This window comes from Vipera ursinii (assembly GCF_947247035.1).
Source record: "Vipera ursinii genome assembly, chromosome: 5".
Lineage (NCBI taxonomy): Eukaryota > Metazoa > Chordata > Lepidosauria > Squamata > Viperidae > Vipera > Vipera ursinii.
Window position 1 is genome coordinate 59,782,535 of NC_139518.1, and position 117,108 is coordinate 59,899,642.

Consider the following 117,108-nt stretch of genomic DNA (forward strand, 5'->3'; position numbering starts at 1 on the left):
ATGTTTTTGCACTGACAATATAAGAGACAACCTTTTGCTTCAACTGTTTGACTTTGAATCACTAAAGCGCAGGAGGGATTCAATCCAGACATTTTAAGAAAATAAGAAATAGTGAGCTTCAAGGGAAGTGAAAGTTCATGTGTTGGACTAATTGGTGAATGTGATTCATGATGTGTAATTAAGGTAGGGAGATTCTGTAGGATATGATGTGTCAAGGGGAGGAGAATTCAGATTCTGGTACCCATCCATGAGTGCCGATGCTCCATTCTGTTCATTATAGACTTTTTTAGAATAAATAATCATGCAGTGCTCTTTGATGTGTCTTTTTAATTGGAACAATGACAGCCAGCTTGCCAGGTGAGCAGAAGATCGGAGAGAGGGGTGGGGGAGAGAGAGGGAGAGAGAGAAAGAGAAAGAAAGGAAGCGCAAGTTCCTTTCTCTATCTCTCTCTGTCTCTTTCTCTCTCACACTCACTCATACACACACACAAAACACACAAACACACTGAGTGGGAGAAGAGGACTGGCAGACCAAGGGCAGAAAGAGAGAGGGAGGGAGAGGGGGGGAGAAAGGAAGGGTGGGAGATAGAGGGAGCGAGAGAGAGGGAGGAGAGAGAGGAAGGGAAGGAGAGAGAGAGAAAATATATATGAATATATGTGGTTGTCCTTGCTGGACGTCTAGTAAAGAATGTTTAATGAAATATTTTGATGTTTTTTTAATTAAGAGGTGAGGTATGAGGATAATTAGAAGGGACGCGGTGGTTCAGTGGGTTAGGACGCTGAACTTGTCGATCGGAAGGTCGGCAGTTTGGCGGGTCGAATCCCGAGTGCCGCGTAGCAGAGTGAGCGCCTGTTACTCGTCCCAGCTTCTGCCCACCTAGCAGTTCGAAAGCACGTAAAAAATGCAAGTAGAAAAATAGGGACCACTATGGTGGGAAGGTAACAGCGTTCCGTGCGCCTTTGGCGTCTAGTCATGCTGGCCACATGACCACGGAGACGTCCTCGGACAAGCGCTGGCTCTTCGGCTATGAAACGGAGATGAGCACCGGCCCCTAGAGTCGGAAACGACTAGCACGCATGTGCGGGGGAACCTTTACCTTTACCTTTTATGAGGATAATTATGCTGTATTTAAAGATGGTAGATAAGCTACTAAAATTGTTTTTTACCTGTTGGGATGAAAGAGAAAGGTTTTTTTTCACTATTTCTCTTGCCCCATTTAACAAATTTTCTTGCTGTAGTTGTTGTGAATCGCTGCAGTTGTTAAGTGGGCAACACGGTTGTTAAGTGAATCTGGCTTCCTCCCATTAACTCTGCTTATCAGAAGTTCGCAAAAAGTGATCACGTGACCCCGGTCCAAAGAGATAATAAAATGTGAAGAAGGAAACAAAATACCTCTTCAGCAACCAGCATACAGGTAAGCAGGATTTAATACTAGACAAACTTTTCTCTTTTTTATCCTGTAATCCCTTAATTTGGAGTAGAGTCAGGACGACTAAATGGAGCTGAGCATTTACTGGTCCGATGATCCTCCTGACACCTACACAGAGCAGCAGATATTTTCTCTTTGCACTCTGAGAGACAAATATCTGCCACTATCTAGGATTGAATTCTCAACCTTCTGAATGGGAGGGAAGTGTCTTCACCACTAGGCCACCATGCCATTCAAATACTGTACCAGACAAACAATCAAACAAAAAACAATACCGTAATCATTTCTGATTAGACCAAACACTTGCTTAGTCCAACATCCTGTTTTCTATAACAGGCAATCAAATGTCTTTGGGACATCTACATTTAACTATCTACAGTCCTTTGTCAGTAGACCATGACATTTGAATAAGACTAGAAGTATATTTTTTGACAAGATACAGGAAATATAGAACTAAGCTGGTCGCTTCTCTGCTACTTAATGTGAGAAGTTTTATATCAAAATGTATTTTATTCTTTATATTGTTTCCATCTTCCCTTAAAACAGGGGTCCCCAACCCCCGGTCTGTGGACTAGTACCGGGCTGCGGCATGCCATCAACTGGTCTGCACAAACAAGCAAAGCCCCATCTGTGGGATGCAGGCAGCACACAAAACCACGCACCCTCTGGTCCACGTAAAAACCTCTCTCCACAGAACGGTCCCTGGTGCCCAAAAGGTTGGGGACCTCTGCCTTAAAACATTAACAAAATCACAATAGTCTGACAATCAGAGTCTCCACTAGATAATTGACAGTCAAGCCGAAAATAAATTAATCAAGTAAAAATAGCAAACAGGGGAAATCCTTTACCCAAACTTCCTCAAACTTCCAAGTAACTTTCCCAGACCTAATCCATATAATCCATATAAGGTCTGCAAACAAAATAGAGTTAATTATATTAGGTCTCCCAGTGGAACTGTATGTTCACAAGAATACATACCTACACACACACACACAAACACACACACCTCAAACATCACCCTAGAATAAGCATGTAGACACTTCCACACTCTAGATAAGCTCCCCTTATAAAAATCTGCTGCTGCACCCCATTTTTCTGCAGCTGCCCCTAAAAGCAAAATGTTTGCTTTTAGGAATAAATATTTCTCAACTGTCTGGATCTCATTTTTATTTTTCCACAATCCCGGCTCACGTTGGAAGCCCAAATTATTCTTCTGACATTAACTAATAAGCTAAAACTAATAGAATATTACTGAGATTTTTTTTTAAAGGATTCTTTGTTAGCTGCAATAATTTTAATAATGCGCAGCGCATGTTGCTAGTCACCCTCCTGTGTTAATTAGGGTTACATAGGGTGATCGTTCAGCTTGTCATATATTTAATTTGTTCAACTTGTGACGATGACAGAACAGAAAGAGGAAAGGAAATACCTCTTGTATTTAATTGAAATGCGGAAAGAAAGGAAGTACTGAAGAAAAGAACAACTAATTCTCAGAAGTTTCATTCTACCTGTCATTGATATAGACACGGCCTTCAACTTTTACCATAGGCTCTTTGTTTTACTTAAAAGTTAGATGGAGATTTTTAAGCTGGGTGTTGTTACAATAAACAAGTTGATGAGCATGCCAAATCCACAAAGGTCACTCTCAGTGAACATTTCTCTAAAATCATATAGTTCAGATTAGTGACTAACACACCTTTGTTGTTTTTTTTACAAAATTTACTGCCTGTGCAAGAAGCCAAAATTTGCTACTCATTATGGTTGCAACTTTCTTTAAAATAAGTTGACACTACAGTTATTGGAATGTGGCACATGATGGTCTGTATATTTATATGCTAAAGAGTTACAGCAAAAGAGAGAAATGAAGAAGATCTAGATCTTAGTTTTCAAATTGAAAACATCTGGGAATGTATGACAGATCAGTGTTTTGTTCATTTTGATCTAAGGAAAACATGAGGCCATTTTGCAAACGAAATTCAGAATAGTAGGATGGCAGTATAATTTTCAAAAATAGGTTATCTTTTCCTAGTGAACAGCTCTCCTCCATGGATATTGTGACAAAATGAATCAATTTTAGGGCCAAACAATTCCCAGAAGGTCCTGGGAAGCTCATTGAAAGGGCTGCTGGGAGTTGTAGTTCATCAACTTATAGAAAACCATGCTTACTATTGCTGACCTTCATTTTAAGCTGTGCAGTTAAGAATCAAAACTGTTTCCAATCAAATCTAATATAGAAGAGAAAGGTAAATTTCATCAAATCCACAGTTCACATGGAAGGTAGGTTTAACTTTGTCTCTCCAATTGAGGAAATCCTTCCTCGCATAAAAATTAGTTGAGAGAAAGAGTTTTAAAATAAATTACTGCTATAGAGTTTCTAAGAACAGTAGGCCAGAAGTCCTTCACTTCCCACTTTCCAGAGGTAATTCAGTTTTCTCTATGTGTGCCACTAACTCTTCAGAAAAGGAACTCATTGGATGGATAACACCTTGTTTAGCAGGCTGTCAGTTTTTTTACTGAGGTTTATTTTGATTTGATTGATTATGTACCATCAAGGACTAAATGCAGGTAGTCCTTGAATTATGACCACAATTGACCCCCAACATTTCTTTTGCCAAGTTAAACATTTGTTAAGTGAATTTGCCTCATTTTATGACGTTGCTTGCCACAGTTGTTAAGTGAATCACTACAGTTGTTAAGTTGGTAACACATCTGTTAAGTGAATATGACTTCCCCATTGACTTTGCTTGTCAGAAGGCAGCAAAGGGTGATTACATGGCCTTCAGACACTGCAACCATCATAAATATGAGTCAGTTGCCAAGCATCTGAATTTTGATCATGTGATCATGGTCTTAAGTGTGAAAAATGGTCATAAGTCACTTTTTTCAGTGCTGTTGTAAGCAAACTGTTGTATGTTGAGGACTACCTGTAAGCATTCTTCAAGATGCCTACAACTTTAAAAAATTGTGAATCCTATCAAATGTTTCAAGAGTTTTTGCAAAAATATTACCTGAAATGTTATTTGTTTTCCACACAAGCTCTTAGTTATACAATTAAACAAATGAGTCAAAAACATTTTACTTCATTTATTTACTGAGCAAAATGATCCAATGCTACATATTTATAATTGAGCATATTATGGTTTAGAACGGGGATGAGTAATATACACTGTAGATTACATGCAAACACTGAACCCTTTTGCAGCTGAGTGACTAACACCAAAATTTGTTTCTCCTATTACTTTGAGATTAGAAACATATGAAAACTATAGTATATACAATCCTAAAGAATATGACAATTGTGTCTGGCTTTATCCTTATCCTCGTTTTCTCCTGAGAATTCTCAGCCCTAGCAAATGATACCAGTCTCCTGAACAGTACAGAAAGACTTAGTTCATTAACTGGGCCTGCTTAATTAAAGGGAGTAGGATGATATATCAATAAAGCCCACATTAATTTTAATAGAACACACTGTTTTTACGGTCTCTTGATTTGTTCTTCTGGTCAAGCCCTTAATTTTTAAGAGTCTGTTACTGGTTTGGTGAATATCTGGATTGTTTTAAATTCATTATACTTGTAAATACCTCCTGTTGAGTTGAAAACTTTATAATATATTCTGTTTTGTTTTCAAGAAATACATATTTTAAAACATTGTATTTTTAAGAGTCACTTTGTAGAATCCAGCTGCCTCAATTCAGCATTTTTAATTCATCAGAACTCAGACCATTGTTTTATTCTTGGATATACTCAGTGGGCTAGGATGCTGAGCTTGTCGATCAGGAGGTCAGCAGTTTGGCGGGTCGAATCCCGAGTGCCACGTAACAGAGTGAGCGCCTGTTACTCGTCCCAGCTTCTGCCAACCTAGCAGTTCGAAAGCACGTAAAAATGCAAGTAGAAAAATAAGGACCACTACGGTGGGAAGGTAACAGCGTTCCGTGCGCCTTTGGCGTCTAGTCATGCCGGCCACATGACCACGGAGACGTCCTCGGACAAGCACTGGCTCTTCGGCTTTGAAACGGAGATGAGCACCGGCCCCTGGAGTCGGAAACCACTAGCACGCATGTGCGGGGGAACCTTTACCTTTACCTTTTTATCCTTAGAGAAAACAAAGCACAAACCACAAAAAGCAAAACCACAAGCCACACAATTTTTTGTTCCTTTTCTGAAGAAAATATTTAAACGATCACACTTCATTCTCACCCCTCTTGGAGACCAGACATACTATAGATACTAGCAGCAGAAGAGATAGCATGCTTTTTAAAATGCATTATAAGTATTCTCTATTTAACAACAGTAATTGGGAATGGAATTTTCTATTGCTAAGTGACAGTATCATAAAGGACAATATCACACATGCCTGCACTGCTTAGCAGTGGAAATTCTGGCACTTCTGGTTGCCACCCTTGATTCACTGCAGGTTGTTCAGCAAGGACTTGACATGGTTACCACATGCAACCTTTTGCCAGCTTCCCCACTGATTTTGCTTGTAGGAAGCCAGCACATGTTGCAAATGATGACCAATGATTGCAGGGACCTTGTGATTGACATAAATACAAGGATAGGTCATAAAAACCAGTCATTCAGTGGCATCATATGTTTGAACAGTCAATGAATTAATAGTTGTTAAATGAGAACCACTTGCAGTTAAATATGTTTCTGGGCTACAGCACCACAAACTTCAGTTGGGGATTTGCATCTCATATGGACAGATTTCAGAAGACAGAAACCCCAGTACATGGTGAATGGTTCTAGCCTACTTCTCAAACGCTCTATATACTTGGATAGCTTGGATATACATAAACTTTGTCATTAACTTTAAAAATGAACATTTCCTGGAGCAATTGCATTAGATGTCATTGTATGTGATTACCAAGCTTTTCCGTAATATTGGAAACTTAGCCTCCTTCTCACTTCTCCTAAGTGGTAGCTCTGTGTTCCCTGGAATAAATATTGTGAAATGAAAATATTATTAACTTCCTTGATGCAGACTTAGGAGATGAAGATGAAAGATCAAATTGCATACTAAAAATTTTCCTGTTTGGATTGGAACATTTATAAATTGTCAAGTTTCCTGTTTCTTTAGATTAGCAAAATACATCTTGAAATATGGGCACCCAGAAACTCTTCCCTTGGATGCTCCTAATACATGCTGCACTTCTACAAGAATCAGGTATGGTGTATATATATTATTATATGTTATTTTATATATGTTATATATTATACACTTGCTTGGATCTGAGAAGAAGATAGGTGATTGCTAAATGTCAGTAAACTGAGATATTGTGGACTGCTTTGCTTACGGTGTTCAGGAAACACGCAGCAATATTGTAAAGCATTAACCAGCTATGCTTGGATTAATGTTACCTCTTGATTCTATGAATTTGGATGCACAGAAGCAAAAGAATCAATTTACAAATCTACAAAAAGTACAAGCCCAGTGTGTACATATTTTAAGACTTTTTTTGTTAATCCAAAGTTGGTTTTCGTGAGAATAATGTAATAGCTGCACAACTTGACTTTGGATGGTGCTAGCAATCATTCATCAAGAAGTCTCCACAAAACTGTTCTCGGAGAATTATTTTCAGTGATTTATATGAATGAAATAAATCCACTCAGGAATTAAGTCATAATAAAACTACTACGAGTCCATCATCTACTCTGTTGACCTAAACTTATTATTTTGCAGAATATATTATAGCATTGTGGAGGTGGTTTTTTTTTTAAAAAAAATTCAGAACACCATTGAGCTGATCTAATTTTATTTTATCAGAACCACTTACAATAATATCATTTGTGTTTTTGAAAGGGGCACAGGATCTACGCTTAGTAAATGGAAGCAACAGATGTGCCGGAAGACTAGAGGTTTATTATAAAGGAATTTGGGGAACTGTTTGCGATGACTACTTTAATCCAACCAATGCACAAATAGTGTGTAGACAACTTGCATGTGGAAATGCAACTAAGGTGATGGGATGGGCATACTTTGGCCAAGGATCAGGGTACATCAGTCTGGATGATGTAAAATGCACAGGAAGTGAACCCACCATCTGGGATTGTGTTCACGCCGGGTGGCTCAACCATGACTGTGGACACAATGAGGACGTTGGTGTCATTTGCTCAGGTAACATCTCTCTGTATATTTATATATGAGGTAGATCTTTAGAAATGAAGCCAAGTCAGATATCTCAACTAAAAAGTTGTACAAACTGATTTCATTTGGCCAAGTAATCCGAATCAGATAGTACCATTTCAAAAATTGAAGAAACAGGACTACAACATAAATAGGGTTTATCTGAAATGCAGTACTAATGGAATTAGTGAATCTTATTCTTATCATTACTAGCTAGGAAAACAATGTTCTCTAAGAAAAGGTAAAGGTTCCTTCAGATTAAATTCAGCTCCTTGTATAACCAAATTAATATATTGGCCTGATGAAGGAGTTTACTATTGCCTTTTTTGGAGCATATATTTTAAAATGTCCCAATCTAATCTAAAACCCTATGGCCTTGTGTACAAATATTAAATGTCAAGCCCTCTTTAGTTTTTTGAGATCAACCATGTGAGTTAAATGCTGGTCTCTATTTAATCAATGCTTGTTAAGTAACGTATATGCAACTCTTTCCTAAACTGAGAGTTTATAATGTAATAAGCCTTGGTGGAGCAGTGGGCTAATGCCTCCTTAAGTAACACCAGCTGCCTGCAATTAGTGCAGGTTCGCATCCCACCAGGCTCAAGGTTGACTCAGCCTTCCATCCTTCCGAGGTAGGTAAAATGAGGACCCAGATTGTTGGGGGCAATTAAGCTGACTTTGTAATAATGCCGCTTGGGGGGTGTGTGAAAGCCCTAATAAGCAGGCATATACATAGAATGAAGGCTACTGCTAAGCTTGTAAGCCGCCCTGAGGCTTCGGAGAAGGGCGGGATATAAATGGAATTAAAATAAAAAATAATAATAAATGGTAACATTAGCCATCTAATCAAGATGAAACAATCCATGTCATCTCAAAGTGGGCTATTACAGTCTTTCTAATTGACTATTAATGATAACTTATTTGTTATTTACAAATGGAATGCAGTGGCTTAAGCAACAGATCAAAGAACTTATTATGATGCCATCTCTCTGTATTGATTAGTATTTTTATAGTCCTCTTAATCTGAGCATAAATTATGAAGCTAATTGCAATTTCGGTTAATTCCATGGATCATAACCAAAATAAGCATCAGTGGGAGATGAACATACAAGTATTTCTTATAACTGAATGTCCAGATTTTCATAAAAATCATATGTGACATATTATACCTTATGCAGCAATAAAATTAAAGAATCAACATTTTTTGCCTCTTTGTTAAAAGATGCTGAATTACTACCAACAGGCAAGTCTCTTTAATTACTCCTGGTTAAAAAGGAGAGGGGGTTGATCTTTCTTAAATCCATAATCACTCAGGGGAATCACAGTCATGATATTGTTCATTAATTCTATCCTTTACAAATTGACAAAGTAGCTTCTCTGAAATGTCTTTTTTTTCTGATGATAGGCAACACAGAAATGCCAACCCCAACTCCATTTTTTACGTCTGAAGGTAAGCATCTTAAAACATTATTAGTTTATTAGATTTTCATCCCACCTTTATGGCCCCCGACCTTCGCTCCTTCCGGTGCGATCTCAAAACCTTCTTTTTCGAACAAGCTGGCCTGGTCTGACGGGATGGGGTTGGGTTTTTATAAATAGTTTTAATTTTAATATGTATTAATTTTATGGGCATAATGGTTTAATGGCTTTTTAATTTTTGTATTCTGTTTTTTATTATGTATTGCCCTGTTCACCGCTCTGAGTCCTTCGGGAGAAGGGCGGTATACAAATTAAATTATTAAATTATTAAATTTTATAAATAACTCATGTCAGCAAACATACCTAATACTCCTTTCTTTTCCTATTTTCCCCACAAAACCAATGTTGTGAGGTGAGGTGAGCTGAGAAAGGATGACCGCCCCAAAGCCACCTTCCCATCTTTCATTCCTAAAATGAGATTAGAACTCAGAGTCTCCTGGTTTCTAGGCCAGCACCTTATCCATTATTGCAAAAGGAATAAAAGGGTATCAGACATGGGTGGGACCAGGTGAGGAAAGGAAGAGTAGATTTGTCAGTGACTTAGGATTTAGGATTTAGGATTTATTAAATTTATATGCCGCCCTTCTCCCTAAGGACTCAGGGCGGCTCACAACAATAAAAATTAAGAGACTTTTACCAGGAGTTTGCTCAATTGGTATCAGTGTTGCTTTTGGCATAAATAATGTTTGTTCTTAACTTTTAGGAAGAATAATAGTTTTGTTCCCAATATACCACTGTTAAACTTGTTAACTGCTATTCAGGAAGCGGAACTATCTAACAAGCTAGTGAGAATTCATTTGGAAACAGTATGAGTGTATGAGATGTTTGTATCCAAATTTCAATTTTGCCCAGAGATATTGCATTGCTTCAGATTATTATGTAGGTTTGGTGAGGGTTTGGCAAGGAAAACAATCTTTGGCTCCAGGGTCACATGCAGTTTCCCAAAGACTTGGCAGTGAGTTTGGGCCACCTCTCTGCAATTCTTTTTTTATTATTAAAGAGTTTTACAAAAACAAGATTTTACAATATATCCCCAAATCCCCCCCACCCCGAACCCGCCCACTTGCCCCCCCCCACCTCCCAGAGCTAAATACAGGATTATAGTTATAATAATCATATTCTAAATAAAAATTATGCATAATATACAATTAACCAAATTCATAATGTGCTTTAACTCCCCTTTAACATAGATACATACAAAGTACCAACACTAAGATCAATAACAATATCCCTCTAAAATCTACTCATAAGCTAAATGGAACTTTTTAGTCCCATATTTATTCTGAATATAATCTATCCATCTCCTCCAAACTGAAATATATCTTTCCTGTGAATGATCTTTCAAGTAAGCAGAAATCTTAGACATTTCTGCAAGATTCGAAACTTTAAACACCCATTCTTCTATAGTAGGCAAACTATCCTTCTTCCAATATTGTCCCACCAGTAACCGCGCTGCTATTATCATATTCAACATCAAATTGGTTTCTTTAACATCGCAATCTACAACAATACCCAATAAAAACAATTGCGGAGAAAACTTTATCTTTCTCTTAAAAATCTTTTGAATGCATCTATAAAACATTTTATAAAAATTTTCTCTTAAGTTTTGAGCCTGAGTAAATTTAACATTTCTGACCCAAATTATCTCCCAAGTGTCCAGCGAAATTGGTTCCTGAATATTTTGTGCCCACTTTATCATACAATCTTTAACTAATTCCGTTTCTGAATCCAATTCAATTAAAGCACTATATATCCTCTTTATATGTGCACAATTTAAGTCTCTAATTTGTTTTACTAAATTTTGATCTGTAATTGTGACACCAACTTTTTGATCTAACTTCCACCTAGCTTTCAATTGGGTATATTGAAACCAAGAGTGACTTATGTTTTCTTGTCTTAACTCATCTAATGATTTAAGTTGCCAATCATTCCCTTCCAATCTAAGTAATTCCTTATAAGAAACCATATCCAAACTCACTCCCATAGATGAGGACCCATATTGTTGGGGGCAATTAAGCTGACTTTGTAATAATGCCGCTTGGGGGTGAATGAAAGCCCTAATAAGCAGACATATACATAGAATGAAGGCTACTGCTAAGCTTGTAAGCCGTCCTGAGTCTTCGGAGAAGGGCGGGATATAAATGGAATTAAAATAAATAAAAATAAATAAATAGATACGCCCTCTATCGCGTGTCCAGGAATTCCCCAAATCGGTATTTTATAATTTAACTTATAATAATACTTTTTCCAGACACGCAATAAAGCACTTCTAAGAATATGGGATTTAAAAGCCCTGTCCACCTTCTTATCATAAAGCAAATATGCATGCCATCCATATACCAAAACCCAACCCTCAAGATGAAGTATTCTCTTATTAGTTAAATTAAGCCAATCACTAACCCACGTCAAGGCAACCGCATCATAATAAAATTTCAAATTCGGCGCCTTAAGTCCCCCTCTTTCCCTAGCATCTTGTAAAATCTTAAATTTAACTCTTGGTTTTTTCCCCGCTCAAATAAATTTATTAATACCCTTCTGCCATTGATCAAGGTTGGCATCCTTTTTCAATATAGGTATCATTTGAAACAAAAAGAGAAACTTTGGCAGAACATTCATTTTAACGACTGCAATTCTTCCCAATAAAGATAATTGTAATTTTTTCCATTATTTTTTTTTTGGAAAAAATTACCTCTCTGCAATTCTTAATGTGACATAAGGAGAACATTATTCAATACTTGCAAAATGCTTGCATTAGTTGAATTTAAATTAATTTAAATCAATCAATAATGTGAAATCATAGGATGCCAAAAGATTAATTGTAGTGTTGCCATGCCTGTACTTAGAAAGGTTTATTTTTGTGATGTCTCAGAAATATGGGTGGTATTTGACTTATGACTACAATTGAGCCCAAAATTTCTGTTGCTAAGTGAGACATCTGTTAAGTGAGTTTTGCCCCTTTTTACGATCTTTCTTGCCATAGTTGCTAAGTGAATCATTGCAGTTGTTAAGTTAGTAACATGGTTCTTAAGTAAAACTGCCTTCCCCATTGACTTCGCTTGTCAGAAGGTCACAAACAGTCATCAAATGAACCCAGGACACTGCGATTGTCATAAATATGAGTCAGTTGCCGAGTGTCTGAATTTTGATCATGTGACCATGGGGATGCTGCAACAGTCGTAAGTGTGAAAAAAGGTCATAAGACACTTTTTCCAGTGTCATTGTAACTTTGATCAGTCGCTAAATGAACGGTTGTAAACTGAGAAATACCTGTAATCCTTCTGGAACATGTTGAACGTAAAGACCAGCCCAGGGCCAATGCTATTACCTGGAATGGTTTGAATGTAACTGATTATGGTGCAGATTGAAGTGCAATTTTGTACACTTTCCTATAATGAACTGCCTTGATTGTGTAACATATTGTACAGAATCTGGGCACTTCCATATTGTCATTGTTTTGACACATCTCAAACCCTCAGAATCAGTCTGAGAGCAATTGTTAATCATCTTTAGTTTTGCCACTTCAGAAATGCTCCACCTAACAGCTTTATAGCTTGCAAAAGGAGGGGGAAAGATGAAAAATATCCAGTTACCTGGAACTTTGACAAAAAACGCTGTACAATTTCAATTTTTCCCCATTTTGTCTGGATAACTGAAGGGGAACTACAAAGCCTAGAATTCTCATTAAAGAGCCTGAATCATGAACTCTGTCTTTGATGGGGATACAGAGATACAGCATCTTAAAATACCGTATTTTCCGGTGTATAAGATGGCTTTTTAACCCATGAAAATCATCTCAAAAGTTGGGGGGTCGTCTTATACGCCCAGTCGTCTTATACGCCGGAAAATAGTACATAAATCAATCGAGCGCCCCCGTTCTTGCAAAGTAACTTCAAGCCTCCTTAGTCCAGTCCCCCCTCCAATGTGACTCTCCCTTCCCACCCCCAAGAGCCTCTCAGCCCCTTCCCCTCCCCCTTGCAAACGCTAGACCCCGGGAGCTCTTGCGTCTATTCCAAAGGGTGGGTGGAAGGAAAAGCCCCTTTCGGCTCCGGCTTGGCTGCAAGTCAGCGAGCCCGGGAAGGCACGCCCTCCCCTCTCACTGTGGAGGAAGCAGGGCAGGCTGGCGTCTGGCGGGAGCCGGCAGGGCAGTCCTGCGCACGCGCACGCTCCCTGGCTCCTAAGGAGTCCTCGGGGAGCCGTGGCAGGTGCCTCACGCTCTTCCCTCTTGAGCCAGCATTGGCAGAGCCGTCCGGCATCGGGTGGGAGCCGGCAGGGCAGTCCTGCACACGCGCACGCTCCCCGGCTGCTAAGGAGTGCTCGGGGAGCCGTGGCAGGCGCCTCACGCCCTTCGCTCTCAAGGCGGCACCGGCAGAGCCGTCCAGCGTCAGGCGGAAACCGGCAGGGCTTTGCATCATCTGCATCAGACGGGTCTGAATCGGGCTTGTGTCGGACAGTTGGCAACTGGCATGTAAGTATTTTCTGGCGTATAAGACGAAAAATCTTGAAAATCTTCTCAAAGGTCGGGGGTCGTCTTATACGCCCAGTCGTCTTATATGCTGGAAAATACGGTAAGTATACAAACAAACCCCTAACTTGCATCAATTTCAATTACATTCAAAGTGACTTGGAGATCAATAGGCTTAGCTTTCCCACCCGACTGACATCCTGGGGACAGAGATCTGAAACTTCAAGTAGCGCTTGTTTTAGTGACCACAACCTGGTCACTAAGTAACATGGTCATTAACTGACCACAACTGTGCTTTCTTTTCCCACCACTTCCCTGCCCTTGGGAATCCTCACCCACAAGAATAGGAAAATTAAGCAAGAAGGGAATTAATGCTTGCATTTATGTTCAACTGAGAGGAAAGGATTACAAGAGAGTAGGCAGGTACACAGAATGCACATCAAAAGGAAAATTTGCCTACCAAGTTAACTCTAAAATTTGTTGGTTTTGTCAGACCTTACTACAAACTCCGTAGAACTGACTACGCAGGAAATAAGAGTATTTATTATATGTTGAAGTGGATTTGCCTTTTGGTGTATGTTTTGTAGCAAGATCATCTACAAATGATTACGATTAATTTTGAGACATTTGTAAAGCCTGATTTCTAAACTTGGACAAATACTATTTTTTTAAAGGGAACAATCTTGTTCTGTCTGATAAAATATTGCATCTAAATAAAACATACACTGTTTGTTGGGCAAAATTCAGCTGTATTCTTTATTCAGCATAATAAAGCATAATACAACTGACCTGTTATGTCATTGCATAAACACACAGAGACAAGAGTTTGAAAAAACTCTTATGTACTGTAAATATTTGCTGAACAGCATCAGTGTTCTGGTTTTTACATTAAATCGTGATCCCTTGAATCTAAAGAAGATACTCTAAAAGCATTGAAAAAATAAAAAACACAGTTAAAAAGCGGAATGTGTCAACAGACAGAATTCTGTTAAATCTGATGTCATTATCAATTGCACTAATATTATGATATATATTAATGGAAAAGCTTAGAAATTTATCTGTCAAAACAGACCCAATAGGCAAGTATCAACGTATCTTCAAATTTTTAACCAAAATATGGGAAACACACCACCCACAGATTAGCCTGGTTGATTTTTCAAGGTTAAAAATGTAAGGGTTAGCTATTCCACTGATGGGCTTATCCACAAATATATACAGTGTTCATTTCTCAAGGCTAGTAAACACATTAAAAACAATTCTTATTCTGAAATAAAATAAATCCTTGCCTTATGCTATGTTATATTACTATTGCTACCTTTATTGAAACCATAAGTAGGAATATTTATTTATTTATTTATTTATTTGTTTATTTGTTTATTTATTTATTTATTTATTTTTGGGACTTATATGCCGCCCTATTTCCCGAAGGATTCAGGGTGGCTAACAATAATAAAAATACAATAATACAAAAGTTAAAAAAGAATTAAACTAGCAGCCCCAATAATAAGTTAAAAACATTTTAAAAATACATAAATTACTAATTTATGAAAGCAAGTTGGCTGCCCAAACTGAAATTTATTTAGTAAAATAAAAACCTTATTGAGATCACAGGTGGATATCTAATATTAGGATTTTTTTGCTTCTGAAAAGAAAGCAGCATAAATAATGGTTTGAATTTCTGAAAAAGAAAAAAAAGAAATTTATAGTATTCTTTTGGATATCCAGATTGCTTCACACATATAACATCACATTTTCCATGAAGCTAAACTTGGATTATTTCCAGGATTTCAGAAATGGTTCTAATGGCTTTTATTTTATTTTCATTTCTAATTATTATTATTTTTGTAAACCCACCTCAAAGTCACAGGTGAGATGGGTGGAAGTAGCAACTGAATAAATAAATATTTGCTCAAGTTCGTGATGGCAGGCTAGAATCAAAAAACTCACTCATGATTCTTCTGAAGCTTATTCTTATGTAACTCAAAATTATTTTGATTCCTATTTCTTGGTAGATTCCACATATTTCCCAACTGAAGAAACCACCCATCCAGCGACTGAGAAAGAAATAACACCTACTATGAGAACATTAGAAATGTCAAATGGAACCACAACATCATCTAAGACTACCCATTCAATAACCCAGAAGGAAGAAACAGTGACGCCAGGCTTGGCAGCCACTTCTCAAGGCGCTGTAGAAGACTTGAAGACATCTGCTCCCAGCTCCATAACTGGTACTACAAGTTAACTCCAAGTATTGCTCTGAATAGTGAGAGGGCATATAAATTTGATATGTGGGTTACATAAAGAAGTGATAGTGCCCTGAATGATTGGGAGCCAAATAAATCAGGCTAACTGGGGGAAAAGCAATATGATGAAGTGGTTTGGTCAAAGAATGAACAAGGAATGGATTTGAAAACAAACATATCTAGGAGAGCAATAGCTGATCTCTAGGCTATGTTCCAAAGGCTCATGGTCATCAGACAAATTCACCACGGAAAAGAAAGAAAGTTTGAAACAACATAAAAATGACGTTGTTTGTTTACAAGAGACATATATTGTATTAAGTTTTTTTATTGGATTATATGCTCCAAGTCAACAATAGTAAAAATTCTTTAAATTTTTACATCAGAGACTAATCGAACTGGATTATAAATTTGTTATTATGATGAGGGACTGGAATGGAGTTTTGGTGCCGTTTGAAGACAAGAAGGGACCCTCTAAAAACTTTTTTAATTTGAAATTGCCTAAAGCTTTTTTTTTTATTTGAAGGAAGATCTGGAATTATGGCGGGAAAGGAATATGAGAGACAGACTTGTTTTTACAGAAAATATATGAAAGAATCTTTTGTTATAAACATGCATAGGTACCTTGATAGAAAAGGTTTGGGATACTAGTCTTATTTTGAATCCATTGGATAATGGGGTATTATTGTAGATTGTGATGTTAAAGAAACTAATTTGATGTTGAATAATTATGGCGGGAAAGGAATATGAGAGATAGACTTGTTCCTACAGAAAACATATGAAAGAATTTTGTTACAAATATGCATAGGTACCTTGATAGAAAAGGTTTGGGATGCTAGTCTTATTTTGAATCTATTGGATAATGGGGTATTATTGTAGACTGTGATGTTAAAGAAACTAATTTGATGTTGAATATAAAAAGGATAGTTTGTTTATTATAGAAGAATGGGTGTCTAAAGTTTCGAATCTTGCAGAGATGTCTAAGATTTTTTGTGTATTTGAAGGATCATTCACAGGAAAGATATGTTTCAGTTTGGAGGAGAAGGATAGATTATATTTAGAACAAATATGGGATTAAAAAGTTCCATTTAGTTTATGAGTAGATTTTAGTGGGATATTGTTATTGGTACTTTGATTGTAGTTATGTTAAAGGGGAGTTAAAGCACATTATGAATTTGGTTAATTGTATATTTGCATAATTTCTATTTAGAATATGATTATTATAACCATAATCCTTTATTTAGCTCTGGGAAGTGGGGGGAAAAGTGGGTGGTTTTGGGGTGGGGGGATTTGGGGGTAAAACTTTGTTTTTGTAAAACTTTTCAATTAAAAAAAAAACCTTACTCATGATTCTTCTGAAGCTTATTCTTATGTAACTCAAAATTATTTTGATTCCTATTTCTTGGTAGATTCCACATATTTCCCAACTGAAAAAACCACCCATCCAGCGACTGAGAAAGAAATAACACCTACTATGAGAACATTAGAAATGTCAAATGGAACCACAACATCATCTAAGACTACCCATTCAATAACCCAGAAGGAAGAAACAGTGACGCCAGGCTTGGCAGCCACTTCTCAAGGCACTGTAGAAGACTTGAAGACATCTGCTCCCAGCTCCATAACTGGTACTACAAGTTAACTCCAAGTATTGCTCTGAATAGTGAGAGGGCATATAAATTTGATATGTGGGTTACATAAAGAAGTGATAGTGCCCTGAATGATTGGGAGCCAAATAAATTAGGCTAACTGGGGGAAAAGCAATATGATGAAGTGGTTTGGTCAAAGAATGAACAAGGAATGGATTTGAAAACAAACATATCTAGGAAGAGCACAAGGGCTGAGAGGAAGAGGAAGACAAAGAGGAGGGCTGGGTTTTTTCCAGGATTATTTTTTATCTCGATATATCTATGACAGCAAAGGAGTTTTTGCCAGGTTTCTGAAACATATAGCTATAAAATTTATTGTTTTTGTTAGACTTTACTACACCCTCTGCAGATCTGACTAGCCAGGAAATACCATATTTTCCGGTGTATAAGATGACTCGGCGTATAAGACGACCCCCTACATTTCCTGTTAAGTTATAGGGTTTGGGCTATACTCGCCGTATAAGACTACCCCTCTTCCAACGCAGACCAAATAAAAATTAAAAAACATCAGATTTGATTTTAATATGGTAATTTTAATTCAAATGCTTATGACATGCAGGTACTTAGTAGGAAAACTGTCACTTATAAACATAAGGCTGTTTGTCATCAAACATGTAAATACAAAACAGTGCAAGTGGATTAAACTTTTCCTAATTCACTCTAAAGCTTTCCCTGCGCAGACCAAATGGGAGATCCGCTCCAGGTTTTCCAGCCAGCCCGCCCAGTTCCTGAGTCAAATGTGTCCTTAGAGCTAAGCAGCTGCTCTGGCTGCTGCATTCCCCACCTGCCTTTCAAGTTGGGATAGACTGCAGCTGCTCTTCAACTTTAGAAGGAAAGACGCCCAGACCCCAGCCTGTAAAAAATCACAGACTGCAGCTTCTTCTCCAATTGGTTCCGCTTTCCCTGCGCAGACCAAATGGGAAATCCACTCCAGGTTTTCCAGCCAGCCCTGTCCCTAAAGTTTCAGCACCCGGCGTATAAGACGACCCCTGACTTTTGAGAAGATTTTCATGGGTTAAAAAGTCGTCTTATATGCCAAAAAATATGGTAAGAGGTATTTAGAATAAACTGAAGCAGACATGCATTTTTATAACACTAATGAGTATCATAATAATAAACGTACTTCCAGCTGACTGCAAGGGATGCTTTCCACACAAGGAGTGCAAAACAGAACTGCAGAGAAGAAATAAAGAATTCTAGAAACTAGATATTTGAGGTGAAAGTCCAATACACATTTGTTTTCCTTTCAAGAAAAATCTCTGAGACTGGTGAATGGAGAAGACAAATGTCGTGGTCGCATTGAGGTCTTTTTCAATGGAAGCTGGGGAACAATTTGTGACGATGGCTGGGACGTGAATGACGCACACGTTGTGTGTAGGCAGCTTGCCTGTGGAGAGGCCATTGAAGCCCTATCTAGTGCTGCATTTGGGGAAGGAACTGGCAGCATCTTCCTGGATCAGGTCCAGTGCAAAGGAAACGAATCCTCTCTTGAAGAATGCGTTCATAAACCTTGGGGCATTCATAACTGTCATCATAAGGAAGATGCTGGGGTCATTTGCTCAGGTAATCTGAACTGCTCAGGTTAATAATATAATATAACCTCCTAATTCATCAACATCAGTATGTTGTCTTCTTCACCCAGACCAAAGTTATTCTTCTATTTTCAGGTCCTGCAGTCAGCACAACACCACCTGGTAGGTATTTGCTTAAATTCCTATTGTTACTTAAAACCAAATCTTGCATCCTAATTTACGGGGGACATGGTAAGTAAATAGCTAAATTGGTGACTAAATTGTTTGTGGTTAATCAATAGTGATTTGGTACTGATTGATTGGAAGAAAAATTAATTAGGTTGTTACCATCTTGAATGGGATCACAAAGGATCCTAACTGCTATTATGTGTAAACCTTTCAGACAGTCTTAATTGATAATGGGCCTCAGTAGAAAAAAAGTGCATTTATTATTGAACTTATAATGATTTGAAGATTTCTTGTTATGCAGGTTTCAGTAAGTTATAACATTATCTTTTATAACAACATCAGCACTTAACAATGTTAATTGAGCTGGCAGAGTCAATTCCAGTCAGTAACTGAGGACTTACCTGTAGTCTCAATATAAAAGACAACAAGCATCAGTTCTTACACCTCAAACCAGGCTTCCAATACTCATTTTTATTTTACTTCTTATATCAAACTAAAGAAGAGTAAAAAAATGTAAAAAATAATGGTAACGTAATAATAATGGCAATATAATGTAAGCTCCTAATTCATCAGCATCAATAGGTTGTCTTCTTCAGCCAGATCAAAATTGTTTCTTCTATTTTCAGGTCCTGCTGTCACCACACCAACCCTAGGTAGGCATTCGCTTTAATTTCTATTGTTACTTAAAACCAAATCTTGCATCATAATTTAAAGGCAAATAGAGCCAGTAAAGACTTTAACACCAAAGAGAGAAATAAGATTGACCCACTTTCTGATCTTTCTTTTCACTGAAAGAACAATCTGTGAAATAAAATTAGTCTTTATGCTAGGCTTATGCTGTGAAGACTCGAAATTTGCTTTTCAGCAAGTCATTGAATGATGTATGGATATAAGAAAGAATGAGTATCATATTTTGCTGGGGTCATTTGCTCAGGTAATCTGAACTGCTCAGTTTTCAAGTGGTGTGCTGTTTTACTTGGTTTACATTATCTAAACACAGTAAAACAATAATTGAGTGTCAATGCAATGTGACTGTTGTCAGGTAAATTATTATCATCAGAAAGCCAAAGCCTGTTACATCCAACTAGGAGGTATGAATGGGATCACAAAGAAGCCTAATTGCTATTATGTGTATACGGTAGCTTTCTGATGATATTGATAATGTTTCTCAGTAGAAAAAGTGCATTTATTTTTGAACACATAAAGATTTAACAAACAAAACGTTAACCTATGCAGGTTTCAATAAGTTATTACATTAAAGTAAATTTGATTAAAGTGCTTAACATGCTTAAAAACCATAGCACTTATAGATGGCGAAGATTTCGGCCTATTTGAAAGATTACTCGCAAGAACATTATATTATGGAATGGAGAAAATGGATTGAGTTTATCCAGAATAAGTATAGGGTCAAGAAGTTTTATCTAGCATTTGAATAAGTCTTCTTTCGTTTTTTTTTTCTTTTTTTATTTTGTCTTCTATATATATTTAATAATGCTAAGTTTTGTTTGATCCTATATAAGTTAGAGAGTGATGGATTTTAGAATTTATAGTTGTTAGTATATGGTTGTTTATGATTGCTTTTTTATATATATATACCTTGTATTTAGCTCTGGGAAGTCCGGGGGGGGAGGGGGGTTGGGGGGAGGTGGGGGGGGAGGGGGGGAAAGGGGGAGGTAGGGAGGGGAGGAGGGAGGGGGAAGGAGTTTTTTTAAAGGAAAACTGTATTTTTAAAACTTTTCAATAAAAAAAAAAAACAAAACCATAGCACTTAAGTATGCAGTTGCAGTCAGTAAATGTGGACTACCGGTAGTCTCATTATTGAAAAGCAAGAGGCATCAGTTCCAATACTTTCAATTAGGTTTGCTGTGCCCTTTTTTATTTTATTTTATTGTATCAAACTAAACTACATCCCAGAGTTCTGAAAGAGCTGGCAGATGTTATCTCAGAACCATTACATCACATCTTTCATAAATCCTGGAGCACCGGGGAAGTACCTGAGGATTGGAAATGGACTGATGTGGTTCCCATCTTCAAAAAGGGGGAAAACAGGCCCAAAAAGCTACAGACCAGTCAGTTTAACATGAATACCTGGAAAAGATAATCAAAATACAGATCTGCGAACAACTAGAAGCAAACAAATTTGTAACTAGTAGCCAGAACGGGCTTGTTAAAAAGAGATCATGCCAAACCAATCTTATTTCATTTTTCAATAAAGTGATTAAACAAGTAGACAAGCGAAATGCTGTGGATGTAGTATACTTAGATTTCAGTGAGGTATTTGATGAAGTAGACCACAACCTACTCTTTGGTAAGCTAGAAAAAGGTGAAATAGACAAAAATCACCAACAGATGGGTCTGTAGCTGGCTGACAAACCGTACTCAATGAGTAGTCCTCAATGTCACCATATCCACATGGAGAGAAGTAAGCAGTAGGATACCACAAGGTTCCGTCTTAGGCCCAGTATTCTTCAATATCTTCATAAATGACTTAGATGAGGGAATTGAAGGGGAACTCATCAAATTTGCAGATGACACCAAACTGACAGGAGTAGCCAACATCCCAGAAGACAAACTCAGGATCCCAAAAGATCTTGACAAACTTAAACAATGGGCCCCATCCAACAAAATGTGTTTCAGGGTGGAGAAAAGCAAAGTTTTACATTTACGAAGGAAAAATCAAAGGTACAGGTACAGATTGGGTGAGACCCGGCTTAAAAACAGTAACTCTGAAAGGGGCTTTAGAGTCCTAGTGGAATACATGGAATACTGCAGCCAATTTTGGTCACCATATCACAAAAAAAGATGTTGAGAGTTTGGAAAAAATTCAAAGAAGATCAACTAAGATGATCAAAGGCCTGGAGACTAAAACATATGAAGAACAGCTGCGGGACATGGGTTTCTCTAGTCTAAAGAAAAGAAGAAATAGGAGAGAGATAGTAGCAGTATTGCAGTATTTGAGGGGCTGCCACAAAGAAGAGGGGGTCATGTTATTCACCAAATTACCAGAGGGCAGGACAAGAAACAATGGTTGGAAACTGATCAAAGAGAGAAGCAACCTGGAATTAAGGAGAAACCTCCTGACAGTGAGGACAATTAACCAGTGGAACAGCTTGCCTCCAGAAATCATGGGTGCTCCATCACTGGAGATTTTTAAAAAGAGACTAGACAGTCATTTATCTGAGATGCTTGAACAGGAGGATGGACTAGAAGACCTCCAAGGTCCCTTCCAGTTCTATTCTATTCTATTCTATTCTATTCTATTCTATTCTATTCTATTCTATTCTATTCTATTCTATTCTATTCTATTCTATTCTATTCTATTCTATAGAAGAGTAAAAGATATAAAAGAAATAATGACAATAATAATACTGGCAATATCATGAAACCTCATAATTGATCATCATCAGTATGGTGTCATCTTCACCCAGACTGAAGTTATTTCTTCCATTTTCAGGTCCTGTTGTCACAACACCACCACCTGGTAGGTATTTTCTTAAATTTCTATTATGACTTATAAGTTAAGGGGAAAAAGAGCCAGTGAAGACTTTAGCAACAAGAAGAGAAATAAGATTCATCCAACTTTCTTTTCTTTTCTTTCCTGAAAGCACAGCTCATGAAATAAAGTTAGACTTTATGCAAAGCATGTGATGTGTGAAGACTGGAGTTTTGCTTTTCAAAGGATGGCTGGTTTTTTTCATCATTATTTTTATCTATATACACTTATGATAGCAAAGAAGGTTTGGCAAAGTTTCAGAAACATATAACTATAAAAATTTTTGTTTTTGTCAGATCTTTCTACACCCTCCACAGTTCTGACTACACAACAAATAAGAGGTATTTATTATATGTTGAAGAAACACTGATATGCCTTTTTAAAATGAACCCTCAAAGAGTCAACGTAAGGTGTCATTGGGGGGAAAATGCTGCTTATATTCTTTTGACAATTGCAGAAAGTGCACTGGTAACGACAACAAGCTCGTTGACTGTAAGGTTGATGAATGGAAAAAACAGATGCCAGGGTCGGCTTGAAATCTTCTACAATGGGAACTGGGGAACAGTCCTTAATGATTGTGAACCAAATTAATTAGGCTGATTAGTACAAAAGCAGTATCATGAAGTGATTTGGTCAAAGAGAATGAACAAAGATTGAACCTGAAAACAAGTAATATGTAGGAAGCACAAACGGATTGAAAGGAAGTGGAAAACCAAGAGAATGTTTTTTCCCCCAGTGTTATCTTTATACACCCATAATAGAAAATAAGTCCTGGCAAAGTTTCTGAGTCATATAACATTAATTTTCTGTTTTTGTCAGAACTTTCTACACTCTCCGCAGAGCTGACTACGCAGGAAAGAAGAGGTATTTATTATATATATTATATTATTATATTCTAGAAATTAGATATCTCAGATGAAATGTTCATCTTTTATTCCACAATGATGTAAAGAATAACGAGTTTTTGATCTCCGGTATTCAGGGGTAAGGAAGCTCAAAGATATCATTCAAATATACAAAATAATTTTTGGAAGATCCAAGGAAATCACCCAAAATTTGTAGATTGGGTAGCAGTTGTGGCCAGTCCTCTTAAATCTATTCAACCCCATTTATGTAAAGGGTCACAAGATCTAGAGTTGTACACACACACACACACACACACACACACACACACACACACACATGCATGCATGCATGTACATAGACACACAGACACGGAATCTTATCTGACAAAAAAACTATCAGATTGAGAAATATTCATATGCCTTTTTAAAATGAACCCTCAAAGAGTCAACGTAAGGTGTCATTGGGAAAAAAAATGTTGTTTATATTCTTTTGACAATTGCAGAAAGTGCACTAGCAACGACAACAAGCTCGTTGACTGTAAGGTTGACGAATGGAAAAAACAGATGCCAGGGTCGGCTTGAAATCTTCTACAATGGGAACTGGGGAACAGTCTGTGATGACGGTTGGGACTTAGAAGATGCAAAGGTTGTTTGCAGACAACTTGCCTGTGGAGAAGTTATGGAGGCCACCAGTGAAGCCTATTTTGGGCAAGGCACTGGCAACATCCTCCTAGAAAATGTTCAGTGTAAAGGGAATGAATCGTCTATAGAAGAGTGCTCCAATCCAGGCTGGGGAATTCATCGGTGTGGCCACAAGGAAGACGCTGGGGTCATTTGCTCAGGTAACCATCGCCATCGTTGTTAGTGTAAAATGATTTCATAGCAGCCTTCGTAGCAAAATATGAATACCTCCGTATCACTCAGAGGAGGAGCTTACTTTCTTTTTGCTTTTTGCTTTTTTTCATAGAAACAGTTTCCCTTACAACAAAGAATCCCATTATACCTAGTAAGTATCGGTTCTCTTTGCAAACAGTAAATAGTGTATTTGAGAAATGATCTCATTTTGCATAGAAGAATGTATCATGAAATTAGTAATACAATTAGGAAATACTGAAATTCCTGAATAATATTATTTAGTAATATAAAAAAGTCAGTGACATCTGTTCTATGAAACGTATGTGCTATGCCTCAGATTTATTTTCACTGAAAACCGAATCATTATTTTTAAATTCCTGCCATTAGGAGCCTCTCTGTGAAAATTAGCATACTAGAGTTTCATTGTGAAGGCTCTGTGTATGCTGCAAATAAAAGGTCATATATTCTAAACTATATTTTCTGGTTTTAATAGATAGGCTTGCAGAATATTCCTGAGAATAATTAAAGTGATTCTGTAGAGAAACAATTAAACTATCAGATTCTTGTGTCTCTTTTCCTTTCCTTTCTTCATTTATCAAACTCAGCTATTTCTTTTCTTTTGGTTTCTGTAGCTCCCACAAAAACTACATCCGAAGTCCCAGGTATTTACATTTGGATAATTTTCTAATCAACATGATCTAGACATTATACTGCAAACATATTCTTTTGTGTGTTTAACACATTGTTAAATGTGGACGCTCACTTGACTATGAGCAAGCAGTGTGCAGCAGCAACCAAAGAAGCAAATACAATCCTGGGTTGTATAAACAGAGGCATAGAATCAAGAAGATCATGCAAAGTATTAGTACCGCTTTACAAAACCTAGTAAGCCCACACCTGGAATACTGCAGCCAATTTTGGTCACCATATCACAAAAAAAGATGTTGAGAGTTTGGAAAATATTCAAAGAAGATCAATTAAGAGCCTTGGTGGAGCAGTGGGCTAATGCCTCCTTAAGTAACACCAGCTGCCTGCAATTAGTGAAGGTTCGCATCCCACCAGGCTCAAGGTTGACTCAGCCTTCCATCCTTCCGAGGTAGGCAAAATGAGGACACAGATTGTTGGGGGCAATTAAGCTGACTTTGTAATAATGCCACTTGGGGTGTGTGTGAAAGCCCTAATAAGCAGGCATATACATAGAATGAAGGCTACTGCTAAGTTAGTAAAGCCGCCCTGAGTCTTCGGAGAAGGGTGGGATATAAATGGAATTAAAATAAAAAATAAAAATAAAATAAGATGATCAAAGGCCTGGAGACTAAAACATATGAAGGACGGCTGCGGGACATGGGTTTCTCTAGTCTAAAGAAAAGAAGAAATAGGGGAGAGATAGTAGCAGTATTGCAGTATTTGAGGGGCTGCCACAAAGAAGAGGGGGTCATGTTATTCACCAGATTACCAGAGGGCAGGACAAGAAACAATGGTTGGAAACTGATCAAAGAGAGAAGCAACCTGGAATTAAGGAGAAACCTCCTGACAGTGAGGACAATTAACCAGTGGAACAGCTTGCCTCCAGAAATCATGGGTGCTCCATCACTGGAGATTTTTAAAAAGAGACTAGACAGTCACTTATCTGAGATGCTTGAACAGGAGGATGGACTAGAAGACTTCCAAGGTCCCTTCCAGTTCTATTCTATTCTATTCTATTCTATTCTATTCTATTCTATTCTATTCTATTCTATTCTATTCTATTCTATTCTATTCTATTCTATTCTATTCTATTCTATTCTATTCTATTCTTTTCTATTCTATTCTATTCTATTGAAGAGTAAAAGATATAAAACAAATAATGACAATAATAATACTGGCAATATCATGAAACCTCATAATTGATCATCATCAGTATGGTGTCATCTTCACCCAGACTGAAGTTATTTCTTCCATTTTCAGGTCCTGTTGTCACAACACCACCACCTGGTAGGTATTTTCTTAAATTTCTTTTATGACTTATAAGTTAAGGGGGAAAAGAGCCAGTAAAGACTTTAGCAACAAGAAGAAAAATAAGATTCATCCAACTTTCTTTTCTTTTCTTTGCTGAAAGCACAGCTCATGAAATAAAGTTAGACTTTATGCAAAGCATGTGATGTGTGAAGACTGGAGTTTTGCTTTTCAAAGGATGGCTGGTTTTTTAAGCATTATTTTTATATACACTTATGATAGCAAAGAAGGTTTGGCAAAGTTTCAGAAACATATAACTATAAAAAAATTTGTTTTTGTCAGATCTTCCTACACCCTCCACAGTTCTGACTACACAACAAATAAGAGGTATTTATTATATGTTGAAGTAGATATCCATTCTTATAACAGTAACGAATATTGTAACAATAAACCTACAGCACTTCCAGCTGATGGTAAGGGGTGCTTTCCACTCAAGGGGTGCAAAACAGAACATCAGAGGTGATTCTTCTCCATTTAGAAATAAAGAATTCTAGACATTAAATATCTGAAGCAAACATCAAGTGTGCATTTGTTTTCCTTTCAAGAAAAATCTCTGAGACTGGTGAATGGAGAAGACAAATGTAGTGGTCGCATTGAGGTCTTTTTCAATGGAAGCTGGGGAACAATTTGTGATGATGGCTGGGACATAAATGACGCACAGGTTGTGTGTAGGCAGCTTGCCTGTGGAAAGGCCATCCAAGCCCTACCTAAGGCTGAATTTGGGGAAGGAACTGGCAGCATCTTCCTGGATGAGCTGAAGTGCAAAGGGAATGAATCCTCTCTTGAAGAATGCACTCATAACCCTTGGGGCGTTCATAACTGTCTCCACAAGGAAGATGCTGGAGTCATTTGCTCAGGTAATCTAAACAGCTCAATTTTCAAGTTATGTGATATTTTTACCTGGTTTACATTGTCTAATAGGTGCGGTGGCTCAGTGGCTTAAAAAACCTGGAGTTGGTCTCTGCTCTGGTGGTTCAAGTCCTAGCACCACATGGCAGAGTGAGCTCCCATCGCTTGTCTCAGCTTCTGCCCACCTAGCAGTTACAAAACATGCTACATGTGACTAGATAAATAGGTGGGAAACATGGCATCTTCAGTGGGAAATGCGGCCTTTTTTTGTATAGCCAGTCAGACCCGGGGTCGTAATGGTCTTGCCTGGATAAAATGCCAAATTGTGCTGCAACATTGGTGTGAGAGACCTCAGATGATGCCATAGGATTCCACTTGTCTTTCTGATGCAAAGCTAGTTCATCCCCTGTGGTATGTCATGGATTAGCACATGAGCGCAAACTAAACAGACTAGCACTCTTTGACTAGCAACCAAACAACTTCTATGTACTAGCTAATTGTATCAAACGCTAAATAAATAAATACATTAACCAAAAACATTGAAAGCATAATTAAATAATAAGGTGATAATGTAATGTGACTGCTCCCTGATAGAATATTATTATAAGAAAGCAAAGTATGTCATCATTGAACCTGATTCTTGAACAGGATCACAAGGAATCCTAATTGCTATTATGGGTAAAGTTTTCAGGCAATCTTCATTTTCTTGGTAGAAAAAAGGGTGTTTATTATTGAACATACAAGGATTTAAGGATTTGTCCTTATTATGTAGATTTCAATAAGTTATATTATTTTTAAGTAAATTTGATTAAAGTGCTTAACGTGCTTAACAACCACAGCACAGCACAGAGGAGCTGGCAGACTCAATTGCAGTCAGTAAATGAGGACTGCCTGTCGTTTCAATATTGAAAAGCAACAGGCATCAGTTTCAATACTTTCACTCCCATTTGCTATACCCTTTTTTATTTTACTTTGCTGTATCAAACTAAAGAATAGTAAAAACTATATAAAAGAAATAATGAGGATAACAATACTGGCAGTAAATCATGAAAACTCATAATTGATCATCATGAGTATGCTATCATCTACACTCAGACAGAAGTTATTTCTTCTATTTCCAGGCCCTGCTGTCACCACACCACCACCAGGTAGGTATTTTCCTGAATTTCTGTTAATTAAAACCAAATCTCACATTAGAATTTAAGGTGAAGTAGAGCTAGTAACGTCTTTACCAGCACAGAGAGAAATATGATTCATTCAACTTTCCCACCACCACCACTTTTCATTGAAACTACAGTCTGTGAAATAAAGTGAGTCTTTATGCTATGCATGTGGTATGAAGACTGGAGTTTTGCTTTTCAGCAAATCATTGAATGTAAGAAAAAGAAGTTTATCGTATGTTGTTTGATTTAAATAAAGTTTAAAATAAAGTGAAAGCATTGAATGATGGAATGTTTTGTGAGATAACATAATAAATTAATTAATTAAACAAAGCAGTAACTTAATCAGTGTCTATGGAGTATTTAAAAATTGTTTGTGGTTAAGCAATACTCTTAGCGTCCTTAATGATTGGGAAACAAATTAATTAGGCTAATTAATACAAAGAAGTATCATGGAGTGGGTTTGGTCAAAGAGAATGAACAAGGATTGAATCTGAAAATAAATATATGTAGGAGGAGCAAACGGATTGAGAGGAAGCGGAAAACTAAGAGAATGGTTTTTTCCCCCCAGTATTTTCCTTATACACCCATAATAGAAAATAACTTCTGGCAAAGTTTCTGAGTCATATAAAGTTAATTTTCTGTTTTTGTCAGAACTTTCTACAACTTCTGCAGAGCTGACTACGCAGGAAAGAAGAGGTATTTATTATATGGCTAAGTGGATTTGCATTCTTGTAACTGTAATAGATACTGTAACAGTAACACAATGAAACCTGTATACCTCCTCTTTCTGATCTCACACCCATTTTATTGTATAGTGAGATGAAGGTTGTTGGAAGTCTGCAAAGACCATACAAATCTGAATTTCAATAAGCTACAAAAGGAATTTTACATTAAATAGGAAATTATTTGAAAGTATATTTCCTTAAATCAGAGATGTCAAACTGCTGGCCTGCGAGCCGGACGCATCATCCGGATGTTGCGCCCACCCCATTGCCGGCAATGGCGAAAAGTCTCCAATATGTTATGCGATGTCACATGATGTCGCGAGTTTGACATGTCTGCCCTAAATCATGGTTGTGCTGTTGAAATGAGCCAAAGAGTATGCTATGGTCATACCAGTTGAAACTACTAAGGGACAGAACTGAAACATAGAGAGCACGTGGTTTCCCACCATACTGTAGAACCACTTTTGCTATGTATGCAGGCACCTGCATAGCAACAGCCACCAGGGGGCGTTGGCCTGAACAGTTTTTGGCGGGAAACCCAGTTTTGGCGGGAAACCTAGGGCCAACCCCATTGGCTGTCCGCTTACCTGGCTAGGTATTTAAGGAGGCCAGGTAACCCTCATTCCCCAGTTCGCCATCCCCTCCAATAAAGTGCTGAACTCACACTCCGGCTGGCGTCTCTTCCTTGCGTCGGACCCACTACACTATAGTGGCGACGAAGGTGGGATTGCTGCCGACCAAGAGCTGAAGTCACTGGGGAAATGCTCCGCGAGCGAAGGGAAAGGCATTTTCCTTCCTTCTCCCCCTACGACCGCCAGCCGACCAGCCGACCGGACCACGCCGGTCACCGTATCCAGAACCAAGACCGCACACCGCACCGCGACCGCAAACGCACCGCCATGTCCAGAGCCGGACAACCCCGCGAGTTCGACACCCGCCACCCCAAGACCTGGGCCCGTTACCTGGCTCACGTTGAACTGTACATGCGGCTCAACCAGATATCAGAGGACGGTGCGAAGGCGGCAGCACTGCTTTGCCTCGGAGGGCCAGCGCTGTTGGAGATCGCTGCGAACCTGTTCCCCCAGGAGGCCATCAACACCGTCGCGTACCAGGACCTCGTGGCCAGACTCAACACCCATTTCAAGCCCCGGCGCTCCAAGGTGGCCGCGCAGTCACAATTCGAAAAAAGGGACCAGCGCCCCAACGAGACTGGTGCTGATTTCCTCGCCGCCCTACAAGAAGCCGCCGTCGCCTGCAGGTTCTCGAACTTGGAGGAGCAGCTACGGGACCGGCTGATCTGCGGCCTACGGGACAAGCATCTGCAAGAGTGCCTGTTCGAGAAAGAGGAGGTTTCACTCCAGGAAGCCGAGGACGCCATCCTCGCCTATGAAGCGGCCTGCGGGGCCGTCCAAGCCTGCCAGGTGACCAGCGTTCACCGGCAATTTGCCATGGAAGAGGATGACCAGAGCATCGGCCTCCTCCAGCGGAAATCGACCCCAGACCAGCGAGCCAGACGGCCAAACAAGCCCAGGCCTCCCAACAACGCCACCAACCCTCTGAAATGCGCAGGGTGTGGTGGAAGCCACGTGCGCAACCTCTGCAAGTTCCGGTCAGCCATGTGCCGGGCCTGCAAGAAAACAGGCCACATAGCCGCAGTCTGTCGTAGCCGCCGCCTTCGAGAGGAGATCCACGAGCTGCAGCCGGAGGAATTGCCATTCGAAGGTACTGGGGCCCCGACCAAAACGCGAATTGGCTATGTTGAGAGCCGGCTGGCCATTAATCACACGGGTAGCCGCCGGCTACTCAAGCCTAAAATTAGATTAACAATCTGCTTGCAAGGCATCCCTTGCAGCATGGAGCTTGACTCCGGATCAGCGGTCTCGATCATTTCGGACGAGACCCTTAACTGCATAAACAGCCGGAGCAAGCAGCGGATTAAATTACGGCCTACAAATTTAACCCTGACCGATTTCCAGAACTCACCGGTCAAGGTAAGAGGGGAGGCCACCGTCTTGGTGGGGTTTAAGGGTCGCGAAAAGCACCTGGGGGTTGTAGTAGTAGAGGGCCGGAGAGCCAGCCTAGTCGGCCTAGACTGGTTCGAGGCCCTGGGAATCGCGGTCACCGGGATCCACAGGATCCAGGGGGACCCCGTCGAGACCATCTGCAAGGAGTTCTCAGATGTCTTCGACGGGACACTGGGAAAGTACACTGGGCCCCCCATATCGTTCAAGCTTAACTCGAACGTTCCCCCAATTAGGGTCCGGCCACGGCGAGTCCCCTTCACGCTCAAACAAAAAATAGAGCGCGAATTAGATAAGCTAGTGGCCCAGGGAATCTTAGAGCCCGTCGATGTGGGGGAGTGGGAAACCCCAATCGTCACCCCCCTCAAATCTAACGGGGAAATTAGGATCTGCGCCGACTACAAGTGTTCGGTGAACCGCGCCCTAAACCCGCACGCTTACCCGGTCCCCACGGTCAGCCACGTTCTCACTTCCCTCCAAGGCGGCACCATCTTTGCAAGGCTCGATCTTGCGCAGGCGTACCAGCAACTCACGGTCACGCGGGCTACAGCTGACATTCAAACCATAGTAACACACAGGGGGGCGTTCCGGGTGAACAGGCTGCCATTTGGAGTTAGCATGGCTCCTGGCATTTTTCAGGAAGTCATGGAGAAGACACTCAAGGGCATCCCAGGAGTCTGCCCCTATTTTGATGACATCCTGATTGCAGGAGCGTCAGCAGAACAACTAGCAGGGAGGCTCAGGGAGGTACTGTCCAGGCTACGCACAGCGGGACTTAAACTCAAAAGGGAGAAATGCAGCATAGGGGTGCCCTCCACAGAATTCCTGGGGTTCAGAGTAGATGCCAGGGGAATTCACCCCACAGAATCCAAGGTGAGGGCCATCAAGCTAGCACCCACACCCAAGAACAAGACAGAGCTACAGGCATTCCTGGGCCTGTTGAATTTCTACCATGCATTCCTCCCACACAAGGCAGCCATTGCAGAGCCACTCCACAGGCTGCTAGACAAGCAGGCAGCATGGGTTTGGACTGCTGCACACGACCATAGCTTCAAGGCCTTGAAAGCACTACTGTCGGATAAGTCCACAGTAACCCATTTCATCGAGTCCAAGCCCATTTGCATCGCATGCGATGCATCCCCTTACAGTGTGGGCGCAGTACTCAGCCACCTTCAGCCCAATGGGGCGCAAATCCCCACAGCCTATTATTCCAGGACGCTGTCTGGAGCAGAAAGAAACTATGCCCAAATCGACAGAGAAGCCCTGGCCATCGTGGCAGGTATCAAAAAATTCCACGATTATCTGTATGGCAGGGAGTTGTTCTGTACCAGCCTGCTACCGGCCCTGCAGAAAAGGCAGGGACAACCCCTTTTACAAGAAGGCAAGAGGCTGGAATTACGCCTGCCAAATTTATTGCTACAAAAACAAACGGAACAAGACAAACCAAGAAACAGGAGCTTTAAGAAACAGGAACTATCCAAGTGGTTGCCTTCAGCAAACCAGCCCTCCCACACATTCCCCTTATATAGAGTTCAGGGTATGGCTTCTCTCTGCCTCCTTCCGAGGAGCCCCATTGCCTTCCTCTGTTTACTCCTAATTGACTGCCTCCTGCGTCGGGCATCCTTGAACAGGGCCAGCTGTGGGTCATCTTCATCCACGCTGTCAGGCTCACACAGCTGGGTCTCCGTGGTGACCAAGTGGGAGGGGCCTGGCTGAGGGCTCTCATCAGCAAGATCTTCAACCCCCTCAGCAAGGTCTTCAACACCCCCTCCTCCTCTGAGTCGTCCGACCCAACTGCCGAACCCACAGGCTGACCCTGAATCACAACAGGAGTTCACTGTCTACACGGACCACAAACCACTCCTGGGCCTGTTCACAACGGACAGGCAGACCCCACGAATCCTGTCCCCCAGAATGCTCCGGTGGTCCATCTTCCTTGCAGCCTACAATTGCAAGCTGGTGCATAAGCCAGGGAAGGAGATGGGCCACGCAGACGGTCTAAGTAGGCTACCCATAGACACCCCTGATCCAGACCCGGCCCCAGCCACACAGATCCTAGCACTGTAGAAGCTGCCAGAGTGCCCAGTTCATGCCAAGGACATTGCCAGCCACACAGCCACAGACAACATCATGAGCAGGGTACATTCCTGGGTTTGCACAGGGTGGCAGAACAAGTCCCCGGGACCTGAGTTCCAGGCCTATTTCACCTGGCACAATGAGATCTCCACACACAGGGGCTGTCTCCTCTGGGGAAGCAGAGTCATCATTCCCACTGCAGTAAGGGGCAGGGTATTGGACTCCTTACACGAGGGACACCCGGGGGTGGTTAGGATGAAGGCCCTGGCCAGAGGCTACCTCTGGTGGCCAGGGCTGGACAAGGACATTGAGGAACGGGTCAAGGCCTGTTACACGTGCCAGAGATCCAGACCGGAAATGCCACACGTACCCGTGCACCGGTGGGAGGCCACACACACACCCTGGTCCCGCATCCACATTGACTATGCAGGGCCATTCCAGGGCCAGCTATTCTTAGTAGCGGTGGACAGCCACTCCAAGTGGTTGGAGGTAGTCCCAGTGCCCAACATGACCTCGGGGAGGACAATCCAGGTGCTCAGAGCTCTCTTTGCCACACACGGCCTCCCTGACGTAATTTTGTCTGACAATGGACCTCAGTTTATCGCTACCAACTTCCAGGCATTCTTGAAGGCGAACTGGATTAGGCACGCCACCTCCGTGCCTTTCCATCCATCGACCAATGGGCAAGCCGAACGGATGGTAAGGACGACCAAAGACGCACTCCGGCGCATCATTAGCGGGGACTGGCACCACAGACTGGCCAAATTCCTACTCGCCCAGCACACTACACCATGCGTTGCTACTGGTAAGAGCCCAGCAGAACTGCGATGGGGACGGCGCCTCATCACCAAGCTGGACCGTTTACACCCAAACCGGGTAGCAGCCGAGACGGTTAGGTTACCACCACCATCATCATCATCTTCATCGTCATCATCACCAGCACACATTGTCCTCAACGTGGGTGACCTGGTCTGGGCAAGGAACTACGGGGCAGGGCACCCATGGGTCCCAGGAACAGTGGTTGAAATAACTGGACCCCTCTCCTACATCGTGGGGGTGGAGGGGGACAGACACATAAGGCAAAACATCGACCAGCTCAGAGGAAGGGTCCCTGAGTGTACCACACACGCCCAACAGGAGAGCCACACCCCAGGAGAGGCCAGCCCAACCGGAAACAACACGGGGCAGGAGCCAGAGGTGGAGGGCCTCCTGAACCCAGTTCTGTTCAACCCAGCACAGAGGCCTCAGGAACCAGCCGTCCAAGCCCAGGGCCAGGCCACACCCAGATGGTCCACCCGGCCCCACAGGACACCTGCCTACCTGGCGGACTATGTGTGCAAATGACCCTTTCACAGTTGCATTGTTTTTTTCTTATCATTGACACGCTGTGTATATAGTTATAGTTAGTTGCAAGTTGTTCATTGCTATGAGGTTCTTCTCTAAGGGGGGAGGGGTGTTATGTATGCAGGCACCTGCATAGCAAAAGCCACCAGGGGGCGTTGGCCTGAATGGTTTTTGGCGGGAAACCCAGTTTCGGCGGGAAACCTAGGGCCAACCCCATTGGCTGTCTGCTTACCTGGCTAGGTATTTAAGGAGGCCAGGTAACCCTCATTCCCCAGTTCGCCATCCCCTCCAATAAAGAGCTGAACTCACACTCCGGCTGGCATCTCTTCCTTGCGTCGGACCCACTACACTATAACTTCAATTATCAGAGAAAAATAACAACTTGAATGAAATTGACTGATATTAATGTATAATGTATTACATTAATATGTTATGTTGGCAAAACAGAACAGCAGAGTGATTCCTCTCTGTTTAGAAATAAAGCATTCTAGAAATTAGATATCTCAGATGAAATGTTCATCTTTTATTACATGATGATGTAAAGAATAAGGAGTTTTTGATCTCTGGTATTCAGGGGTAAGGAAGCTCAAAAATATCACTCAAATATACAAAATAATTTTTGGAAGATCCAAGGAAATCACCATAAATTTGTAGATTAGGCAACAGTTATGGGCAGTCCTCTTAAATCTATTCAACCCCATTTATCTAAAGGGGAACATAGGTCAGAATATCTAGAGTTGTGTACACACACACACACACACACACAAACACACAAGAATGCACATAAGATACACAAAGGCAGAATGTTATATGAAAAAAAATCAGTTTGGGAAACACTGATATGCCTTTTTAAAATGAACCCTTAAAGAGTCAACGTAAGGTGTCATTGGGGGGAAAATGCTGTTTATATTCTTTTGACAATTGCAGAAAGTGCACTGGCAATGACAACAAGCTCGTTGACTGTAAGGTTGATGAATGGAAAAAAACAGATGCAGGGGTCGACTTGAAATCTTCTACAATGGGAACTGGGGAACAGTCCTTAATGATTGTGAACCAAATTAATTAGGCTGATTGGTACAAAAGCAGTATCATGAAGTGATTTGGTCAAAGAGAATGAACATAGATTGAACCTGAAAACAACGGATTGAAAGGAAGTGGAAAACCAAGAGAATGTTTTTTCCCCCAGTGTTATCTTTATACACCCATAATAGAAAATAACTCCTGGCAAGGTTTCTGAGTCATATAACATTAATTTTCTGTTTTTGTCAGAACTTTCTACACTCTCCGCAGAGCTGAATACGCAGGAAAGAAGAGGTATTTATTATATATATTATATTATATTATTATATTATATTATATTATATTATATTATATTATATTATATTATATTATATTATATTATATTATATTATATTATATTATATTATATTATATTATATTATATTATATTATATTATATTATATTATTATATTGTATTGTATTATATTATATTATATTATATTATTATATTATATTATTAAATTCTAGAAATTAGATATCTCAGATGAAATGTTCATCTTTTATTCCACAATGATGTAAAGAATAACGAGTTTTTGATCTCCGGTATTCAGGGGTAAGGAAGCTCAAAGATATCATTCAAATATACAAAATAATTTTTGGAAGATCCAAGGAAATCACCCAAAATTTGTAGATTGGGTAGCAGTTGTGGCCAGTCCTCTTAAATCTATTCAACCCCATTTATGTAAAGGGTCACAAGATCTAGAGTTGTACACACACACAAATGCATGCATACACATAGACACACAGACACGGAATCTTATCTGACAAAAAAAGCCATCAGGTTGAGAAATACTCATATGCCTTTTTAAAATGAACCCTCAAAGAGTCAACGTAAGGTGTCATTGGGGGGAAAATGCTGCTTATATTCTTTTGACAATTGCAGAAAGTGCACTGGCAACGACAACAAGCTCGTTGACTGTAAGGTTGACGAATGGAAAAAACAGATGCCAGGGTCGGCTTGAAATCTTCTACAATGGGAACTGGGGAACAGTCTGTGATGACGGTTGGGACTTAGAAGATGCAAAGGTTGTTTGCAGACAACTTGCCTGTGGAGAAGTTATGGAGGCCACCAGTGAAGCCTATTTTGGGCAAGGCACTGGCAACATCCTCCTAGAAAATGTTCAGTGTAAAGGGAATGAATCGTCTATAGAAGAGTGCTCCAATCCAGGCTGGGGAAATCATCGGTGTGGCCACAAGGAAGACGCTGGGGTCATTTGCTCAGGTAACGATCGCCATCGTTGTTAGTGTAAAATGATTTCATAGCAGCCTTCGTAGCAAAATATGAATACCTCCGTATCACTCAGAGGAGGAGCTTACTTTCTGTATTTTTTGCTTTTTTTCATAGAAACAGTTTCCCTTACAACAAAGAATCCCATTATACCTAGTAAGTATCGGTTGTCTTTGCAAACAGTAAATAGTGTATTTGAGAAATGATCTCATTTTGCATAGAAGAATGTATCATGAAATTAGTAATACAATTAGGAAATACTGAAATTCCTGAATAATATTATTTAGTAATATAAAAAAGTCAGTGACATCTGTTCTATGAAACGTATGTGTTATGCCTCAGATTTATTTTCACTGAAAACCGAATCATTATTTTTAAATTCCTGCCGTTAGGAGCCTCTCTGTGAAAATTAGCATACTAGAGTTTCATTGTGAAGGCTCTGTGTATGCTGTAAATAAAAGGTCATATATTCTAAACTATATTTTCTGGTTTTAATCGATAGGCTTGCAGAATATTCCTGAGAATAATTAAAGTGATTCTGTAGAGAAACAATTAAACTATCAGATTCTTGTGTCTCTTTTCCTTTCCTTTCTTCATTTATCAAACTCAGCTATTTCTTTTCTTTTGGTTTCTGTAGCTCCCACAAAAACTACATCCGAAGTCCCAGGTATTTACATTTGGATAATTTTCTAATCAACATGATCTAAGACATTATACTGCAAACGTATTCTTTTGTGTGTTTAACACATTGTTTTATTTTATAAGTTTTTCTGGTGTACTCCATAAAATAGGGGTGTCATACTGCTGGCCCGTGGGTCGGACGCATGACGAGGAAACCCTGCCCACCCAATTGCCTGCAATGGGGAAAAAATTCCGTGTTGTTGCGAGTTTGACATGTCTGCCCTAAAATAACCTCCCATTTTTTGCATTTAAAATTATTTTCAGTCCTAATTTTAAATTATATTTGCTCTATTTATTACCAATTTGGGCACTAAATACTCGGCATCCAACTACTAGACCTGTTACTGCACTAAGTGTATCACATCCAACTGCTCCAGATGTGTTATGCCTCAGATTTATTTTCAATGAAAACCGAATCATTATTTTTAAATTCCTGCCGTTAGGAGCCTCTCTGTGAAAATTAGCATACCAGAGTTTCACTATGAAGGCTCTGTGTATGCTGTAAATAAAAACTAAACTATATTTTCTGATTTTAATAGATAGGCTTGCGCAGGGCTTTTTTTCTGATAGAACGCTCAGAACGGAGTTCCGGCACCTTTTTTGGATGGAACCTTGTAGGGTAGGCAAGGCGGGTTGTATGACACGTGTGAGTTCCGGCACCTTTTTCTTTTACAAAAAAAGCACTGGGCTTGCAGAATATTCCTGAGAATAATTAAAGTGATTCTGTAGAGAAACAATTAAACTATCAGATTCTTGTGTCTCTTTTCCTTTCCTTTCTTCATTTATCAAACTCAGCTATTTCTTTTCTTTTGGTTTCTGTAGCTCCGACAAAAACTACATCCGAAGTCCCAGGTATTTACATTTGGATAATTTTCTAATCATCATGATCTAGTCATTACACTGCAAATGTATTCTTTTGTGTCTTTAATACGTTGTATTATAGAACCTTGAATCTGATGTTTTATTTAAGCAAATACATTTTTCAAAGTGTTTTATTTTAAAAGTTTTTCTGGGGCACTCCCTAAAACAGCAATGTCAAACTGTTCTGATAGAACCCAACTAAATCAAAAAATAATCTGACTTGAATAAAATTGACTGTCATTAATGTATTCTATGGACAAAACAGAACAACAGAGGTGATTTCTCTCTGTTTAGAAATAAAAGAATTCTAGAAATTAGATATCTGATGGGAAAATTCCAATATTTACTTATTTTCCTTTGAAGAAAAATCTCTGAGACTGGTGAATGGAGAAGACAAATGTCGTGGTCGAATTGAGGTCTTTTACAGTGGAAGCTGGGGAAAAATTTGTGATGATGGCTGGGACATGAATGACGCACAGGTTGTGTGTAGACAGCTTTCCTGTGGAGAGGCCGTCGAAGCCCTAACAAAGGCTGCGTTTGGGGAAGGAACTGGCAGCATCTTCCTGGATGAGCTGAAGTGCAAAGGGAACGAATCCTCTCTTGAAGAATGCGCTCATAACCCTTGGGGCTTTCATAACTGTCTCCACAAGGAAGATGCTGGGGTCATTTGCTCAGGTAATCTAAACCGCTCAATTTTCAAGTTATGTGATATTTTTACCTGGTTTACATTATCAAAACACCATGAAAAAATAATTTAAAAATCAGGTATCAATGTAAGGTAACTGTTGCCAGGTAGAAAGATATCATCAAAAAGCCAGAAAGCCATGTCCTCATCTAACCAGGAGGTCTTGAATGGGATCGCAAAGGGTCCTAATTGCTATTATGTGTAAAGATTTCAGACCATCTTCATTGATAATGGGTCTCGGTAGAAAAAGTGCATTTATTATTGAACATTCAATGATTTAAGGCCTCGTTATGCAGGTTTCAGTGAGTTATCACATTATCTTTAAATAAATTTGATTAAAGCGCTTAACATGCTTAACAACCACCACACTTAATGATGGAGTTGGTAGACTCAGTTGCAGTCAGTAAATGAGGACTACCTGTAGTATCAATATTGAAAAGCAACAGGCATCAGTTTCAATACTTTCACTCACATTTGCTATACCTTTTTTATTTTACTTTATTGTATCAAGCTAAAGAGTAAAAAATACAAAGGAAATTATGATGGTAATAATACTGGCAATATCACGAAACCTCATTAACTGATCATCATCAATATGCTGTCACCTTCACCCAGACAGACGTTATTTCTTCTATTTTCAGGTCCGGCTGTCACCACACCACCACCTATAGGTAATTGCTTAAATTTCTGTTATTACCTAAGACCAAAACTGTATAATTTAATGGGAAATAGAACCAATAATGTCTTTATTAGCACAGGGATAAATAAGATTCATCCAACTTCCTTTTTTTATTCTTTTCACTCAAACTGCAATTTGTGAAATAAAGTGAGCCTTTATGCTATGCATGTGCTGTGAGAATTGGAATTTGGCTTTTCAGCAAATCATTGAAAAATATATGAATATAAGAAAGAAAGATTATCATTAGTTTGATTTAAATAAGGATTCATTAACGTAAAAGCAGTGAATTATGGAAAGTTTTGTTCTGGAAGCGATGTGGCATATGGCTTTAATAAATAATATGTAAAATATTCTGTGCCTTTGAGGTATTTAAAAATTGTTTCTGGTTAAGCAGTACTATCAATGTCCTTAATGATTGGGAACCAAATTAATTAGGCTGATTAGTACAAAAGCAGTATCATGAAGTGATTTGGTCAAAGAGAATGAACAAAGATTGAACCTGATAACAAGTAATATGTAGGAAGCACAAACAGACTGAGAGGAACTGGAAAACCAAGAGAATTTTTTCCCCCAGTGTTATCTTTATACACCCATAATAGAAAATAAGTCCTGGCAAAGTTTCTGAGTCATATAACATTAATTTTCTGTTTTTGTCAGAACTTTCTACACTCTCCGCAGAGCTGAATACGCAGGAAAGAAGAGGTATTTATTATATATATTATATTATATTATATTATATTATATTATATTATATTATATTATATTATATTATATTATATTATATTATATTATATTATATTATATTATATTATATTATAATATTATATTATATTATATTATATTATATTATATTATATTATATTATATTATATTATATTATATTATATTATATTATATTATATTATATTATATTATATTATATTATATTATAATATTATTATATTCTAGAAATTAGATATCTCAGATGAAATGTTCATCTTTTATTCCACAATGATGTAAAGAATAACGAGTTTTTGATCTCCGGTATTCAGGGGTAAGGAAGCTCAAAGATATCATTCAAATATACAAAATAATTTTTGGAAGATCCAAGGAAATCACCCAAAATTTGTAGATTGGGTAGCAGTTGTGGCCAGTCCTCTTAAATCTATTCAACCCCATTTATGTAAAGGGTCACAAGATCTAGAGTTGTACACACACACAAATGCATGCATGCACATAGACACACAGACACGGAATCTTATCTGACAAAAAAAACCATCAGGTTGAGAAATACTCATATGCCTTTTTAAAATGAACCCTCAAAGAGTCAACGTAAGGTGTCATTGGGGGGAAAATGCTGCTTATATTCTTTTGACAATTGCAGAAAGTGCACTGGCAACGACAACAAGCTCGTTGACTGTAAGGTTGACGAATGGAAAAAACAGATGCCAGGGTCGGCTTGAAATCTTCTACAATGGGAACTGGGGAACAGTCTGTGATGACGGTTGGGACTTAGAAGATGCAAAGGTTGTTTGCAGACAACTTGCCTGTGGAGAAGTTATGGAGGCCACCAGTGAAGCCTATTTTGGGCAAGGCACTGGCAACATCCTCCTAGAAAATGTTCAGTGTAAAGGGAATGAATCGTCTATAGAAGAGTGCTCCAATCCAGGCTGGGGAAATCATCGGTGTGGCCACAAGGAAGACGCTGGGGTCATTTGCTCAGGTAACGATCGCCATCGTTGTTAGTGTAAAATGATTTCATAGCAGCCTTCGTAGCAAAATATGAATACCTCCGTATCACTCAGAGGAGGAGCTTACTTTCTGTATTTTTTGCTTTTTTTCATAGAAACAGTTTCCCTTACAACAAAGAATCCCATTATACCTAGTAAGTATCGGTTGTCTTTGCAAACAGTAAATAGTGTATTTGAGAAATGATCTCATTTTGCATAGAAGAATGTATCATGAAATTAGTAATACAATTAGGAAATACTGAAATTCCTGAATAATATTATTTAGTAATATAAAAAAGTCAGTGACATCTGTTCTATGAAACGTATGTGTTATGCCTCAGGTTTATTTTCACTGAAAACCGAATCATTATTTTTAAATTCCTGCCGTTAGGAGCCTCTCTGTGAAAATTAGCATACTACTGTAGAGTTTCATTGTGAAGGCTCTGTGTATGCTGTAAATAAAAGGTCATATATTCTAAACTATATTTTCTGGTTTTAATCGATAGGCTTGCAGAATATTCCTGAGAATAATTAAAGTGATTCTGTAGAGAAACAATTAAACTATCAGATTCTTGTGTCTCTTTTCCTTTCCTTTCTTCATTTATCAAACTCAGCTATTTCTTTTCTTTTGGTTTCTGTAGCACCCACAAAAACTACATCCGAAGTCCCAGGTATTTACATTTGGATAATTTTCTAATCAACATGATCTAGACATTATACTGCAAACGTATTCTTTTGTGTGTTTAACACATTGTTTTATTTTATAAGTTTTTCTGGTGTACTCCATAAAATAGGGGTGTCATACTGCTGGCCCGTGGGTCGGACGCATGACGAGGAAACCGTGCCCACCCAATTGCCTGCAATGGGGAAAAAATTCCGTGTTGTTGCGAGTTTGACATGTCTGCCCTAAAATAACCTCCCATTTTTTGCATTTAAAATTATTTTCAGTCCTAATTTTAAATTATATTTGCTCTATTTATTACCAATTTGGGCACTAAATACTCGGCATCCAACTACTAGACCTGTTACTGCAGTAAGTGTATCACATCCAACTGCTCCAGATGTGTTATGCCTCAGATTTATTTTCAATGAAAACCGAATCATTATTTTTAAATTCCTGCCGTTAGGAGCCTCTCTGTGAAAATTAGCATACCAGAGTTTCACTATGAAGGCTCTGTGTATGCTGTAAATAAAAACTAAACTATATTTTCTGATTTTAATAGATAGGCTTGCGCAGGGCTTTTTTTCTGATAGAACGCTCAGAACGGAGTTCCGGCACCTTTTTTGGATGGAACCTTGTAGGGTAGGCAAGGCGGGTTGTATGACACGTGTGAGTTCCGGCACCTTTTTCTTTTACAAAAAAAGCACTGGGCTTGCAGAATATTCCTGAGAATAATTAAAGTGATTCTGTAGAGAAACAATTAAACTATCAGATTCTTGTGTCTCTTTTCCTTTCCTTTCTTCATTTATCAAACTCAGCTATTTCTTTTCTTTTGGTTTCTGTAGCTCCGACAAAAACTACATCCGAAGTCCCAGGTATTTACATTTGGATAATTTTCTAATCATCATGATCTAGTCATTACACTGCAAATGTATTCTTTTGTGTCTTTAATACGTTGTATTATAGAACCTTGAATCTGATGTTTTATTTGAGCAAATACATTTTTCAAAGTGTTTTATTTTAAAAGTTTTTCTGGGGCACTCCCTAAAACAGCAATGTCAAACTGTTCTGATAGAACCCAACTAAATCAAAAAATAATCTGACTTGAATAAAATTGACTGTCATTAATGTATTCTATGGACAAAACAGAACAACAGAGGTGATTTCTCTCTGTTTAGAAATAAAAAAATTCTAGAAATTAGATATCTGAGGGGAAAATTCCAATATTTACTTGTTTTCCTTTCAAGAAAAATCTCTGAGACTGGTGAATGGAGAAGACAAATGTCGTGGTCGAATTGAGGTCTTTTACAGTGGAAGCTGGGGAACAATTTGTGATGATGGCTGGGACATGAATGACGCACAGGTTGTGTGTAGACAGCTTTCCTGTGGAGAGGCCGTCGAAGCCCTAACAAAGGCTGCGTTTGGGGAAGGAACTGGCAGCATCTTCCTGGATGAGCTGAAGTGCAAAGGGAACGAATCCTCTCTTGAAGAATGCGCTCATAACCCTTGGGGCTTTCATAACTGTCTCCACAAGGAAGATGCTGGGGTCATTTGCTCAGGTAATCTAAACCGCTCAATTTTCAAGTTATGTGATATTTTTACCTGGTTTACATTATCAAAACACCATGAAAAAATAATTTAAAAATCAGGTATCAATGTAAGGTAACTGTTGCCAGGTAGAAAGATATCATCAAAAAGCCAGAAAGCCATGTCCTCATCTAACCAGGAGGTCTTGAATGGGATCGCAAAGGGTCCTAATTGCTCTTATGTGTAAAGATTTCAGACCATCTTCATTGATAATGGGTCTCGGTAGAAAAAGTGCATTTATTATTGAACATTCAATGATTTAAGGCCTCGTTATGCAGGTTTCAGTGAGTTATCACATTATCTTTAAATAAATTTGATTAAAGCGCTTAACATGCTTAACAACCACCACACTTAATGATGGAGTTGGTAGACTCAGTTGCAGTCAGTAAATGAGGACTACCTGTAGTATCAATATTGAAAAGCAACAGGCATCAGTTTCAATACTTTCACTCACATTTGCTATACCTTTTTTATTTTACTTTATTGTATCAAGCTAAAGAGTAAAAAATACAAAGGAAATTATGATGGTAATAATACTGGCAATATCACGAAACCTCATTAACTGATCATCATCAATATGCTGTCACCTTCACCCAGACAGACGTTATTTCTTCTATTTTCAGGTCCTGCTGTCACCACACCACCACCTATAGGTAATTGCTTAAATTTCTGTTATTACCTAAGACCAAAACTGTATAATTTAATGGGAAATAGAACCAATAATGTCTTTATTAGCACAGGGATAAATAAGATTCATCCAACTTCCTTTTTTTATTCTTTTCACTCAAACTGCAATTTGTGAAATAAAGTGAGCCTTTATGCTATGCATGTGCTGTGAGAATTGGAATTTGGCTTTTCAGCAAATCATTGAAAAATATATGAATATAAGAAAGAAAGATTATCATTAGTTTGATTTAAATAAGGATTCATTAACGTGAAAGCAGTGAATTATGGAAAGTTTTGTTCTGGAAGCGATGTGGCATATGGCTTTAATAAATAATATGTAAAATATTCTGTGCCTTTGAGGTATTTAAAAATTGTTTCTGGTTAAGCAGTACTATCAATGTCCTTAATGATTGGGAACCAAATTAATTAGGCTGATTAGTACAAAAGCAGTATCATGAAGTGATTTGGTCAAAGAGAATGAACAAAGATTGAACCTGATAACAAGTAATATGTAGGAAGCACAAACAGACTGAGAGGAACTGGAAAACCAAGAGAATGTTCTTTCCCCCAGTGTTATCTTTATACACCCATAATAGAAAATAAGTCCTGGCAAAGTTTCTGAGTCATATAACATTAATTTTCTGTTTTTGTCAGAACTTTCTACACTCTCTGCAGAGCTGACTACGCAGGAAAGAAGAGGTATTTATTATATATATTATATTATATTATATTATATTATATTATATTTATTATATTATATTATATTATATTATATTATATTATATTATATTATATTATATTATATTATATTATATTATATTATATTATATTATATTATATTATATTATATTATATTATTATTATATTATTATATTCTAGAAATTAGATATCTCAGATGAAATGTTCATCTTTTATTCCACAATGTTGTAAAGAATAACGAGTTTTTGATCTCCGGTATTCAGGGGTAAGGAAGCTCAAAGATATCATTCAAATATACAAAATAATTTTTGGAAGATCCAAGGAAATCACCCAAAATTTGTAGATTGGGTAGCAGTTGTGGCCAGTCCTCTTAAATCTATTCAACCCCATTTATGTAAAGGGTCACAAGATTTAGAGTTGTACACACACACAAATGCATGCATACACATAGACACACAGACACGGAATCTTATCTGACAAAAAACCATCAGGTTGAGAAATACTCATATGCCTTTTTAAAATGAACCCTCAAAGAGTCAACGTAAGGTGTCATTGGGGGGAAAATGCTGCTTATATTCTTTTGACAATTGCAGAAAGTGCACTGGCAACGACAACAAGCTCGTTGACTGTAAGGTTGACGAATGGAAAAAACAGATGCCAGGGTCGGCTTGAAATCTTCTACAATGGGAACTGGGGAACAGTCTGTGATGACGGTTGGGACTTAGAAGATGCAAAGGTTGTTTGCAGACAACTTGCCTGTGGAGAAGTTATGGAGGCCACCAGTGAAGCCTATTTTGGGCAAGGCACTGGCAACATCCTCCTAGAAAATGTTCAGTGTAAAGGGAATGAATCGTCTATAGAAGAGTGCTCCAATCCAGGCTGGGGAAATCATCGGTGTGGCCACAAGGAAGACGCTGGGGTCATTTGCTCAGGTAACCATCGCCATCGTTGTTAGTGTAAAATGATTTCATAGGAGCCTTCGTAGCAAAATATGAATACCTCCGTATCACTCAGAGGAGGAGCTTACTTTCTTTTTTTTTTGCTTTTTTTCATAGAAACAGTTTCCCTTACAACAAAGAATCCCATTATACCTAGTAAGTATCGGTTGTCTTTGCAAACAGTAAATAGTGTATTTGAGAAATGATCTCATTTTGCATAGAAGAATGTATCATGAAATTAGTAATACAATTAGGAAATACTGAAATTCCTGAATAATATTATTTAGTAATATAAAAAAGTCAGTGACATCTGTTCTATGAAACGTATGTGTTATGCCTCTGATTTATTTTCACTGAAAACCGAATCATTATTTTTAAATTCCTGCCGTTAGGAGCCTCTCTGTGAAAATTAGCATACTAGAGTTTCATTGTGAAGGCTCTGTGTATGCTGTAAATAAAAGGTCATATATTGTAAACTATATTTTCTGGTTTTAATAGATAGGCTTGCAGAATATTCCTGAGAATAATTAAAGTGATTCTGTAGAGAAACAATTAAACTATCAGATTCTTGTGTCTCTTTTCCTTTCCTTTCTTCATTTATCAAACTCAGCTATTTCTTTTCTTTTGGTTTCTGTAGCTCCCACAAAAACTACATCCGAAGTCCCAGGTATTTACATTTGGATAATTTTCTAATCAACATGATCTAAGACATTATACTGCAAACGTATTCTTTTGTGTGTTTAACACATTGTTTTATTTTATAAGTTTTTCTGGTGTACTCCATAAAATAGGGGTGTCATACTGCTGGCCCGTGGGTCGGACGCATGACGAGGAAACCCTGCCCACCCAATTGCCTGCAATGGGGAAAAAATTCCGTGTTGTTGCGAGTTTGACATGTCTGCCCTAAAATAACCTCCCATTTTTTGCATTTAAAATTATTTTCAGTCCTAATTTTAAATTATATTTGCTCTATTTATTACCAATTTGGGCACTAAATACTCGGCATCCAACTACTAGACCTGTTACTGCACTAAGTGTATCACATCCAACTGCTCCAGATGTGTTATGCCTCAGATTTATTTTCAATGAAAACCGAATCATTATTTTTAAATTCCTGCCGTTAGGAGCCTCTCTGTGAAAATTAGCATACCAGAGTTTCACTATGAAGGCTCTGTGTATGCTGTAAATAAAAACTAAACTATATTTTCTGATTTTAATAGATAGGCTTGCGCAGGGCTTTTTTTCTGATAGAACGCTCAGAACGGAGTTCCGGCACCTTTTTTGGATGGAACCTTGTAGGGTAGGCAAGGCGGGTTGTATGACACGTGTGAGTTCCGGCACCTTTTTCTTTTACAAAAAAAGCACTGGGCTTGCAGAATATTCCTGAGAATAATTAAAGTGATTCTGTAGAGAAACAATTAAACTATCAGATTCTTGTGTCTCTTTTCCTTTCCTTTCTTCATTTATCAAACTCAGCTATTTCTTTTCTTTTGGTTTCTGTAGCTCCCACAAAAACTACATCCGAAGTCCCAGGTATTTACATTTGGATAATTTTCTAATCATCATGATCTAGTCATTACACTGCAAATGTATTCTTTTGTGTCTTTAATACGTTGTATTATAGAACCTTGAATCTGATGTTTTATTTGAGCAAATACATTTTTCAAAGTGTTTTATTTTAAAAGTTTTTCTGGGGCACTCCCTAAAACAGCAATGTCAAACTGTTCTGATAGAACCCAACTAAATCAAAAATAATCTGACTTGAATAAAATTGACTGTCATTAATGTATTCTATGGACAAAACAGAACAACAGAGGTGATTTCTCTCTGTTTAGAAATAAAAGAATTCTAGAAATTAGATATCTGATGGGAAAATTCCAATATTTACTTGTTTTCCTTTGAAGAAAAATCTCTGAGACTGGTGAATGGAGAAGACAAATGTCGTGGTCGAATTGAGGTCTTTTACAGTGGAAGCTGGGGAACAATTTGTGATGATGGCTGGGACATGAATGACGCACAGGTTGTGTGTAGACAGCTTTCCTGTGGAGAGGCCGTCGAAGCCCTAACAAAGGCTGCGTTTGGGGAAGGAACTGGCAGCATCTTCCTGGATGAGCTGAAGTGCAAAGGGAACGAATCCTCTCTTGAAGAATGCGCTCATAACCCTTGGGGCTTTCATAACTGTCTCCACAAGGAAGATGCTGGGGTCATTTGCTCAGGTAATCTAAACCGCTCAATTTTCAAGTTATGTGATATTTTTACCTGGTTTACATTATCAAAACACCATGAAAAAATAATTTAAAAATCAGGTATCAATGTAAGGTAACTGTTGCCAGGTAGAAAGATATCATCAAAAAGCCAGAAAGCCATGTCCTCATCTAACCAGGAGGTCTTGAATGGGATCGCAAAGGGTCCTAATTGCTCTTATGTGTAAAGATTTCAGACCATCTTCATTGATAATGGGTCTCGGTAGAAAAAGTGCATTTATTATTGAACATTCAATGATTTAAGGCCTCGTTATGCAGGTTTCAGTGAGTTATCACATTATCTTTAAATAAATTTGATTAAAGCGCTTAACATGCTTAACAACCACCACACTTAATGATGGAGTTGGTAGACTCAGTTGCAGTCAGTAAATGAGGACTACCTGTAGTATCAATATTGAAAAGCAACAGGCATCAGTTTCAATACTTTCACTCACATTTGCTATACCTTTTTTATTTTACTTTATTGTATCAAGCTAAAGAGTAAAAAATACAAAGGAAATTATGATGGTAATAATACTGGCAATATCACGAAACCTCATTAACTGGTCATCATCAATATGCTGTCACCTTCACCCAGACAGACGTTATTTCTTCTATTTTCAGGTCCTGCTGTCACCACACCACCACCTATAGGTAATTGCTTAAATTTCTGTTATTACCTAAGACCAAAACTGTATAATTTAATGGGAAATAGAACCAATAATGTCTTTATTAGCACAGGGATAAATAAGATTCATCCAACTTCCTTTTTTTATTCTTTTCACTCAAACTGCAATTTGTGAAATAAAGTGAGCCTTTATGCTATGCATGTGCTGTGAGAATTGGAATTTGGCTTTTCAGCAAATCATTGAAAAATATATGAATATAAGAAAGAAAGATTATCATTAGTTTGATTTAAATAAGGATTCATTAACGTGAAAGCAGTGAATTATGGAAAGTTTTGTTCTGGAAGCGATGTGGCATATGGCTTTAATAAATAATATGTAAAATATTCTGTGCCTTTGAGGTATTTAAAAATTGTTTCTGGTTAAGCAGTACTATCAATGTCCTTAATGATTGGGAACCAAATTAATTAGGCTGATTAGTACAAAAGCAGTATCATGAAGTGATTTGGTCAAAGAGAATGAACAAAGATTGAACCTGATAACAAGTAATATGTAGGAAGCACAAACAGACTGAGAGGAACTGGAAAACCAAGAGAATGTTTTTTCCCCCAGTGTTATCTTTATACACCCATAATAGAAAATAAGTCCTGGCAAAGTTTCTGAGTCATATAACATTAATTTTCTGTTTTTGTCAGAACTTTCTACACTCTCCGCAGAGCTGAATACGCAGGAAAGAAGAGGTATTTATTATATATATTATATTATATTATATTATATTATGTTATATTATATTATATTATATTATATTATATTATATTATATTATATTATATTATATTATATTATATTATATTATATTATATTATATTATATTATATTAATTATATTATATTATATTATATTATATTATATTATATTATATTATATTATATTATATTATATTATATTATATTATATTATATTATATTATATTATATTATATTATATTATTATATTATTATATTCTAGAAATTAGATATCTCAGATGAAATGTTCATCTTTTATTCCACAATGTTGTAAAGAATAACGAGTTTTTGATCTCCGGTATTCAGGGGTAAGGAAGCTCAAAGATATCATTCAAATATACAAAATAATTTTTGGAAGATCCAAGGAAATCACCCAAAATTTGTAGATTGGGTAGCAGTTGTGGCCAGTCCTCTTAAATCTATTCAACCCCATTTATGTAAAGGGTCACAAGATTTAGAGTTGTACACACACACAAATGCATGCATACAGATAGACACACAGACACGGAATCTTATCTGACAAAAAACCATCAGGTTGAGAAATACTCATATGCCTTTTTAAAATGAACCCTCAAAGAGTCAACGTAAGGTGTCATTGGGGGAAAAATGCTGTTTATATTCTTTTGACAATTGCAGAAAGTGCACTGGCAACGACAACAAGCTCGTTGACTGTAAGGTTGACGAATGGAAAAAACAGATGCCAGGGTCGGCTTGAAATCTTCTACAATGGGAACTGGGGAACAGTCTGTGATGACGGTTGGGACTTAGAAGATGCAAAGGTTGTTTGCAGACAACTTGCCTGTGGAGAAGTTATGGAGGCCACCAGTGAAGCCTATTTTGGGCAAGGCACTGGCAACATCCTCCTAGAAAATGTTCAGTGTAAAGGGAATGAATCGTCTATAGAAGAGTGCTCCAATCCAGGCTGGGGAAATCATCGGTGTGGCCACAAGGAAGACGCTGGGGTCATTTGCTCAGGTAACCATCGCCATCGTTGTTAGTGTAAAATGATTTCATAGGAGCCTTCGTAGCAAAATATGAATACCTCCGTATCACTCAGAGGAGGAGCTTACTTTCTTTTTTTTTTGCTTTTTTTCATAGAAACAGTTTCCCTTACAACAAAGAATCCCATTATACCTAGTAAGTATCGGTTGTCTTTGCAAACAGTAAATAGTGTATTTGAGAAATGATCTCATTTTGCATAGAAGAATGTATCATGAAATTAGTAATACAATTAGGAAATACTGAAATTCCTGAATAATATTATTTAGTAATATAAAAAAGTCAGTGACATCTGTTCTATGAAACGTATGTGTTATGCCTCTGATTTATTTTCACTGAAAACCGAATCATTATTTTTAAATTCCTGCCGTTAGGAGCCTCTCTGTGAAAATTAGCATACTAGAGTTTCATTGTGAAGGCTCTGTGTATGCTGTAAATAAAAGGTCATATATTGTAAACTATATTTTCTGGTTTTAATAGATAGGCTTGCAGAATATTCCTGAGAATAATTAAAGTGATTCTGTAGAGAAACAATTAAACTATCAGATTCTTGTGTCTCTTTTCCTTTCCTTTCTTCATTTATCAAACTCAGCTATTTCTTTTCTTTTGGTTTCTGTAGCTCCCACAAAAACTACATCCGAAGTCCCAGGTATTTACATTTGGATAATTTTCTAATCAACATGATCTAAGACATTATACTGCAAACGTATTCTTTTGTGTGTTTAACACATTGTTTTATTTTATAAGTTTTTCTGGTGTACTCCATAAAATAGGGGTGTCATACTGCTGGCCCGTGGGTCGGACGCATGACGAGGAAACCCTGCCCACCCAATTGCCTGCAATGGGGAAAAAATTCCGTGTTGTTGCGAGTTTGACATGTCTGCCCTAAAATAACCTCCCATTTTTTGCATTTAAAATTATTTTCAGTCCTAATTTTAAATTATATTTGCTCTATTTATTACCAATTTGGGCACTAAATACTCGGCATCCAACTACTAGACCTGTTACTGCACTAAGTGTATCACATCCAACTGCTCCAGATGTGTTATGCCTCAGATTTATTTTCAATGAAAACCGAATCATTATTTTTAAATTCCTGCCGTTAGGAGCCTCTCTGTGAAAATTAGCATACCAGAGTTTCACTATGAAGGCTCTGTGTATGCTGTAAATAAAAACTAAACTATATTTTCTGATTTTAATAGATAGGCTTGCGCAGGGCTTTTTTTCTGATAGAACGCTCAGAACGGAGTTCCGGCACCTTTTTTGGATGGAACCTTGTAGGGTAGGCAAGGCGGGTTGTATGACACGTGTGAGTTCCGGCACCTTTTTCTTTTACAAAAAAAGCACTGGGCTTGCAGAATATTCCTGAGAATAATTAAAGTGATTCTGTAGAGAAACAATTAAACTATCAGATTCTTGTGTCTCTTTTCCTTTCCTTTCTTCATTTATCAAACTCAGCTATTTCTTTTCTTTTGGTTTCTGTAGCTCCCACAAAAACTACATCCGAAGTCCCAGGTATTTACATTTGGATAATTTTCTAATCATCATGATCTAGTCATTACACTGCAAATGTATTCTTTTGTGTCTTTAATACGTTGTATTATAGAACCTTGAATCTGATGTTTTATTTAAGCAAATACATTTTTCAAAGTGTTTTATTTTAAAAGTTTTTCTGGGGCACTCCCTAAAACAGCAATGTCAAACTGTTCTGATAGAACCCAACTAAATCAAAAAATAATCTGACTTGAATAAAATTGACTGTCATTAATGTATTCTATGGACAAAACAGAACAACAGAGGTGATTTCTCTCTGTTTAGAAATAAAAGAATTCTAGAAATTAGATATCTGATGGGAAAATTCCAATATTTACTTGTTTTCCTTTGAAGAAAAATCTCTGAGACTGGTGAATGGAGAAGACAAATGTCGTGGTCGAATTGAGGTCTTTTACAGTGGAAGCTGGGGAACAATTTGTGATGATGGCTGGGACATGAATGACGCACAGGTTGTGTGTAGACAGCTTTCCTGTGGAGAGGCCGTCGAAGCCCTAACAAAGGCTGCGTTTGGGGAAGGAACTGGCAGCATCTTCCTGGATGAGCTGAAGTGCAAAGGGAACGAATCCTCTCTTGAAGAATGCGCTCATAACCCTTGGGGCTTTCATAACTGTCTCCACAAGGAAGATGCTGGGGTCATTTGCTCAGGTAATCTAAACCGCTCAATTTTCAAGTTATGTGATATTTTTACCTGGTTTACATTATCAAAACACCATGAAAAAATAATTTAAAAATCAGGTATCAATGTAAGGTAACTGTTGCCAGGTAGAAAGATATCATCAAAAAGCCAAAAAGCCATGTCCTCATCTAACCAGGAGGTCTTGAATGGGATCGCAAAGGGTCCTAATTGCTCTTATGTGTAAAGATTTCAGACCATCTTCATTGATAATGGGTCTCGGTAGAAAAAGTGCATTTATTATTGAACATTCAATGATTTAAGGCCTTGTTATGCAGGTTTCAGTGAGTTATCGCATTATCTTTAAATAAATTTGATTAAAGCGCTTAACATGCTTAACAACCACCACACTTAATGATGGAGTTGGTAGACACAGTTGCAGTCAGTAAATGAGGACTACCTGTAGTATCAATATTGAAAAGCAACAGGCATCAGTTTCAATACTTTCACTCACATTTACTATACCTTTTTTATTTTACTTTATTGTATCAAACTAAAGAATAAAAAAATATAAAAGAAATTATGATGATAACAATACTGGCAATATCACAAAATCTCATAATTGATCATCATCAATATGCTGTCACCTTCACCCAGACAGAAGTTATTTCTTCTATTTTCAGGTCCTGCTGTCACCACACCACCACCTATAGGTAATTGCTTAAATTTCTGTTATTACCTAAGACCAAAACTGTATAATTTAATGGGAAATAGAACCAATAATGTCTTTATTAGCACAGAGATAAATAAGATTCATCTAACTTCCTTTTTTTATTCTTTTCACTCTAACTACAATTTGTGAAATAAAGTGAGCCTTTATGCTATGCATGTGCTGTGAGAATTGGAATTTGGCTTTTCAGCAAATCATTGAAAAATATATGAATATAAGAAAGAAAGATTATCATTAGTTTGATTTAAATAAGGATTCATTAACGTGAAAGCAGTGAATTATGGAAAGTTTTGTTCTGGAAGCGATGTGGCATATGGCTTTAATAAATAATATGTAAAATATTCTGTGCCTTTGAGGTATTTAAAAATTGTTTCTGGTTAAGCAGTACTATCAATGTCCTTAATGATTGGGAACCAAATTAATTAGGCTGATTAGTACAAAAGCAGTATCATGAAGTGATTTGGTCAAAGAGAATGAACAAAGATTGAACCTGATAACAAGTAATATGTAGGAAGCACAAACAGACTGAGAGGAACTGGAAAACCAAGAGAATGTTTTTTCCCCCAGTGTTATCTTTATACACCCATAATAGAAAATAAGTCCTGGTAAAGTTTCTGAGTCATAGAACATTAATTTTCTGGTTTTGTCAGAACTTTCTACGCTCTCCGCAGAGCTGACTACGCAGGAAAGAAGAGGTATTTATTATATATATTATATTATTATATTCTAGAAATTAGATATCTCAGATGAAATGTTCATCTCTTATTCCACAATGATGTTAAGAATAACGAGTTGTGTTTTTTTATTAAAAAGTTTTACAAACATTTTTAAATACAAAAAACTCCCCCCTCCCCCCTCCCTAACCCTCCCCTTCCCCCTCCCCGACTTCCCAGAGCTGAATACAGGGTATAGTGATACAAACATAAGCTAATATATGCTAACAACAAAAATAAAACATTAAATTCTATCGCACTTTAATTCTACATAGTCATAATATTAATGAAATAACAAATAAATAATTAAGGTAAAGGTAAAGGTTCCCCCGCACATGTGTGCTAGTCGTTTCCAACTCTAGGGGCCGGTGCTCATCTCCGTTTCAAAGCCGAAGAGCCAGCGCTTGTCCGAGGACGTGTCCGTGGTCATGTGGCCGGCATGACTAGACGCCAAAGGCGCACGGAACGCTGTTACCTTCCCACCGTAGTGGTCCCTATTTTTCTACTTGCATTTTTACGTGCTTTCGAACTGCTAGGTTGGCAGAAGCTGGGATGAGTAACAGGCGCTCACTCTGTTACGTGGCACTCGGGATTCGACCCGCCAAACTGCTGACCTTCAGATCGACAAGCTCAGCGTCCTAACCCACTGAGCCACCACGTCCCTTAATAACTAATTATACATCATAAAAATCCACTAGTTATTCAAATGCTAGATGAAACTTTTTAGTCCCGTATTTATTCTGAATATATTCAATCCATCTTCTCCATTCCACAATATATCTCTGTTACGATTGTTCTTTCAAATATGCTGAAATCTTTGCCATTTCCGCCAAGTTAGAAACTTTCAAAGTCCACTCTTCTACAGTCGGCAGTTCCTCCTTCTTCCAATATTGCGCTACTAAAAGTCTTGCTGCCGTGATTAGATTCAACATCAATTTAGTGTCTATAACAGTGGCATCTGTAATAATACCCAACAAAAACAACTGCGGAGAAAACTTTATCCTTTTCTTAAATATCTTTTGCATATTCCACCAGATTTTAATCCAAAAAGCTTTAACTTTTTTACAAGTCCACCATATATGAAAATACGTTGCATCCTCGCAACCACACCTCCAGCATTTGGGCTGACAGTTCGGATACATACTTGCTAGTTTTTTAGGATCTAAATGCCACCTATAAAACATTTTATAAAAATTCTCCCTTAAATTTTGGGCCTGTGTAAATTTTACATTTCTAACCCAAATCTTTTCCCAAGTATCCATTGTTATAACCTCTTGAAAATTCTGGGCCCACTTTATCATACAATCTTTAACAAGTTCCGTTTCTGAGTCAGTTTCTATCAATGCATTATATATCCTTTTTATATGTGCTTGACCTTGATCTCTAATTTGTTTTACCAAATTTTCATCAGTCATCGAAAAACCAACTTTCTGATCCTCTTTCCATCTTGCCTGTAACTGCCCATACTGGAACCAAGTTTGTACAATCTTTTCTTCTTTTAAAATATTATATGGCTTTAATTGCCATACATATAAGATTTGCTTATATGTAGTCTCATCATGTTTAAATCCCACGTTTATATTTTCTATTGCATGTTTGAGTATTGTCCAAATTGGTATCTTATAATTTAACTTATGTCTATACTTTTTCCAGACTCGCAACAGATCATACCTTAATATATGTATCTTAAACACGTTATCCACCTTTTTATCATATAATAGATATGCATGCCAACCAAATAACAAATCATAACCCTCTAGATTTAATAATCTCCCTTGAAGAATAACGAGTTTTTGATCTCCGGTATTCAGGGGTAAGGAAGCTCAAAGATATCATTCAAATATACAAAATAATTTTTGGAAGATCCAAGGAAATCACCAAAAATTTGTAGATTGGGTAGCAGTTGCGGCCAGTCCTCTTAAATCTATTCAACCCCATTTATGTAAAGAGTCACAAGATCTAGAGTTGTACACACACACAAACGCATGCAGGCACATAGACACACAGACACGGAATATTATCTGACAAAAAAAACCATCAGGTTGAGAAATACTCATATGCCTTTTTAAAATGAACCCTTAAAGAGTCAACGTAAGATGTCATTGGGGGAAAAATGCTGTTTATATTCTTTTGACATTTGCAGAAAGTGCACTGGCAATGACAACAAGCTCGTTGACTGTAAGGTTGACGAATGGAAAAAACAGGTGCCAGGGTCGGCTTGAAATCTTCTACAATGGGAACTGGGGAACAGTCTGTGATGACGGTTGGGACGTAGAAGATGCAAAGGTTGTTTGCAGACAACTTGCCTGTGGAGAAGTTATGGAGGCCACCAGTGAAGCCTATTTTGGGCAAGGCACTGGCAACATCCTCCTAGAAAATGTTCAGTGTAAAGGGAATGAATCGTCTATAGAAGAGTGCTCCAATCCAGGCTGGGGAAATCATCGGTGTGGCCACAAGGAAGACGCTGGGGTCATTTGCTCAGGTAACCATCGCCATCGTTGTTAGTGTAAAATGATTTCATAGCAGCCTTCGTAGCAAAATATGAATACCTCCGTATCACTCAGAGGAGGAGCTTACTTTCTTTTTTTTTTTTTTGCTTTTTTTCATAGAAACAGTTTCCCTTACAACAAAGAATCCCATTATACCTAGTAAGTATCAGTTGTCTTTGCAAACAGTAAATAGTGTATTTGAGAAATGATCTCATTTTGCATAGAAGAATGTATCATGAAATTAGTAATACAATTAGGAAATACTGAAATTCATGAATAATGTTATTTAGTAATATAAAAAGTCAGCGACATCTGTTCTATGAAACGTATGTGTTATGCCTCAGATTTATTTTCACTGAAACCCAAATCATTATTTTTAAATTCCTGCCGTTAGGAGCCTCTCTGTGAAAATTAGCATACTAGAGTTTCATTGTGAAGGCTCTGTGTATGCTGTAAATAAAAGGTCATATATTCTAAACTATATTTTCTGGTTTTAATAGATAGGCTTGCAGAATATTCCTGAGAATAATTAAAGTGATTCTGTAGAGAAACAATTAAACTATCAGATTCTTGTGTCTCTTTTCCTTTCCTTTCTTCATTTATCAAACTCAGCTATTTCTTTTCTTTCGGTTTCTGTAGCTCCCACAAAAACTACATCCGAAGTCCCAGGTATTTACATTTGGATAATTTTCTAATCATCATGATCTAAGACATTATACTGCAAACGTATTCTTTTGTGTCTTTAATACGTTGTATTATAGAACCTTGAATCTGATGTTTTATTTGAGCAAATGCATTTTTCAAAGTGTTTTATTTTATACGTTTTTCTGGGGCACTCCCTAAAACAGCAATGTCAAACTGTTCTGATAGAACCAAATTAAATCAAAAAATAATCTGACTTGAATAAAATTGACTGTCATTAATGTATTCTATGGACAAAACAGAACAACGGAGGTGATTCCTCTCTGTTTAGAAATAAAAGAATTCTAGAAATTAGATATCTGAGGGGAAAATTCCAATATTTACTTGTTTTCCTTTCAAGAAAAATCTCTGAGACTGGTGAATGGAAAAGACAAATGTCGTGGTCGAATTGAGGTCTTTTACAATGGAAGCTGGGGAACAATTTGTGATGATGGCTGGGACATGAATGACGTACAGGTTGTGTGTAGACAGCTTTCCTGTGGAGAGGCCGTCGAAGCCCTAACAAAGGCTGCGTTTGGGGAAGGAACTGGCAGCATCTTCCTGGATGAGCTGAAGTGCAAAGGGAACGAATCCTCTCTTGAAGAATGCGCTCATAACCCTTGGGGCTTTCATAACTGTCTCCACAAGGAAGATGCTGGGGTCATTTGCTCAGGTAATCTAAACCGCTCAATTTTCAAGTTATGTGATATTTTTACCTGGTTTACATTATCAAAACACCATGAAAAAATAATTTAAAAATCAGGTATCAATGTAAGGTAACTGTTGCCAGGTAGAAAGATATCATCAAAAAGCCAGAAAGCCATGTCCTCATCTAACCAGGAGGTCTTGAATGGGATCGCAAAGGGTCCTAATTGCTCTTATGTGTAAAGATTTCAGACCATCTTCATTGATAATGGGTCTCGGTAGAAAAAGTGCATTTATTATTGAACATTCAATGATTTAAGGCCTTGTTATGCAAGTTTCAGTGAGTTATCGCATTATCTTTAAACAAATTTGATTAAAGCACTTAACATGCTTAACAACCACCACACTTAATGATGGAGTTGGTAGACTCAGTTGCAGTCAGTAAATGAGGACTACCTGTAGTATCAATATTGAAAAGCAACAGGCATCAGTTTCAATACTTTCACTCACATTTGCTATACCCGTTTCATTTTACTTTATTGTATCAAACTAAAGAGTAAAAAATACAAAGGAAATTATGATGATAATAATACTGGCAATATCACGACACCTCATTAACTGATCATCATCAATATGCTGTCACCTTCACCCAGACAGAAGTTATTTCTTCTATTTTCAGGTCCTGCTGTCACCACACCACCACCTATAGGTAATTGCTTAAATTTCTGTTATTACCTAAGACCAAAACTGTATAATTTAATGGGAAATAGAACCAATAACATCTTTATTAGCACAGAAATAAATAAGATTCATCCAACTTCCTTTTTTTATTCTTTTCACTCTAACTAAGGTAAAGGTAAAGGTAAAGGTTCCCCCGCACGTGCGTGCTAGTCGTTTCCGACTCTAGGGGCCGGTGCTCATCTCCGTTTCAAAGCCGAAGAGCCAGCGCTTGTCCGAGGATGTCTCTGTGGTCATGTGGCCGGCATGACTAGATGCCAAAGGCGCACGGAACGCTGTTACCTTCCCACTGTAGTGGTCCCTATTTTTCTACTTGCATTTTTACGTGCTTTTGAACTGCTAGGTTGGCAGAAGCTGGGACGAGTAACAGGCGCTCACTCTGTTACGCGGCACTCGGGATTCGAACCGCCAAACTACCGATCTTCTGATCGACAAGCTCAGCGTCCTAACCCACTGAGCCACAGCGTCCCTTTCACTCTAACTACAATTTGTGAAATAAAGTGAGCCTTTATGCTATGCATGTGCTGTGAAAATTGGAATTTGGCTTTTCAGCAAATCATTGAAAAATATATGAATATAAGAAAGAAAGATTATCATTTGTTTGATTTAAATAAGGATTCAATTAAAGTGAAAGCACTGAATTATGGAAAGTTTTGTTCTGGAAGCGATGTGGCATATGGCTTTAATAAATAATATGTAAAATATTCTGTGTCTTTGAGGTATTTAAAAATTGTTTCTGGTTAAGCAGTACTGTCAATGTCCTTAATGATTGGGAACCAAATTAATTAGGCTGATTAGTACCAAAGCAGTATCATGAAGTGATTTGGTCAAAGAGAATGAACAAAGATTGAACCTGATAACAAGTAATATGTAGGAAGCACAAACAGACTGAGAGGAACTGGAAAACCAAGAGAATGTTTTTTCCCCCAGTGTTATCTTTATACACCCATAATAGAAAATAAGTCCTGGTAAAGTTTCTGAGTCATATAACATTAATTTTCTGTTTTTGTCAGAACTTTCTACACTCTCCGCAGAGCTGACTACGCAGGAAAGAAGAGGTATTTATTATATATATATATTATATTATATTATTATATTCTACATGTTAGATATCTCAGATGAAATGTTCATCTTTTATTCCACAATGATGTAAAGAATAACGAGTTTTTGATCTCCGGTATTCAGGGGTAAGGAAGCTCAAAGATATCATTCAAATATACAAAATAATTTTTGGAAGATCCAAGGAAATCACCCAAAATTTGTAGATTGGGTAGCAGTTGTGGCCAGTCCTCTTAAATCTATTGAACCCCATTTATCTAAAGGGTCACAAGATCTAGAGTTCTACACACACACAAACGCATGCATGCACATAGACACACAGACACGGAATCTTATCTGACAAAAAAACTATCAGATTGAGAAATACTCACATGCCTTTTTAAAATGAACCCTTAAAGAGTCGACGTAAGGTGTCATTGGGGGAAAAATGCTGCTTATATTCTTTTGACAATTGCAGAAAGTGCACTGGTAACGACAACAAGCTCGTTGACTGTAAGGTTGACGAATGGAAAAAACAGATGCCAGGGTCGGCTTGAAATCTTCTACAATGGGAACTGGGGAACAGTCTGTGATGACGGTTGGGACTTAGAAGATGCAAAGGTTGTTTGCAGACAACTTGCCTGTGGAGAAGTTATGGAGGCCACCAGTGAAGCCTATTTTGGGCAAGGCACTGGCAACATCCTCCTAGAAAATGTTCAGTGTAAAGGGAATGAATCGTCTATAGAAGAGTGCTCCAATCCAGGCTGGGGAACTCATCGGTGTGGCCACAAGGAAGATGCTTGGGTCATTTGCTCATTTAACCATCACCATCGTTGTTAGTGTAAAATGATTTCATAGGAGCCTTTGCAGCAAAATATTATGAATACCTCCGTATCACTCAGAGGAGGAGCTTACTTTCTGTATTTTTTGCTTTTTTTCATAGAAACAGTTTCCCTTACAACAAAGAATCCCATTATACCTAGTAAGTATCGGTTGTCTTTGCAAACAGTAAATAGTGTATTTGAGAAATGATCTCATTTTGCATAGAAGAATGTATCATGAAATTAGTAATACAATTAGGAAATACTGAAATTCATGAATAATGTTATTTAGTAATATAAAAAAGTCAGTGACATCTGTTCTATGAAACGTATGTGTTATGCCTCAGATTTATTTTCACTGAAACCCGAATCATTATTTTTAAATTCCTGCCATTAGGAGCCTCTCTGTGAAAATTAGCATACTAGAGTTTCATTGTGAAGGCTCTGTGTATACTGTATTCTATCAGATTCTTGTGTCTGTTTTCCTTTCCTTCATTTATCAAATTCAGCTATTTCTTTTCTTTTGGTTTCTGTAGCTTCCACAAAATATACATCAGAAGTCCCAGGTATTTACATTTGGATAATTTTCTAATCAACATGATTTCTGCATTATGCTGCAAATGTATTCTTTTGTGTCTTTGATATGTTGCATTGTAGAACCTCTAACCTTATGTTTTATTTGAACAAATGCATTTTTCTAAGTTTTTTTATTTTAGAAGTTTTTTTGTGTGTACTTCCTAAAATAACCTCCCTTTTTTGCATTTAAAATTATTTTGAGTCCTAATGCTAAATTATGTTTGCTCTATTTATTAACACTGGGCACTAACCACTCAGCATCCAACTAATAGACCTGTACCTGCAGCAAGCACACCACATCCAATTATTCCTGGTCAGTAGACTAACCAATCTCCTGATTAATTGTTTTGAACAATTAGAATTAGAATTACAACATTCCGTGATGACTTCTTTTCCTCATGCAAAACAAACAAAATATTCCAAGCTCATTTTTGCCTCTAACATGCAAATATAGAAAATTTCCACTCCATTATTTTTCTCAGCACATCCTCCATTCCACCATTTTTATTCAGTCTATCTCGATTATATGTTAAATGTATTCTAGCCTTCAATAAATCTATTTAAGTAGCAGGAGGAAAGGTTCAACAGTCTTGCCTGGGATTGCATAATGTGGGCAATTCAGCTGGCCTTTTCTGTATGTGCATACAAACATACCATTATTCTGGTGAAAGGCTTGTGAAACCTAATAGGGTAGGTAGAGATAATCAAGTGAAACAATCCTTCAAGTATTAGCATGCTTCCAAGAACAGAAAGAGAAAGAGATTTCAATCAAAGTTTAAATAACATCACTCAAGGCAAAATAGGTTTTGAAATATTGGGTGAACATGTATGAGAGTAATTGGATAATGTTTATAGTTAGAGGTTACTGTTACAACCCTATATATGGTACAAGGAGAATTGCTTCTGGACTGCAACTAGCTATTACTTATGCTCACTAGGTATTTGAGTTCTTAATAAGCTCTTAAAGCAAATGGTGTTTCAAATAACTGCAGACAACTGGAGTATCTGTTCTCCCATGTCTTCCAAACACTCTTTGGAATGAAATACTAAGTACAAATATAATTTTTGGCCGATCTTGGCCAAAATCAGCCAACATTCTCATCATCACAGTACATGCTGCATGTGGAATGAGGATAACTGAAGTATCCCTTAATACACATATCATGCAAAATCTCAATTGAACAGAGGATTCAAAGCAAATATTAATTGTAAGATGCTTAAATTTGAGATTAGTCATTATTCAAGCAACTGTTTATGTATTCCTTCTTCTAGCATCAAAATCTATAACTCTTCCTATCACTCAGAAGCACACTCCAGCTGGTACGTTCTCAGGCTGAAGTTTCTTTTCAGCATCTGTTAACTTAAGATCACTTAAATAATTTAAGATTAAAAACCCATGAACAATTTTTTTCAGAAACTAATTGAAATTTTTTCCAGCTGTTCACATGTAGGATTGTGATCTAAGTGATTTTCCTTTCCTTTGCTGAAAGCCACATCTCCTTTTTTTAACATATTAAAATAATAATAGTTTTTAAAAATCCACAAGATAACACATAGTTAGCCTACTATTATCTGGCTGCCACCTCAGTATCTCAAGGGCTGAAAAGGAATTACTCACCAACTTTGAAACACAGAATAAAGGTAAAGGTTCCCCCGGACATGCGTGCTAGTCATTTCCAACTCTAGGGGCCGGTGCTCATCTCCGTTTCAAAGCCAAAGAGCCAGCGTTTGTCCGAGGACGTCTCCGTGGTCACATGGCCGGCATGACTAGACACCAAAAGGCGTACGGAACGCTGTTACCTTCTCACCATAGTGGTCCCTATTTTTCTACTTGCATTTTTACATGCTTTCGAACTGCTAGGTTGGCAGAAGCTGGGACGAGTAACAGGCGCTCACTCTGCTACACGGCACTCGGGATTCGACCGGCCAAACTGCCGATCTTCTGATCGACAAGCTCAGTGTCCTAACCCATGGAGCCACCGCGTCCCTGTGAAACACAGAATTCCTACCTACAAAAGAAATAGAGGTTTCCTTCTCATAAATCTAAATAGATTTAGATAAATCTAATAGATCCCGTGTTTAGTTATGTTTTCCCTAGTTCAGTTCCTTGCTTAACAGTTTCTGTCATGTTTGACAATAATCTACTGTATGAATTAGGTGGTACTATTTTCAGTTTTAAATTTTATGTATCTCAAACCTCTTTATAAATGGAAAAGATAGAATCACATAGGCAAGGATATTTCCAACCTTTGGCATATTTAGGCAATGTTTTCCCTTTACAGTATATTCTTGCCTTTTTTCACTAACCCATTCTCAGGTAGGTTAAAAAGTACACAATGGATTTGTCTTTCATATTCTGCTTTTTTTCATCTTATTTCAGTTGAGTATTTACTGACCCAGATGCAGAGAACATAAGTTGCTTCCTCTGAAGTTATTTTTAATTTTATTGTTCCCAGAATGCTTTTATAAATGGTTTTATTTGACCTATGTAAACATGTGCTATTTCCTGGAGTTTCTGTATATTTATTTCACTAAAATTATACACATGCATGCATGCACGCATGCGCGCGCACACACACACACACACACTACTAATAAAGTTCTTCACTGGCCTTTATTAATTTGTTTCCTTCTAGGCAAATGTCTCTGTGGCTGCAAATTGACAGGTCCTTCAGGTTCATTTTCAAGTCCATTCTATCCTTCAAACTACCCAAAGAATTCTTACTGTGTTTGGGACATAGAGGTGGAGGAAAGACGTCATGTAGAACTAAGATTTGAAGTTTTCAGGTAATAAAGATTCTCCTAGCTCATCAATGAAAATGCTGTTAAATCCTTTTATTAATCTGCTACAAATTCTTGTTTTAGTTAGAAACTGTTGTAACTAAGCAAATTTCATACTTTAAATTTGAAAGCTTTATGGGAATTATTCCACAGAAGCCAGGGCATTTTCTTGAGCCTTCTATCTATAAACTAAAATATGTGTTATTATCCATTGTATCCTAAGACTGCAAGAATACAAAGATCTAAGAATAAAATGGGAAATGTAAATGTGTGTGTGTGTGTGTATTGCACTCTGCTCATATACACAGACATTTCATTGACCTTGTAAAACAGCTATAAGTTACAGCACTTCAGACTGAAAAAAATGTATAGAAAGGACCTCATTACTTTTTTTTCCTTCTGTCCAATTTCTGCTTAACTTAACCATTTTTGTTCTCAATATATGAGGCTCCTGCAAATGGCACCTTAAAGAACAGCAAAGGAGTACAGTGTGTATTAGGCAAGAAAATTCTATCTATTGTAGCTGAAAATTCTGAAAATAATAACTGATTTGAAGTAATTTTGTATGTTTGTTTACGACCTGAGATATGCCTCTTTGAAAGCAGAGTGAAATGACAATTTAGTTGTACTTGCTTTATACCAGGAATGCTGATTGTGAAAACACAGGCTCAAATGGCCTATAACCTCATTAAGCCTAATCAAATTACAATTTTGAATGTGATGGAATATTATGCATTTTTGCATCATAGTATATGCTTAAAATTTATAAGTGACTCTGCTTTCTATTTATAGTATTGCATATATCATGATATGGCCTCTCATTGGAAATAAGATTGGTCCCACATTTTTGGCTTTGAAAAACTGAATTGTTAGGGAGAACATATGCAAAATAAAACCATACCATTGGCTTGTTATCAGTGCTATTATTATTATTGCATGATTTTATTTTACTATTTTAAAATTTATATAACTTGAGTTCATAGAATATAAATATGTTGTATCATTTATTGCTATATGATTATGGTTAATCACCTAGAGTTTCCCTACAACTAGAAATAAAATATCATACAATACAATAAGGTATACTTTCATTCGATTTAATTTTGTGATGAGCAGCTTTTCCATCCTGAGAGCTTAACTTTCTAAAGAAAGCAAGATAATTAATATAAAGTGGGTGGACCATGATTTTTTTTCTTTTTCCTTCTGAAGAGTTTAGATATATCATCGTTTGAAATTCTGCTATGTCTGTCTTAAATACTTTTTGCACATTTTGTGCCTCAGAACTGAAGCAAAGTTGTAGTTCGTTTGGAAGAAGACAAGGAAGGAATTCAAAGGTTTCTGAGGGCATTATTGGATTATGCCCACCTCTGTTTTAATGGATCAACTTCTGTGGAAGTAGTTGAGGAAGGACAGGTTTAACATACTAAAAAAAATGGAAGTCTGGATGCAGTGGTAGTTTCGAGTAATTCTGAAAGCATTCACTTACTCATCTTTTTCTCCACAGAGTGGAAATTACCAGGTTCTGCATCCTTGATTTCGTTGAGATCTTTGATGGCCCTTTCTTAACATCACCTTCATTTGGAAAAATTTGTTGGAATCCACGAAAGAGCTACCTGTCTTCGTCAAACAAAATGAGAATTGTATTTGTGAGTGATTCTAGCGTGAGTGAGAAAGGCTTCCTTGCACGCTATCGAGAAGTCCCTCCAAGGAAAATTGTGATTCCAAGTAAGGCTGCTCCATGATAATCATTCTCTTGCCCATTTTCTATGTTATTGCCATTAATTTGGTTATTGCTCTACTTCTTGCCATTCCTTCCTAAAAGAACCGTTATATTTCATTGACATCTCAATTGAATATTTTAGTCCCTTCAATATACAGAGGGCCCCTTTGGTGAATTGATGTTCTCTGAACCTACAAATATAAAGTTGTTGAGCGTATAGAAATAAAAACAAAGGTACAAAGTAGATGGGTGCTTGTTGTTTCCCAATTATTCCATCTTTGGGGGGGGTTGGGGGGGAGTTATTGCCAGGTTGTTTCTATTATTTGATAGTCCTTCTGCTTTCTTCTGAGCTCCCATAGTTGGGAAGCAGACAATGTACAAATGAATTTCACAAGGAGGAGGAGCTACAGCAAGGCCCTTCCTAAATGATAGAATGAAACTTCCAAATCTGATTTTGGCAAAGGATTCCAGAATATCCTTAGGACTTGCTTTGGACATGATCAAAGTATTTTTAATACTTTTCTGGCCCAGAATGGCCCCTCCCTGTGATGATGCTCTAGTCTAGTTGCCCACTGTCACAAACATTAAATATTTTTTCCCATGACTAGCTAGCTGAATTGCTGAATTGAAACAAATGGAATTCAGGCTCTCGCAGTCCTCTGCTCTATAACTTGTCAAGTCATTTCTCACTCCAGCAGCATCTCGTACCAAACCTAGAAGAAAACCCCCTCCCTGTCTCTGCTGCTCTGACTTCTTTCTTCTGGGCCCTGCTTGCCCGCCTTCAGGTGCCTCTAAGGAAATTTAATCTCCTGTTTCTTCCTTTCTCTGCAAATGCGTATGTGCCTAGGTTGGCAGCTGACAGAGAAAAAAAAATACTGCAACCTTGATCATTTCAGAGCAGTTCATCCCCTTACATGTAGTTTAGTATTAATATGTCATGGAAGAAGACAATTGCTTTTGCCTCTAGTCATCAGTTTGCATTTCATTTTCCCTCCAGCTCAACTTTAAGAGAGGTCTTATATTTTAAAACAATAAATTATGTCTCCTTAAACATAGTTTCTCCCAATTCTCTGAGATAGCTTAATGATGACTCTGCAAACATTGCAGAAGAGTACAATTTAGGAAAACTTGGTAATAAAACTATATAAATTAAAATATGGAATAATAGTGTTGCAAATATTTTTTTTCAACAGCCTTACCACCACCACCACCACCAACGACCACAGTGGCCACGATTGCCAGTAAGCAATGTTTTTCTGATGCATAAAACATAACATATAGGCATGCGATTATTGTTCAGTCTGGTGAGCGTTTCGTACCTAGTTCCACAAATTAGTATACGTCAAATAAATCTGTATCTGTTGATAGATCAGAGCTCAGAATTAAAATAGCTTTGTTTATTTTAAACATGTTTTTAAACTCAGTGCACTTACAAAGTATCCCTTAAAACAGCAGCTCCCAACCTTTAGGGCACCAGGGACTGGGGAAAGGGTTCTGTGGAAAGAGGTTTTTCTGCAGACCAGTGGGGGCATGGTTTCACGTGCTGCCTGCTTCCCACGGATGGGGTTTCACTTGTTTGTGTGGACCGGTTTCTCGCATGCCGCAGAAATGTATTTAAAAAAAAATCCCCCCCCCAAAAAAATCTATATTGTTTTCCTGATTGCTCCTGATTCCTTCCCCAATTTGGAGTTATCTCCAAACCAGGAATTGCATTTTCCAGAGGATAACTCACTCTCCATCTGACAGCATAAAAAATCCAATCCAGATATTCCCATATTAATCGAATAAATAAAATTGTGGGAAAGCTATATTGCAAAACCACCGCGACTAGCCATGTAGGAACCTTAAAGTTGTTGGCATTCCACGATAGGCTATAGGAAACTCATTTTATTGATTGGTAAAGAAGTTTGAATCCTCATAATCGGTATTCCTTATACAGTTTCTAGAAAACTAATGTTCTGTGGCTGTAATGTTGGCAAAGAGAATAATCACATCCTATAAATTGTCATTTTCATGATGATTTTTTAAAAAGATCCTGAATTGAATCTCTTAAGACTTTAAATTTCAAGATTTTGTATCTCCCTCATTTGAACGGCCAGATCTCTTCTATTTAACATGTACCACGTACTCCTTAGACTTCCAACATACAGTATTCAGTTTTCTTTCCAGCTGCAATCTTGCTTCCTCTACACATGCTTGTTTTGTTTAATGTTCATAATGAACAAAAGGCTAATGCTTCTTTGTTCATATTATGTAATGTTGGAACTAGCAATACAGTAACTGAATATGGATATCTCAGACAAAATTGTTCATATTCCTTCTCTCGTTCCTAGAATAAGCAGGCTGTAAGGTTATAGGCCCAGTTGTTACACCACTAACTTTCATTGCAATATCTGGTCGGAATCCTAGCCAAATATGCATGCCATGATTTATTTAGCCAGTCATGGGGCCACTGCTTGATTGTTGCTTGGTTTCTAGTCCAATAGTCACAGGATCAAGTAAGCCTGGTATTTTCCAAGGGTTAGCTGCTTTGAATTTGAAGTATAGTTTTAAGTTACTTCTACATGCTAATTTGTAAACGATGCCTTAATCATATTTTTTTTTCATAGCTCTTCCAGATGATACCACAGATTTTGATAATTTTTATTGTTGTTCAGTTACTTCATTAAACATTTTCATGGGCCGATGGCATTACATAATAATTCAGATAATTATATTCAGTAGCAAAATGAGTGACATGGAAGATGCTTGCCTCCCTCTCAGAAGGCTGAGACTTCAATCCTAGGCAGTGGCAGATGTTTCTCTTCTAGGACACAAAGAATTTTTTTCCCCGCGAACTCCATATAGGTGTCAGGAAGGGCATCCAGCTAGTAAATGCTCCATCTCCACCCCAACTCTATCTCGAGTAGGGACTACAGGGTCATAAAAAGGGAATTCAGTAGTAAATTGCCCGCCACAAAAAGGATGAAAATTTTGAAAGTTGTTAGAAACCAATGCAAAAAACCATATCCACAAGGGTGTGTGGGTGTACTAGACAGAAGTGTCCCTTCCAACTAACTGCTGCTTAAGGTCATGGTAAAGGGTGGAGAAGATTTTAAAGATTTAATTATTGATTAAAGTGATCGTGGCAAAAGCATATCTGATGGGAACATAGGAAGAAGCAAAGCCAGCAATTCATTCCTTAGAATGCTGGAGCATTGTAGCTAATAAGGCTCTGGTATTAATGTATGCAATCATACCAAACACTTTTGAAAGGATCTAATAAATAGTTATAATAGTAAAACAATGTGAACTGATTGCTGACTAATATGGAAACATACAGTGAAAAATCTTACTGCAAATACCATAAGAATTGTTATTTAACTAATGGTCAATCAATGATACCTGCATTTACAAAGAAACCTAGTTACAATTTTATATATTTTCTTCTATTTACTGACAAGAGATTTCCTTTCTCATTGTACAGTTACACTTTCTTGCTACCTACAAAAGAAATAGAGGTTTCCTTCTCATAAATCTAAATAGATTTAGATAAATCTAATAGATCCCGTGTTTAGTTATGTTTTCCCTAGTTCAGTTCCTTGCTTAACAGTTTCTGTCATGTTTGACAATAATCTACTGTATGAATTAGGTGGCACTATTTTCAGTTTTAAATTTTATGTATCTCAAACATCTTTATAAATGGAAAAGATAGAATCACATAGGCAAGGATATTTCCAACCTTTGGCATATTTAGGCAATGTTTTCCCTTTATAGTATATTCTTGCCTTTTTTCATAAACCCATTATCAGGTAGGTTAAAAAGTACACAATGGATTTGTCTTTCATATTCTGCTTTTTTTCATCTTATTTCAGTTGAGTATTTACTGACCCAGATGCAGAGAACATAGGTTGCTTCCTCTGAAGTTATGTTTTATTTTATTTTTCCCAGAATGCTTTTATAAATGGTTTTATTTGACCTATGTAAGCATGTGCTATTTCCTGGAGTTTCTGTATATTTATTTCACTAAAATTATACACTTGCATGCATGCATGCACGCACACACACACACTACTAATAAAGTTCTTCACTGGCCTTTATTAATTTGTTTCCTTCTAGGCAAATGTCTCTGTGGCTGCAAATTGACAGGTCCTTCGGGTTCATTTTCAAGTCCATTCTATCCTTCAAACTACCCAAAGAATTCTTACTGTGTTTGGGACATAGAGGTGGAGGAAAGACGTCATGTAGAACTAAGATTTGATGTTTTCAGGTAATAAAGATTCTCCTAGCTCATCAATGAAAATGCTGTTAAATCCTTTTATTAATCTGCCACAAATTCTTGTTTTAGTTAGAAACTGTTGTAACTAAGCAAATTTCATACTTTAAATTTGAAAGCTTTATGGGAATTATTCCACAGAACCCAGGGCATTTTCTTGTGCCTTCTATCTATAAACTAAAATATGTGTTATTATCCATATTATCCATATTATTTAAGACTGCAAGAATACAAAGATCTAAGAATAAAATGGGAAATGTAAATGTCTGTGTGTGTGTGTGTTTGTTTGTGTGTGTGTGTGTGTGTGTATTGCACTCTGCTTATATACACAGACATTTCATTGACCTTGTAAAACAGCTATAAGTTACAGCACTTCAGACTGAAAAAAATGTATAGAAAGGACCTCATTACTTTTTTTTCCTTCTGTCCAATTTCTGCTTAACTTAACCATTTTTGTTCTCAATATATGAGGCTCCTGCAAATGGCACCTTAAAGAACAGCAAAGGAGTACAGTGTGTATTAGGCAAGAAAATTCTATCTATTGTAGCTGAAAATTCTGAAAATAATAACTGATTTGAAGTAATTTTGTATGTTTGTTTACGACCTGAGATATGCCTCTTTGAAAGCAGAGTGAAATGACAATTTAGTTGTACTTGCTTTATACCAGGAATGCTGATTGTGAAAACACAGGATCTCAAATGGCCTATAACCTCATTAAGCCTAATCAAATTACAATTTTGAATGTGATGGAATATTATGCATTTTTGCATCATAGTATATGCTTAAAATTTATAAGTGACTCTGCTTTCTATTTATAGTATTGCATATATCATGATATGGCCTCTCATTGGAAATAAGATTGGTCCCACATTTTTGGCTTTGAAAAACTGAATTGTTAGGGAGAACATATGCAAAATAAAACCATACCATTGGCTTGTTATCAGTGCTATTATTATTATTGCATGATTTTATTTTACTATTTTAAAATTTATATAACTGAGTTCATAGAATATAAATATGTTGTATCATTTATTGCTATATGATTATGGTTAATCACCTAGAGTTTCCCTACAACTAGAAATAAAATATCATACAATAATATCATACAATACTTTCATTAGATTTAATATTGTGATGAGCAGCTTTTCCATCCTGAGAGCTTAACTTTCTGAAGAAAGCAAGATAATTAATATAAAGTGGGTGGACCATGATTTTTTTTTCTTTTTCCTTCTGAAGAGTTTAGATATATCATCGTTTGAAATTCTGCTATGTCTGTCTTAAATACTTTTTGCACATTTTGTGCCTCAGAACTGAAGCAAAGTTGTAGTTTGTTTGGAAGAAGACAAGGAAGGAATTCAAAGGTTTCTGAGGGCATTATTGGATGCCTGGTTGCCCACCTCTGTTTTAATGGATCAACTTTTGTGGAAGTAGTTGAGGAAGGACAGGTTTAACATACTAAAAAAAATGGAAATCTGGATGCAGTGGTAGTTTTGAGTAATTCTGAAAGCATTCACTTACTCATCTTTTTCTCCACAGAATGGGAAATACCAGGTTCTGCAACCTTGATTTTGTTCAGATCTTTGATGGCCCTTTCTTAACATCACCTTCATTTGGAAAAATTTGTTGGAATCCACGAAAGAGCTACCTGTCTTCGTCAAACAAAATGAGAATTGTATTTGTGAGTTATTCTAGCGTGACTGAGAAAGGCTTCCTTGCACGCTATCGAGAAGTCCCTCCAAGGAAAATTGTGATTCCAAGTAAGGCTGCTCTATGATAATCATTCTCTTGCCCATTTTCTATATTATTGCCATTAATTTGGTTATTGCTCTGCTTCTTGCCATTCCTTCCTAAAAGAACCGTTATATTTCATTGACATCTCAATTGAATATTTTAATCCCTTCAATATACATGATAATCATTCTCTTGTCCGGTTTCTATATTATTACCAGTAATTTGGTTATTGCTCTACTTCTTGCCATTCCCTCCTAAAAGAACCGTTATATTTCACTGACATCTCAATTGCATATTTTAGTCCCTTCAATATACAGAGGGCCCCTTTGGTGAATTGATGTTCTCTGAACCTACAAATATAAAGTTGTTGAGCGTATAGAAATAAAAACAGAGGTACAAAGTAGATGGGTGCTTGTTGTTTCCCAATTATTCCATCTTTGGGGGGGTTGGGGGGGAGTTATTGCCAGGTTGTTTTTATTATTTGATAGTCCTTCTGCTTTCTTCTGAGCTCCCAGAGTTGGGAAGCAGACAATGTACAAATGAATTTCATGAGGAGGAGCTACAACAAGGCCCTTCTTAAATGATAGAATGAAACTTCCAAATCTGATTTTGGCAAAGGATTCCAGAATATCCTTAGGACTTGCTTTGGACATGATGAAAGACCTTATGTCTGCGGGAGGCCACCGTTGTCCAAATAGCCGGGTGTGAGATATGGCCCTAGGGCTCAGTTGGGCTTGCTGCTGGTGTACCTTTCGCCTAGTCGCATAGCAGCAGCTCTGCCTGAGCTTCTCGATATCCTCTCGGGGTTGGTGATTGAGTTTCCCAGATTTATAATTTTGGGTGACTTCAATCTACCATCCCTGGGGGGATCATCTGAGTTAGCTCGGGAGTTCATGGCTTCCATGATGGCCATGGACCTGATGCAAGTAATTCAGGGCCTGACTCATGGGGGGGGGTCACACGCTCGATTTGATTTTTCTATCTGGCCGGTGGTTAGATGATCTGGGTGGGGGTTCTCCAACTGTTACGCCCCTGTCATGGACCGATCATCATCTCCTGCGGCTGGTCTTCCATTTTTCCAATCCCTGTCGTGGGGTTGTTGAACCAACTAGATGGCTCTGCCCCAGGCGCTTAATGGACCCTGAGCGGTTCCAGGCGGCGCTTGGGTCCCCACCTGCCGCCCTTCTTCACAGCTCGGCCGAGGCCTTAGTGGAGGCCTGGGAAAAGGCTGCCACGGAGGCACTCGACCAAGTTGTACCCATGCGGCCCCTGACCCGGTGTAGATCCCAGTGGGCTCCGTGGTTTTCTGCGGAGCTCCGGGAGATGAAGCGTCGGAGATGGGCCTAGAGAGCTGTTGGAGGTCCAGCCGGTCTGAATCCGACCGATTGCGACTAAGATCCTTTACGAGGTCTTATCTCGTGGTGATGAGGATGGCAAGGTCTAACTACTTTGCCACCCTCATCGCATCCGCAGATAATCGCCCGGCCGCCCTGTTTAGGGTGACTTGCTCCCTCCTGAATCAGGAGGTGAGGGGGGAGCCCTTGCAGGGTCGTGCTGAGGAGTTTAGCCAGCATCTGTCGGACAAAATCGCTCGGATCCGGACCGGTTTGGACTCTGACTGGGCAGAGTCTGACAGTGAGAACATGGGTGGTCTTGTCGATGTCATCTGGGAGGAGTTCGATCTTGTGACTCCGAAAGAAGTGGACAGGATTATGGGGAGGCTGAGCTCCATGTGTTTATTGGACCCGTGCCCCTCCTGGCTGGTATATTCGGCTCGGGAGGGGACACGAGGCTGGCTCCAGGCAGTGATAACTGCTTCTTTGAGCGAGGGTAGTTTTCCCGCCGCCTTGAAGGAGGTGGTGGTGAGACCCCTCCTCAAGAAGCCTGCCCTGGACCCAGCTGTGTTAAACAACTATCGTCCGGTCTCCAACCTTTGCTTTCTCGCGAAGGTTGTTGAGAGTGTGGTGGCGCAGCAGCTTCCTTTGTTCCTGGAGGAAGCTGATTACCTAGACCCATACCAATCGGGCTTCAGGCCCGGGTATAGCACGGAGACGGCATTGGTCGCACTGGTGAATGATCTCTGGTGGGCTCGGAACAGGGGCTGCTCCTTCTAGTCCTATTAGACCGCTCAGCGGCTTTTGATACCATCGACCATGGTATCTTACTGCAGCATCTTCGGGGGTTGGGAGTGGGAGGCACCGTCTTACGGTGGTTCTCCTCCTACCTCCTGGGACGTTCGCAGTCGGTGTTGGCAGGAGGGCAGAGGTCGGCCTCGAGGCCTCTCATTTGTGGTCCCTCAGGGGTCGGTCCTCTCGCCTCTCCTGTTCAACATCTACATGAAGCCGCTGAGTGAGATCATTTGTGGTTTTGGGGTTGGGTACCATCAATATGCGGATGATACCCAGCTTTTATTTCTACCCCAAACCACCCCAGTGATGCCCTCGATGTGATGTCCCGTTGTCTGGAGGCGGTTCGGGTCTGGATGGGGAGGAACAGGCTTCGGCTCAACCCTGACAAGACTGAGTGGCTGTGTGTGCCGGCGTCTTGGGAAATTCAGTTTGTTCCATCGTTGACTATGGGGGATGAGATATTACCCCCCCGTAGATAGGGCTCGCAACTTGGGTGTCCTCCTAGACTCACAGCTCTCTTTGGAAGATCATATAGGAGCTGTGACTAGGGGGGCCTTCGCCCAGGTTCGCCTAGTGCGCCAGTTGCGGCCCTATCTGGACCGGGATGCCTTGCGCACAGTCACTCATGCACTCGTGACCTCCCGTTTGGACTACTGCAACGCTCTCTACATGGGGCTGCCCTTGAGGACTACTCGGAGGCTCCAGCTGGTACAGAATGCGGCCGCGCGAGTGGTGGTGGGGGTTTCCCGATACTCCCATGTAACACCTCTACTCTGTGAGCTGCATTGGCTTCCGGTTTTCCTCCGGGTAAGATTCAAGGTGCTGGTTATGACCTATAAAGCCCTAAATGGCATGGGTCCGGGTTATTCCTGTTTCTTCCTTTCTCTGCAAATGCGTATGTGCCTAGGTTGGCAGCTTAAAATTAAATATTTTTTTCCATGACTAGCTAGCTGAATTGCTGAATTGAAACAAATGGAATTCAGGCTCTCGCACTCCTCTGCTCTATAACTTGTCAAGTCATTTCTCACTCCAGCAGCATCTCGTACCTTCAGGCACGCCTTCAGGTGCCTCTAAGGAAATTTAATCTCCTGTTTCTTCCTTTCTCTGCAAATGTGTATGTGCCTAGGTTGGTAGCTGACAGAGAAAAAAAAATACTGCAACCTTGATCATTTCAGAGCAGTTCATCCCCTTACATGTAGTTTAGTATTAATATGTCATGGAAGAAGACAATTGCTTTTGCCTCTAGTCATCAGTTTGCATTTCATTTTCCCTCCAGCTCAACTTTAAGAGAGGTCTTACAGTATATTTTAAAACAACAAATTACGTCTCCTTAAACATAGTTTCTCCCAATTCTCTGAGATAGCTTAATGATGACTCTGCAAACATTGCAGAAGAGTACAATTTAGGAAAACTTGGTAATAAAACTATATAAATTAAAATATGGAATAATAGTGTTGCAAATATTTTTTTCAACAGCCTTACCACCACCACCACCACCAACGACCACAGTGGCCACGATTGCCAGTAAGCAATGTTTTTCTGATGCATAAAACATAACATATAGGCATGTGATTATTGTTCAGTCTGGTGAGCGTTTCGTACCTAGTTCCACAAATTAGTATACGTCAAATAAATCTGTATCTGTTGATAGATCAGAGCTCAGAATTAAAATAGCTTTGTTTATTTTAAACATGTTTTTAAACTCAGTGCACTTACAAAGTATCCCTTAAAACAGCAGCTCCCAACCTTTAGGGCACCAGGGACTGGGGAAAGGGTTCTGTGGAAAGAGGTTTTTCTGCAGACCAGTGGGGGCATGGTTTCACGTGCTGCCTGCTTCCCACGGATGGGGTTTCACTTGTTTGTGTGGACCGGTTTCTCGCATGCCGCAGAAATGTATTTAAAAAAAAATCCCCCCCCCAAAAAAATCTATATTGTTTTCCTGATTGCTCCTGATTCCTTCCCCAATTTGGAGTTATCTCCAAACCAGGAATTGTATTTTCCAGAGGATAACTCACTCTCCATCTGACAGCATAAAAAATCCAATCCAGATATTCCCATATTAATCGAATAAATAAAATTGTGGGAAAGCTATATTGCAAAACCACCGCGACTAGCCATGTAGGAACCTTAAACTTGTTGGCATTCCACGATAGGCTATAGGAAACTCATTTTATTGATTGGTAAAGAAGTTTGAATTCTCATAATCGGTATTCCTTATACAGTTTCTAGAAAACTAATGTTCTGTGGCTGTAATGTTGGCAAAGAGAATAATCACATCCTATAAATTGTCATTTTCATGATGATTTTTTAAAAAGATCCTGAATTGAATCTCTTAAGACTTTAAATTTCAAGATTTTGTATCTCCCTCATTTGAACGGCCAGATCTCTTCTATTTAACATGTACCACGTACTCCTTAGACTTCCAACATACAGTATTCAGTTTTCTTTCCAGCTGCAATCTTGCTTCCTCTACACATGCTTGTTTTGTTTAATGTTCATAATGAACAAAAGGCTAATGCTTCTTTGTTCATATTATGTAATGTTGGAACTAGCAATATAGTAACTGAATATGGATATCTCAGACAAAATTGTTCATATTCCTTCTCTCAGTCCTAGAATAAGCAGGCTGTAAGGTTATAGGCCCAGTTGTTACACCATTAACTTTCATTGCAATATCTGGTCGGAATCCTAGCCAAATACGCATGCCATGATTTATTTAGCCAGTCATGGGGCCACTGCTTGATTGTTGCTTGGTTTCTAGTCCAATAGTCACAGGATCAAGTAAGCCTGGTATTTTCCAAGGGTTAGCTGCTTAGAATTTGAAGAATAGTTCTAAGTTACTTCTACAAGCTAATTTGTAAAAGATGCCTTAATCATATTATTTTTTTTCTTTCATAGCTCTTCCAGATGATACCACAGATTTTGGTAATTTTTATTGTTTTTCAATTACTTCATTAAACATTTTCATGGGCCGATGGCATTACATAATAATTCAGATAATTATATTCAGTAGCAAAATGAGTGACATGGAAGGTGCTTGCCTCCCTCTCAGAAGGCTGAGACTTCAATCCTAGGTAGTGGCAGATGTTTCTCTTCTAGGACACAAAGAATTTTTTTTTTGCGAACTCCGTATAGGTGTCAGGAAGGGCATCCAGCTAGTAAATGCTCCATCTCCACCCCAACTCTATCTCGAGTAGGGACTACAGGGTCATGAAAAGGGAAATCAGTAGTAAATTGCCCCCCACACAAAGGATGAAAATTTTGAAAGTTGTTAGAAACCAACGCAAAAATCCATATCCACAAGGGTGTGTGGGTGTACTAGACAGAAGTGTCCCTTCCAACCAGGGGTGTCAAACTCAATTTCATTGAGGGCCGCATCAGCATTGTGGTTGCCCTCAGGGGGCCGGGTGGGTATGGCCAGGGTGGGCATGGCCTACTGGGTGGGCGTGGCCAGCTCTACATCATTCGCATCAAGGGTGCCTATGGGTGCCTGGGCAGGAGTGGGACAGATCTGAGGGTTTCTGGCAGAAGGAGGGTCACTGGGCCAGGGCCAAGGGAGTGGGGGCCGTTCCCTCACTGTTTCCAGGATGGCTTCGCGAGCCACATGACACCACTTTGCGGGCCGGATCTGGCCCCTGGGCCTTGTGTTTGACATGTCTGTACTAGACAGAAATGTCCCCTCCAACTCACTGCTGCTTAAGGTCATGGTAAAGGGTGGAGAAGATTTCAGAGATTTAATTATTGATAAAAGTGACTGTGGCAAAAACATAACTAATGGGATCATAGGAAGAAGCAAAGCCAGCAACTCATTACTTAGAATGCTGCAACTGAATCCCCTGGAGCATTGTAGCTAATAAGGCTCTGGTATTAATGTATGCAATCATACCAAATAATTTTGAAAGGATCTAATAAATAGTTATAATAGTAAAACAATGTGAACTGATTGCTGACTAATATGGAAACATACAGTGAAAAATCTTACTGCAAATATCATAAGGATTGTTATTTAACTAATGGTAAATCAATGATACCTGCATTTACAAAGAAACCTAGTTACAATTTTATATATTTTCTTCTATTTACTGACAACACATTTCCTTTCTCATTGTACAGTTACACTTTCTTGCTATGCGGAATACATGAAGGCAGTTATTGGGAGACAATATCTCATTTCAAAGGGCTGCCTTGACTGTAATTTGTACATAAGCGATTCTACCTGTACACCTGACATTTCAAAAGATAAGATTACATTCTATATACCATATGATGGTTGTGGAACCAAACGAGAAGTAAGTATCAGATAATATGACAGATATGATAATCAGTCTCTATCATGGAATGATAGTTATTTTAGAAGGTTTAAGGATGAAAAAATCTCAAAAATTTACAGTGTCAATTTTTTTTCCTGCAATAAATTGTGCTTAAGGAGATGCTGTAACTATTTCTTATTTGGAGATGTTAACCAATATTTGATCACCTAAATTAGTGGATATTAAAACACTTTATACCAGATGGCCAGAACCAACAATAACAAAATTAGATTAGGTGAACCCAGTTGACCCAATAATAAATTATATAGCCCTAAGTGATGTGATAAATTTATTTATGTGAGTGAGATTTCCTCTTAATCAAGGTAGATGAGTCTAAATAATCTATTTGCCTTCATTATAAATAGTCTAGCTCTGGAATTTTTAAAATGGGTTCTGTAAGACCTTGATGGGGTTTGGTGAGAGATTAAGGGCAAAAGAAAAATACTTACTGAAATGCAACCATCATAGAATTTTGCCTCTTGAAAAGAAATTCTGTGATTCTTTTTTTTTAAAATAATAATAATAATAATTCAGTACAGTATTCGGTATCCCTTTCCAAATATAACTATACATGGCTCTTATACGCTCCAAATGATCTGATATTCAATCAGATCAAAGCATTGGATTTAACCACGTGCCTTTCAATTGCTATTTAGAGCAGTGGTTTTCAGGCTTGGCAACTTTGAAATATGTGGACTTCAATTCCTGCTTTAGAGAAATTCAAAAAGCAATTCCGAGACATGATGGACTTTCTGGCTATCTGAGTATTAGACATTGTCATAGTTACTTTCCGTATGTAGATAATGGTGACTGGAGTGATGCGATACACTCTCTACTATGAACATATGTAGCTAGCCAATCAATTTTATCATTTCCTAAATCCTGATTACATTTGAAAGCTTATTATTTCTTTACCTAGAGAGAAAGGCACATCATTGCATGAAAATGCCAGGGGAAGTGGGTTGCTGTTACATTTCTTACAGCCGTACTATAAATGCAGAAATGATAATACACCATTTGTCAGTCTTTTTAAAAAAAAAAAGTACAAGCAGTTACAAATGGCCTGTCTTTCTCAGAAGAACAAGCCTTGCCAATGCACCTGCTATAATAGCACCTGCAAAAAAGAAAGTGATAGAGGGTGGGGGATTTTTCAGTCTTTCCTAAGACCTTAGTTTTGAAACAGTATTTGAACATTTTCATTTTTAAAAATTGAATAAAGACCTTCTGGTTTACAATTGCTCCTGTGCAGAGACTTTGCTATACCGTTTGAAGATTTCTGTGCTCTTTGTCTCTCATTCCTGCTATTTTTCCCTTAAAAGAACTATTTCAAAACAGTATTGTGAAACCATTGAAAGTTATCTAATTCTTTAGCTCCTCTCTCAGGAGAATAGAGGGTTATTACAGCAATTCTAATCGTGTGTGTGTGTGTGTGTGTGTAAATTTTTTGGCTTGCTAACAAAGAATAAAGCAAGCCAAAAAATTTACACAAATATGAGCTGCCACTGCTGTGGCTACTGCCTGTAGATGGCCTTGGGCTAGGCTGAAACAGGAAATAAGATTTGTCCCATGTTTGGGACCAAGCAAGTGCATTCTAAATACTTAACAAACATTCAACATATATATGTATAAAAGGGAGGGAAAAAAGCAAATTGGACATAATGTCAAACAAAACTGTTCTGAACCAGCCCTCTTCTCGCAACCCCTATTCAAAAAGAAGAGTCTGGAGAGCGTCCAAGGCTAAAAGGCTTCTGCCAAGATTTAATTACGCAGTTAACAAAAACACTAGAGCTTGTCTTCTCAAGCGGAAAAGTTGCTTTCAGCAACCAGCCCCTCCCCAAACACTCCTTTTATAGAGAGCTCAGGGCGTGGTCTCCCTGTGCCTCCTCCCGAGGAGTCTCACAGCCTTTCTTTGTTTGTTCCTGCTCGACTGCCTCCTGCATCGGGCGTCCTTGAACAGGGCCAGCTGTGGGTCATCTTCCTCCGCACTCTCGGGCTCACGCAGCTGAGAAGAGGTCCCCGGCTGAGGACTCTGCAAAGCCTCCAAATCATCATCAGCCGGTTCGTTTCCCTCCTCCCCCACATCTGAGTCCTCCGATACATCGGAGCCGGCTGTCGGACCCACAGGCTGGCCCTGAGTCACAACACTATCCCGCACCGCAGGGCCCTTCCCCCGGGTCTGCCAATCCGGATGCGGTCGGGATGGGAACTGTTCGTGAAAAGCAGTCACCAACGCAGGGGCATGAACGGCGGTCGCGTCTTCCCATGTGAAGTCCTCCGGCCCGTACCCTTTCCACTCGATCAGGTACTGGAAGCGACCTTTCAGCCAGCGGGAATCCCTGATGCTGGCGACCTCGTACTCGGGGGTGCTGTCGCCATCACGAGGTCCTGATGGGGGAGGTTCCGCTTGGCGAAGTGGACAAGCCGGTTGTTCGGGGACCAACAAGGACCGATGGAAGACGGGGTGCACGCGCAGGGAACGTGGCAGAGTTAAACGATAGGCGACCGGGTTGATGACGGCCTCGACTGGGAACGGTCCAAGGTAACGGTGGTCCAGCTTCCTCGCCGGCCGAGTGGATGGTAGGTTCCTGGTGGACAGCCAGACCCGATCCCCCACCGATAATGGAGGCGTATCCCTTCTCGACCGATCGGCGAACCTCTTGTAGTCGGCCTTGGCCTTCTCCAGCTGCCGTCGCACCAACCGATGGATCGCCTGTAACTCCGCCATGAATTCGTTCGCTGCCGGCTCCGGTGAGTCCACGGGAGAAAGGGGGAAAAACCGGGGGTGATAACCCACGTTGGCCAAGAACGGTGTCATCTGCGTGGAGGTGTGCTGCGAGTTGTTAAAGGCAAACTCGGCTATGGCCAAATAGTCCACCCAATTGTCCTGCTGCAGGTTAACGTAGCAGCGCAGATACTGCTCTAAGATGCCGATGACCTTCTCGGTACCCCCGTCGGTCTGAGGATGATGCGCGGACGAGAGGCAAACCTTAATGTCCAACGCCCGCATCAACTCCTGCCAGAAGCGGGCTGTAAACTGGGCCCCCCTATCGGAGACGACTCTATCGGGAAGGCCGTGCAGCCGGAACACCTGTTGGATGAACATGCGACTAGTGGCGCGAGCTGACGGTAAGCCGCGACAGGGGATGAAGTGCGCCATCTTGGTCAACATGTCCACCACCACAAACACTGTCGTGAAGCCGGAGGATGGGGGTAGATCCGTCAGAAAGTCCATGGACACAGCCCCCCAGGGTCTCTTGGGCGTTGGCAAAGGCTGCAGTAAACCAGGCGGGACCCCTGTCGCTGACTTGGCCTGCCTGCATGGGACGCAGGAGGTGACATAAGACTGGACATCGTGTCGGACTCGGGGCCACCAGAATGTACGGGAGACCAGGTTCAGAGTCTTGAACAGGCCAAAATGCCCCGCAGCCGGGTTATCATGACATTGGCTGAGGACGAGTCCCCTGAGTGGCCCTCCTGGAACATAGAGCCGGTCACGATAATACAGGAGTCCATCCGTGACCGACCAAGGCGAATCTGGCCCCACCTCTTCCTTCCGCTGAGCCACCCACGCCTCCTGCTGCTGCGTCTCCCGGATCCGAGCCCGTATATCCACCGGCTCCCGCACCGCAGCAAAAGACTCGACGGGGATCACTGTCCTGGGCGGAAGCTTGTCTTCCACTCGGGTGTACTCGGGCTTCCTGGACAGAGCATCCGCTCTCTGGTTGTGCCCGCTTGGTATGTACCGCACCCGGAAGTCAAACCTCGCAAAGAAGAAGGACCACCGGATCTGGCGTTGGTTCAAATTTCGAGCGGTCTGCAGGCTTTCCAGATTCTTGTGGTCCGTCCGGACCTCGATTTGATGCCGCGCCCCCTCCAGATGATGCCTCCAAGCCTCGAACGCCGCCTTGATGGCCAGCAGCTCCTTCTCCCAGATGGTATAGTTGCGCTCCGAGGGATTCAATTTCCGAGAGTGATACGCGCAAGGGAAAAGGGTACCGTTGGGCGTCGCTGCCTGGAGTAACACGGCCCCAATGGCAATGTCGGAGGCGTCCGCCTCCACGACAAACGGCCGTTGCGGGTCAGGATGCTTCAAGATGGGCTCCTTCATGAAGGCGTCCTTCAAAGCTTGGAACGCCTGTTGTTCGGGGGCATTCCACTGGAACCGAGTCTTCTTCTGCAGGAGCCGGGTGAGGGGGGCTGTCAAGGCAGCAAAGCCAGGGATGAATGTCCGATAGTAGTTGGCAAATCCAAGAAGTCGCTGAACATCCTTCACGCGACGCGGGGGTTGCCAACTCTGCAACGACTCAACTTTACTCGGTTCCATGGCGATGCCCTCAGGAGAAATGCGGTGGCCCAAGAAATCAATGGTCACCTGGTAGAACTGGCACTTCTCCAACTTGGCAAACAGCCGATGTTTCCGGAGGCGCTGCAGGACCTGACGGAGATGCTGATGATGCGCTTCACGCGACGGGGAGTAAATCAGGATGTCGTCCAGGTAAATCACAACTGGTCCAACAGATCCCGAAAGATGTCATTCATAAAATGCTGAAACACAGCGGGGGCGTTGGTCAGGCCAAACGGCATCACCGTGTACTCGAAATGTCCATAGCGAGTACCAAACGCCGTCTTCCACTCATCACCCGGCCGAACCCTGACGAGGTTGTAAGCTCCACGCAGGTCCAGTTTCGTGAAGATCTTAGCCTCCCGGAGTCGGTCCAAGAGCTCGGGGATGAGGGGCAGCGGGTAGCGGTTACGCACCGTGATAGCGTTGAGTTTCCGGTAGTCACAGCAAAGCCGTAACTCGCCCGACTTCTTTTTGACGAAGAGCACGGGCGCAGACACTGGCGAGGACGAGGGCCGGATGAATCCACGAGCCAAGTTCTTTGTCAGGAAGTCCCGCAATGCAGCCAACTCGGGCTCCGACATGGAGTACAAACGCCCCACTGGGAGAGGCGCATCAGGGACTAGGTCAATGGAGCAGTCGTAGGGCCTGTGCGGGGGTAATTGGTCCGCCTCTGACTCGCTGAACACGTCAGCAAAGTCGGACAGTTCGGGAGGCAAGGAAACCCCTGGGGAACCCTCCACCTGGCCGGCACAGATATGGCGGGTGTGGTCCACGCACTGCAAACTTGGGAAGGTGACCAAGTTCTGAGACCAATAGATCTGTGGATCATGCGCCCGGAGCCACGCCAGTCCCAAGACCACGGGGAAGTGCAGTTCCGAAGTGACGTAGAACTGAATGGCCTCCACATGGGTACTGATGGCCATACACACGGGTTGCGTGGCGGCCGTAATAGGCCCGGACAGGAGCACTCGACCATCGATGGTCTCCACAAGCATGGGCGGATCCACTGGACACTGGGGAACAGCCCATTTGGCCACAAAGGCTGAATCCATAAAGTTAGTGGTAGCCCCAGAGTCAATTAAGGCATGGACCGGAATCCCCTCTGGCTTGCCAGGAAGGATCAGACGTGCCTCCAAAATCAAATGCCGTGAAGGTTCACAGGCACCGTCGGAACGGCATCGCTCGGCGTGGTCGTTGTGGGTCGCCCGATCTTTCACACCGTCTAGATCGGGCTCGGGCCGTTTCCCGACAGCAAAGCAGGGGACTTTCTCAGGGCCGGCTTGGTCACTGATGCCCGCTGACGCTTCTTTGGACAAGAAGCAGCCAAATGTCCAGGGTCCCCACAGTAAAAACACAACCCCTCCGAACGTCGTCTGTCCATTTCCGTCACCGATAGACGGGACCTGGCGGCACCCAGCTCCATTGGCTCCTCCCTCTGGACTGGGGGCTCACGCACAACAGGGGCGGCAGGGGTCTGTGGGGTGGCACGGCGACTCTTTCGCTGCTGCAACCGGGCATCGATCCGCAGACAAAGATGGATCAGCCCATTCAGATCTGAGGGAATGTCCACGCGGGCCAGCTCATCCAACATCTCCTCTGACAAGCCATCCTGAAAGGCATCCACGAGCGCAGCCTCATTCCAGGCGGAATCCTGGCTAAGCAGCCGGAAATCGCTGATATAGGCCTGTAGAGGGCGCTGACCCTGCCTCAAAGCTTTCAGGCGTCGGGTGGCAGTCTGCGCCTTAATCGGGTCCTCGTACATGAGGCGCATATGGTCACAAAACCCCCCAAAGTTATCCAACAAAGGGCTAGGCTGTGCCAACAGAGGCGTGCCCCAACGAGCTGCATCTCCCGACAGAAGGCTCAACACGAATCCCACCTTATCTCGGTCAGTGGGGAAATCAGCTGCTCTCACGCTGATATAAAGCTGGCATTGTCCCAGGAAGGCAGGAAACAGTTCTGGTTTACCAGCAAATTTATCCGGCATAGCTATCTGACATTTCCTCCTGGGTGGGGGGGCAGCATGTACCTGAGCCTGCAGTTGTGCCACCTGAGTGGCCAGCAAGGTGAGTTGCTGGTTGAGCTGGGCATTCTCGGCAAGAAGCTGCTCCATCGTAGTAATAAGGGGTGGGTGGCTGAAAGCAAACTGTTCTGAACCAGCCCTCTTCTCGCAACCCCTATTCAAAAAGAAGAGTCTGGAGAGCGTCCAAGGCTAAAAGGCTTCTGCCAAGATTTAATTACGCAGTTAACAAAAACACTAGAGCTTGTCTTCTCAAGCGGAAAAGTTGCTTTCAGCAACCAGCCCCTCCCCAAACACTCCTTTTATAGAGAGCTCAGGGCGTGGTCTCCCTGTGCCTCCTCCCGAGGAGTCTCACAGCCTTTCTTTGTTTGTTCCTGCTCGACTGCCTCCTGCATCGGGCGTCCTTGAACAGGGCCAGCTGTGGGTCATCTTCCTCCGCACTCTCGGGCTCACGCAGCTGAGAAGAGGTCCCCGGCTGAGGACTCTGCAAAGCCACCAAATCATCATCAGCCGGTTCGTTTCCCTCCTCCCCCACATCTGAGTCCTCCGATACATCGGAGCCGGCTGTCGGACCCACAGGCTGGCCCTGAGTCACAACAAAAACTCCAAAAATGGGCCAGACAAAAGTATTGGCACCCTTAACTTAATATTTGGTTGCACACCCTTTGGAAAAAATAACTGAAATCAGTCGCTTCCTATAACCATCAATAAGCTTCTTACACCTCTCACCTGGAATTTTGGACCACTCTTCCTTTGCAAACTGCTCCAGGTCTCTCTTATTGGAAGGGCGCCTTTTCCCAACAGCAATTTTAAGATCTCTCCACAGGTGTTCAATGGGATTCAGATCTGGACTCATTTCTGGCCACTTCAGAACTCTCCAGCGCTTTCTTGCCATCCATTTCTGGGTGCTTTTTGACGTATGTTTGGGGTCATTGTCCTGCTGGAAGACCCAAGATCTCGGACGCAAACCCACCTTTCTGACACTGGGCTCTACAGTGTGACCCAAAATCCTTTGGTAATCCTCAGATTTCATGATGCCTTGCACACATTCAAGGCACCCAGTGCCAGAGGCAGCAAAACAACCCCAAAACATCATTGAACCTCCACCATATTTCACTGTAGGTACTGTGTTCTTTTCTTTGTAGGCCTCATTTCGTTTTCGGTAAACAGTAGAATGATGTGCTTTACCAAAAAGCTCTATCTTGGTCTCATCTGTCCACAAGACGTTTTCCCAGAAGGATTTTGGCTTACTCAAGTACATTTTGGCAAACTGTAATCTTGCTTTTTTATGTCTCTGTGTCAGCAATGGGGTCCTCCTGGGTCTCCTGCCATAGCGTTTCATTTCATTTAAATGTCGACAGATAGTTCGCGCTGACACTGATGCTCCCTGAGTCTGCAGGACAGCTTGCATTCCTTTGGAACTTGTTTGGGGCTGCTTATCCACCATCCGGACTATCCTGTGTTGCAACCTTTCATCAATTTTTCTCTTTTCTCCCCTCTGTCCACGACCAGGGAGATTCGCTACAGTGCCATGGGTTGCAAACTTCTTGATAATGTTGCACACTGTGGACAAAGGCAAATGTAGATCTCTGGAGATGGACTTGTAACCTTGAGATTGTTGATATTTGTCCACAATTTTGGTTCTCAAGTCCTCAGACAGTTCTCTTCTCCTCTTTCTGTTGTCCATGCTTAGCATGGCACACACAGACACACAATGCAAAGACTAAGTGAACTTCTCTCCTTTTTATCTGCTTTCAGGTGTGATTTTTATATTGCCCACACCTGTTACTTGCCCCAGGTGAGTTTAAAGGAGCATCACATGCTTGAAACAATCTTGTTTACCCACAATTTTGAAAGGGTACCAATAATTTTGTCCGGCCCATTTTTGGAGTTTTGTTTGACATTATGTCCAATTTGCTTTTTTTCCTCCCTTTTTTTTGTTGTGTTCCAATACACACAAAGGGAATAAACTTGTGTATAGCAAAACATGTGTTCCTGCAATACGTTTCTGTGAGAAATACTTGATTTTCTGGAAAAATTTCTGGGGTGCCAACAATTTCGGCCATGACTATATGTATATGTATATGTATATTGCTTTATGTTTTAACAGAATTACGGGAAGACAAGCACTTTTACCAATATTGTGAGCAGCTCTGGGAATGGCGTAAATCCTCAGTTTCGATTCCTCTGCAAAATGGAGCCCAGCAGAAATATGGAAGTCACCCACAACATTGATGAATTTGAATCCACAAATCAAGGGCCAAAATTTCATATGGAGTTTTTATTTTATGAGTCACCTTTCTTTACACAGCCAATAAATAACATGGGTTACTTTATGAACCTGAACCAGAATGCATTTATCCAAGCCACACTCCACAGCTTTAATATAAATCAAATATTATTCATGGACTCTTGTGTGGCATCCCCTAACCGTTACGACTTCCAAACTGAAACTTACATCATGATAAATAAAGGGTAAGTCTAACAAATCAGTATTTCTTCACAGAATCATTACTTTTTTTGCCTCTCTATCCTATGTAGATAATTTTTTTCCCACTTTATCTGCATCTCTAGAATACTCTTCTGGAAGCTTTCTTTTAATGCCTCTGAATTAGCTTTTCTCAACCTGATGCTTACCAAACCAGCCAGCCAAGGGTTCATGATAACTACCGGTAGATAACTAGATAAGTTACAGTCCAGCACATTTGGATCAAAACATGATGGTGAAAAGTGCTTCAAGCTCTTCAGCCATTCTCTCTGCTCCTGCTCCATTTCCTTCTGTTTCTTAACACCAGACTTAACTTAATATTCTATGTTCTGCTTAGATTTCACCGGCTCATTTGCTATCTGTTATTGGATCCCATCCCACCCTTTCATTATTTTTGCCAACATGCTCTTAATCTTTCTGTTATATACCAGTTATCTTTAGTCTCTAATTCTGTTTACAACTCTATCTTGTGAAAACCTTTCCTGATCAACAAATGCATGATAAATTTCACAATTTTGACAAGGTAATTGCTAAATACAGATTGTTGTTCATATGGAGAAAATGAAAAGGATTGAATCACAAAAAAAGACATGAAAGAAGAACAAATAGATTGAGGGGAACGCTTGAAAAAGTAAGGAATATATACTTTGGGGCCTAGCAAGGTAATCTAAATACTTAACAAACATTTAACACATATCTCCCTTGCTTCTCAGCTAACAAAGCGAGGAAGAGCCAGTGGCCTAAATGTTAGAACAATTGCCTAAGGTGCAATCAGCCCAGGTTCGAATCTCAGAAGGGTATGGCTGACTGATGAGAACAAATAAGTTTGAAATGCATATCAGTCTTCCTTTAATTCTTTGTTAGCAATCCAAAAAATTTACACAAATATGAGCTGTCACTGCTGTGACTACTGCCTGTTGATGGCCTTGGGTTAGGCTGAAACCGCCTAGCAAGGTAATCTAAATACTTAACAAACATTTTATATAATGAAATTTCAAAACTAGAATGAAGTTCAAAGAACAAAAGTATGAAGTATTGCATGTACATAGTGGAAATAAGGATGATTTGCAAGGACCAAATGATATGGAGACATATTGTAAATAGTGTTGGTACAAATGAGACCTAGTCCAATTTCTGATTCACTCCATTATCTTGGGCCTCTAGTTTCTTTGGCTTAGTATTCCTTACTCATTTTGTGTCCTCAGCGTAATGTTTGTTGTCCCATACAATGTATGGTTTTTCAAAAATTTTCATTTTAAAATCTTCCTTTTTTATCATTCTTGTGTTTTTTATTATCAGAATTGGTTGACTAGCAATCTATCTGCAAATATGTAACTATCTGCAAATAGTAAATCTATGAGCAAATACTCTCAAGCATGATATTCACTGGAGCACTCTGTTACTATAGTTTAATGCAGTGAAATTGTATTTGTGCAGGTTCTATCAAAAAAATAAAATCTTGTTCCATTTCTTTCAGATGCAAAATGGATAGTACATATCAACTTTTTTCTTCAAGGAACAGGAGAAGCATCAGCTTTAGATTTAAATCCTTCACTTTGCGCAACAACTATTCCACAGTTTATATTCGCTGCAAAATACTAGTGTGTAAAGCACTGGATTATTCCTCTCGTTGCTACCAAGGCTGCTATAAAAGAAACAGAATAACATGGAAATAATTTTTCTGGGCTATTTATGCTTACCAAATAGCAGCTTGAGTATGATCCAATGTATGATATTTTCTTATGACGCAAATCTTTCTCAATAATGACAGTTTTTCACATGATTACATTGCAAAATTGAACTATTCAGTGTTTAAATGTTTTCACTGTTGTGCTTTTAGCTATCTTCTTCCTTCCTGTCCTCTGTACACTTTGATTTGATGTGGGAAGATATACGACTCTTTTGCCTTAATTCATCATACTTAATTAGTTTAACAACCTAGCAAAATAAATAAAGATAGCTGGAAACATTTTGCTTCTGAGTATTTAATCACATTGGGGAAAATTGTCAGAGTAATTGGATTTTATCCATCATGACTACAAAGTTAAATGTTATTATCATTTGGTAATACACTGAGACTATATTTCTATTTTGTGAAGCTGCAGGCCACTATATCTAGGTTTTATTCAATTGACTCAAATATCATTCAGCATTTAGAATAACAGTAATAATTTGGATATTATTTAATGCACAGGTTCTGCTAAATTTGCATCACAAATGGAGAATTAATGGAATCTGGACAGTACAGAGAGGGAAACCATATCAAATACTTTTGTTAAAAGAGTCAAAGAATGCATTTTAGATTTTAAAGGGTGCAGTACATCCAGATTCAGTAGCATGGACTAAAAGAAAAGCCTGTACTCATTACAGTAAATAAGTTGTGATCCTTTCTGCTCTATCACTGTAACCCAAATATGTAAATGGAACATTCTACTGTGATCCAAGATTGTAATCCATACTAGGACAAACTGTTCTAAAGAAAATAATTAAATATAAAATCAGACTGAAACTAATGTCCTGTAAGGATCTTTGTCTAAATGACAATAGAATGACAATAGGTGATGTTATAGTGCAAGAATGTAAGAAATATTGTTAAAATGGCTTAAAATGTCAGGTCTTTCAGCCTAATTCCATGTAGGAATATATAAAAACGTAAAGGTTCCCCCGCACATGCGTGCTAGTCGTTTCCAACTCTAGGGGCCGGTGCTCATCTCCGTTTCAAAGCCGAAGAGCCAGCGCTTGTCCGAGGACGTCTCCGTGGTCATGTGGCCAGCATGACTAGACGCCAAAGGCGCACGGAACGCTGTTACCTTCCCACCGGAGTGGTCCCTATTTTTCTACTTGCATTTTTACGTGCTTTCGAACTGCTAGGTTGGCAGAAGCTGGGACGAGTAACAGGCGCTCACTGTTACGCAGCCCTCGGGATTCAACCCGCCAAACTGCCGACCTTCTGATCGACAAGCTCAGCGTCCTAACCCACTGAGCCACCGCGTCCCTTCAGGAATATATAATAGGAAATAAATTCTATTCTGGCTGATGGCAGTATGTATAATAATTTTGCACTGTTCAACTTGTTTTGATTTGCCCCAATGGAGAATTTTGGTTCTGTGCTTCAGGACAAATTAATCTGTATTTTATCGATATAAAGTTTTGTGCTCTTTATTTCTCTCACACTTACAACTACCAGAGCAACTTTTTATTTGGAAACTGAAGAAATGCACTGTTGACTCCTTTATTTTTTTAAAGGTCTTTTAGTCTTTTTCTCTTGAGAAGAAAGGTAGCCTTGGACTCTTTTATTATATGTTGTGTTATTTAGAAAATGTTTTGGTTTAATGGTGATTCATGCATTGTCAAAATTCTTATGCTAATTCAAGCAGTAAAAAAAACCCTCTACAATTAAGTTCTGCTCTTCTGTGAAGTAGACAATGGACAAATATATAATTTCTGCATATAACCTTTCTGAGATTTCAGATTACTTTTACTATTTCTTCAGCCATTTATACCCAATCATTTATAAGAAATAAATACAATAGTGCTAAAATTCATATAAAAATTAATAGCATAGCTCAAAAGAAATTTCTCATAGCAAGTGGGGGAAGAAAACAACTTAAACAAGATCTTCTCACCAAAGAAAAGACTCTTTAATGGTTTCCCCCCAAGTAGAAGTTTAAAAATCTTAAGTGTCACCAGAGAGGTTTACTGTATATAATATAGACACTCCAATGCCAAACTTGCATACAATATTTCTCTAACAGCTTTACCCTAGGTGCAGATTACTTTTTCTTGCAAACAGCCAACATTGGCAGCTTAATGTGAACAAAATGAAGATTTTAATCCACATTTCAATTTTAGCCCAAAATTGAATTGAAGAGACCATGCTGGCAATTTTTATTGGTATGAAAACCAACTTCTCACTAAAATGAAAAAGAAAGGGAGGTTTGCTATGTAAAACTCAGAATGGGAATGAGGTCCCCTGGAGTCTATAAAAGAATGGGGATAATTTAGTTCCCATGTCCCTAAAACAAATTACTATAATAAAATTATAGAGCAGCGCTTGAATGGAATACCTTAAAGCAGGGCTTTTCAACCAGTGGTACAGGTACCACCTGTGGTACATTGGCACCTGGCAGGTGGTACATGACCTTCCTAGAAAAGTGGTGGCGGGGGAGGGGAATGAGCTGAACCGGTGGCAGTACCGCACAAGGCTGAGCAAGAGATGGCTGGAGCTACAGGGCTGTCAGGGCTCAGCGGAAGCGCCAGGATCAGCGCCAGGCTCCAGCTGGAGTTCGGCACTGATCCTGGCGCTTCTGCTGAGCCCAGAAGAAGCACTGATCAGCTGGAATGTTGCAGCATCTCCAGGGTCTTGTGATTTACATTCAGATGCTTGGCAACTGATTCATATTTATGATGGTCACAGTGTCCCAGGGTCATGTGAAGTGACCAAAACCTGCTGCAACCACCCAGCAGAGGGACGGGGGAATAAAAACTAAACACCCCCACCCCACCCCCGCTGCCAATCCTCAACAGAAATGCTCACAACAATGAGAACCTCAGACAGGAGGAAGAGTGTCGCCGGGTGAGCAGGCAGGTGTCTTGCTCGGCTGTGGCTTGGGGGGCACTTTTTTCAGTGCCATTGTAACTTCGAACAGTCACTGTGAACTGTTGTAAATCAAGGACTACCTGTACTTCATCACTTTTTTCCTTTTTTTTTTTTGGTCATCAAATTTTTGACACCTTGCTAGGCGACTGGTGGTACTCAGATGTTGCCATATCCTAAAACTGATACAATGGGTGAAAAGGTTGAAAAGCCCTGCCTTAAAGCTTAAAAGAGTTTCACTTGAACAAAAATAGCAATTGAGTAACTGGGTTTCAGACCAGAATGGGGCCATGTCCATCCAGAATCATTAAAATAAAATGTAGCATGCTTTCGGACATGTAGGCTTAACTTTCAGCAATAGTATTGACTCAGTCATGCACAACCCTTCCCATAATAATGTTTTTAGAGCTACATTTGGAGAATGAAGTGAATGCCAATTTTCCAGAGCAGACCTTGTATTTACACAGGTGTATGTCTCTTGCTAATCAGAAAAGGTCTCATATCACACTATCAAGAATATTTTTGGAATAATCCCACATGTGCACATTTGCAGAAATTAGTGTTGCCTCACCATGGTTAGAGCTTGAGAAACTTCTCACCTGTGGATCTGGCTAGCTCATTGTTAAGTACCATTGAAAAATCTATAAGAATCTTTGTCTCATTGCATCAGCCCATCTCACCCAGTCAGGCAGGAATTACAGACCCGTCAGTCAAAGTACTCTGACTAGTAGGGAAAGAGTCCCTTCTCTGCAGTTGCTCCTGCCTGGTTCAATATTTATCTCCCAGAGGTGAGGCAGCTCCTCACTCTCCTAGTCTTTCAAAAACATCGTAACTATGTTATATATGTTGATGGCAGCAAGATTACTTTATGCACAAACATGGAAGGACACTTTGATCCTCACAATGGACGAATGGCTGCAAAAAGTTGATGGAGTTAGCAAAGATGGCTAAACTGACTGTTTTGCATAAAGAAAAAAACACAATTAATTTTGTTTCTACTCGTAAACTGCTTTTGGATTTTGTGATTGAGGTGGAAAAAAATGAAACTTTGATTTTGGGTTTCGCTGATTAGATAGGTTTGGTGTTATAGAAATGGCTAGTATATATTATTATATAAAACTAAAAAGCTGAAGTTTCACGTTATTACCTTATTCTACTGCACCAAATGGAATTGGAAGTCAATGCTTTTTTCCCCACCTCTGTCCTATACTTTTCTCTCTTTCCCTTTTTCTTCCCTATTTTACCTTTCTTTTCATTTTTTCTTGTCTTTTTGTCTTCTATGCTTTGATAAACTAATTAAAAAATGAGAAGAAAAAAGAAGTTAAAACGTGACTCTGCAGCCTCATGTGGGGCTGGTTAGTCCCCTGAAAGCCCTCTCTTCGCATTTTAATTAATTTAAAGTATTCGATGCTTCTTGCCTCCTCCTCCTAAATATTTACTTTTATATAAACTGTTTTATAGCTTAATATTTTATTGTACACTGCCCAGAGTCTCTCTTTGAGGGAGACAAGCAGCTCAGAAATGTGAAATATAAACTATCAACAATAACCTTTCCTATCAACATAATCTCTTTCACCTTTTCCTCCCAACCTCATTTCTTTTGATAATGTTTGCTTGTACTTCCTTTGAATCATTTGTTAAGAGAAGGAGAGCACTTGATGCAACAGGTGGCTTTCCTATTTTTTTTCTCCTTTTTCGGGGGGGGGGGGAGGGAATTCTCAAAAATCTGTATTTTGTTTAATGTCAGCTGCCCAATGTTATTTGGCAAATGGGCACCCATATCAAACAATACCTTTAACATCATCAAATAATATTTGCCTATCCCAAGTCCTTGGGCTGGATAGGTGGATGAAAATGACAAATCCAATCTAATTATCTGGCTGATTGTGCGACAAGCCATAATAATATTTAACACTGAATTTCCCTCACAGTATTGTCACTTTTAGTATTTATGTATAGTAGAAAACAGCAATAGTTAAGAACTAGAACATTTGGGGAACTAAAGATCTAGATTTGTTTTTTTTAAATGTAGCACCAGCTCTTTCAAATAGGCCAGTTCAAGAAACAGGCACAGAATCAGCATATTGCCCCCAACAATCTGGGCCCTCATTTTACCAACCTTGGGAAGATGGAAGGCTGAGTCAGCCTTGAACCGGTGAGAAACTGCTGGCAGCTGGCAGAATTAGCCTGCAATACTGCATTCTATCCACTGCGCCACCCCAACTCTGGTGCTATTTTTTTTGCAACGAGGTAGACCAGTGTCGGCGAACCTTTTAGAGACCGAGTGCCCAAATTTCAACCCAAACCCCACTTATTTATTGTTGGGTGCTGGGTAGGTGTGGCCCACTGGGTGGGTGTGGCTGCAGTGGTCATGGCAGACTGGGTGGGCATGGTGGGGGTGGGCATGGCCACCTTGATGTTGCTCATGGGGAGGGACACCTGTGGGGGCCAGCCATGGTTGAGGGAGATCCAGGGGTTCTCTGGCAGGTGAGATCTGGGGTGAGGTGAGGTGAGGCAGGGGGCAGGGCAGGGGTGCCATTTCCATTCAGCATTTTTTGCAGATGTCTCATGACCCAAACTAGGTAACATCAGCAATGCCAGAAAAGAATGGGGCTTGTGGAGTGGAGAAGAAGAAAAGAAGAGGAGGAGGGCAGTTGTGGGTTTCTTGGTCCTGTCTGAGGTTTGTGGCTTTCTCTTCTCTGACAGAGAACTTTGCAGCTCTGCCTACAGAGCTACCAAAGCAGCAAGTGGAGTACCGGAGGCTCAGGGAGGGACAGTGCTGAAGTGGGCAGTTGGGCCATTGGCAAGAGCAACATGTCTGAGCAGAAAGCGGCCTTAGAACAAGTGGGGCAGGTAAGGAAAGAAATCCTCGCTCCCCTCAGAAATTTCGTTTGTTCCTTACCTGACTCCCAGCCCCATGCCATTTCATTTTTGCAATTGCCGCCGCTGCCACATGCAAGGAAACAAAAGAAGGTTTTTTTTGGGGGGGAAAGGTCAGTCAAAATTCCAACTTTGCGATCTTTCACAAGAAGTTGAAATTGATTGATTGACAGTGCACGTGCCCATAGACAGGGCTCTGCTTGCCACCTGTGGCATGCATGCCATAGGTTCGCCACCATGGAGGTAGACTAATAGAATCTTGAAAATGTGTTCAGGTTTCTCTGTTTCACCTCATACTAAACAAAAAGCAGGGGGGGTTAAGCATTTTTCCCTCAAGCTTGCCTCTTTTACAGGAATGTGTGACCTTTTCCATAATTTCCTACTCCCACACAACCTTTAAAGGCTTGCTCACTTCTTCCCAAGATTGACTCTACGTTCCCTTTCATGTAATTTATGAAAGGATCTTCAGAGAGAAGCAACTTCAAAGCAAGGAAGACTCACTCAAGCAACCATCTTCAAATATTGTCTTTCAATAGTAGCATGAGAAAGGACTCTTTCAGCAGTAGAAATGGAATATACAGTACCAACAAATATTTGGCTATCGTGCCTCAAACCTATTTTATATTACATAAAAGAAAATGTTAAATTTAGTGGAACTTCTGCAAAGCAAGGTGCCATAGTACTGCTTGATAGGAAAACCAGAGGGGTAGTTTTAAAAGGTGGGCATAAAAGATGGGAGTTGTGCCATAGTGATTTAGTATAGCATGAACGTGACATATCAAATGAAGTGAGGGTTTACAAATATAACAGCCTTTGTTGGAAACTCTGTTCCGAAGAAGTCTTTCTTCATATCTTTGACAATACAGGTAAACCTCAACTTACAATAGTTCATTTAGTGGCTGTTCAAAGTTACAACAGCACTGAAAAAGTGACTTATGACCAGTTTTCAGACTTATGACTGTTGCAGCATCCCCATGGTCACATGATCAAAATTCAGATGCTTGGCAACGGGTTCATATTCATGACGGTTGCAGAATCCTGGAGTCATGTGATCTCCTTTTGCAAACTTCTAACAAACAAATCAATGGGGAAGCCAGTTGCACTGAACAATCGTGGTACTAAGTTAACAATTGCAGTGATTCACTTAACAACTGTGGCAAGGTCATAAAATGGGGCAAAACTCACTTAACATAGCTTAGCAACAGAAATTTTAGGCTCAATTGCAGTGATAAGTCAAAGCTGGCCTGTATATATTACTTCAAATCATTTACAACAAGTATTAATGAGGAATTATTCTTTTTTATATCTAATGTACATAATGTACATTCCAATAGTCCATTAAACCTGCAAAAATTCATGGATTCTAATGCTAATATGGAATAATTGTTACTCATAAGGCTATATAATACAAATGAAGTGTGGAGAGGAAATACCATAATGGACAATTTCACATATTAGAAAGTAATTCAATAAACAACCTGGATCAACATACAATCTGTTTTCAGACTTTTTAATCTTCATTGCATGATCATGACACTTAGGGATCTGAGTTTTTATGATTTGTCCAATTGTGAAATTTTAGACATGTAGATTTTGAATTATACTGAATTATAAAACCAGTTTTTTGGACTTTATATGATGATTATAAATAGATTACTCTGTTCTTTAAACAAATCTATAGTAATCCATTATGTTAACATCTGCTTCTTTCTCACGTACATCTCCAGGTTGAGCTTAGACATTAATGATTATGAAATAAGCAGATATATAAAAGGCTTAAAATACATTAACAATTGCACAGCAAAATGCCTGCAATGAGGCAACCTGCTTCTGCAGCTACTTTCTTGGTATTTTTCTTTGGTTTGAGTTTTGCTGAACAAAATCTGGCAGCGTTACAAGGTATGGAAAACTAGGAAAAAAATTAAACTAATATAAAAATCTAATTAATGTGCAGTGGCTTTGAAATCAATCTTTGCCTAAATTATGAAGCTGTATTTTAAAATTAGTCTTGTATAATCTTTATTCTTATAAATGAATTCAAAATGTTACACATTTGATACGTTCTCTCACTGCCATCGGTATAGATTATAAAAATATTATTGTAATTATATTGTTCTCTTACAAAAGACAAAGTGTAGTGCACATATTTTAAAAATTTATTAAATAAATTTATATGCCATCTATCTCACTGTCAAACGACTCTGTTGGCTTATAACATCATTAAAACAGCAATATAAAATATTAAAAAGTTAAAACATTGATCATTGAAAATTAACAACAACAAAAATCCTGAGTAAAATAGGTACCAAACATAAATGAGGTGAAGGCAGATCTTCGCAGTCTACTAACTACCTCCAGTGAGGAACATGTAAATATATAGATGTTATTATGGGAATTCTACATTTATATAATTATCTCCAAATGTTTTCGGTCAAAATTCTTCTATAAAATATTAGTGAGATTAATGCTGGTTTTCTAGAACGGAATTCAACGTGTATGAAAATACTGCTGAAAAATTACCAAGCGCTACCAATTCAACTCAACGCAAGTCAAAATTGCATGTGGGAAATAAAGGGAGAAAGGGATACGAACGAAACCATTCGACTAATTTTTTCTCATGTGGAGTAAGTATCCTTCATCTGAGTTATGTCAGAAAAATCATAAATTAGATATTGTGTATTAGATAAGCAACCAGTATTTGCACAAGATCACTATGCAAAATGCAAAACATCCTTGGAGATAGCAAGGTAACTAGAGAGTGAGATTAAGAGAAGAGCGAGGAGGGAGGTTTTGTTAGGCATTGTACAGACAGTAAGGAAATACAGAATTGGAGACCTACAGAAGAGAGACGTAGAAGATCTACCTCAAAATCTGGAAAAACAACAAACAAAACTTCATTTTTTATATGTTTGAATCGGTGAAATATAACAACCAGAAGATATGATATTCAACCATAACAGTGGTAATAAAATCAGACTAAAATATACAAAATTATTAAATGAATGGCATTTGAATAAAGTAAAAATATATCCATAAAGTGTTAACACAGAATTAATTTAATATTTTATTAAATCTATCTGTATAGACCAAATTGATCCCTACTTTCCTGTGACAGTTCTTCAGGTTTTCGAAGACAGCTATGATGTCACCCTTAAACCTCCTCTTTGTTAGGTTAAACATACCTAGTTCTCTTAGCCTCCAAATCCCTTATCATCTTTCTTGCTCTTCTTTCCACTCTTTCTAGGGCCTCAGCATCTTTTTTGTATCATGGTGACTAGAATTGTATGCAGTATTCAAAGTGTGTCCTTACTAGTGCAATACAGAGAGGTACTATCACTTCTTATGCTCTTGATGCTATCCCTCTGTTCATACAACCTAGGACAGCATTGGCTTTTTTGGCAGCTGCAGCTTCATACTTAAGTGGTGCTCCACCAGCACACAATGTTCCCTCTCAAAGAGACTACTGTTGAGCAAGGTACTGTCGATTCTATGCCTGTGCATTTGGTTTTTCCTGCCTAAGTGCAGCACCTTACTTTTCTCCCCACTGAACTGCATCAATGCTCAAATCAGCCAAGATCCTCCTGAATCTTGAGCCTATCTTCCAAGGTGTTAGCAATTTCCCCCATCCATAATCTCCTCATCTTGGTTATTTATGTAGAGGTTGAAGAGCACTGGGCCCAAGACAGAACCTTGAGGTACTTCAGTCATAATGTTGCCATCACTGGTCCAGATATTAAGCAATATAAGGGGTTAACAGAAATAAGAAACCAGGTTGACACAAGATCATGAATAAACAAAGGTTAAGGGAGCAGTCATGTGATCATCTTTTGTGATCTTCTGACAAGGAAAGTCAATCGGAAAGCCAGATTCACTTAACAATCGTGTTACTAACTTAGCAACTGCAGTGATTCACTTAACAACTATGACAATAACAGTTGTAACATGAGGCAAAAACCTAATAACTGTCTTGCTAAGCAACATAAATGTTGGGCTCAGTTATGGTCATAAGTCAAGAACCACATGTATAGGCAACATTTTTATAGAGTGTCTTTCTTTTTTCAGTGACTGAGAACTCAGACTGCAGAATTATGCACAATTATAGGAAGCCAGTATTTGGAGACACTGTTATTGTAATATGTACAGGAGGGAGATACTGCACTACTATAATGGAAGCGTAGTACTTATTTATTTATTTAGTTATATTTATATACCGCCCTATTCCCTGAGGACTCAGGGCGGTTTACAGGGAATTAAAAATCCAAAATACAAAAATTAAGAACCAAATTAAAAAATATTAAATTGACCCTGTACTCAATTAAAAAGAACCCCAAATTAAAATTTCTCCTCAGTCTGGGCCCGAGAGCTCGAAGAGCCAGGTCTTCAGGCCCCGGCGGAATGATCGGAGGTCAGGGGCAGTTCTCAGCTCTACAAATATTTTATTTAGTTTCAATACTAAGAAGATTGCACTATTGTTTTTATGAAGGGATTTCATTAATACTAACTTATAGAAAAACCAATCTTCTCTTTTTCTTTTAAGATTTAGCCCACTGTCCTCATGTGACGAAGAATATATTGAAGTATATGACGGTCCCTCAACTAATTCATCTGTCTTAGGAAAAGTATGCCGTACTCAAGACTCAGTATTTCACTCATCATCTTCGACTTTAACATTTCGCATATCAACAGATTCCACAAATTTTACACGAAAGATCCATGCATTTTATTACTATATTTCACCAGATTTACGTAAGTCATCCACAGAAGAAAGGAGGGAGATTTCGATCCAGAATCACCTGCGAGTTCAGGTTTCCAGTTTTAGAATAAGAACTGATAGATGACACTCTTGTAGAATTGTTTGAAACTTATCTTTTCATAGCCATAATGAATTCTTAATTGAAAAATGAATTAAAAACGAAGTAAAAATAGCTTGAGCACAGGGACACCGCTTAAAGAGGGATGTAAAGCACTATGAAATGGTATATAAGTCTAAATGCTACTGCTATTTTCCCCTTTCCCATGGAGTCTTTTGAGACTTCCAGAGGGGAGGAGAAAATATTATGGAACATCAGTCTTCTGAAAGTGCTTGGAACGCTGGCATTCATTAGTGTTTTTACCAGATCTGAGATCCGTTTCTCCAACACGTGGGAGAATTCGCCTCTGGAGAAAGGGACCTCATATCCAATATGCCCTCCACTTGCAACCCTCCCCGAGAGCTTCCCTTATATTCTTCCTGACTATAGCAAAGCACATTACAAATGATGATCATATGATTGCTGGGCACTTGGCAACTAGTTGTAAATGTGAACAGGTTGCCAAATGTCCAAAATGTGGTCATGTAACTGTGGGAGACAGTCTGACATTTTACATCAACTGCAAGTGTTTTATGGTGCACTCTGAGGCCACCGTGACAAATGGTTGTGAGTCAAGGACTACTTGTAACTGAATACCAAGCAATTGTGTATATGTATTAATTCACAGTGGGTTCAATCTGTTTATGGCCAATTCCTCTATTAGCAGCAGATTTTAGTGGAAGCTCTATTAATCCCATGTTGTATGTATAATCTTAGAAAAATCCTTGAACCCTAAGGATTACTCTAAAGGTAATCAAAGCAGTTGCATAATTTCTAAACAGCTTGAATCCTTCCACTGGCGGAGGACAGGAACAGGAAGAACAGCAAACCATGTTTTTTGCATGCTGATGTATGTTTTTTTTAATCTTTCTAAAGCCGTTTGTGGAGGTTACCTTACTAGCCCAGAAGGAACATTCACCAGCCCAAACTACCCCAAGAAACACCCACCGTTTACGTATTGTGTCTGGCATATAGTAACAGAACCATATACCAAGATAAATTTAATTTTCAAGGAAATACTGTAAGTATATTTTGGTTTACAAATGTGTTTCCAATTTTGGTCAGAGTATGAAATGTTAAAATTTTTAAATAAAGAAATAAACTAAGTTCTAAGATTAGCCTTGCATTTAAAAATAGGCAGAATTATATGATTGCATGTTAGTAAAAATCCCTCAATAGAAAGTGGAACTTTAGCAAAAGAATTACAATATGCTTATCCCTAATATTTGACAGTCACTTTTTTTCTAAACTGATGCTCTTTATTCTCTATTTTCATTCATTCTTGGTTTCCCCCGTTTTAGTCAAATAACTTAACCACTATAACACATTGATTCATAAATTAATTATAAACCTTTGGGAAACATTTGCCTAAATCCAATCTATATCTCAAATCAGTCTAGCTTCTGCAACCAGCATCCAAACACTTATGAAAGCTAGTCCACAAATCCAAGAAGTTATTACCTACCATAGAACTAGCATGAAGTATAAATTAAGACTGCCAAACTAGGACTGGGGAATACCTTGAACCAAGGATGAATGATGATAAAGGAGAAAAAGGGATATGAGAAATAATAGTAAAATCAAACTGTTGTTTTTCTGTGCCCAGGATAGAAGTTGATGAAAACTGCAGATTTGATTTTCTCGCCATTTATGATGGTCCAAGATCTGATTCTCCTTTAATCAAAAAAGTGTGCGGTCGTTTAACTCCAACATTTACGTCTTCGTCTAATGCTATGACAATTGTGATGTCTACGGACTATGCTAATTCTTACAGGGGCTTTTCAGCTCGCTACACAACTATTCCAGTATCACAACCTAACAGTAAGTCCAAAGAGGCTATAATTGATTTATACTGATATGGAAAGGGAATACCAAATACAGATCTATTCTTCCAATGATGTCTTGCATATAAATCTGACTTTTGACATCTTTTCTAGGTTTTGAAATATGGCAAGGATTTTGTCCTTATTTCAAGTTATGACCAGTTTGACATAGGCACAAGCACACCCAGATGTTCTATCCACCACCAGAGATTCCTACCTTGTTTTTATTTTCTCCCTTCAAGTCAGGGCTGACTCCCGGCTACTATCTATTGTTCAGGAAAGTCCCTGTAAGACTTTCTTGGCAACATTTTGGATGTGGTTTGCCATTGCTTGCTTCTTTGGGCTTAAAGGATAACTAGCCAAAAGTCACTCAGTTGGCTTTGTGCCTAAGAGAGGAGTAGAACTCAGAATCTCCTCGATTCCTTAACCATCACACCAAACTAGCTCTCAGTACAGCTATACCTGACTGTAATTATATAGGCCTGATGACATAAGATCATTTATTTATGCAATTTATATAGCTGCCACAGCTATGTCACAACAATGACTGTGGGCAGTATACAAAAGTAAAACCAGATATTCAGACAATCCAAATAATAAATGTCCAAGGTCACATACAGCTAATTACAATTAAAACATCAGCCAGCATTTTTTGGAGGAGCATCTTCTCACTTTCTGAAACTGCAAGTTAGTTCAAAATACAGCAATTATGAGAAATCCTGAAAAGAGCACATCTTTTGTTGAAGGCGTTAAGATTTTTTGGAGGTGCTTCAAATTCAAAACATTTCCAATAGTTTGGAAGTGATAGTAATAGTCAGATTTCTATTTTACGTTACTATTTTGCCAGGGAACCAGGATTCCCTGGGGTTTCTCATTCATATACAAACCTGTTTAACACTGCTTAGCTTTTTCAATACCAAAGTCTTGGTTAGATGCTGCTTGTCCCAATGTTTTCATTTTATGATGCAAAAAAAATATCTATTTTTCACACAGAACAATTTTATAACTTTTGTCATCTCCTTTCAAATTAATCTGCAATAGCAATTACATACTTCTTTCTAGGACAAAGAGTTTTATATTATTCCTGAGGCTATTCTATTTTTTTTCCCCTGTTAGCATCCCTCAGTTGTTCTTCAGACAAGATGACAATTACTCTCAGCAAATTTTACTTGGCTTCGCTCAACTATAATGCAAGTTTCTTACATCTGAATGACCAAATGTGCAAACCTATTTCTTACAACCCAGTGATATTTTCTTTTCCAATCAACAGCTGTGGAACAATTAAAAAGGTAACATTCATCTTGCTGTGAATTCATTTATTTTTCCCAAAGCTATAGCTGCTTTTAATAGAGTCACCAATCAGGGCTGAAAAAATCCAGATGGTGACTAGTTGGCAGCAGTGAGTTTTCTTTCAACTAATGGTTATCAGATTTTTGCAGCCCATACTTAAAACCTTTTCTATCTTGCTCCTCTCCGCTAAGGAATTCAATGGTGAAAAAAGTAAGGTTCTACATTTAGGCAGGAAAAATCAAATGCACAGGTATAGTATAGGTGGTACCTTGCTCAATAGTAGTAACTGTGAGAGATCTCGGAGTCCTAGTAGACAATCACTTCAATATGAGCCAGCAGTGTGCTGCCGCTGCCAAAAAAGCCAACACAGTGCTAGGCTGCATTAACAGAGGGATAGAACCAAGATCAAGTGAAGTACTAATACCACTTTACAATGCCTTGGTAAGGCCACACCTGGAATACTGCATCCAGTTTTGGTCACCACTATGTAAAAAAAGATGTCGAGACTCTAGAAAGGGTACAGAGAAGAGCAACAAAGATGATTAGGGGACTGGAGGCTAAAACTTATAGGGAACGGTTGCTGGAATTGGGTATGTGTAACGAAGAGAAGGGAAATGGGTGACATGATAGCAGTGTTCCAATATCTCAGGGGCTGCCACAAAGAAGAGGGAGTCAAGCTATTCTCCAAAGCACCTGAAAGCAGGACAAGAAGCAATGGATGGAAACTAGTCAAGGAGAGAAGCAACTTAGAACTAAGGAGAAACTTCCTGACAGTTAGAACAATTAACCAGTGGAACAACCTGCCTCCAGAGGTGGTGAATGCTCCAACACTGGAGGTTTTTAAGAAGAGACTGGACAGCCATTTGCCTGAAATGGTATAGGGTTTCCTGCCTGAGCAGGGGGCTGGACTAGATGACCTCCAAGGTCCCTTCCAACTTATTATATACTATCCCTAGATTTAAACATATTAATGGGATACAATCTTGAATGAGTCCAATATAGTTGTATATCTCTGTACTTTGCTTTTTTACACCACTCAGATATGAAAAAGAGCTGTAAGTGAATTTTAAATACCCCATTAGTTTCCTTTGTAGTTTTATTTACTGGCAACAGCCTGTTTCATTAAATGTCCTGTGCTTTTTTCAGAATTCAAATGCTGATTTTCAAGACATCTTCTTAGTTTTCAAATGGAAAAATCAGTAATATCAAAGAAAATGATATTGGAGAAGGCTTTCGCTTTTCAATGTTCTTCAATCTATTATCATATATGATTTTTTTTGCTACTGGCTGTTATATCTAAACAAAACACTTAGCTACATTTTTATAATTAGATATTATAAAACTTTAGACTCGTGATGTATTTGTAGCTCAAAAATACTTTTTCTGTCTCCTGAAATATTCTACCATTTAAAAAATACCTTTTTTTTTTCTTGGCAGACTGAAGGTCAAAGCATCTCTTACAGCAATATTGTAACGGCCTACCCAACAGGCACTGTGGTTACCCGCCAAAAGAAAGTTGAAATTGTTGTGAAATGTATAATGGAAAACAATTCAACAGTAGAAGTTGTATATGTAACAGAAAGTGAACATTTAGACAACACGACCACTACGGGTAGATATAATCTCAGCATGTTGTTCTATGAAACAGACTCCTTCTCCAAACCAATATTTGAAACTCCATACTTTGTTGACTTGAACCAAATGCTCTATGCACAGATCAGCCTACATTCCAGTGATCCAAATCTGGTAGTATTTGTGGATACTTGCACAGCATCTCCAGATCTTAATTCTAAATCACCAAAATATGATTTAGTTAAAAGTGGGTAAGTACATTCACTGTTAATCACAATTAGGATTTACTATAAATATACCTACAAGACATAGAACCAATGTAATTTCCATCATGGAAGAAAAATAGGACAAAGGTTTCATATTATATTACATACATCACTTAATTATTTAATATAATGGTCTTTACAAGACTGCAGGCATTTGATAAAATAGATTAATATCTACAAGCATGTAAATTGCAATACATCTCACATGGCTTTATTGTACATATACAGTAGACTAACACAAGTAACTTTCTGGACAAAATATAAGTGGGGCTAACTATAGATTGAAAGAATCCATGTGAGAAAGGAAAGTAAAGAAATAGATCTAGGATCGAAACTCTTTTCCTTAAAAGCATTCATTCTTGGAACTTTTACAAAGCAATTTCTGATAAGCATAAAATATAAATGCATACAAGTCCAAGTATTTATCATGATAAAATAATCGGAATATTCTATTTCAGCTGCACTAAGGATGATACTTTTATGGCCTATCCCATCGTTGAGCATTTTGGGAGATTCAGGTTCAGATCCTTCAGATTTCTAAAACATTACCCATCTGTTTATCTTCACTGTGAAGTTTTAATTTGCGACAGCAAGGATTCTAATTCTCGCTGCACCGAAGGTTGCATTTCTCGACATAAAAGAGAGATTCCTTCCTACAAATGGAAAGGAGATGCTGTGATTGGACCCCTCAAACTGAAAAGAGAAGGAAGTTCCATGGATCGCTCAGGTGAGAATGTTTTCTTGGAGTTGATTACATCAGTAGATTTAACAGGTTTCATTGGGAATTGTTTAAGAGCGCTTTCAGTATTATAAATAGCAATCAAAGCATGCTACCACTGAATTGCAGACAAACAGAACTGCCAGTGCCTCCATCTCTACCCAATCAATCATAAAATACTGGTTAAAAAAAAGGAAATGTATAGCCAGCAATTCTCCAGATTTTATTTTAAAAGTATTGTTCAATAATTTTGGAACTTGTGAAGATCATTTAATCTCCATTTGTCTTCTGTTTTTATATTCAGACATTTCTAGTGAAGTTTATCCAGAAGAAAGTGTTAATGCACAGCCCCAAGTCCTATATATCCTTGCATTTGCTGTGTTGGCTACAAACACAGTACTCCTGGTTGGGCTAGCAGCAAAGCGTCTCATCACTCGAGAAACCGGATACAGATACCAGAAACTGAGTTACTAACATCTTCATCTGACTGTTTCACATTTATGCAGATATGAATGAAACGTTCTGTGGTCTTTCCATGATTTTTTTTTCCTTTAGAAGGATAATTTCAATTAAAATAAATGAACTACAGCATTAAACATATCTGGAAGGGAAATAGTCAAATACAAAACATGCATACACACACCGTTACATTGGATACCAAAATAAAGAAACTGAAATTGAGGAAAGTTATGATCACAAATATGATTCTTCTCTTCTTCCCCCATCTTTTTTTTTCTGGAGAATTTTTCAGGAGACACAAATGGCTGTAAGGAAGAAAACGGCCAGGAATATTCCTTCCAAGAACTCCTTTATGTTAAACTTATTTTTAGACAAACCCCTTTAACCTTGTTTGTTTATATATTAATACACAAACATTCAAGCTAACTACGGAAAGAGAAGTATACGTGAATAACTCATTGAGAAAAAAAAACATTTTGATGTCAAAACATTGGATTCTATTGCTCTGCCGCCAAAATTCATCATATGAGTCAAGTTTACTCATGAGCCTTTTGTCAAATACAGATGAATATATACAAAATAAGATCAGAGAAAATATATGTTGAAATAACTTGAAGTTCTACATGGATAACAAGACCAGATACGTATTGCAGGTGTCAATAAAATACAAACTCCTTCTCTTAGTTAATCTGCTTTTTTCTAAGACTGAACATTAATTTTAAATCCAGAATTAATGGATATAATTTAATTATTTTATGATATTACCCTACATAAAACTATAAAAATCTTATTAAATGTTGATAAAGCTGCAAAGCACTTAGAATGGTTCAAAATAATTTAGTGAGACACTTATCATGCCCAAAACTAATCTTTAAATAGTTATGAATAAATAGACCATAAGCAGATAAAGGAAATACTCTGAAAAATAATTATTTTACACATTACAGATGTATAACAATTAACTTTAGCATATAATACTTGCAAAATTACAGAAAAAGTACAAATTTTGAGGTGTAACTGTTTACAAGCTTATAAGCAACAAGTTTGTAAAATATAGACTTGTCCTTATAAAACATATCGAGTCTTTGACTTTTATAAGGATTTCCTACCTCTTCCCATCTGTGTTTTCTTCTTTCAAAGGACATTCTTGAGAAACAATATGCAAATTATTAACCAAATCTATTACTGCAGAAAGTTTATTATCAACATGTTCCTGAAGTTTTTCCATACGTAGGTCAATATAGTCCATTAATCTCTTCTCTGTCTGCTCCATCTTTCTGGACATGAACTTTTCCAAATATAGACAAATATGCTGCTGTTCTAAACTGCAAGAAATGCAAATAACCAAAAACTGATTCATGCCATTGAAAAACATAAATTATATACCTTGTGGCAATAATTTTACAAATACCCCAGTAGAATAACTGACACTGAACAATCAAAATCTGAAAATCTTCCAAGGCTCATGTTACTTAATAGTGCACATAAATAATATTAATAATCTGGAAACATTAAATATGTATGTTTAAATGTTAAGCAGTATCATCTACCCCTTTTTAAAAATCAAATGAGCAGATTTATTAAATACCTCTGGTAAGGCAGCAAGCAAAATAGGATTATAGCACCTCAATAGATACCGAGGCATACAATCTTTAGCCTTTGAGTACAGATGATCGTTATATTACACAGGAACAGGAACATGACACTCCATGTTTCAATATGAATTTTGTGTATTATTGTACCTAGTGCTATAATGTGTTTCTATGGGTGTACTGGATTTTTATTACTGATGTATTATTTCATCTTCTTAACACTGTTAGCTTCTCAGAATCACTTGGTAAATGGGAAGACATATAAGCTGAATAAGCAAATAAATATCTTTCTTTTCCATGATTTCATGCCAGCATCTCAAAACTGATTTAAAGAGATAATCTAGGGAACCAGTAGAAAGTCAGAATATAACTGCATAGTTAAATATTTTTCAAATTCTACTGATTAATCTTTCATATAGTTCCTGCTATCATAGTGCAAAGATTTATGGAAAGTGAACCAATCAGAAATCAGCAATTTGAGTGCTCTCAATTTTAATGAATTCAAAAATCCAGCTAAATTCAATGGTCACACAATGATGAAAAATTTTGTTTAACAGTTACATAGTTCAAATGCTTGGTAAAGTCTACCTTATTTTTTTTAAAGAGGCATTTTGAGCCCAATTTTAAAAATGGATAAAATTTTCCAGTATGAACTCACCCAACACTCTGAATTCCATCTTTCTGAGAAGCAGATTTTTTTTCACATTTATCCTTTTCACCTACGGATAGACGATCTACGTGACCACATACTGTTTGAAGAAATGGAAGCAGGAATGTGGAATTTGGCATATTTGAATTTTCATTTCCTTGTTCTTGAAAAAACGATGCCATAAACCCTTTACAGTCACTTTCAGAAGGAACAGTACAAGGCTGAAGTCCAGGAAGCTCAAAAATGTTACTTGTAGTAAGAACCTGTTTGGTGATCTTGGAGTGTGCATTTAAATCCTCTGTAACTGCTTTAGCTGCCAAATTAGCTTTTAAAAGACAAGGTCCATTGGACAAGTGATCTAAGTCAGATGCCTTTTTCAATCCATCAATGGGATGATTTTTTCCATACACAAATCCATTCCCTCCTAAGATGGTTTGTAACTTGCCTCCAAAAGAAATTCCATTCTAATAGAAATAAAATACATGATCTCATTAATTAAAATATATAATCCAAGAAAATAATTATACAATTTCTAATCCCAATAGTATCTATCTGAATATTACAGACTCATATTGAACTGGTGAATACCCCCCCCTTATTGGAAAACCATTTGCTCAATGTGTTGCTTTTCTAGCAATTTTCTGAAATTCCTCCATATTCAACCCATTGGCTCCTGCTAACCCTGCCTATGTCAGAGAGAGACTCATTTAGCCAGGGAAAGAAGCCAAGCAGGGAATTAATCTGCAATTGTTATGTGGGCATAAGAGAGCAAGGTCCAACCCCCCATGAATGTTGTTGAATTTAGTTTGGCCCCGATGCAAACTGCCAATGTCCTATGAAATAGGCATGGAGCTCTTCATGTGTAGATCTGGTTATGTTGCACTTAACAGGTTGTTTTTAGAATATTTTACTGAACTTGGCTTTATTTTACTATAATCTTTGATACGACATAAATAATTTGGAGCGTTAAAGAAAGTGTCAATGGAAGCTCTTTTTATTATTTTAAATGCAAACTGTGCTAAATGTGGAATGAGTAGGACAAAGGAAAAGGAAGTTAATAATGGTAGAGAAGAATATAATTGCATTTTCACTGTTATTTTCTTAATCACCAGATTGATCCAGACCTTACAACCATGATAATGAATGAATTACATACCTTTCAAACAACACCCACCATTCACATTTGAATAGTTATGAGCAAGTGAAACACCCTGAAATTTTCTTGGCAATAATATGGAAATTGTTATCCATTTCCTAGTTCAGGCATGTCAAACTTGCAACGTCACGTGACGTCGCGCGATGTAGCACGGCTTTTCCATTGCCGGCAATGGGGTGGGCGTGGTTTCAGCATGACACATCCGGCACGCAGGCCAGCAGTTTGACATGCCTGCCTTAGTTCATTTTTTCCCTTCTTGTCTACTCCACAGCTTTGGATTCCCAGATAGCTGCACAAGTATTATGTAAAGCTGAGCTTACCTAATTTTAGAGTCTAATATGAAGATTCACGTGTTACCATATAACTTCAGATTATATATACCCTACCTTTTCAGACCAATTATGCAACTCTGTGTTATATTCAAGGTGCTGGTAATGACCTATAAAGCCCTAAATGGCTTGGGTCCGGACTATTTAAGGGAACACCTGCTGCCGGCATCAACTTCCCATCATCCTGTGCGCTCCCATAGGGAGGGCCTCTTTAGGGTGCCGCCAGTCAGGGAATGCCGGCAGGTGATCCCCAGAGGGAGGGCATTCTCTGTGGGCGCGCCTGCCCTTTGGAATGATTTACCTGTGGAACTCCGGACTGCCCCCGACCTGCGCTTGTTTCGCCAGGACCTGAAAACCTGGCTTTTCGATCTATCTGGCCTGGACTGAGGGGGTTTTTAGTTTTAAGTTTTGTTTTTTTTAATTCCATTTATATCCCACCCTTCTCCGAAGACTCAGGGCGGCTTACAAGCTTAGCAGTAGCCTTCATTCTATGTATATGCCTGCTTATTAGGGCTTTCACACACACCCCAAGCGGCATTATTACAAATTAAGCTGACTTTGTAATAATGCCGCTTGGGGGGTGTGTGTGAAAGCCCTAACAAGCAGGCATATACATAGAATGAAGGCTACTGCTAAGCTTGTAAGCCGCCCTGAGTCTTCGGAGAAGGGCGGGATATAAATGGAATTAAAATAAATAAAATAAATAAAAATAAATAATTGCCCCCAACAATCTGGGTCCTCATTTTACCTACCTCGGAAGGATGGAAGGCTGAGTCAACCTTGAGCCTGGTGGGATGCAAACCTGCACTAATTGCAGGCAGCTGGTGTTACTTAAGGAGGCATTAGCCCACTGCTCCACCAAGGCTCTTTTAACATTGTTTTGTTGGGCTATTATTAATTTAATTCTTTTTAATTCTATTTGTATCTTAATTTATATTGTCTTTTAAATATTGCCCAGTAAACCGCCCTGAGTCCTTCGGGAATAGGGCGGTATAGAAAACTAATTAAAATAAAAATAAAATAAATATATCTATTTATTTTTCTAACTTCACTATGCAAAAAGACCACAAAATTACTATGGAAAGGAAAACTATATATAAACAAAAATTCTAACTCTGCAACTAAAGTTGGTAATAATCATTTGAAAGAAGGCAAAGCCTGCCTTTATTTCAGTTATTAACAGCGCACAAATAATATGCAAGTTGAGAATACAAAAATGCCACATTATACAGTCCCTTCTACTCTTTGCGCATAAAAAGAACATTTTATGAATAATGTTTTGCAAATGGTAACTTACCTTCTGTTGAAAACGAACCATATCTAGGAGTTGTTGTGCCCCAGGCGATAATTTGGATCCCATTGATTCCATTATAGTTTGTACTTTATCTAGATCTATTCCTGATCCTAATGTAACACTGGGCACAGTCTTTGCACAGGCTGACTGGACTTGTACTACGATTTTATTGATGAGTACTTTTTGTTTTTCACTGATGGATAATAGCTAGTGAAAAGAGAATTCTGGTGACTTGAGGAAATAATTCAATTAAACACATTCCTTTAAAAATGATCTCCATTTTTTTCTCCTCTTAATTCTCATAGTAAACTTTATGCAGATGCTAGTAATAGGTCTGATATAACTAAACATAAGAATATGTTAATGGTAAGACTAGGTTGAAGCAAAATATTAGTTGTATTAAAATTTATTCTTAGATAGTATTAAAGCCATGACTTCAAGGATTCGTTTCTTGATTCTGCACTAGTGTGATTTCCATATAGAACTTTTGACAGCAGAGAAAAATTGTCCATTACCTCAGTAAATATGAGTTTCTAATTTTTTAAATTTGCTGAAAGATGGGGAATGATGCTGAATGAACTTCCTATTTTCCTGTGAATCAGTTTTATATTAGTTAGGAGTACTGGGTCTCATAGGCCAGGGATGGAGGTTAAAGAATTAAGAAAAGTTTTGGGGGACAAACAGGAAAACATGAGACTGAGAAGATATGTTTATTTCATGTTTGCAACTGGAAAGAAATATTTTCAGTGCAAACATTTGATGCTTCTAAAAATTATCAATCTGTCTCACTATCATAGCTTACTTGTGCTATATTGCTTTTTCTTCCATCTCTAAAATCTCTTCTTTACAAAGGAAAGAGATTATTAAAAACTACTTGCAATCAAAATGCCTGGAAGAAAAATCACACAAATTAAAGAAAATGGTCTTTTTACAACTTCCAGAATGTAAGAGGGAACACAATAATTTTATTTACTCACCAATAGAGTTGTGCAAGACATTCAACAGAGGCTCTTTATAAAGGCTCTTTGTCAATATGAGCAAAACATCTTTTCTCAAAACAGCTATATCACTGGAAAGCTGGTACAACTGCTTCAAATATTGTCTCCAACAGTTTGCAGGTATGCAGGTCCAGCTGCATACCTGCAATTTGCAGTTGCAGAAGTGTTGCCTGTGCATATAGATACACATACAGTATGTACAGACAGCTGGAGGGAGTTTTCAAAGCAGCTGCAAAACAGCTGTTTCAATGCTTCCAGGAGGAATGCTTTGCTCACTGATATGTTTTGCAAAGGCCCTCTTTTGAATAATTTGTAAAACTGCTGAAACTATCTTTTAAAAAATAAGACAAAAATTTAAGCTTTTGGTTTTTTTTTGTAATTTCCTACCTTAATCTTACAAGAAACTGTAGAGCACTCCAACGTAAGATATTTTTTGTACAATGAAATCTGGTCATCTTCGCTGGAAAAAAAAGTAAAATAAAGAAATTATAAAATTTGTATAATACTGCATTAATGAAATAGTTTTTCATAAAGAGCAATACAAGCAATACTGATTTTTCCCCCAAGATGCTACTTATATTTTTCTAATGTCCAAATAAACAAAACAACACTGCTACACTTACAAATATTAGAAAGTTTCAATAACTCTTACATTTCTTAGTAATCTCCATAAGACCAGCAGTTATTTAAACATAGCAGAAAACTGAAGACCCCACTCACAATCCAGAAATTCTATGCACATAGCAAGTACTTCAGTGAAAAGACAGGGCACTTGTACCTCATGTGATACTCAATGAATTCTACCAAAGGGTGTTTTTTTCCCCACAAATCACAAGGAAGGAGAAGTAGCCATTAAGAGCTACAGTGAGATGAATAAGAAAATTCCAGTGAGCAATAAGCTTAATGCTCAGCAGGATCTCTAAAAATGAACTCTAGTTTAGATATTTGGGGGAAAATTATCCAAAACAAATGTTATAAAGTTAGTCATTCACATATAAGTAAACCCCTGCTCCAGGATTATTTTTAAATAAATTTCTTGAAAGCAACCTGGCTACAAGAGTTATCCACTCCTCATACAATTAGAGCATGTATGAATACTTATTCTTTCTTTCATGAAATGAAACTTATTATTCTTAAGATCTCTATCCAACATATCAAATTATTAATATCGTACCTATTATATTTCTGTTATCCCAACATGTTTCTGTAGGAGAAAGACCTTTTCAAAGATGTTCCAACCAATCATGAAAATGTTGCTTTCAGTTTCACTGCATTAGCAAAACACAGTCTACATACCCATATGAATGCAGAACAAGAAAAAAACTAGAATCAAACAACATTATTGACATATAAATATTAAAACATTTGAGCATATAATTTCTGGAAGTCTTATCTGCGAGACTGAATATAACCTCATTACATTATTGACTGAATCAATGTGAAAAAAAGAGAAAACAACTGACCTGCCATGTTTGACAGTAAACATTTTCTCTCCCCTTCCAGTTGCATAGTATTCATCTCCTAAGTAGACTTCCATGTTCCTTGCTTCACTTATAATACTTAGACTGACAATTTCTTCAGATCCACATGGATCACAGTGCAAGTAGAGTAAACAGGGAACTACACCGTCATCATTTATTTCTCCTTCAAGAACGACAACATTCTGACTAAATAAGAGGAAATGTTTTACCTTAAGTTACTCACTTGAACATCAGTACCTCTGGGAAATAAACTTTTGAAATGTACACGACAAAAATCCAAAAATATTTATCCCACGGCTAAAATCTTGCACAGGTATTCAAATGGTTATCTCTTCAAAGTATTATTGAAGTTACATGAAGTAAGAAGTGGTTTTTCCCACCCTTTGAAGAGAGAGGCTGAATTTAGATTCGAAAACAGAAGCATGGACTAGTGAAAGGGAGAAAATGAATCTCGAGAGCAAAAACTGTGTGGTGTCCATACATGAAGAACTGCAAACTGCTATTATCCATGGATTCCATCCAATTTTCTACAGTCCTCATTCTCTAGGAACAGCAGCAACTTTTCTTTATTTCTGTTTCCCTGAAAACATTGACTTTCTACATTTTCTATCCTGTCAATTACCTCTCCTGCTCATCTCTTCTTTTGTTTGCTCTTTCTTTCTCTTCCTGCACAGCCATCCCTTCTCATCCTATTTCCATCCCATTTTTACTTCTTTTTTTACTTGGAAAAGCAAAGGAAGATATTTATGTATCTGAATATGTATTCCTGAATGACAAGAGTAGTCTGTGGTGAAGGAAAATGGTTAGAGTATGTGTATACATAATGAAGGCATCAATTAATGATACAGATAATTAACTTATAGTTATTCTTCTATTTTAGCCCTGTATTTTTTTTAGAATATGGATTTTGGTAAATATGTGTATAAAAGAATAATCACCAAGACTACTTTTAGCTGAACTGACAACTCTAGGTTGACAAATCAATGAGGCTGAACAAGATACATGGATTTTAAGTGTACATCTAAACATTTTTGTGTTGGGTTGATACGAAAGGTAAACTTACAATCAACTTTTGACAGCCGGGGATTGCACTGGGTGATAGTAAGGGTAGGAGAGAGAATCAGTGTGGATACATTATATATGTGGTAAGTGGTTGGGCTGGAATTTTCTCTTTGATAAAATAAGGGTGGATTATGATTTTAATTTGTGTGTGTGCATGATTATGTTTAAAACTGTCTATTATTTTAGGATCTGCACTGGAGCTTTATACAGCCAAGAATGAATGACTAATGAAATAAAAATACGAAGTGAATACAAAAGTGAGCGATCAATATTAAAGAAGTATGGTGAGGTGGTTTGATTATGCAGGTAGTCCTTGCTTAACAAACAGTAATTCAGACTGGCAACTCCATGCTAAGCAATATAGTCATAAAAAGCATTGTCACATGACTGCACCAATTTACAATGGCAGTTATAGCAAGTCATTGTTGTAAATCCTCTATAGTTGTTACATGCCACATCACATAATTGCCATTTGCAACCTACTGCCAGATTCCCCATTGACATTGTTTGTCAAAAGCCAGGAGTTAAGGTTGCAAATGGTAATCATGGAACAGAGGACTCTGCAACCATTATAATTGTGAGCTGGTTGCCATAAGCCCAAATCACAACCACGTGACCGTAGAGATCCTGCAACAATGATGGCCAGTTGTAGTCAGCTTATTCAATATTATAATAACTTTGGTTTCTGAATGAGTACTAAATGAAGAGTATCAGTAGAGAGAATGAATGAAGACCAAACATGAAACAAATCAATAAAGGAAGATAAAACAGCTCCAGAACAAGGTAAGCCGAAGAAAGTTGTGACTGGATGCAGATGGTGAGAACTCAAAAAGAGGGAGGTAGAGACGTTTAAAAAAACCAAAAGCTAATGTAAGGAATGGGTACAATAGAAGCAGGGATGGAATACACATAATTATATGGAGTGATATAATGAATGTAAACTAGATTTGATTCAATTTCCTTTCTTTTTATCTTTTGCCTTTCATTTATTTTGCTGTTTCTCGCTTTTCCGCCTTACCCTTCACACAACAAGGCTTAATTCAAAATGGATTAAATTGATTTTGGACACTTGATTCATTCATAGCACTAAATCCGAGCTTAGCAAGTGGGAATGGGAGGGCAAGAAAACATAACGGGTAATTTTCAGCAGTTCTGCTCCAAGATATTGGAGGAAGTACTAGATAACACCAAAACTTGCTCAGGAAGAAGGAGAAGGAGAAGGAGAAGGAGAAGTTGGGACCTTGGAGGTCATCTAGTCCAACCCCCTGCTCAGGCAGGAAACCTTATACCATTTCAGGCAAATGGCTGTCCAGTCTCTTCTTAAAAACCAGTTCTTCTATTTCAATGGTTTTAAGTTCTTCTGAAGCCTGGCTTAGTAAACCCCAACGGACTGGATTCACATATCCAGGTAAACCATAAGCCGCGATTTAAGCATTCATCCAACAGCCTATATCCCCGAATTAAGCAAATTACAGGCTCCTGAACCCAGAAACGTGAGCCTGCAAAGGACTCAACGACCCTGCTGAGGGGGCCTTCGCATCACCGGACAATTCCTCGGCCGCTAGCTACATTTCGTTCGTTCCCCCATTTCTCTCTGGCCTCAGAAGGTCCTTCTCACCCGCTCGGGGCTGGTTCCGAAAGCTCCCCCGCATCGAATTGCCCCGCCGGGACGACGCAGAGAACCCTCGCCAGATCGTTCCGACATTCCCAGGAGCAGGCGACCGAGACGCGGGGCCTGCCAGCAGAGACATCCCAGCCAGCGGGAGCATGCTGGTTCTGGGGAGTCTCCGTCAAGCGTTTGTTGCTACTACTGCTGCTGCTGCTGCTGTTGCTGGCCATGGCAAGTTAAGAGACCCGAGCCTTGTAACGCAGCACAGCCCCGGCTGGAATGAAACCCTGGGCGGAGTAAATTTTAAGGCGGAACTTAGCGTCGAAGGAACGCGTTCTTCATCGGACTTATGTTTCACGGGACTTCCGCCCTCCCACAAAATTAAATCATAGATAGGAAGACTTTCTATTTTCCTGTCGTTATAGGAAGTTAGTTGATTGACCACGTGATAGCGGCGCGGTTCGTTTGTCAGTATGACGTCCCGCCTCTTTAGGGCGCTGTGGCTTTCCGAGAGGTTGCGCTTCTTGCAACTGTTCAATGAGATAGTGGGAAGAGCGGCTTTTGCTGTCCGCTGTAACGTAGCCGCGGTGTCTTTGCATCCAGCCCCTCTTCGGCAATAGAAGCCGAGGAGGAAGCTCGCGGTTATTTTAAGGCTCTGAGTGCAGAGCAAATAATGTATTAGGGGGAAAAAAAGTCCAGACGCTTCCTGAATTCGAGAGGAAAATTATTCAACTGCCCGGCATGGCTAAAAATGAAAAAAAAATGCCGATAGTCCTTTTAGGGAATCCAAGGTTGCAGCAAACCTTGCCTGTAGGCAATGATTATAAAGCTGGGTCTTCCTTGCAATAAAACTGTAACGCGTGATCTGTCCTGCTGTGTTGTTGTTTTTGTGTGTGTATGAGAGAGAGAGTATAAAGCAATGTTTTGGTTAACATGGCAACATAGTTACGGTTTGTCCAGTTGTTGTTAGCTGCGAAGTCGTGTCCGACCCATCACGACCCTATGGACAATGTTCCTCCAGGCCTTCCTGTCCTCTACCATCTTCTGGAGTCCATTTAAGCTCACGCCTACTGCTTCAGTGACTCCATCCAGCCACCTCATTCTCTGTCGTCCCCTTCTTCTCTTGCCCTCAATCTTTCCCAGCATTAGGCTCTTCTCCAGTGAGTCCTTCCTTCTCATTAGGTGGCCAAAGTATTTGAGTTTTAGCTTCAGGATCTGGCCTTCTAAAGAGCAATCAGGGTTGATCTCCTCTAGGACTGACCGGTTTGATCGCCTGGCAGTCCAAGGGACTCGCAGGAGTCTTCTCCAGCACCACAGTTCAAAGGCCTCAATTCTTTGGCGCTCAGCCTTTCTTATGGTCCAACTTTCACAGCCATACATTGCAACTGGGAAAACCATAGCCTTGACTATACGCACTTTGTTGACAGGGTGATATCTCTGCTTTTTAGTGTGCTGTCTAGATTTGTCATGGCTTTCCTCCCAAGGAGCAAGCGTCTTTTAATTTCTTGGCTACAGTCCCCATCTGCAGTGATCTTGGAGCCCAGG

The 117,108-nt window shown here is 38.9% G+C and overlaps 3 protein-coding genes across 18 annotated transcripts; 2 read left to right on the forward strand and 1 right to left on the reverse strand.

Annotated features, from left to right (window-relative positions):
• The first annotated feature begins 6,069 nt into the window (after positions 1 to 6,069).
• Positions 6,070 to 89,275, forward strand: LOC310641440 (scavenger receptor cysteine-rich domain-containing protein DMBT1-like). 16 transcript variants are annotated; one of them, XM_083364494.1, is made up of 62 exons: positions 6,073 to 6,164; positions 6,510 to 6,596; positions 7,233 to 7,547; positions 8,962 to 9,006; positions 15,510 to 15,728; positions 17,150 to 17,368; positions 18,641 to 18,952; positions 19,057 to 19,083; positions 19,716 to 19,742; positions 22,544 to 22,570; positions 22,879 to 22,923; positions 23,402 to 23,446; positions 23,931 to 24,269; positions 24,395 to 24,433; positions 24,915 to 24,944; positions 26,230 to 26,256; positions 26,560 to 26,604; positions 26,823 to 27,134; positions 28,248 to 28,274; positions 28,941 to 28,985; positions 35,725 to 35,769; positions 36,399 to 36,737; positions 36,861 to 36,899; positions 37,381 to 37,410; positions 38,649 to 38,960; positions 39,612 to 39,641; positions 40,307 to 40,351; positions 41,013 to 41,351; positions 41,475 to 41,513; positions 42,000 to 42,029; positions 42,865 to 42,894; positions 43,267 to 43,578; positions 44,230 to 44,259; positions 44,927 to 44,971; positions 45,565 to 45,903; positions 46,027 to 46,065; positions 46,547 to 46,576; positions 47,413 to 47,442; positions 47,814 to 48,125; positions 48,777 to 48,806; positions 49,474 to 49,518; positions 50,199 to 50,537; positions 50,661 to 50,699; positions 51,181 to 51,210; positions 52,047 to 52,076; positions 52,449 to 52,760; positions 53,412 to 53,441; positions 54,109 to 54,153; positions 56,315 to 56,653; positions 56,781 to 56,819; positions 61,120 to 61,149; positions 62,432 to 62,479; positions 63,796 to 63,946; positions 65,445 to 65,665; positions 66,854 to 66,901; positions 69,759 to 69,909; positions 71,452 to 71,672; positions 75,252 to 75,299; positions 76,674 to 76,700; positions 77,889 to 78,064; positions 86,561 to 86,925; positions 88,416 to 89,270. In XM_083364494.1, the coding sequence occupies exons 2-62, from the start codon at positions 6,533 to 6,535 to the stop codon at positions 88,612 to 88,614; spliced, it is 7,587 nt and encodes a 2,528-aa protein (XP_083220620.1). In that variant the 5' UTR covers positions 6,073 to 6,164; positions 6,510 to 6,532; the 3' UTR covers positions 88,615 to 89,270. The 16 variants fall into 16 exon arrangements, with proteins under 16 accessions (XP_083220626.1, XP_083220621.1, XP_083220635.1 ...); XM_083364504.1 differs by lacking the exon at positions 51,181 to 51,210; XM_083364502.1 differs by lacking the exon at positions 46,547 to 46,576.
• A 4,714-nt stretch (positions 89,276 to 93,989) lies between these two features.
• Positions 93,990 to 105,311, forward strand: LOC310640789 (CUB and zona pellucida-like domain-containing protein 1; the record flags this gene model as incomplete). The annotated part of the gene is made up of 9 exons (XM_083363306.1): positions 93,990 to 94,022; positions 94,242 to 94,388; positions 98,022 to 98,110; positions 98,953 to 99,161; positions 100,142 to 100,286; positions 100,872 to 101,086; positions 102,205 to 102,377; positions 103,816 to 104,201; positions 104,675 to 105,311. 9 exons carry the CDS (start codon positions 93,990 to 93,992, stop codon positions 105,027 to 105,029), a joined length of 1,752 nt encoding a protein of 583 aa, XP_083219432.1. The 3' UTR covers positions 105,030 to 105,311.
• A 218-nt stretch (positions 105,312 to 105,529) lies between these two features.
• LOC310640790 (ATPase PAAT) lies at positions 105,530 to 115,793 on the reverse strand (the record flags this gene model as incomplete). Its single annotated transcript, XM_083363307.1, has 6 exons — positions 105,530 to 106,718; positions 107,644 to 108,098; positions 110,417 to 110,620; positions 111,799 to 111,871; positions 112,875 to 113,078; positions 115,573 to 115,793. 6 exons carry the CDS (start codon positions 115,791 to 115,793, stop codon positions 106,499 to 106,501), a joined length of 1,377 nt encoding a protein of 458 aa, XP_083219433.1. The 3' UTR covers positions 105,530 to 106,498.
• Between the last annotated feature and the right edge of the window lie 1,315 nt (positions 115,794 to 117,108).

Bases quoted from the DNA above. Each gene is read 5' to 3' on its own strand.
- LOC310641440 (XM_083364494.1), top strand. From the start codon at position 6,533: ATGGGCACCCAGAAACTCTTCCCTTGGATGCTCCTAATACATGCTGCA. The intron at 6,597-7,232 runs GTATGGTGTATA...TGTTTTTGAAAG, and splicing joins TGCACTTCTACAAGAATCAG to GGGCACAGGATCTACGCTTA. The intron at 48,807-49,473 runs GTAATTGCTTAA...TGTTTTTGTCAG, and splicing joins CACCACACCACCACCTATAG to AACTTTCTACACTCTCCGCA.